Raw genomic sequence first — 134349 nt, forward strand, 5'->3', positions numbered from 1 at the left:
ATTTTATAACAATATTCTAGTATCGCGTTCACTATTAATGCACTTGCATACGTAGTGTTAGGCAGTGACGATGTCGGCACACGAGACCCTCACTGTCAACAGAGCAGGGAGAACAGGAACCTGGTGTTTGTGCTACTCTGTAACTGAGAGTTAATAATTTTCCAATCAGCTGCAATAGTATAGCCTACTCAGACAGTAAATGCCTAACTAATTTAATCTGAAATTAAATGAAATGTCTGACCATATCTCAAATTGTTAAATTGGCTGAGTATTGTTGAACCATAAAAAATTGCATTTGAGAAAATGCTGAGTACGAGCATTGCATGTATCTTCTAACACATGTTGAACAGTATTTATTAGTGACATCAGGCTCATAGAGCGGTGGTTATCTGCCTCATCATTTATAACCATCTAGGTGTTTGCTAATATTGTGAGCAATTAATTGTTCCTTTGCTTTGTGCTTGTATGTCATTAAAATATGTCAGAGTTACATGCAATAAATTACAATAAATTGTGGACTTTGTTTTTGGACTTTGGATTTAATCCAAAGGGTGAAAGCTGAAGTGTTTGTAAGGCCATTAATTATTGATTTAAGTGATGAGAGTGAGAGATCTAGAAAGTTGTTTTCCAGCATTTCAAACTTGTTTGTGAAAGACTCAGTGCAAAGGTCTGAAAGTCTGTGGAGCCGAAGGGAGGGTGGGGAGGGTGGGTGAGGAGGGAGAGGGGAGGGTGGGTGGGTGGGGGAGGAGGGAGAGGGGGGGGGGGGTGGGTGGGGGAGGGGGGGGAAGAGAGAGGGGAGGGAAAGGGTAGGGTGGGAGAGGAGGAGGAGTGGTGAGAATGGGGAGAGGATGTCAGAAAAGGATCTCCCTCCCTTTGGCAAACTTTATATGGTATCAAATTCACAACTGAAACTCTTATGCAAAATTGAAATCACGTTATTCACAGTAACAAATTGTCCTGGTCTCTGTAGGGTTGAAGCGTAAAGCCTAGTTGAGCATGTCTGTTGAACAGATCCTAGTCTTAGTACAGCAGCAGCAGCAACGTCACATACCACTCCAGTAGACAGAGCAGCCAGTGAAACCAGAAGGAGGGTGTGTTCTCCCGGTTCATATCTTGCTTTTGCCTTCGACAGCATTCGTATCTCTTTTATACAGAAGAATTGCATCTGTAGGCTTGGAGGCGTGTGTGTTCTCACTGTGCAAGAAACCTGTTTCTGAAGTAGAATTGAGTGTGTGTGTTCCCAGACTGTGTAGAGGTAAGAGTCTGAAGTCAAGTCTGCTCTGATTATTAATCTCTCAGTTTCCCAACATCCTAACTCAGTCTCAACCCCCCCCCCCCCCTACACACACACACACGCACACACACATACATGTTCACATACACTCCCACCCTCTCTTCATCCTGTTTACTATTTCTCCCAAGTTAATGTTTCTTCTTGACCTGAATGTCGTCGACCTAACCCTACCACCTATACACCCACCCCCCTGACAGGCTCGTGTTAACCACAACAGACCCACATGACAATTCGTTTTTTTTGTGCATTTTCAAAAATTATATATATATTTTTTACAACGCATCAACAATATTGCCTGCTAGCTAATTGGTCCAATTAGGCCAGTTCTGAGTAGACAACTGAAACTGCCTATATCCTTCCGCAGTACTATTTTTTCAATGACTTTGCGTTTTTATTTTGCTGACTCTGCTCAGCTTTTCACAACACACTCGTACTGAGCTTTCAACTGACGAGGTCCATTGCCAATTTCTCAGCTTCTCTAGCCCGTTCATTGCAACCCTTTAAAAACTGTCTCACTGTTCCGCGTATTTAGCTGCTGATACAGGAACTTCGAACTTGCATCATCCAGCCGGGTCGAGTTTGCCCGTGTCTGGATCATGAGGAAACTTGGTTGTATGAAGTAGTACTCCGTGTCTTCCGTGTCTCGCGTGTTTTAAAAGAACGCAAATTATTTAAAATGAACGCTCGCGGATTTTGTCAATGCTTGAACGAGATTACATCAATTTAAGTTATCGTAGTTTTCGTACTTAGACTGCGTTTGAGTCTCAGATTATACATTTCGTCCAGAGGCACATCTGCTTACATTGCACGAAGTATGTTTTATCAGTAGATAATTGAGCTACGACACATTTAACCTGTGTCAAGGTGTGCGTGCATGTTTGCGCCTGTGAACGTACACGTGTTACTAAGGGCAAGGTTCTCTCGTTAGGTCTCTCTACCTCAGCATTCACACTGCTATCTGACCGATCCGATATGAGATGTGATTGGTTCTGAAGTACACAAGACCACTTTCTGCTACTAGATCTTTTGGGAGTTTGTGAAACTTAATTCACTGCCACAGTTTGTGTTACAACAAGATGTCGTGTCTCATTCTCGGAGTTTTCAAACGGTGAGTATTTTCTTATTTCAGTCATATTTAGAGTGCACTATAAGATGTGCTTTCTGACCCGGATAACTATTTATAGTACTCCGGAACTACGGGGTACATAGTGTTCTATAGTTAACTTGACTACTGGTCGCGTTGCAACATTTCAACCCATTGATTGTGTTGTAGCCAATTATGCATGCACAATATTTGCAATAAGTGGAAACAAATGTCAACCGAATCAGACTCTTTTGAATACGACGACAAATTGTTTTTGCAATCTACGCAAGATTATGGCAATTGGCTCGTATCCTAGATAAACATCCTTATAGTATTATGACAACAACCACATTAAACACACCCTACAGGTTTAATAAGTTGTTTTTTTTCTTTACGTCAATAAGTGCCATGTTGACATAAAAATGTATTCCGAATCATATCCTAGTAGCATTCAATTCTCTGAATTCCTCCCCCCCCCCAGGCTATCTGACCATGTTGCACAAAGTAGGCTAAATGTGAGCAGCCTTGCATCATGTTGTGTTTACAGCTCGTCATTTGTGTGCGGTGTTCGCAACTCTGTCTGAATTAACTGTCCTCCCTGCATGTTTAAACCAGGATTCAGGCGACCCAACGTGATGCATGCCTGTGTTACGTGCGTGTAGTGCCCTCAGGGTTCTGCACAGACCTCAGGAACTGTTATCCGATAACTGGTAGGGGGAGTGTGGGTGGAACTGCTTGTGGTTCCCGATGATTGGTTGACTTTTTCTGGAGGGGTGTTGGATTGGGAAATGGAACCGTGCAAAGCTCAACTAGTATCATGGGAGGAAGAGGGGGGCAGAGGGTGGAAGAGGGGGGGAGAGGGTGGAGGAGGGGGGGGGGGGGGGGAGGGGAGTGGGAGGGGAGTGATCTCTGTTCCATTGTGCTCATCTGTTTCAGTCAGTGATCCAATGGGAGAAAATGCTCAAATCTGTGAGTTAGTTACACAGAGAAGATATCCATGAGGAGGGAGGGGTTTAGACTCAGCTTGACTTTAATCTCTGCTGCTCACACAACCAGAGTCTGTCAGGGGGGGGATGGGGGGGTTGCCAGGGGAGGAAGAGAGGTTAAAGGTCAAACGGGCAGCCATGTCTTGAAGCTTCAGAACAAATTGTCGTTGATGTCCAGTCTCACTCTGTACAGCAGGCCTCCTGTTGCAGATAATACATAGCAGTTAACAAGCAGCAGCTTGTGGGTCATTAAGGGTGGCTTCAGTAAGGTGCTCCTTTAAGGATGTATGCCAAATTCAGATTTTAACCTCCTTAAAGTGTCTTGAACAAAGGTCTTTCTTTCTCTGTGTGTGAAGCAGTGGTCAGTGGCCTCATGTCTGAGCTCTGGTGCTGTTGGCATGATGGCATGTTGGCATGTTGGCATGATGCCTGCTTTATCAGCACGTAGTTATCTTCTCTGCATGTGCTTGTTGGCCTCTGCCCTCTAGACCCTATCCTTAAGAGAGAGGGGGAGAGAGAGAAAGAGAGAGAGAGAGAGTGTGGGTGTGTGTGTGTGAGAACTTTAATGACTCTGTGCTGCTAGTTTGGACTGCATGTGCCCTCTGTCAGAGAGACTCTCAACTGAAGTAGAAATGTGTGATTCAAATTAGCCAGTGGACCCAAAACCACCAGTTAAAAATGTGAGTCAGATTATACAGCAGATCCCGTGGAGTCCAAATTGAATTTGTAGAAAAAAAATTGAAAATCGAATCAATCCAAGTTGGGTGGACTGGAGAGTAAGGACTGTCAGCTCATCCTGTCTGGTGTTTCCAGAGAGAGGTTTCTCTCTGTTTAACAGCTGTCTGACCCGCCATCTTCCTGGCTCGACACCAGAGACGGCTTGGAGGTGATCCTGGTGTTTCACCAAGAAGGGGCCCTCTGTCACCATGAATGAATGAGGGAGCTGATAAAAGTTCCCCTTAAACTGCATGTCATGGGGGTCCAAATCTAAAAACATGAACCCAAACTGGAGGACAGCAGGGATGGGGTGCCACCACACAGAGGCAGATCACATGTATCTGTGTAAAAATCCAGTTTTTATCACCTTGAGTGTCGTCACCCTAACCTCCTTTGTGTTCCCCAGGCGAGGCTGTGTGGGGGCGGGGATGGGGGTCCGCTCCCTGGCCTCAGTGCCCTCCCTGCCCTCCGCCGTGGCTGACTTTGTAAAGGGGGCGGTGGCCGAGTGCCAGCCCGCCCGCGTGCATGTGGTGACGGGCACGGCCGAGGAGGCGTCCGGCGTCCTGGCCGGGCTGGAGAAGGACGGCATGGTGAAGAGGCTGCCCAAGTACCACAACTGGTGAGGACTGCGCCACGCCCTGCCCCCAGAGCCACGCCCTGCCCCCAGAGCCACGCCCTGCCCCCAGAGCCACGCCCTGCCCCCAGAGCCACGCCCTGCCCCCAGAGCCACGCCCTGCCCCCAGAGCCACGCCCTGCCCCCAGAGCCACGCCCTGCCCCCAGAGCCACGCCCTGCCCCCAGAGCCACGCCCTGCCCTGCCCAGCAAGACATCCAGGTTGTAAAGATTAGATTGACTTGTTTGACCTTTCACCCCTGCCCAGCTGGCTGGCAAGGACCGATCCCAAGGACGTGGCGAGGGTGGAGAGTAAGACGGTGATCGTGACCCAGCGTCAGTGGGACACGGTGCCCATCCCCAGCCCCGGAGCCAAGAGCCAGCTGGGCAGCTGGCTGAGCGAGGAGGACTTCCAGAAGGCCCGGCAGGAACGCTTCCCTGGCTGCATGGCTGGTAAGGCTGGATCTCTGTCTCTCTCTGCCTCTGTCCGTTTCTGACGGAAGTATGTGGCCCAACGTTTCTCCATACCTCCCCTACCCTAAAAGCCCTGGGGTGACGGGCTCGGGAGAGGGTCTGGTTTGACACCACTGCTCTTCCATGGGAGAGATGCCCTGTAGTTCTGGATTCACTTAGACAGCAGGTGCTAAGTAACAGTTCTGTGTGTCTCTGCTTGTGTCCTCCGCCAGGGCGTACGATGTACGTCATCCCGTTCAGCATGGGTCCTGTCGGCTCGTCTCTGTCCAAGATGGGCGTGCAGGTGACTGACTCCCCCTACGTGGTGGCCAGCATGGGCATCATGACCCGCATGGGCACGCCCGTCATGGAGAAGCTGGCGGAGGGGGCGGAGTTTGTACGCTGCCAGCACTCTCTGGGGCAACCCCTGCCTCTGAAAGGTACTGCTCACCTCTTTCTGGGTGGGGTATCATCAGCTATTGGTGTGGTGTGTGTGTGTGTGTGTGTGGTCCTGGGAGGATCCTGTATGGCTCCCTGACCTGGGCGTTCACCAACCTCTCCCCCCAGCCCCCCTGGTGAGCTCCTGGCCGTGTAACCCAGAGAAAGTGCTCATCTCCCACCTGCCAGACAGCCGGCAGATCCTGTCCTTCGGCAGCGGCTACGGGGGAAACTCCTTGCTGGGGAAGAAGTGCTTCGCCCTGCGCATCGCCTCCCGCATTGCCAAGGACGAGGGCTGGCTGGCCGAGCACATGCTGGTGGGTGTGACGGGGGGCAGACTGTGACTTGGAGATGAGCACTCTCTGTTTCTTGACCTTCCTGCTTCTCCCTCCTCCAGATCCTGGGCATCACCAGCCCCCAGGGGGAGAAGCGCTACGTGGCGGCAGCGTTCCCCAGTGCCTGTGGAAAGACCAACCTGGCCATGATGAAGCCTGCCATGCCGGGGTGGAAGGTGGAGTGTGTGGGCGACGACATTGCCTGGATGAAGTTCGACAGCCAGGGTATGGAGACTCTTATTCACACACACACAAATATGCGCCAAAAGTAACTCTCACTCACAAAAAGTGAGTACCCAGTCTGTTTCAGACTGGGTATTAGTACCTGGGGCCTTGCAGTTTGTCCTGCGAGAGTCAGCAGTTGGACACCAGTGGTTATGCGTGTCACTGCTCTGCAGGGAAGCTGAGGGCCATAAACCCAGAAAATGGCTTCTTTGGCGTGGCGCCCGGAACCTCCATGAAGACCAACCCCCACGCCATGGCAACCATCGCCAAGAACACCGTGTTCACCAACGTGGGCGAGACCAGCGACGGGGGGGTGTGGTGGGAGGGTCTAGAGACCCCAGCAGAGGGCGTGTCGCTGATGGACTGGCACGGCAAATCCTGGACGCCCGGTGAGCTACGAGGGGAGAAACAACGCCACTTGGTGGCAGGGGACATGTGACGTTATTAGTTCTGTTGGAGTATTTCTGTGCAGTTTAATTGCCCGCAACCTTGCACTGCTGCTAGAATAGCAGTGTTTATATCACGGCGTTCAGGTGTGGTGTGTTCTGTCTCATCACTCCTCCCCTCCTGCTCCTCCTCTCCCAGGTGACTCCACCCTTTGTGCCCACCCCAACTCCAGGTTCTGCACCCCGGCCGCCCAGTGCCCCATCATCGACCCCCAGTGGGAGAGCGAGGAGGGGGTGCCCATTGATGCTATCATCTTCGGAGGCAGGAGACCAGAGGGTGAGGATGACTCTCCTCTTCCGCTCCCCTAAAAATGACCAAATATATAAAATGATGCTTTATATTCCCCCCCAAAAAGAGAGCGCTGTTTTCACCGTGGCGTTGCCCTTGTTATTTACACCTCCTTGCCTGAGTACACTGGATCCTCTGTGTCGATGAGGACACTGGATCCTCTGTGTCGATGAGGACACTGGATCCTCTGTGTCGATGAGGACACTGGATCCTCTGTGTCGATGAGGATACTGGATCCTCTGTGTCGATGAGGACACTGGATCCCCTGTGTCGATGAGGACACTGGATCCTCTGTGTTGATGAGGACACTGGATCCTCTGTGTTGATGAGGACACTGGATCCACTGTGTTGATGAGGACACTGGATCCTCTGTGTCGATGAGTACACTGGCAGCGACTGAATTTGCTTGTGAGTGGCCCCGTGTGGTGTTGCATAAACTGTGCTAGCTGTGTTATGCTAGCTAGTTTAGTTTTGACTGGAAACACACTTGACTCTACTCGTCCACAAATGCCCTAATAAATGCATGGAATAGGGTTGGCTTCTCCTGCTAGGTTACCTTTTCACGGTGCCAGGTAACTCACACTGCCAGGCCTTCCACGTGACGTCCGTTGAAAGTGAATCGGAGGCCAAATGTTGGCCAAAAAGTCCTAGGGGAAACACTGAAGGTCTTCTTCTATTGTTACATGTTAGGATAGCTAATAGGATCGGCAACAATGTCACTGTGGCCCCCCTGGCCCGACCCCTGTTAATGCCTGACCTCTGACCCCTGTTCTGCTGTCCCAGGAGTCCCTCTGGTGTACGAGGCCTTCAACTGGCGCCACGGGGTGTTTGTGGGAGCAGCCATGAGATCTGAGTCCACAGCAGCAGCTGAACACAAAGGTACTGACTCTTTCACATGCATCTGATCTTATAAAATGATGCAAAATGCTTTTCAAGGAAAATAAACATTTGTTTGTTCGATACCAGGGAAGGCCATCATGCACGACCCCTTCGCCATGCGGCCGTTCTTCGGCTACAACTTTGGAGACTACCTGGCCCACTGGCTGAGCATGGAGACGCGTCGGGGGCCCACCCAGCTGCCCAAGATCTTCCACGTCAACTGGTTCAGGAAAGACCCGGCGTCCGGATCCTTCCTCTGGCCCGGCTTTGGGGAGAACGCCCGCGTGCTGGAGTGGATCTTCAGGCGCTGCGGGCGCGAGCGGGAGGACGAGGCAGCCCGGAGGAGCATGGTGGGCTGGCTGCCCCAGGACGGCTCCATCAACGTCCAGGGCCTGGCTGGGGACGTGGATATGGCCGCCCTCTTCGACCTGCCCAAGGCATTCTGGGAGAAGGAGACCCAGGAGCTGAGGGCGTATTTCAGCCAGCAGGTGGGGGCGGACCTGCCCCAGCAGGTGGGGGCGGAGCTGGACGCGCTGGAGAAGAGGGTGAGGAACTGACCAGGAAGGAAGGATGAAGAGGTAACAAGCGAAATGATGGACGTTACACTACAGTGATGCTAACATGAGGGGATGGGTGGGTGGGGGGGGTAAACTCAGGGCAGTCTTGGGAGGATACATGGAGATGTAAACTAAAGGTTGGAGATGTAGAGGAGGTAGAATGATCTGAAGGGTTTCTCACTGCCTGATGCTTCCGGGTCACTGGGGTGTGAGATGAGGAAGGGCGTCGTGGCTGTGGGGGAACAGTGACGAGTCGTAGTGCCTTACTGACATTCTGCAACCAAGCTGAACGCTTGGATGTTTACCAGCTGCACCCCAAAGAATCACGTCTGACCTGATGAAGTTTGTTTGGTAGAAGAAGGCATGAACACTTTACTGTATTCAGGTCATTTCTCCTGAATGCTAATGCTGGCTTTATGTTCAAGAATAAACGTATCCTATTAGCTCAGGGAAACATTGTAAAGGAATGCCTTCGGGAAACAGGATGATTTGCAAGGTTGCCACTTTTATATTATTCTGAATTAAAAAGCATGAATGTTTACACCATATGTCACATTTTGGACCAATAAAAGCAAGAGATTTGAAAAATGAACGTGAAAGTGTTTGAGTGCAATGAATAAATAACTTTAAATTAATCTCCAGTGTTCTACAAAACCTCCTGTGTCTACTGTTAACATAGCTATGTAAAGTACATAATACATAAACTAAACATTGCTGACTTTTCTGGAGGCTAAATGTAAAATCAGTGTTGACCACTAGATGGACATCAGTGCATCACTAGTACATCAAAAGGAAGGTTTGTTGGAAAGGCTTCAAGTTACTAAAATACCCAACATGCTAGTGTAAAAGGAGACTGACATTGATATTGTTTCCTAAAATTATACTAGTTTAATTCAAAACAAAACAAAAATCTGATTGCGAGGAGCACTTCAGACACTGACGGACTAGAACCCAATTCAACTCAAAAGAACAAGTCAAAATACTTATATTTAAACATCCCCAAGGATGAGATGTTAAAGAAAAGGTTTATGTTGGCCTAATTAAGAAAATAATTGACTTAAGAGGAGACATGGCAAATGCTTATTTGTTGACTTGAGCGTTGAGGTCTTCAGGGTCCTGTGCAGGCAGCTGCCCCCCTCCCTTCCTCACCTCAGAGTACTCTGTCTTTTCTGAGCACTTCTCCAAATTCCTGTTGGCTCTGTGCTGCAGTTTGGAGAAGTCTATTTCACCATACTGGATCTCCTCAGACTGGATTGGAGGTTCCTCTGCTTCCACAGGCACCCTGGTGGCATGGCTGGTGGCATGGCTGGTGGCATGGCTGGTGGCATGGCTGGTGGCATCTGTCTCTTCACTCCCAACAGGCAGGGTCTGCCACACAGGCCACAGACGAGGATAAACCACCGCAGTTAAACGAGATGCTTAACATGGCTCACAGCACACTGAGGGACCATGTTAGTGGAATTTACCAAAAACTTCACAGGTTCCCTATAAGCCTTAACACACACACACATACACACACTGAGGAAGCATGTTACAGTTCTGTACCAAACAACACACAATTTCGTAATCTACAAAATTCTATTTTCACCACTTCCTTGTTTTTGTTCAACTTACTACAATAAAATATATTGTTGTATTGACTATTATGATATGTATAAGAGAAAGCGTGCTCACCTGCTCTGACGTGCTGGCTGTCATCTTTGCTCCCCTGTCGACAGAACCGCTGGATTTTCTCCTCCTAAAATACATTTATTTTTAATTTAAGAGCATCAATTTGTCTACATGAAGATCTCCAGGGTCTTTCCTCACCAGACAGCCAGCAGAACGAGGAAGAACATGGCTGCAGACCCTCCTGTGATCGCATAGTACAACATGTTTGTCGGTTGCTCTATAAACAAACAAACAGAACGTGAATATATGAAGTTGTAAATGCTGTTACCGTTTACACAACACGTGTTGTGCAAAAATCGGTCGAAAACTGTCCAGGGACCGCTGTTCTAATGGCTTGCCATACTGTTCAGCAAATGTTAGATGTAAGGGTTCGAACATTCGCCGAACAATATGGCAAGCCATTTGAACAGTGACCCGATGTCAGTTTTCGATAGGTCACCGATTTCGGTACAACAGTGCGGCTGACTTCTATTGATGCATATAAGGGCCACCTCTAATCACCAGCTGAACCTCAGGTGAACTCTGCTGGCCAAGGCGGTTTCTGGCCACGCAGGTGTAGCTTCCTTTCTCAGCTTCGGTCACATTGATGGTGAGGGTGTCTCCAATACCAACTGACGTGTTTCCGCTGATCCTGACCCAGCTGAAGGTACTGACCGGAGGGTTAGCACTGCTGGTGCAGGTCAGAGTCACGTTGCTACCAACTGACACCGGATCAGTTGGGTGGATGGAAGCGGAGGTATTTTGTGGAGAAACTGAGAGGGGATTCATAAGACATGAATAATGATCCAGTATCTGCTCATTCAAGTAGACGGAGAATGTTTGAACAACATGCTACTGATGCATCATGTTTTATCACTCATACCAAAACAAACAATAATGTTACAGCAGTACACGTTACGAAATAACTATTCTTGGAACGTGGATGCTCTCGTGTAAATATAAAATAGGAGGATGGATGGACGGACGGACGGACAGACAAATATATAACTTACATGAAACATTGAGAGTCACAGTTACTTCTGATGCGTAGGCCTTCTGACTCTCAGTTGGATATATAGCTGTACAGGTGATGTTCGTCCCATGGTGACGGGCAGCGGTAGTGAAGTTCACCGTGAGCTGGGCTGACTTGGTTCGGTCTGAATTCTCCTGAAGTGTTTTGACTGTAGCTGTCCCCTTTGGGCCAGTCCATTTCAGCTCAGTGGGGTGTGTGGGGCAGGGTGCCACAGCAGAGCAGGAGACAGAGACAGAGACGCCCTCCTTCAGACTCCCTGGGTCGGTGATGGTCGGTCTGGGAGGCACAGCTGAAGAACATTACAAAGTTATGCCATCTACCATCTACCATCTACCATCTGCCATCTACCATCTGCCATCTGCCATCTGCCATCTACCATCTACCAGACCTTCAGTCACTTAAAGCCCAGGAATATCAACATGTATCATATCATATTCAGACAATGGTGTGAGTTGTTATTGAGGATCCAGATAATGTTGTAGGCCTAATCTACGCATTAAAGCTATTAAGTAGTTACATTGTAGAGAATATAAAAGGGTGCCGTCAATTGTTAAATATTTAACAGTTTTGTGACACAAGTCTATAGGCTACTAAAAGGATGCCAGCTGTTTTCCGTCTTTCATGCAAACGATACAAAACTGTGAAGAAAGTCTGTTCAACATTCTTTTACCGTGAACATTTATTTTACAAGCATTGGCTGTGTCTGTTGCTCTGAATGATGGGTCCTCTATTCTGAAGTAGTAGGACTGTGCATCATTTAGCATTGTTACATTGTTCAGCAATGAGGTGCAGTTTCTCTCTGTGAGGTTTCCAATTATCTTCATTGAGTAGATATTCTCCGGGTTACTGCTATTGTAGATGACATTCCGTGGATTATTGGCAAATAGTGGATCGTTGATTATCCAAACTCCTTTTGAGTTGGATGTAAAGATTGGTACAGTAGTGGTAGTGGGACTAAAGAGACATGGGATTAGCACGCAGGAGCCTGACAGTGCTGTGATGCTGCTTGGCATCGTAGCAGTGACATCACGTCTAGCCGCAGCACCTGCAACAGGGACGCGCGCATGATCAACCTCAAACCACAGCCGTTAATCAACAGAAAGTTGTTTTATCGTTCAAGTGTTCTTTACAAGTAACATATTAAAATGTGAACACAATGCTGAGTATCAGCATATTTCTTTACATAATTATTATAACAAATACTACTACTACAATTAATAGGTTTTAAAACCAATGTATACTTTTGAGTTTGTTGGCATTTAAACTCACCTGACAGGAAAAGAACGATGAGAAACATCCTATTCCAAATCTGATGTTCCATACAAAAACACATTTTATAATGAGTAACAATCACCCACTTGTAGACAGCACCGTATATGGCTGTTAAAATACACGCTGGATTAGAATGAACTTTTAAGAGCCCATACGGTTTCTCATTAGAAAAGATTATACAATTTTAATAAAAGACAAATGTTAAATGCTTGCCTCAATGCGACGCTGACGGGAAGATATGCTGATGGAAGCTTTGACAACATCTAAATATAGCAACTTCTGTGTAAACGGAGTTATGAACAACCAACTTCCCTTTTCCCTCTGGTGTAGTTAGCTAAATAAGACATCTGATTGAGTGGGACTCAAACCTATATATATTAAGGTGTTTAGCTAATACAATGTTCTTCATAAACAAAATTGTTCAATCAAAATAATATTAAAGATTAAGTTGAACTCCGTAGAGAAACATTATTCTTAATGTAAAAGGTAATATATTTTTATCTTTATCATTAACTAAAGTGAGGTATCTGTACTTGATTTTAATTTATACTGTGAACCCAAAATACATAGTAAAAAGAACTTGATCAAGAACGTTTCTTTAACTTGTAAAATAAAATGTGATAAGTGTCTCTTTGATGTAATTTAATGTATTACAATCATTGGTGTAATGCAATTTTTTATGTCGTTTATTATTTATTTTATTTAATCAACTTCTACAGTGTGATAGTGTGAGGGGAGATATACCGTGGGAGATTGAGCGGAGCGGCATCTTACAGTACAGGTCCTAATGTAACTTCCGACAACAGAAACTGCTAAATTAGTCAATGAACCACTATAGATGCAAGATACATTTTGGACTAGAGCTGTTAGCAGTTAGCAACAGATCATGGGTAACATTATGTAAATCGGGTTAAGATATTTCACATGTCACAGTATTAATGCTGTCACTGCATATCACCATTGCTCTAGCGCATTGCATAAGCTGCCAGTACAGTAAGTCACAACATTCAAGTTTTGGTTAGTGGCTACCAACTAAAATTGTACCAGAAAAAAAACTACAATGATTCAAACAAGTTCTCCCAGAAGGCATTACAACTTTTATTCTAAGAAAAAAACATTTCCTAAAACATTTACTTCACATTTCTTCATAAAAAACTCAAATTCAAATGCATTTTTTTTCAACATGAAAAAGTGTTGTTTCACAGGGCTTTTTTAGAGCTGTTCCACTTCCTTCCTCCACAGGAAGCCCTGCTGACAACGTCTTGCTTTGTCTTCTCTTATTTACCCTTCTTAAACTTTCCGGCCGTGGCTCCAGTCTTCAGCTTCTTCTTTGTGGATCCCTTCATCTCAGGCTCCTGAGCAGAGGGGAAGAGGAGGAGATGACCAACCCAGATACAAAACTGTTGCAACTCCACACAGCCCACCAGGAGCCAAGATGGCGTCCGGTTGTCACTACCTTGCGTTTGGACGACAGAGATCCCGTGACGGAGAAGAAGGAGTCCAGCCGGCCTTGAGTGCTGCCCTGGCGGCTTTTCAGGATCTTCTTACAGCCGTTACGCATGCGGTCCTCACTGTCAACACACACACACACGTTTGTTTTTCTATCCTAGTGGGGTCCGACCACTTACTTCCATTCAAAATTGTGTTCTGTCTAACAACTAACTTTTTAGGTAATTCAGTTTCTACCCCTAAAAAAGGATTTGAAGTCTCCTTGACAAGGTCCATTTTCTTGTCTCACTATACTTGTGAAGAGTTTAGTGGTTCAAGCAAGGGTAGTTACACAAGACAAACAGGTCCAGCACCACAGCAGGGTGAGTAGAGAGGGAGGGTTCACACCTGAACTGTTTCTCTGCACACCTGAACAGTTTCTCTGCACACCTGAACAGTTTCTCTGCACACCTGAACTGTTTCTCTGCACACCTGAACAGTTTCTCTGCACACCTGAACTGTTTCTCTGCACACCTGAACTGTTTCTCTGCACACCTGAACTGTTTCTCTGCACACCTGAACTGTTTCTCTGCACACATGAACTGGACAAGTCCGTCCTCATCCGGCTCACTCCACTTCAGCTCCAGACAGGAGCAGTCCACCACGTCTGGGGTGAGGAACAGACCGCGTGCCTCCTTGTACAGCCAGTCTTCCGGTACAGGGTGCTTCTACACCAGAGGAGACAACAGTCACAGGTCTGAGTTCACAGGTCAGAGTTCTTAAAGGAGCAAATTCTCTCCCAGGTCATCTGTCAGCTTCATCACTATCAACAGCATGTGACCCAGCCTATGCAGTACACTGCATTGTTGGTCTCAAAGGTTTATCCCGCTAGACGAGGGGAGCGCTGTGAGGATCCCTCTGTGGACCAATGAGTGAGGAGCGGTGTGTGTGTGGGAGCTCACTGATAGGTCGATGTTGTCGAGGATCTCCTCGATGGAGCCGTGCTGCCTGATGAGGTCCATGGCCCTCTTGGGCCCGATGCCCTTGATGGTGCCGCAGTAGTCACAGCCCAGCAGGATGCACAGATCTATGAACTGAGATGGAGGGGAGGGTCAGATAACATGGTACCAACAGGGCCCAGGGCCCTGGACTGGGGAGGAGGTGTGGTGTGGGGGGGAGGAGGTGTGGTGTGGGGGGGAGGTGGTGTGGTGTGTGGGGGGGGGGGGGGTAATGCTGAGGTACCTGTTCGTGAGTCAGACCGATGTCCTGCAGAATACGACTGAAATGGAACTCCTGGATAGGCAACTTTCTGTCAAAGACAAAAACACTAAATCTTCAGTGAGCTCAAACAACCAAAAATAGGATACATCTACTTGATACCTTTACATTACATTTGAGTAAGGCTGCCACTAACGACTATTTTTCTATCGATTAATCTGTAGACTATTTTATCAATTAGTCGATTAATCTAAACGATTAATTTTCCTTAAAAAAAAAGGCTTACAAATTAAAGTGCAAAACTGTAGGTTTAAACTATCAACTCCAACGTTAATTAAAATATTTAGATAAGGTACATAACATGTCCCAACAAACCTGAACACACACCCCTTTTAAACTAAAAATTCCAAGGTGCTGGTTCTGGGCTGGTGCTTATACCAGTTCGGTAATGATTCAATAGCGATACTCGCCAATTATCTAAGAACCAGGTAGTCTACATTTACCACACACTAGAGCCGGAGTTGGGCTAACGTCTTTAAATCACTTCATACGCCTCCATTGTCCAAGCAACGCGTCATGGTTACGGTTAACAAGTTAGCTAAAGAGCAAGAGCTAACCTAGAGAGCCATCCTATCAACCAACGTAGAATAAACCCAGATTCTAACCTACCTAAACATTTATTCAATGGAAACTCTAAGGTAGCAGGCAGACGACTTTATAGCTTTAATAATGCATGTATTTAGCAGCTACAATGACAACATATATTAAAAAGGCTCTCCCTAATAAACATGAATACACAACACCATACAACGGTGGTTTTGCCTTTTCTGGCAGTCCAGTATAGCGCCTGTATGTTTTCTTTTCAGGTGCTCGTGCAAAGCGCAAGTGCTGCTGTGGTATGCCATTGCAACTTTGCACAATGTACAAACCACCTTATGTTTGGTGATGGCGTTAAGTCGAAGTGTTAAGTCGAAGTATTCCCATACTTTTGAAGCCTCTGGTATTTGGGGACTCGGGTTTCGGAGCCCAGTCGGACTCTGCTGCAGCTGCCATGATATTTGAGCGTTGACTGGAGCCGACCAATAACTTGAGCCAACAACGACTGACGTCATGCAAGCACCAATTACGTTGTGATATTGAATAACATTTGTTATAATGAATTGAAGCGTTTTTTGTATTTTCTTATAATTAACAACAATTTTAAAAAGATGCATCGATTTAAAATATTGATGTCGACGCATTTTCAGCGTCGACGTCGTTGATGTCGACGAATCGCGGCAGCCCTACATTTGAGTACATCACATATGAGTACATTACATGTCGGGAGTGTGGGGGGAGGAGCTAACGGTGTGAGTATTGGGGAGGAGCTACAGGTGTGAGTATGGGGCAGGAGCTACAGGGGTGAGTATGGGGGAGGAGCTAAAGGTGTGAGTATGGGGGAGGAGCTACTTGGCTTCGCTGGCGGTGAGGTGTCTGAGCAGGACGCCCGTCCCAAACGTCAGCCCGTCCATGTCCTCCGTCGCCGTGGCGAACACCTTCCCTGCTTTCACCAGAGCGGCACAGCTGGCCTCTGCTTCACATGGGGCCTGGAGGGAACACCACACCTGCCTCAGGTACGCCACACCTGCCTCAGGCACGCCACACCTGCCTCAGGCACGCCACACCTGCCTCAGGCACGCCACACCTGCCTCAGGCACGCCACACCTGCCTCAGGTACGCCACACCTGCCTCAGGTATGCCACACCTGCCTCAGGTACGCCACACCTGCCTCAGGTACGCCACACCTGCCTCAGGTACGCCACACCTGCCTCAGGTACGCCACACCTGCCTCAGGCACGCCACACCTGCCTCAGGTACGCCACACCTGCCTCAGGTATGCCACACCTGCCTCAGGTACGCCACACCTGCCTCAGGTACGCCACACCTGCCTCAGGTACGCCACACCTGCCTCAGGTATGCACAGCTATCATCTTCACATTCACATATCTGAATATGTTTGTAGAGAGGGGAGAGGCTGTGGGTAGAGAGGGGAGAGGCTGTGGGTAGAGAGGGGAGAGGCTGTGGGTAGAGAGGGGAGAGGCTGTGGGTAGAGAGGGGAGAGGCTGTGGGTAGAGAGGGGAGAGGCTGTGGGTAGAGAGGGGAGAGGCTGTGGGTAGAGAGGGGAGAGGCTGTGGGTAGAGAGGGGAGAGGCTGGGGGTAGAGAGGGGAGAGGCTGGGGGTAGAGAGGGGAGAGGCTGTGGGTAGAGAGGGGAGAGGCTGTGGGTAGAGAGGGGAGAGGCTGTGGGTAGAGAGGGGAGAGGCATCTGGACTCCTACCTCTACGTACGGAACCCCCATGAGTGTAAGGAGCTTCTTACACTCGTCGTTGTGTTGCCTGGTGACTTTCACCAGACGCTTGCTGAACTTGTCTATGTTCTCCTGCTCCCCTAGTGGTCAGAACAAGCATGTCAACCAGGGCTCCAAATGATCGTGTCCCAGGGACAATGAAAAATAAATCGTAAATATATTTTCAACCTTTCAAAGCTTTTTTTCAAAAAACATTTTTCCAACCTTTAGAAACTTTTACTACAGCCACACCAAGCATTGTGTCAGCCCCAACATGAAACAAGCAAGAACATTGTGTATTCTATTGTGTGGATTCAGACATTGATTTGAGCCCCGCGACTGTATGGATTACTTAAATAGTGTTACAAATAACCTAGACCCATGATGGAATGCAAAAACACAAGAATTTACATTTTGTGACAGGTCAAGTTTAGTTTGGGACGGTTCATTTTGCACTTTGAGACGGTACTGGGACAGTGAGGGGGAACATGTATTTGCCAGCCCTGGTGTCAACACAGGGGCGGTTCTCCACGGGGGCTACAGGGGCCAGGGCCCCTGTAAGAATGTCCCTGCCCCCCCTGAGCTGACTGAATTAAATGAATGAATTTACACGCTTTTCTGAAAGGTCATGTCTGTTTATGAAAGGTCATGTCTGTATGAGGTGAAAGGTCATGTCTGTATGAGGAGAAGCTTCCGTCAGCTGTAAAGGGTTCTCTCACCTGCTTCCTGAGCCTGGGCGAGCAGCTTCTCAGCCTCGGCTCTCCTCTCCCCTCTCTTCTCCAGCTGTCACACACACACACACACATGCATATGTATGTATATTTATATGTATGTATATTTATGTGTATGTATATTTATATATATAAATAAATGAACAAGCTTGAGACGCTTACGCAGACCTATAGGTGTTTGTAACATAAGGAACTGAAGGTACAAGCCAGGTACTAGTATAACCCGAGAACACACCTCTCCTGACTTGAGCTGCGGAGGCTTGCCGTCAAACACGTACACCGGTTTAATACCATTCTCCAGCATGCGGATGGTCCGGTAAAACATGCCCATCAAGTGGCTGCAGATACACAGGAAGAGAGATAGAACAGGCCAGACACTAGTTAGTGATCAAGGATAAAAATAATAAAAAGTATATGCCCCCCATAAAGGAAGTGTATACTGTAATTGATGTGGAGACGAGTAATCATGAGATGGTTACCTGGTTGTCTCTCCGTCCTCATTCTGCAGAACATTACCATCCTGTCTGACAGCGATGAGGAACTGATAGATGCACATGGAAGCGTCAATGGCGATCTTTCGCCCTGTGTTAAAACATAATACATGCAAACCCACGTTAGTCACAATTCCTTCGCCACCTAGCTAAACAACCTGCGTTGTAGCCAGTATGTTGTGTCGTGCTTTGGAGTTGAGAGCTGGTCTGCTAGCTGGCTGGCTAACTGGCCAAAGTGTACGTAAGGGAGACGTTCAGCTCATAGCAATGGATATAATGTAGCTTCTAACAATGCTGCTTAGAAATGGGGCTGTTTACCAAAGAAGTTCTTCATTTCTTGTTCTTTGATGGCACCTGGTGCCTGGTCGGCTATCAACTTCGCAAGTCCGTGAATTCCCATGGCGGTGGAGTTTCAGACACCAAACTAAAAAGATGCAAAACAATGAGTCCGTTCATGCCGGATTACCTCAAATCTGCAGCGGGACGTTTTAAATACACACTACCGTAATTTTTGACAAAGACAGAATGAGACATTTCATATAATGGAAAAAGGCCCTTGTTTACACCGGACTTACCCTTGTTCTGCAACCGTGGCGCAGAGAATGATGTCTATTTCGCGCGAAAATTACATCTAGACATTACAAGAAGAGCTTGAGCGCATTACGCTATTGGAAGCAGGGTTATCGATGATGCAGTGTTGATGTACATGTCTGTGTCTTTGAAAGTGGCACCAAGACGTTCGATTGGTGAGATTCAGGGAAATCCGGTAATGAAAAAACTATAAACAAAGAATCAGAAACAAAAATATTTGACATACAACGTTTAATCGATGTATTTAAATCTACAAATCACACATACACATGTTTCTATAACGTGTTTTAAAAATCGTAAAAAAATAAAGATTTGGTTCAGGTAATATGGAGGTGTGGTTAGCTTTACCCCGCCCACTCCGGAAAAGTCGGTCGTCGTTATTTTCATTTTTTAGGTGACGTGGAGTCGGTTCCCTTCGCTCAACCAATTTAATGTGTCTTTTTAAGTACGGTCTTAACCCGTATCTGTATATAATCAGTGTACTGCATTTGAACAAAACGGATATTAAAAATGTCTTCAAATATTTCGATTAGATCCCAGCAAAACTGAAGAGAAGGGGTGCGAAGAGCCGAGTTCCTGGGCCTGGAGTCTGAGGAATCCAGAGAGAACAGGAGCGTTTGGTACGATCTGTCCTGTAGCAAGCCTACATCAGGTCGCTAGTTTGACGAGGATAAAAATAATCTGCCACAATAATTGAACATTCTGGCTTGATGCTAAAGTAGTTGCATCTATTGGTTAAAATGTTACATTGTAACAATGATGTCTTTCGTGGCCAGCGCTGTTGTTATTATTGTTAGATATTGTCAGCTAGATGTTGTGCAGCAGCCGTCATAGTAGCAGCCTGCCTATACTATTCCTCAAACCTTTTAACACCTGCACGACTGTGATTAAACTTGACGCCTGTCCATGTCTGATTGTGGTCCCGTACATCAGTCGCTCATATAAGTTATCCGAGTCATTCGTTTTCTCGACAGAGACCACAATGAATGGAGCGAAAAAGCTTGTCCCACGAGCAGCTGGCCAGATGTTACTCTTTGTTTTGTGCCTTTTGCCACATTTCGGGTGGGCAGCAAACTTCAAGCAAGGGGACCCGGTTACTCTATATGTAAACAAAGTTGGGCCTTATCACAACCCCCAGGAAACGTATCATTATTACACGTTGCCTGTTTGCAGGCCGAAAGAGGTGAGTTTGAATATGACAAGTGTTTAACTAGGATCAGTATAGATATGAGCTCTTACTTCATGACAAAATTACCTTACAGTTACATAAATGACTTAGAGTTTAATGTGATGGAGTCACTCTCAGTGTAGATAGATGATAGACAGATACTTTATTGATCCAGAGGAAAGTCTAGTAAGATATTCTAGTCACACAGTTGCACAACGTGGTCTGTGTTGATGGCGTTCCTCTCCAGGTGCACCACAAGTCTCTGAGCCTGGGAGAAGTCCTGGATGGAGACAGGATGGCAGAGTCTCTCTACGCCATCCGCTTCAGAGAGAACACAGAGAAGAACCAGCTGTGCCAGCTGACCCTCACAGAGACGGAGGTACATGGCGTGTGGAAGGTTTCCCAGCGGGGGCCCGGCCCGGGGGGGCCGTGGGGTCACCGTCTCTGGCTGTGTGTTGCAGGTGGACCAGCTCAGAGAGGCTGTGGAGGAGCTGTACTACTTTGAGTTTGTCCTGGACGACATTCCGATCTGGGGCTTTGTGGGATACATGGAGGAGAGCGGCTTCTTACCTCACAGTCACAAGGTGGGCGCTCTTCTTCTCCTGTCCTCTCCTCCTCTCCTCCTGTCCTCCTCTCCTCCTCTCCTCCTGTCCTCCTCTCCTCCTGTCCTCTCCTCCTCTCCTCTCCTCTTGTACTCTTTTCCTCAGCCAAACACCCTCTCAGCTCCCCTCTGCATCCTATAAACTGACCCTGCGTGTGTCCCCCCCCCTCCCCTCGTGCAGGTGGGCCTGTGGACACACCTGGACTTCAACATCGAGTACAACGGCGACTCTGTGATCTTCGCCAACGTGTCTGTGAAGGACGTGAAGCCCGTGCCCCTGGAGGAGGCTGGCGGTGGGGGCGGGGGGCAGGGCGGGGGGCTGCAGGTCACCCACACCTACAGCGTGCGGTGGTACGAGAGCCCGCTGAGCCCTGCGCGGCGCGGGGAGAGGCTGAGGGATCACTCCTTCTTCCCCAAGACCCTGGAGATCCACTGGCTCTCCATCATCAACTCCCTGGTGCTGGTGGTGCTGCTGCTGGGCTTTGTCATCATCATCCTCATGAGGGTGCTGAAGAACGACTTCGCCAGGTATGTGTGGTGGATGTTGGTGATGGGGTGGGTTGGGGGTGGATGCTAGTGATGGGGTGGGGGTGGATGCTGGTGATGGGGTGGGGTGGGGGTGGATGCTGGTGATGGGGTGGGGTGGGGGTGGATGCTGGTGATGGGGTGGGGGATGGAGGTGAAGTGGGAGGTGGGGGAGGCTGGTGAGGACAGCTGTAGGGCCACCAGCCTGGAGAGCTGAGCTGCTGTTCTGCAGGTATAATGTGGAGGAGGAGGGGGGCTGTGAGGATATGGACCAGGGGGACAACGGCTGGAAGATCATCCACACAGACGTGTTCCGCTTCCCCCCCTACAAGAGCCTGCTGTGTGCTGTACTGGGAGTAGGGGCTCAGTTCCTGACTCTGGCAACAGGTTAGCACACACACACACACACCACACACACACACAAACACACACACACCACACACACACACACACACACCACATACACAAACTCTCTCCCCCTCCCTCCCTCACTCCCCCCCCTCCCTCCCCACAGGCATCATTGTCCTGGCGTTGCTGGGAATGTTCAATGTGCATCGTCATGGCGCAATCAACTCAGCTGCCATCGTGCTGTACGCTCTGACGAGCTGTGTGTCTGGGTATTGTTCCTGCGGCTTCTACACACAGATCCACGGGCAGCGCTGGGTGTGGAACATCATCCTCACCTCCTCGCTCTTCTCCGGTGAGGAGGAAGGCCATGGCCAGGGGAAACTCTGGGTGGAAATAACAATCGGGTTCATTTAGCTGCAGACGCTTTTATCTGAAGCTGTGAGATGGGATTTATCTCCTATGAAATGTTATTTCTCTGTTCTGTCTATGTGGGGGTGAGTACATAAAGATGTAGTTTTTTTAAGAACATGATTTGGAGCGTAGGCTTCTTCCATTTTGTTTCAGGTTTTGTGTTCCGTGCCCCGAGAATGTCCCTGTAATGGATTGGTGCACTGGAGCTTGAACTGAATTTTTGAACCATAAATCTTTTTTATTTCTATTGATGCTTTTCCCCTTGTCCTTCCTTCTCTGCTCTCTCTCCCATCCTCCTTACTTGCTATACTTCTATCTTCCTCCACTCATTCCACAAATCCCCCCATCCTCCCCGTCCTTCCCATCCCCTCTCATCCGTTTTGATTGTTCCTGTCCCTCTTTCCGTCCATCCCACCCCAGCCCCCCTCTTCCTGACGTGGAGTGTGGTGAACTCAGTCCACTGGTGGAGCGGCTCCACTCAGGCTCTGCCCGCCTCCACCGTGCTGCTGCTGCTGGGCGCCTGGGCGCTGGTGGGCTTCCCTCTCACCGTGATCGGAGGCATCGTGGGGAGGAACCGGGCCGGAAGCTTCCAGGCGCCCTGCCGCACGCGCAACATCCCCCGGCAGATCCCCAAACAGCCCTGGTACAAGCACCCAGCCGTGCACATGGCCATAGGGGGCTTCCTGCCCTTCAGGTGAGGCTGGGGGGATAGATGGGGCAAGACGATGTGTAGCAATGCTAGGAGTTCAAAGATCCACGGTAGCAATGAGCAAATCGGCTCTTAGAGATCAAAGTAATTCACCTATTGTAAATGATGACAGATTTTTTTATATTGCTCTGGCAGGATACTCATATGAACCCCCTGAATGTGTCCCTCTCCCCCTCAGTGCCATCTCAGTAGAGCTGTACTACATCTTTGCCACGGTGTGGGGTCGTGAGCACTACACGCTGTACGGCATCCTGCTGTGTGTGTTTGCCATCCTGCTGTCTGTGGGCGCCTGCATCTCGGTGGCACTCACCTACTTCCTGCTTTCTGGAGAGGACTACCGCTGGTGGTGGCGCAGCGTCCTGAGCGCAGGCTCCACCGGCATCTTCATCTTTGTGTACTCGCTGTTCTACTACCGGAACCGCTCCTCCATGAGCGGCCTGGTCCAGAGCGCAGAGTTCTTCGGGTACTCGCTGCTCACAGCGCTGGTGTTCTCCCTCATGCTGGGAACAGTGTCCTTCTGGGCATCACTGGCGTTCATACGCTACATCTACCGCAGCCTCAAGATGGACTAGTGCACGCACACACCTGATAGAGGAAACAGTACCTTCACATACACATTCCCCATCATGTCAGACAAAAAAACAGTGCGTGTGCACACCCCTCTGGCTGGGGGAGAGCCTGAGGCCTTCTGGGGGCAACAGGAGCCTAACCCCATCATAGTTGAAAAGGGACGTACAGATGGTGAGGGGAGATAAAGGGATGAGTGATGCTACGTATGAATGACTTGTTCTAGGGTTTAGAGTGATTGTAAAATGGTGATGGGAGCAATATTGACTTGTATATTACGGTCACCCTCAACTGTTGGTTCTGATGTAAATATACAATCTTTTCAATAAAAACCTTTGTTACAAGACACACGTTTTGTACATTTGTTTCAAAGAATCAGAGGTGCTGATCATGAAAAATGATTTTTTGTATTTCAGCCTCATAATGCAAGATATCTAGCCTGACATTGTCATACTCATAATTCTAGTCAGAATATGAGTCTGAAAACTCTCCGTTGGGCTGTGACTACGGGGCGTGTTTCAACCGAACTCGTAAAACAAATGCCTCTTCGCTCAATTGGATAGACCTACAACCAATCAGAGCACGTAATATGTTTGTTGAAAACGAATTCAACCCAAGCGCTCTTTCGTGACGTTGTTGATTACGTTACTGTTGATCATCTGTCCATGATCGTATAAAGCCCGCCCTGGCAATTTCATTGGTCCGTCCCAATTCTGGTTTTCTGTAGTTGTCCCCAATACGAGACCCTCCAGACCCAACTTCCCGACCAAATTTGTTTGTGGGCGGGGAGAAGTTGGGCTGGCAGCCAGGCTACCAGATCTACATACTTCATTACAAAAACAGTCAGACAAAATCAGTTAACAGGCATTTATTTGGAAATACCCCAAAGTTCATACCCAACAGGGAGCCCAGTTTCCATTTGAGTAAAAAACAAACAAAAAAACATTCCAAATCAGATCTTATGAACACCAGGCCAAAATCATTGATGTTTATTTAAAACCGTTTCCAACAAAAGGGAAACCAACCAGGGTTTATATTTAAAAAAAATAAGCCAACCCAAATAAAAACCTGTTAAGCTGAAAGGGGAGCAGCTCTTTCACCTTTGGGACTTGGAATGACAACCATTCAGTGCAATAAGATGTGTACACATCAGACGTGTGGCAGTTCCTTATACAAGTCTAGATGGAATTAAACAAGCTGCTCCAGGCACACTGCAGAGAACACATCCACTATAAATACTCTGGTAAGAACTTTGATAGACATGGTATACAAATATAAAAAGATATGACCAATAAAAAAACCTCCTAGCTCATGACACTAACATTAACACTCCATTGAATAGATGGCAGAACTACTGACACCCATTTCATTGTAAACAGCCCATGGAAACTTTACAAGGCAAAAAAACCACAAGGGAAATGTGTGGTGTTCCTGGCGTCTAAAGGCCGGCCTCGTGGGGGGGCCCGGGGAGGACAGGGTTCCCCTCGTCTCTGTTCATGCTGGTGATGGAGACGGCCTCCGCGGGGCTGTAGCCAGGGTGGGTGTACTGGTAGTGGGTGACAGCAGGGGGCCGAGGCCAGCAGGGGGCCAGGGAGCGGGGCCCGGGCTGGGGGGAGGGGGGAGGAGGGGCAGGGTAGGCCCCAGGACCGGGGTAGTAGGGCAGCTTGGAGACGCTCTGTCCTGATTCCCTCATCGGGTGGGTGTAGTAGTCTGGAGTCTGAGGACCGGCTGGAAACTGGCACACAGAGAGAATGTTATGATCACACACGTAGCAATAAACATTTAAAGGAGAGGGCTCCCCTCATGTCCTGTATCATCCTGCCTTTAAGACCTCATCCAGACTGTGAAGAGGCCTCCATTGTGGATGAGTTACTTTAAGTCCGTGCCTCAAGAGTCTCTGTTATTGAACAGGACACATTGGCTGGACTACAGATGACCCAATTATTAACACACCCATCTACATGATATAATGACACATGTATCCATAGTACCTGGTGTCTAATGAGCTCACCTGGTTGGCTGTGGGGGTGCTGGGGTAGCCTGCTGGGCCTGTTGGGGTGCTGGGGTAGCCTGCTGGGCCTGTGGGGGTGCTGGGGTAGCCTGCTGGGCCTGTGTACCTCTCAGACACCCAGCTATTGTCCTTCTGGTGTCTCCTAAGCTTCATCCTCCGGTTCTGGAACCAGGTCTTCACCTAACACACGTTTACATTATTCATTAGCAGACTAAAATGTGATTGATCCAAACTCACGTACAAACAGTAGATTAAGGATTAGAATTGCACAGCTCTAACAGTATTTCGCGGTCAGTGTCATGAACTGTGTTTTCCAGGCACAGTTCAGAACTAAATCACCAACCACAAGTATATGCGTTTCAAGTGAAGTAATGATATTGGTCTCACCTGTTTGTACGTCAGCCCGGTCAGCCTTGCCATCGTTTTCATCTCCACCGGGGTGAGGTATCTCTGCATGCTGAACCGGTGGGTCAGGGCGGTCATTTGGCTATCGGAGAAGGCCGCCCGCGCCTTGGGTTTCGTCTTCGATGTCGACAGGGGAACGGGTCCGGGGTTACTGACCGCCTCGCCGCCCGGAGGAATGGGGTCTTCTTCAGGCAGAGAGCTGGATACGTTTCCAGGGCTCCCGCCGTCTGTCTCCTCGCCCGGATCGTCCCGCTTCCAGTCGGCAGGGTGGGTCTGAGGAACAAAGCCTCTGTTGCTCCCTGAACTCCAAGAGTCTGAACGAGACGAAAAGTAAAATACCAAATTTGAGAATGCAAACGAGAGCCACACGGCGGCGCCATACATTACTGAGACCTCCAAAAAACGCACAGTCGTCGCTCTAACTACTTTCAAGATGGCTTTGAATTCATGGTTGGCGGTGGAGATCGCAGCCCTTGACCGGGACCCAGAAAATGTAGGTTACCGGTGCCGTGCACATCACTTAATAGTAAATATTAGCTTGCAGATGTGTATTGCTTGCCAAAGTTAATTAGCCATCTATCTAGGTCTACTAGCACACTAGCTAGCTAGCAGTGCTAGCTATACACATACCTGGCGATGTGTGAGCCTCAGAATCACTTGTTGGGGGGTCGCTATTTACGTGCTCAACTTTAATCCTTTCATCAAGTTCGGTCCGGTTGTGGGACAGGAAAAGCCGCCCGGTCTGCATGTGAGAGTCGCCAAAATACAGGACACCCGGTCCTGGGTAATGGACGTTATTTACAGCGATGTGTTCTGGGCTCCGGGGTGGCGATTCTTGCTGCGGCGCCGCGAGCTGCGGATTCGAATAGTAGCCTCCATTAGCCCCCGTTTGATACGCGGCCTCGGCCCAACCCGGTAAGTTTGAGTTATTTTGCTCGGATCCCGTTTGGTACATGAGACCATATGCGTACGCGTGGTAGGACGGGTTGTAGTTGTAGTTAACTGGGATCTTCCAGTCTGCCATGCTGAGTGTCGGCCCGTTCGGCTCAAGCAGGATGTTAAGGTTAAAAATGTTCGGTTCTTCGACGCCGTCCGATACGCTTCTCCGTCGCACTGCCACAAAAGTCATGAGTGTACCAAGCCAAATGGAAACAGGTGGCGTTTTTAAATGAAGGTGCGTTGTGGGTGTGGAGACCAATGTAGGTGTGGATCAAGATTGCAACCAATCAGTTACGTGTATTCAGGTCTACGCAGGTAAAGGCCGCGCCCCTAGGCCGTGTGCGACATGAGGCAGGTCAAGTTTGGAGATTACGAACAGCGACCTCCAAATTCAACTGATTCAGTTATTAGTTAGATCTAAGATTGACTAAATGAGGGACGAAACAATTCCTCACAATCAAAGATAATTTAAAAACTAAAATTATAGCCTAGATGTGGTTGCTATTGTCTCATATTTAAACCATCCACATTTTGGGGGGTAAGGTAACAGTGTAATGATTGTACAATGGCAGATAATGCACACTTCTAGAAACATCTATTTCCGCCAAACACAGGCATTAGCATTGCATATGCTTGAACTGTGTAACATTGCAGCTGAGAGGATGTTGTACTCATCCGTTCACTGCTGATCTGCTTTCCTCACTAGATGTACTTTTTATGTTCCAAATAAAAACGTCAATACAATATCAACAATACACTATTTTAAGATGCTTTGTAGTCCAAACATTATGTATGTTTAGACTCCAAAAATCAAGATGTGATTTGGATAAATAGCAGACATTTTATTTAAATGATGACAAATATACTTTCAGAGTCACTAGATGGATCTATGACCCAGACAAAAGGGTGTAAGCTACTATAGATGTGCTAGCCTGACCAGAGCAGCTATGGGTCCAACTATAACTATAGTCTTCCAAGTAGCAACTCACAAGAAAGTAAGGGGATACATTTCCATTACCTTTCATTCATTTAGCAGACACTTTTTGTATTCAAAACAACCATACAAATAATGCATGTAATAAGTACAGCAGATCACGGGTCAGAAGTGTGTGTGGGGAAGTTTGGTTTTGGACAAGCAGTCCAGGGTAGCCTGTGACTTTGAAGTATGAGGAGCACTGTTTAATAATGTGTGTGTCTTGGAATGTGAACGTCTGTAATGTGTGTGTGTAAAGTCAGGCTTATTGTATCAATAGGCACAGCTGTGGTTGTGCAAGTTCCCCACCAGGATCCATTAGCAAAAACCTTTCACCAAAATGAAGAATTACCATCCAAATGCTTGTTTGTGGTCCACCTCCTTGACTAGATTGGAATGGTAATATTTCAGTTGGAGGTGAAAACAAGTGATGATGGTGAGCTGATGGTACTGTTAGCATACTCACTGAACTCTGCCTGGACAGAGGGGGGGGGGGGGGGGGGGGGGGGGGGGGGGAGTTAGGCATGGCTGGAATGTAGGGTGTGGTTGTGTAGTTAACACACATTTTAGTTGCACAGCCTGACCATAATTGTATGTATCGTTTCTCATCTATGTCTCCAGTTGATGCTTGAGGAGTAACTGAACTTTAGGCTGTTGTAGTCAGTGTTGGATAAAATATGTGCTTTCATCATCACGTTTATTTTGACCAAATCATGCAGTCTTTTTAATGGGTTGAGCATAATGTTGCAGTTATTTAAATCCTGTTTTAATGTGGTCCTTTCAGCTATAGCAACTGTAAGCGAGATGTCATTGTTGCACTGTAGTTGCACTGTTGCACAGATATCAGCCTATTATTTTTATTCACCGCGCCTTTTCAGACATGGTAACTTTTTTAAGAGGCAAGTAATTACAGAGAATTCCTTGACTGACCACCGGAAACCTGTAGAACTATGAACATATGAGTATGAACTTATGATCCTTGATCTTCAACTACTTTTTATGTACGCTAATTGTGCGTCGTTTTAGATAAAAGCGTATGCTAAATGTTTAAAACAGGCGCTTTAGGTGGCAAGATCGACCAGCAAAGGTGTTTTTTTAAAGTTAACTGGTGGTTTTGTGTCATTGTGTGACAAGGTACTCCTGCTTTGTTCGCTAGACGAGGTGTAAATCGCTATAGGCCCTACTTGTCTCTCCGCACACCTATGAATGTGAATTACCCGGTGATCAACAGGATCTGAAGTTTTTTATTTTACTTGCCTCCCGTCCGTACCTTTTCATCGTAACCACATTTTAGATTTGATTTGTAATTCCTCCTCACCACATGCCGGCAGTGTGTGCATGTATTGCGACTACAGAATGTCATATATTTGACGTGGTCCCTTTAACAAGTTGACTCTCTCCAGAGAGAACCCTGTCTCCGCTCACGTGGAGTTCTGACCCGTCCTGTCCGCGTGCTGGCTGACTTGACTGAACGAGCCAGACAGTCAACGACACTCACATCTCAACTGCCAGCTGTGTGGGTCTGGGGCATCCACCGGTTTATTATATTTATTCATACCGAATAGATCAAACTAGCTAGCAAGCAAAGTTGCGATCTAACCAGAGAAGGTGTTGTCATATACGTTGATCCGACCAAATCAAACATTTAGGCGCATATTTCCCCGTACGAAAGCCCTTCTGTACAGTACAGTAAGGGCGAACTTTGGCGAAATACACGTTTGTTTTTGAACAATAACATTTCAAAGCATCAGATCTTGGTGAGATTTTGGACAAGCCAAGATGTCAGAGGAACTGGAGCACATTCTCTCTCAGCTCACTCAACCTGACAATACGATTATTCAGCAGGTAAAATGATCCATCACGCTTTATGGATTTAGGACACTTTCTCGTTAGCTAGCTGATATGGTTTAACTTCCGTCAGCCAGAATGCCTACCAACTGCACTAGTACTGTCACTGTAGCTAGCTAGTACAGCAGTTATGATGGCGGTTAGTCATCGATGTGTGTAGACCTAGCAAGCTAGCTAATGGTAGTGAGTATCACTCTATTATCCTTTTTTCTGTCACCATTCATGCCAGTAATTTAACCAAAAGCTGTTTTGTTTCACCCCCTTTCTAGGCTACGGCGCAGCTGAAACAAGCTTTTAAAGACCCAGCCATCATCCCTGCATTATGTGCTGTCATGACCGGTTCACAGAACCCACAGGTGAATAATCAACTTCCTGTTCAAGTCGACTCTCTCATCCGAACTTGAACATGAGTTTAATAACCGTCTCGACTGTGAAGATGTTTGTGTCTTGCTGACGGTGTGGCTGTCTCCTAACCGTCAGATCCGCCAGTCAGCTGCGGTGATGTTGAGGATGAGGGTGAAAAAGCACTGGAAGAAGATCAGCCCTGATCACAGAGAGAGGTCAGCTTTGATCTTAACATACATGTTTGTGTTGGTTTAGCTATCACTTTAATTAACATGTATGTTGATTTCTGTCCTTTCAAAGTCTGAAGGCAGTGGTGCTGCAGGCTTTCACCCAGGAGACAGAGTAAGACACTGTTCATATTCATATTGAAGTAGTAGACTTCCCAAGTGAAAAGCGATAAGCATAGACAACATCTGACAGTAAACAATGTAGCAGTGGAACACTTCAAACTCTCTTGTCTTAATGTCCGGTCCGTTGGTTTTCCGTTATTTTCAGTTTGATACTTTTATCCAACAGAACTAATGAATAGAGCCCACTGCTCCTTGACTGAGGTCAGTGTGTTGTTTAACCATGTGTTTGTATTGCAGGCACGCTGTGCGCCACTCCCTGTCCCAGCTGAGCGCTGTGCTGGTGAAGCACGAGAGCCCAGACCGCTGGCCTGCCCTGCTGGATCTGCTCAACCAGTCCACCAGCTGCAACAACCCGCATGACAGACAGGTGGCGCACCTCTCCCTCCCTCTGGACGTTCATCACTACATACTTCAGCTCCTAGTGGGGGATCTCCTCAAAGCCCATTGAAGTGTATTGATGGTCAATCTGAGCCTGAGATGAGGTCAACAACATGGCTGCATTGAGATATCAGTGCTGTGAGATGTGGTAGCCAGGCAGACAGACAGACAGACAAACAAACAGGCAGACAGACAAACAAACAGACAAACAGACAGGCAGACGCAGACAGACAGACAGGCAGACAGGCAGGTCACATTAAGGACGTTGGGTTTCTCCTGCCTCCTCTTAGGTGGGCCTCCTGCTCCTCAGTAAAGTGGTGGACTCGAACCCGGAGCCCTTCAAGCCGCACTACCGCCAGCTGCTGCAGCTGTTTGGCACCGTGCTGCAGGACCTGAACAACCCCACCGCCATTTATTACTGCATCCTCACCCTCACCTCCATGACGGCCTACACAGGCACCGAGGAGATGGTGGGTCCCACACCAGCTCAGACCTGGCCTCGCTCTGGACCTATAGGCCAGTCTTCCCTCCCCCCGGTCTGTACTGAGGGGTTGTGTTTGGTCTGTTTCAGAATCTCATGCGCTCCCTTGTTCCCAAACTGATCACTGCTCTCAAACACCTCATCAAGGGTGACCAGGTAGGGTGCCATCCAGTTGTGTCTTCCTGTCAAGAAATACAATTGTATGTTTTTTGCTCCTTATAAGGGATGGTGATGTGTGTGTGTGTGTGTGTGTGTGTGTGTGTGTGTGCGCGTGTGTGGTGCAGGACCAGGCCAGCGAGGCCATGGAGGTGTTGGATGAGCTAATGGAGAGTGAAGTATCCATCATCGTCCCTCACATCAACGACATTGTCCACTTCTGTCTGGAGGTCAGCGTTGTGTCCTGTGCCATGTCTCTGTCACGTGGGTTGTTGGAACGAGGTGGTGCTCATGCTGTGTGTGTGTGTGTTCCAGATGAGTGCTGACACCACTCTCAGTGATTCCCTGCGTGTGAAGGCTCTCTCCTGCATCGCTTTCCTCATTCGGCTCAAAAGCAAGGTAAACAAACCAGTCTCTCCCCACGCCTCTCTCCCCACGCCTCTCTCCCCACGCCTCTCTCCCCACGCCTCTCTCCCCACGCCTCTCTCCCCCCCTCTCTCTCTCCCCACGCCTCTCTCCCCACGCCTCTCTCCCCCCCTCTCTCTCTCCCCACGCCTCTCTCTCTCCCCACGCCTCTCTCCCCCCCTCTCTCTCTCCCCACGCCTCTCTCCCCACGCCTCTCTCCCCCCCTCTCTCTCTCCCCACGCCTCTCTCCCCACGCCTCTCTCCCCACGCCTCTCTCTCTCCCCCCTCCCTCTCTCCCCACGCCTCTCTCCCCACGCCTCTCTCCCCACGCCTCTCTCCCCACGCCTCTCTCCCCACGCCTCTCAGGAGCCGGTAGTGATGCTTCTCTCCTCTCCTCTCAGACTGTGCTGAAGCAGAAGCTGCTGAATCCCATCCTGCAAACAGTGTTTCCTGTGCTGAGCGCAGCGCCCCCTCCTGGCCAGGAGGACCCGGAGGACGAGGAGAACGACGACGAGGACGATGTGGATAACGAGAGTCCCAAACACTTCGCTGCTCAGGTTTTAACTCCACTCTCCCTGTTTACAGAACACTGAAGTCGATTTGAAGACACTTGAGTCACTTGATTTGAAGAGAAATATTTTTATTTTATTTTAATGAAAAAACTTTATATGTGTTTCAGGTGATTGATACCATGGCCCTCCACATGCCACCAGAGAAACTGTTTCAGCAGCTGGTGAGTGGCCGTATAGAAGTTGATCACAATCAATAAGTTGATCTGACCCTTTCACAGAGAACTAGCCTGGTGGATGGAGGAGTAGCTCTGGTGGTGACCTGTGTGTGTGTGTCTGTGCCAGATGCCCCTCACCCAGGCGTGCCTGGCCAGTGACAAGCCGTATGAGAAGAAGGCAGGCCTGATGTGTCTGGCTGTGCTGGCTGAGGGCTGTGCTGACCACATCCGCACCAAGTACGTCTCAAACACCCTACATCCTCTCCTCACCTGTCAGCCCCATGCCCTGAAGCTGACTGTGTGTGTGTGTGTGTGTGTCAGGATGCTGTCGTCCATGCTGCAGACAGTGTGCCAGAGTCTGTCAGACAGTAACCAGGTGGTTCGCAGTGCTGGGCTCTTCGCTCTGGGACAGTTCTCTGAGCACTTGCAGGTCAGGCCCGTACCAGCATACTAGAGGACACCTAGTACACCAGAGGACACCTGGTACACACTAGAGGACATCTAGTACACTAGAGGACACCTAGTACACCAGAGGACACCTGGTACACACTAGAGAACACCTAGTACACCAGAGGACACCTGGTACACACTAGAGGACACCTAGTACACCAGAGGACACCTAGTACACCAGAGGACACCTAGTACACTAGAGGACACCTAGATGTGAGCCTGATGTGCTGATATGCACCTGCCCACCATAGTGAAGTCCTTGTTTGTGAACACTTACTTGGCGATGAAACCTGATTGTGATCTCCCCCCCAGCCGGAGGTGAGTAAGTACTCTGCAGAGCTGATGCCCCTGCTGCTGGGGTACATGTCAGGCCTGAACCAGGCCAAGATCGGACACGTCACCAAGGCCTTCTACGCCCTGGAGAACTTCCTGGAGAACCTGGGTGAGCCATGCTGGTCCACCTCACACACACAACATCCCAGTCACCTGTGTGTGTGTGTGTTCAATCATACCACAAACACTTCGACCTTGCAGTGATCCACCACCTCTATCTGCCCCCTCTATCGGCCCCCTCTATCTGCCCCCTCTATTTGCCCCCTCTATCTGCCCCCTCTATCTGCCCCCTCTATCTGCCCCCTCTATCTGCCCCCTCTATCTGCCCCCTCTATCTGCCCCCTCTATCGGCCCCCTCTATCTGCCCCCTCTATCTGCCCCTGCCAGGGGAGGAGATCCAGCCCTACCTGCCCACCCTGATGGACACCATGCTGTCTGCTCTGAACAATGCTGACAACCTGAAGCTAAAAGAGCTGGCTGTCTCTGCTATAGGAGCCATAGGTACACCTAGACACACTGAGCTGTCTCTGCTATAGGAGCCATAGGTACACCTAGACACACTGAGCTGTCTCTGCTATAGGAGCCATAGGTACACCTAGACACACTGAGCTGTCTCTGCTATAGGAGCCATAGGTACACCTAGACACACTGAGCTGTCTCTGCTATAGGAGCCATAGGTACACCTAGACACACTGAGCTGTCTCTGCTATAGGAACCATAGGTACACCTAGACACACTGAGCTGTCTCTGCTATAGGAGCCATAGGTACACCTAGACACACTGAGCTTGATCCTAGCCTCAGTACAGCTGTCAATAGAGATGATCAGGCTGACTCTAGGATTAGGCACAACGGATGTCCAGGAAGCTGGTAGCGTGTGTGCGTTGACCCTGTGTGTGTGTGTGTGTGTGGTCCTCAGCTAACGCTGCTAAGGAGCTGCTGGTGCCCTACTTCCTGCCTGTCATCGACAGTCTGAAGGGCTTCCTGACTAACACCCGGGACGAGATGCGCTCTCTGCAGACCCAGGCCCTGGGTGAGACCCTGACCTCTGACCTCCCCTGACCTCTGACCCTGTGCTCCTCTGACCTCTGACCTTGTCCCCCCTGAACTCTGTCCCTGTCCTCCAAAGTCTAAATACGTCATATGTCAGGACTTGCTATCTCAGCGCTAGATCATTTGACTGCAGATCAAGAGATTGCAGGTTCAAATCTTCCCATGTATGTAGCTTTGGGTAAAAGTGTCTGCTAAATGAAGTCCTTCTGGTTCCTGTTGTGCGTGTTACTGCTGCTGCTGTGTGTGGCTGGCAGACACCCTGTCGGTGCTGGCTCGCACCGTGGGCCACGACGTGTTCAGCTCCCTGGCTGCAGAGTGCGTCCAGCTGGGCCTCAACCTCATCGACGCCGTGGACGACCCAGACCTGCGACGCTGCACGTACGTGTGTGTGTCAGTGTGTGTGACAGTGTGTGTTCCCTGGTCAGGGCTGTATGGAGTTAGATTAGTTTCATAATTCAAACAAACAAACGCAACACGATTCAAACAAACTTAACACGATCCAAACAAACGTAACACGATTCATACAAACATAACACGATTCAAACAAACAAACGTAACACGATTCACAAATGTATTTCGTGATTCACAAATGTAACGCGATTCACAAATAAATGACCCTATTACATTCGTTTGCAACCTGACAAACACAAGTTACAAATCCCTGCATTCGTTGGTGTGAATCCTTGCATTCGTTCGTGTGGATTTTTGGAACTTTCCTGACGCGCTTTGATCCACAAATGCATTTTTTCTAAAAGATATCCTCAGCAGCCTATCAGGTCGTCTCTTCCAATTTTAGCCAATCACCGGAGAATGTCTAATATGGGTAGACGGGCTCTGCGTTAGCCTAGGAAACACGGAAAATGACTACACATGAATCCTGCCATTCTCAACAATATTTAATCAGGTATGATCATCGGTTTAATAAGATTAACAAGCAATATTTCACCTACATGCAACCAGACGACATTGCTCATGATCTGAAGGAGACGATGTCCGTCATAATGGCAGGTTGTTGAAGTCCACATAGACACGTTAATGTGATTGGCTAAAATTGGAAGAGACGACCTGATAGGCTGCTGAGGATATCTTTTAGAAAAAATGCATTTGTGGATCAAAGCGCGTCAGGAAAGTTCCAAAAATCCACACGAACGAATGCAAGGATTCACACCAACGAATGCAGGGATTTGTAACTTGTGTTTGTCAGGTTGCAAACGAATGTAATAGGGTCATTTATTTGTGAATCGCGTTACAATTGTGAATCACGAAATACATTTGTGAATCGTGTTACGTTTGTTTGAATCGTGTTACGTTTGTTTGTTTGAATCGTGTTATGTTTGTATGAATCGTGTTACGTTTGTTTGGATCGTGTTAAATTTGTTTGAATCGTGTTGCGTTTGTTTGTTTGAATTATGAAACTAATCTAACTCCATAGGGCTGACAGTGTGTGTGACAGTGTGTGTTCCCTGGTCATGGCTGACAGTGTGTGTGTCAGTGTGTGTTCCCTGGTCAGGGCTGACAGTGTGTGTGTCAGTGTGTGTTCCCTGGTCAGGGCTGACAGTGTGTGTTCCCTGGTCAGGGCTGACAGTGTGTGTGACAGTGTGTGTTCCCTGGTCAGGGCTGACAGTGTGTGTTCCCTGGTCAGGGCTGACAGTGTGTGTTCCCTGGTCAGGGCTGACAGTGTGTGTGACAGTGTGTGTTCCCTGGTCATGGCTGACAGTGTTCTCTCTGGGTGCAGGTACAGCCTGTTCTCTGCTGTGTCCAGTGTCAGTCCAGCCTGCCTCAGCCCCCACCTCACCACCATCACCACCACCATGCTGCTGTCTCTCAGGTCCACCGAGGGAGTCACGGTCAGCCTCACACTCACAGATACACACACACTCACAGATACACACACACTCACAGATACACACTCACACTCTGGTGTCCTGCCAGGCTCACCTGGAGGAAGAGAAGCAGTTTGTCCTGCTGGACGATGATGATGATGATGAAGAGGGGGACGCCATCTTGGAGGATGAAGTGGAGACAGATGGACGAGACGTGTCAGGGTACACACACACACACGCTACAGACACAACCCTCTCTAGTTGTGGTGTACACAGTGCAGTGTTTCCTCTAGGTGCCCCCATGGCATCAGAAACAGGGCTGTACTAAAGGCCGTGTATCAGCAGTGATTGTTAGAGTGCATGTCGGAGAATAGCACGGACTAACGCTTCACACCGCAGTTGAGATTGCGTGTGTGCGTCCTTGAGAACTGTAAGTCGTATAACATATGTTGTCAGTGAGTCCATTTAAGCCTGTTATTGTATTAGTCTATAGTTCTTGCACATTTAAATCAAGTTAACTGGTGTTTTTTGTTGTTTGTATTCTTCCCCTGCTAGCTAAATTGCAAGTCTGTTGATTCGTTAGCGATTGCTGCCCTTGCTCACGTTTGTATTTTAGGTGCATTATTATGCTGAAGTAGTTTTAATTAATAAATAGTGGGTTTATTGTTATTATTTTCTACAGAATGCTTAGCCTATCAAGATCAAATGAAGCAGACAGTGTACTTGCTTTCGAGTGGCCTACCTGAATCGATAGGCTAGGCTACTGACCATTTACAAGAAGTTGTTACGCCAATTATTAATTGGCAGCATTTATGTCATTTAGAACATACTTGAGTGGAAGGTGTCTTTAAGTAGCCTAACCTTATTGCTTTAGGGGAAATAGGACGAAAATATGTGCAATATTACATTAGGTATTAGACTATGACATTAACCTGCTCCGAAATATAGGGTTAGGACTTAGTTTCGTCTGGGCGGGGGTTGTTCGGACAGAGCTGCCCCCCCACTGCTAAAGAGAATCCCAAAGGAAACTCTGCTGTGGTTGTGCTGTGTGTTAGCTTCAGTGTGGAGAACGCCTACATCGATGAGAAGGAGGATGCCTGCGATGCCCTGGGAGAGATGGCCTTCAACACAGGGTACACACTCAGCACACACACTCAGCACACACACTCAGCACACACACACAGGGTTGCAGGTCTTAGTCCTGGTGTGTCTCCTCAGATGTTCCTTCCAGCCCTTCCTGGAGTCCAGCTTCCAGCAGGTGTTCCAGCTGCGGGATGTGAGTGTTCCTGGGGGTGCGGCCTCAAGCGTGTGTTAGGGTACAAGTGGTGTGTGTGTGTTGTTGAATCATGTGCCCCACTACCCTGAGCGTGCTGTCCCCTCAGTTCCCCCTCTACCCTGAGCGTGCTGTCCCCTCTACCCTGAGCGTGCTGTCCCCTCTACCCTGAGCGTGCTGTCCCCTCTACCCTGAGCGTGCTGTCCCCTCTACCCTGAGCGTGCTGTCCCCTTTACCCTGAGCGTGCTGTCCCCTCAGTTCCCCCTCTACCCTGAGCGTGCTGTCCCCTCTACCCTGAGCGTGCTGTCCCCTCTACCCTGAGCGTGCTGTCCCCTCTACCCTGAGCGTGCTGTCCCCTCTACCCTGAGTGTGCTGTCCCCTTTACCCTGAGCGTGCTGTCCCCTCAGTTCCCCCACGAGGACGTGCGCAGGGCAGCCTACGGGGCCATGGGACAGTTCTGCAAAGCTCAGCACAAAGTCTGGCAGGAGAATCCTACTGAGGCCAACCAGCAGGGTAGTTATCTCTCTGTCACTGTCTCTCTGTCTCTCTCTCTCTCTCTCTCTCTGTCTCTCTCTCTCTCTCTCTCTCTCTCTCTCTCTGGCTCTCTCTCTCTGTGTCTCTGTCTGTCTCTCTCTGTCTCTCTGTGTTTCTCTCTCTCTCTGTCTCTCTCTGTCTCTGTCTCTCTGTCTCTGTCTCTCTCTCTCTGTCTCTCTCTCTCTGTCTCTCTGTGTCTCTGTCTTTCTCTCTGTCTCTCTCTGTCACTCTGTGTTTCTCTTTCTCTCTCTCTCTCTCTCTCTCTCTCTCTCTCTCTCTCTCTCTCTCTCTCTCTCTCTCTCTCTCTCTCTCTCTCTCTCTCTGTCTCTGTCTCTGTCTCTGTCTCTGTCTCTGTCTCTCTCTCTCTCTCTCTGTCTTTCTCCACACACACACTGTTCATGACAATGGAGTATTTAACTCCTGAGCAAGAGGTCGCAGGTTCAATTCCCCCCTGTCCTGTACCTGTCCTTGGATAGCAGCGTGTGCTAAATCAAGCCCTCCTTCCTGTGCTGACCCCCAGCCCTGCAGAAGCTGCTGGAGGTGGCTCTGCCCAGCTTCCTGGAGGCGGTGCATGCGGAGCGCGAGCGGCAGGTGGTGATGGGCGTGCTGGAGGCCATGAACGGTGTTCTGAAGGCCTGCCAGGGGGAGGCGCTGCGGAGCCCTGGGAGGCTGCAGGAGATCAGCCATGCCATCAGAGACGTGCTGAAGAAGAGGGTGAGACACACACACACACACTGTCTGGCCCACACTCTGGACACACACTGGACACACTGTCTGAGCGTTCCCCTCCATCCCTGCTCTCAACCCTGGTGTGTGTGTGTGTGTGTTCGCTCCAGACCACCTGTCAGGATGGAGGAGGAGGAGATGAAGCTGATGATGACGAGCAGCAGGTGGGACCTCCGCTTTCTCTCCACACACACAGTCACACACACACTGATAGACATAAAGGTACTACACACACACGTACAGACGCGGTAGCTGTGTGTGTGTGTGTGTTTCAGGCCGAGTATGACGCCATGCTGCAGGAGTTTGCAGGCGAGGGCATCCCCCTGCTGGCATCAGCCGCTCCAGCAGAGCTCTTCTGGCCCTTCCTCAACGAGCTGCTGCCCCTCATCACCAACAAGGCCGTGAGTCTCCTCGTCACCATGGAGATGGGGTGGGTGGAAGGGAGAAGGAGATGTTTGGGTGGTTTTTGGACTGTTTGGAGATGGTATTGAGTCTTTGATGGTGATGAGGAGGAGGAGGATGATGATGGTGATGATGCCCGTGCAGCACTCTGGTGTTGAGGTCTCAGGTGTGTTCTCCCTGCAGAAGAGCTCGTGCACGGTGGCAGACCGCTCCTTCTCTCTGGGCACGCTCGGAGAGACCCTGCAGGCCCTGGGGGGCGTGGCCGGGGGCCAGGCTGTGGCTGGGCGGCTGGCCAATCGTCTGCTGCCGGTCCTGGTGGGCGGGGTGAGGGACAGCGATCCTGAGGTGCGCAACAACAGCGTGTTTGGACTGGGAGCCCTGGCCCAGGCTGCAGGACCCCTCGTCACACAGTATCCTGTGGGTTAGGGTGTGTGAGAGTGGGGTAGAGGGAGGTGTGTGTGAGTGTGTGTGAGTGGGGTACAGGGAGGTGTGTGTGTGTGTGTGTGTGAGTGGGGTACAGGGAGGTGTGTCTGTGAGTGGGGTACAGGGAGGTGTGTGTGTGTGGGGTACAGGGAGGTGTGTGGGGTATAGGGAGGTGTGTGTGGGGTATAGGGAGGTGTGTGTGGGGTATAGGGAGGTGTGTGTGGGGTATAGGGAGGTGTGTGTGGGGTATAGGGAGGTGTGTGTGGGGTATAGGGAGGTGTGTGTGTGTGCTGGGTACAGGGAGGTGTGTGGGGTACAGGGAGGTGTGTGGGGTATAGGGAGGTGTGTGTGGGGTATAGGGAGGTGTGTGTGGGGTATAGGGAGGTGTGTGTGGGGTATAGGGAGGTGTGTGTGGGGTACAGGGAGGTGTGTGTGGGGTATAGGGAGGTGTGTGTGGGGTATAGGGAGGTGTGTGTGTGTGCTGGGTACAGGGAGGTGTGTGGGGTACAGGGAGGTGTGTGGGGTATAGGGAGGTGTGTGTGGGGTATAGGGAGGTGTGTGGGGTATAGGGAGGTGTGTGTGGGGTATAGGGAGGTGTGTGTGGGGTATAGGGAGGTGTGTGGGGTATAGGGAGGTGTGTGGGGTATAGGGAGGTGTGTGTGGGGTATAGGGAGGTGTGTGTGTGTGCTGGGTACAGGGATGTGTGTGTGTCCTACATGTGTGTTCCTCAGCCAGTCTCAGAGACTACCCCATGATGCTGTCTCTGTTCTCCAACCTGCTGGCTAAGGAGGCAGACCGCAGGGTCATCGACAACCTGTGTGCTGCCCTCTGCAGGATGATCCTGAGCAACCGGGAGGTCATTCCTCTGGAGCAGGTACACACCCCTGACCTCTGACCCTGACTCCTAGCTCAGCCTGCGTCTCTGCTGAACGTGTGTGTGTGTGTGTGTGTGTGTGTGCAGGTCGTTCCTGCGCTGGTGGGCCGTCTGCCCCTGAAGGAAGACCTGGAGGAGAACAAGACAGTGTACAGCTGCCTGGCCATGCTGTACACCCACAGCCCCGCACTGGTACGCCCCCTCCCCCCCTGCTCCCCTCCCCCCTGCTCCCCTCCCCCCTGCTCCCCTCCCCCCTGCTCCCCTCCCCCCTGCTCCCCCTCAGCCACGCTGCTGTCCCCTGCCTCTCCCCTGCCTCACCCTGCCTCACCCCTGCCTCTCGTTTCCTCAGATCGTGAGCCAGTTGAAGGCCATAGTAGCGGCCTCCAGCCAGGTCCTGGGAACCAAGCAGCTGGACGCAGGTCAGTTCACCTCCGACCCCGGTCACCATGGCAACTATGACATCTAGTTTGGGGATTTCTATACGTACTGTGATGCTGTGCATTTACATTTCATATGGATTATAAAGTCTGTGTACTGTGTATCTGTGTTGTGTACACGGTCCTAATGAGTGTTCAGTAGTGAGTGTTGCTGGTGTGTGTCCTGGTCAGTGTTCAGTAGTGAGTGTTGCTGGTGTGTGTCCTGGTCAGTGTTCAGTAGTGAGTGTTGCTGGTGTGTGTCCTGGTCAGTGTTCAGTAGTGAGTGTTGCTGGTGTGTGTCCTGGTCAGTGTTCAGTAGTGAGTGTTGCTGGTGTGTGTCCTGGTCAGTGTTCAGTAGTGAGTGTTGCTGGTGTGTGTCCTGGTCAGTGTTCAGTAGTGAGTGTTGCTGGTGTGTGTCCTGGTCAGTGTTCAGTAGTGAGTGTTGCTGGTGTGTGTCCTGGTCAGTGTTCAGTAGTGAGTGTTGCTGGTGTGTGTCCTGGTCAGTGTTCAGTAGTGAGTGTTGCTGGTGTGTGTCCTGGTCAGTGTTCAGTAGTGAGTGTTGCTGGTGTGTCCTGGTCAGTGTTCAGTAGTGAGTGTTGCTGGTGTGTGTCCTGGTCAGTGTTCAGTAGTGAGTGTTGCTGGTGTGTGTCCTGGTCAGTGTTCAGTAGTGAGTGTTGCTGGTGTGTGTCCTGGTCAGTGTTCAGTAGTGAGTGTTGCTGGTGTGTGTCCTGGTCAGTGTTCAGTAGTGAGTGTTGCTGGTGTGTGTCCTGGTCAGTGTTCAGTAGTGAGTGTTGCTGGTGTGTGTCCTGGTCAGTGTTCAGTAGTGAGTGTTGCTGGTGTGTGTCCTGGTCAGTGTTCAGTAGTGAGTGTTGCTGGTGTGTGTCCTGGTCAGTGTTCAGTAGTGAGTGTTGCTGGTGTGTGTCCTGGTCAGTGTTCAGTAGTGAGTGTTGCTGGTGTGTGTCCTGGTCAGTGTTCAGTAGTGAGTGTTGCTGGTGTGTGTCCTGGTCAGTGTTCAGTAGTGAGTGTTGCTGGTGTGTGTCCTGGTCAGTGTTCAGTAGTGAGTGTTGCTGGTGTGTGTCCTGGTCAGTGTTCAGTAGTGAGTGTTGCTGGTGTGTGTCCTGGTCAGTGTTCAGTAGTGAGTGTTGCTGGTGTGTCCTGGTCAGTGTTCAGTAGTGAGTGTTGCTGGTGTGTGTCCTGGTCAGTGTTCAGTAGTGAGTGTTGCTGGTGTGTGTCCTGGTCAGTGTTCAGTAGTGAGTGTTGCTGGTGTGTGTCCTGGTCAGTGTTCAGTAGTGAGTGTTGCTGGTGTGTGTCCTGGTCAGTGTTCAGTAGTGAGTGTTGCTGGTGTGTGTCCTGGTCAGTGTTCAGTAGTGAGTGTTGCTGGTGTGTGTCCTGGTCAGTGTTCAGTAGTGAGTGTTGCTGGTGTGTGTCCTGGTCAGTGTTCAGTAGTGAGTGTTGCTGGTGTGTGTCCTGGTCAGTGTTCAGTAGTGAGTGTTGCTGGTGTGTGTCCTGGTCAGTGTTCAGTAGTGAGTGTTGCTGGTGTGTGTCCTGGTCAGTGTTCAGTAGTGAGTGTTGCTGGTGTGTGTCCTGGTCAGTGTTCAGTAGTGAGTGTTGCTGGTGTGTGTCCTGGTCAGTGTTCAGTAGTGAGTGTTGCTGGTGTGTGTCCTGGTCAGTGTTCAGTAGTGAGTGTTGCTGGTGTGTGTCCTGGTCAGTGTTCAGTAGTGAGTGTTGCTGGTGTGTGTCCTGGTCAGTGTTCAGTAGTGAGTGTTGCTGGTGTGTGTCCTGGTCAGTGTTCAGTAGTGAGTGTTGCTGGTGTGTCCTGCAGAAAGCCAGGCCACCCTGGTCGTGATGCTGCGTGACGTCGCCCAGCGCCACGCTGCCGAACTCCAGGGCGCCATGACATCACTTCCTGCCGAGCAGAAGACACGGGTGACAGCAGCCATGGCACAGTCATAGCACAGACACTCTTCCACTCCTCCGTAAAAGCCAGAATACATCAAACACACTTCAAAAAGAGGGACAGGGGTGACAACATTGACATTTGGCCAAATTCCTGCAAACTCCAAAAGCACTGCAAAATTCGAATTTATCAACTTGTAATATGAGCTTTTTAATTTATACTGTCTGTTTTCTGTGTGAAGTATTATTTTAACAAGACATTTGGTTTCATGACCAACCTGTATTGTATTTGTCTGTTTATTTTAATTTCTGGTCTGTTTCTTGCTGTCCCCCTTTGCTGACCGAAAGATTGATCTCTATTCACTGCTGTCCCTTTGGTCAAACTAATGTGATTAACATCTGGCTTTGTTGAAGTGTGAAGCAATGAACTGAAACTCATAAATGCCTTTTTCTCAGACTTGTCAGTGCCCTTTTCATTTCCTGTCAGGCTCCCAGCCCTGTACATAAGCTACCTTCTAAACTCTAATGCCTGCCTATTCAGGGGGTCTGAACCAGGGTTAGGGTTAGACCAGGGCTGCAACAATGCCCTCATCTGAACTCCTGTGTGGGCACTTTCACCAGAGGCTCCCTAAGCCCAGGCACAGGGAAAACAGGGACAGAACTCAATGGGGAAAAAGCCTTTATTTTTATGGTCAGTCTCAATGGGCATAGCAGTTCACTCTGTACTCATTGCCTTTAAAGCTTTTGCCAAGCTTCAAAACAGTTACAAATATGTCTGATGTAGTTATTAATTATTTTGTTCTTTCATGTTACCAGCAGACTACCACCTTAGTCACCTCCACATTCTGCCATGCTACCAGCACTTCTTTTGTTAGAAGATGCAAATTACCGCCATCAATTTCATTGGTGTTAAAAATGTACTAAAACAATATACAGTAAACAGTTTACACAGATAATTATTTTTAAAGAAAAGAACAACTATAGTCAAGGCCTCAGAACACTCAGCTGAGGGAGAGTAGCTGGAAGCAGTCTGCCAAGCCGTAGCCTGAGAAGAACAGGTGTAACTCTGGGTTTAACCACGTTCAGATGTGATCGCTCAGCTGGCCAAGATGGCGAGCCGTCTCCCGGCTCCATCACACCTCCCGGCTCCATCACAGCTCCCGGCTCCATCACACCTCCCGGCTCCATCACACCTCCCGGCTCCATCACAGCTCCCGGCTCCATCACACCTCCCGGCTTCATCACACCTCCCGGGCCGCATCTGATTCTGGCTGTTGATTTTCGACCTCCAGAGCCATGGTCATCTCGATAGGCTGGAGCCCGTTCTCCTCTGAAACAGATCCACAGGTAGGAACATCAGCACACGACGATCCCCCCATGACTACACTAAGCTGAATTTTCCGCGCGGAAAATTAAGAAATAGATGTATTTTTATTATTTTCCGCGAGGCCTGGCCCTTTTTACATGGTAATAAATCTATGAAAAGTATTATATATTTTGCTGTAAATAATGAAGGAAGCAATAAATCGATTATTTCCCAAACCCTCGAGAGCTGTTTCCATGGAGATTTAACGTTTCTAACGATTTTAACGTTGCTTTTCTATTTGAAGATACAACAGTGATAGTAAGTTGATAGATTCAAGCTTGAAATAGTAAGTAAGATAGTTGACAGTGTTTATAAAATAAATAAACAAAGACAGCAAAACTGATTCATCTTCAATGCGTCCAGTGTAGCCGGCTAAATAAAAGATCCGCTCCGTGAACGTTCTATTTACGCACAGCAGAATTTCCGCGCTTGTGGTTAACTAGCAGGTGGTCCTAACCAGCAGCTTGATAGTGGCAGAAATGTGAAGTACAAATTTATTTTCTAAAAAAGTTTCGAAAAGTTGAAAAAAAATATGAGCGGAACCAAGTTTAGAAAAATGGTCCGTTATGGATGAGTAGTATAATTTGAATGAGATGACCTCTAGTCCAATGAAACAACAAACGTCCCCATCGTGCTGACGTCGTCTCAGACTGAGGCTGTTCTAACAAGTCCTCAGCCTAGCTGGGTGGTTTAGACTGAGGCTGTTCTACCAAGTCCTCAGCCTAGCTGGGTGGTGGCTTGGGATTTACACAAGGAGTTATTATTAGTTGCTAGTGATGCCAGTGTGAGCTCATCTCTGCAGCGCTGTGCTGGTGGCATGGCGGGCCACACCTGCAGAGATCCTCAGCTCCCTGACAGCTGGGTGCGTTCGACCAGGGCAGGCAGGCACCTGGAGTGTCCCTGGCATGTTTGAGAACACACCTTGATCTCTCTACTGTCCTCAGTCGCTGGCAACTGGTGTGGAAACATCTCAGGCTGTTTCTCAGTGTTGACAATTTCCAGATGTGTGTGGTTCAGACCCAGCCCATGATAATGAAGAATTATAGTGTAATAATAAATACACTATTGTGAACGTACCTGTGTGTGTGTGTATCCAGGGCAGGATGTCCACTCTGGTGCGGCAGAAGGAGCGGTCGGTGTGGGACTCGGTGCTGTACAGAACCTGCTGGGTCTGCTTGTCTCCTGGGTTCTGGGCCGTCACACGCACCTCCAGGATGGTCACCTCTCTCTCCTTCAGCTTCCCTGCCTTGTTCTTCACCTGTGTCTTCTTGGTGTCAACCCACACCACCTTCTCCTTCACCGCCGACCTGACACACACAAACACACAAGTTCGTTTTTCCTATCCTAGTGGATGTAATTCTAACCCTAACTCCGAAAACGCCCTGAAAAAAGCTTTTGATGTTATGAGACCCAGTAAAAGGGCCCCACAAGGTCATGACCACACACACACACACACACAAAGCGGCCATGGTCAGCTGCTTACTCCTGGATGCCCAGGTCGGCCAGGGTGGTGTCCAGGAAGGGGAAGGGCTGGTCAGCTGACAGCACCTCGATGGGCAGGGGGACAGACAAGGGGACGTTCCACTCCAGGTGGGAGCGGGCCTGGCTAGTCTCAGGGAGGGGGGACCCTGAGGGGCTGTCTGGCACCCCGTCACTCTGCTTCTCCACAGCCCGGCTCTCCTGGGGCTCTGACACGGTTGTCTCTTCACCTGCCATATGGACAGAAGCACTGGATCGCTGTCTCAGAAGCACTGGATCCCTGTTTCAGAAGCACTGGATCCCTGTTTCAGAAGCACTGGATCGCTGTCTCAGATCAGATGTTTCTCACAGCCTCTCCTACCTGTCTTCTATTGTACGTATCTCCGTTACCGAAGGTGTATTTGTCTGTTGGGTTCTTGGTATAAGTCCAGCGATCAGGTTCTGCTGCCAGGGTTGTGTTGTAGTTTGAAGGCGCTGTGTTTAGTCCCCAGGATGGTCTAGGGACGAGGCTGGAGCTGCTCTGGTGCGGAGGACGAGAGCACTGTGGGTCAACATGCACACAGCTCTTCCTCATGGCTCTTTAAACCCTCCGTGTGAATGTGTGTAATGTGTCACTCCGGTGTGAACTTTATTATATTGTCAAGGGGTGATGGACGGACATGTTGTTTTAATGGGTTGAGGATTCTCCTTTCTGTCTCTGTGTGAGAGTGTGTGACTGTGTGTAAAAACTGTCTCTGTGTGTATGTGAATGTCATCGTGTGAGAATGTGTGTTTCAAAAAGGGGGTCCTGTCCTTATCCTAGTGTGATGTCATCAGTGGAGTCTTGTAATACGCTAGTAAATACATGATGTCATTCACCACTTTCATCATTTGGAGAAAAACAAATCTAATTTAGGTTGTGATGCACCTAGTTTAATGCATGTGATTAATCAATTGATTTATTTCCAGTGTCTTAAAGGTTGCAGTTCTCATTATTTAAATTATAAATTGCCATGTATACTAGAAGAACAATGTTGTGTGGTTGTATGACAGCATTTGTTTAGAAATGCAAATCTGGCTCCACCAGACGCTGAGCTGATGACAACACTACAAGGGGTCAAAGAGACACTTTCATAATATGTCTTTGTAGAATTTCACATTTGGTAGATTTATGAACCTTAATAATCTATCAGTTCTGATTTGTGATATAGCTTCATGTCTTTGTCTGAACTCATACATATTTAGACCCTTGCTGATTATTCAAGTAGACGACCATCTTCAGTGCCCCCTCCCTTCTCTGTCTCTCTCTCTCCCTCACACACTCTCTCTCCCTCACACACACACTCTCTCTCCCTCACACACACACACTCTCTCTCCCTCACACACTCTCTCTCCCTCACACACACTCTCTCTCCCTCACACACACACACTCTCTCCTCATTTGACAGCTGGGTTGGGGGGGACTCGCTGATTTACGTGGATTTTTGCAATGTGGTGTCACATTTTTTGCGTTTGAAATATGTGTTCATCCAATAACACATTAAAGTCCATGCAGCATCTATCAACTTGTGTGCCATTCCATGACTTGGGTGGGTGTGTGTAGATGGGTAGATGGATAAACAGGTAGATAGTCTATATAGATACATATTTACATAATTAATTCACACCTTGGGGGAAGTTGCAAATGATGTGCATGTTTCCATTTACCTGACCTGAGTGTGCAACATGCCAGGACTGTCACAACTGTGTGTGTTGGTGTGCGATGTTCCTCACACTTACACACCGAGCTGACATCACCAACAGGGATGGATAGATCTACCACACAGATAGATATTTCCATGTAGTAGGAATTCAGCACGGCCTGTTTTCTCATGCAGCAGGCTGCTGGGTTTCTGTTTGTTTCTGACAGAACGTGCCAGGTAGCAGACTCAGGAGAAGCACGTCACTACAGTTAGGTTAGGGTTAGGGTGTTGCTATGATATGACAGTGCCCTATGACTCTGTGGTCTTGTGTGTGTTGTGGGTCTGTTCTGTCCAGTGGAGATCGAGTTGCGTCAGACTGACCTCTCTTCTTCAGTAGCGGTACTAGACCAGCTCTTCCTCAGTGGCAGTTCTAAACCAGCTCTTCCTCAGTGGCAGTTCTAGACCAGCTGTTCCTCAGTGGCGGTTCTAGACCAGCTGTTCCTCAGTGGCGGTTCTAGACCAGCTGTTCCTCAGTGGCGGTTCTAGACCAGCTGTTCCTCAGTGGCGGTTCTAGACCAGCTGTTCCTCAGTGGCGGTTCTAGACCAGCTGTTCCTCAGTGGCAGTTCTAGACCAGCTCTTCCTTTCAGCTCTTAGGCTGTCTGGGGACGTCTCTGTAAACACCGCGCCCCTTCTTGTCACCATCTGGGGTCACCGTAAACCCGTGTTCCAGAACCTTCTGAGGTCACCGTAACCCCGTGTTCCAGAACCATCTGAAGTCACCGTAAACCCGTGTTCCAGAACTTCTGAGGTCACCGTAACCCCGTGTTCAAGAACTTCTGAGGTCACCGTAACCCTGCGTTCCAGAACAAGCTCGACCTTCACCGCTGGCTATGTGCCATTGCAGTGACACGCTACATTCAGAGAGACTGACTCAGTCCACTGCCCTATTCCTCAAGTCCTCTGTTTAATTGTACCGAGTGATTCAGGCATGAGATCACATGTGATGTTCTGCCAGACAGACACTATGTCATCATGGTGAAGGATTAGGTCATGTCAGCGTGCCTGGCTGACCTTTCAGAGCGCTACTGCCCCCTACTGGGAACAGTACCATAAAAAGGTATTACACTTTTTCATTCAACAAGAATATATGTTTGTTAAAAGCCAGTTTATTTTGTGTTAGTTAAAAACAGTAATAAAACAGGACAACCAAGAGAATACAGCCATCTCACAATTGCCAGGACAAAACATTGTCTATTTATAAAACATATTAAATATAGAAAAGACAGTTTGGGTAATAAATTCTTTACAATAAATATATTGATAAATATATATATAAACCGCTAAAAAGTTTAACTGTATGTAAAACACTGTATGTAAAACTTGAGCAAACAGCCTTATGGAACAGTAATCTAAACCTCCTGAGTGCATTAATATAAAAATGATCAAAAATGCTCTACATCATTTCAGTTTTATGTCAGAACCCCGTTTCTGGGATGATTTGATGAAAGAGATTCTCATAACAACAACATTATCTGTCAGTGTGTGTGTGTGTTTCCATGCCAGTCTCAGCAGGTCCAGGTGAGCTGGGCATGGTGGATGCTGATTGGTCCATAAGGCTGGGCCTGGCTCACAGCCAGCTTCCTCTCTGACACCAGCTCTGCAGAAACACTCAGATCAGAACCAGAAACACACAGCTCTGCAGAAACACTCAGATCAGAACCAGAAACACACAGCTCTGCAGAAACACTCAGATCAGAACCAGAAACACACAGCTCTGCAGAAACACTCAGATCAGAACCAGAAAACACACAGCTTTGCAGAAACACTCAGATCAGAACCAGAACCACACAGCTTTGCAGAAACACTCAGATCAGAACCACACGGCTCTGCAGAAACACTCAGATCAGAACTAGAAACACACAGCTTTGCAGAAACACATTATTATTAATGAACAGATGAAGTGAGTGGGGGGAGACCAGACTGACCTAGCAGGCTGTAGAACACGCTGGCTGCAGTACCACGCTCTGCCTCGGGGGGCAGCAGAGAGTGGAAGACCGCCTGGCCAAACGTCTGGAGACAGGAGGTGACCAGCCTGTGAGGAAGAGAGAGAGGAGCAGGATGGTAAAGAGACATAACTCTTCCTGCTCCTCTCACTTCTGTTCATCTGAAATGTTCTTCTGCTGACCTGAGCACTTCCTGTGTAGAGACGTCCCAGCTTCCTGTTCCTGCTTCTCCTTCAGGAAGTGGTACGTGTTCCTCCACTATGGGCTCCATGTTCCCCTGCTGCTCATCCTGGGGGGACCTGCACAAACACACACACACACACACACACACACAGGAAAACTTAACCATGTGTGTGACATTGAGCAGTGCAGTCCCCTCTCTTTCCCAGTGTGTCTTACCATCTGCTGGCTGGTGTGATCTGGTCCAGAGACCTGTCCTCCTTTGACACGTCCAGCTGAATCCCCGATACCGCTAACGCTACAGGACAACACAGCACATGCTACCTCACCCTACCACTAACACAAGCTACCGCTAACACAAGCTAACGCAAGCTTACACAAGCTAACACTAATGCACGCTACCGTATGCTACGGCACCCTACCGCTAACACACGCTACTGCTAACACCCAGCCCCAGACATTATACCGTAGCTACTTTAAGAGTGTGCCCCCTGTGGTGAACAGGTGTACCAGCAGCTAGTCTGACCTGAGGCTTCAGACTGGAGTCCTGACTCCACCAGCTCACGAGGGACCTGCAAAGACACACACACATGTAGACACACACCTACGTACACATACACACTCCAGGATGTGCAGGAAATGCGGTCCCATGGGTTCACTCATCAGACTAAACCCTCACGAGGACCAGGAACCTGAGCTCACCTCTCTCCTGCTGGACCTTCTCACCACCTCTCTCCCCAGCACAGAGCTGGATGCTCCCCCCTCCCCCTCCCCTCTCCGTTCCCCGGAGCGAGGGAGGGTGGTGAGGACCGCACACTGTTTCCATAGTGACAGGAGGTCGGAGTGGCAGTGGGCTGCGTAAAAAGGTCAAAAGTGATTGGATTAGAAAATGAGATGTGATTGGGGGGATTAACGGTGACAGGCTGTGACCAGGGGTATTGACTTCATGTCTGTGTGGAACGTCCCTCCCTCTGGGTGGGGTGCAGTACACACTCACGGCCAGCGGGGGCACTGAAGAGCACAGCAGGGAGGGTCTTGGTCGTAGAGGGACGTTCCATTAACACCCGAGACTGAAACACACATTTATGTGTGTCATACATGTCAAACATGAGGAGAGAAGAGGAGGAAGAGAGAAGAGAGGAGAAGAAAGGGTCTGGACTTACTAAAGGAAGGGTCTCAGCTAGGGGGTCCCCAATCTGCACCCGCATTGCATCCTGGGAGATTTGCACATGGGGGTCAGCGAAGATCAGCTGACGTCTGCGACCAGGCTTCCTGGAAGGAGTATCACCCTAAGAGAGAAACAGGGAGAGAGGGAGAGACAGGGAGAGAGAGGGAGAGAGACAGAGAGAGGGATAGAAAAGGGAAAATGAGAAAAAGGAGAGACAGGGAGGAGGATGGAGAAGAGAGAGAGATAGGAGGGAGGGAGAAGAAGAGATTGGGAGAGAAGAAGTGAGAGAAGGCCAGAAAGGGAGAGGAGAGAGAGGTAGAGCAGACACACCTCTCCATAGGATCTCCCCTCTCTCTCTGAGCTGGCCAAGGCAGGGGGCGTGGCCACCAGCTGAGGGGTCGTCTCCGCAGTAATGACCTTGAGGGGCTGGTCAGCCTGCTCGTCCTGCAGCCAGAGACCATCCCTGTCCTGCCCCAGTACAGACTCCATCAGCCTGGACACACAGGGACACACACCTTACAGCCTGGACACACACCTCACAGCCTGGACACACACCTCACAATCTGGACACACAGGGACACACACCTCACAGCCTGGACACACACCTCACAGCCTGGACACACACCTCACAGTCTGGACACACAGGGACACACACCTCACAGCCTGGACACACACCTCACAGCCTGGACACACAGGGACACACACCTCACAGTCTGGACACACAGGGACACACACCTCACAGTCTGGACACACAGGGACACACACCTCACAGCCTGGACACACACCTCACAGCCTGGACACACACCTCACAGTCTGGACACACAGGGACACACACCTCACAGCCTGGACACACACCTCACAGCCTGGACACACAGGGACACACACCTCACAGTCTGGACACACAGGGACACACACCTCACAGTCTGGACACACAGGGACACACACCTCACAGTCTGGACACACACCTCACAGCCTGGACACACAGGGACACACACCTCACAGTCTGGACACACAGGGACACACACCTCACAGTCTGGACACACAGGGACACACACCTCACAGTCTGGACACACACTGAGCTGTGTTCCTGCTGGTGTTTACACCTATAACTGCTCTCTCTACTTACTGGTCTATGGAGGTGGTGGCTCTCTCAGTTGTTCTCTCCTGGTCTGCCTCTCTCTCCCTCTCCCTCTCCTCCACATCCTCTCTCTCTTTCTCCCTCCCCTCAACATCTGTCACACACCAGTATTGTAGCTAGGATCATGTACTTCAGGCTGATAGCATGGTTGATCTGGTTACTGCTCCCCTCCTCCCTTCTCCCCCCCCTCACCCCTGAGGAACAGATCTGGCTGCTCCAGCAGAAGGTCTATCTCGGTGGCGGTGGCATCTGGAAGCTCTGCTCCAGCAAACTGACCGGGAGCGAGATAAGGAGGGGAGATAGGGAGGAGAAGGATGGAGATAGGGAGGAGAGGGATGGAGATAGGGAGGAGAAGGATGGAGATAGGGAGGAGAGGGAGGGAGATAGGGAGGGGAGAGAGGGAGATAGGGAGGGGAGGGAGGGAGATAGGGAGGAGAGGGATGGAGATAGGGAGGGGAGAGAGGAAGATAGGGAGGAGAGGGATGGAGATAGGGAGGGGAGAGAGGGAGATAGGGAGGAGAGGGATGGAGATAGGGAGGGGAGAGAGTGAGATAGCGAGGAGAGGGAAGGAGATAGGGAGGGGAGAGAGGGAGATAGCGAGGAGAAGGATGGAGATAGGGAGGAGAGGGAGGGAGATAGGGAGGGGAGAGAGGGAGATAGGAAGGGGAGGGAGATAGGGAGGGGAGGGAGATAGGGAGGAGAGGGAGGGAGATAGGGAGGAGAGGGAGGGAGATAGGGAGGAGAAGGATGGAGATAGGGAGGAGAGGGAGGGAGATAGGGAGGGGAGAGAGGGAGATAGGAAGGGGAGGGAGATAGGGAGGGGAGGGAGGGAGATAGGGAGGAGAGGGATGGAGATAGGGAGGGGAGAGAGGAAGATAGGGAGGGGAGAGAGGGAGATAGGGAGGAGAGGGATGGAGATAGGGAGGGGAGAGAGTGAGATAGCGAGGAGAGGGAAGGAGATAGGGAGGGGAGAGAGGGAGATAGCGAGGAGAGGGAGGGAGATAGGGAGGAGAGGGATGGAGATAGGGAGGGGAGAGAGGGAGATAGGGAGGGGAGAGAGGGAGATAGGGAGGGAGATGGGAGAGAGGGAGATAGGGAGGGGAGAGAGGGAGATAGGGAGGGAGATGGGAGGGATGGAGAATGGACAAAGAATGAGAGGAGAAGGAGCGGAGTGGAGAGAGAAGGATAGAGACAGGGAGAGTAGAGCAGAGGGGATGATGTTAGTGCACAGCAGGGTCAGTGCAGAGCAGGGTCAGTGCAGAGCAGGGTCAGTGCAGAGCAGCCACAGGGAGCGTACCTCAGGCTCCAGGATGACCAGAGGCTCCTTCTCCTGCAGGGAGATCCCAGCTGGAGGAGACCTGAACCCTGGAGGAGAGAGGAACCCTGGAGGAGAGAGAGAGAGACAGAGAGAGTCAGAGAGGGAGAGAGATTATAAAATGGGGAACCACAGCCACATCAGAAATCTGACATTTTATCCTGTTTGACAACCAATCAGAAACAATCAGGTCTCACCTTCCTGGTTTTGTGCAGATCTCAGACTGTCCACCAGGAAGCGCTGTGGAGTCACTGTGTCCATCAGCTGCCAGGGCTGAAGAAGAGCAGCATTAACTACAGCAGCGACTAGTACCCTGGTAAATGTAAACATATAGGTGTAGAACTTAATGTGACCTTTTCCACTAAAGAGGTTACCTACATAACTATCAGCACCCTGTGTGTGTTGTTCTTAATACACTATTTGTATGCTGCTTTGGATAAAAACATGGTAAATGAATCAAATATAAGTGATGTATTGTAGTGTGGGGCAAGGGTTTCGAGTGTGTTTGTTTTGGCTATGCTGACTCACCTGGGGCATTTTATAGGGGCTGGGCAGCTCTTGCTCCAGGCCCATCACCCCAAAGAAGGGGTCCTGTGCCCCCTCTGCCTCCCTCAGGAGCAGCAGGGAGTCAGGTACATCCAGGGCTAGCCTGGGAGGGGAGGGGGGGGGGGGGGGAGAAGGGTTTTCACATTTCAGATCTTATTGTTGCGTAATAAGACTGCAACAGTATGATGCTGTTTTTGTTGCAGTGTACTGTGTAATATTTTGTGTGTATCTACAGCTGTGTGTGTGTGTGTGTGTGTGTGTAGGGACCTGTCAGGTTCGGCCATGTCGATGCGCATGTGTCTCTCAGAGCGCAGCAGGCGGTCGATGATCTGCTGCACCTCGTCTGGAAGTCAGAGGTCAGAGTATGACATCACATTGACCCCAAATCTAGAGACAAGGCCATTCTCTTTGAACGGTCACATGACGCTAATGGCTCTGAAGACTGTCAGGGTGCACATGTCACTGAAGACTGTGATCAGGGTGCTGTTTAATACCAGACTTTATTTCAGGTGAAAGGCATCAAGACTCATGACTCAAGAGGTCTTTCATATAATAGTCAGCGTGTAAATCACAGATAAATGACTACCCTTAGAATGAAATCCCTTCATCCCTCTCTCCCTCCCCCTCTCACCCAGTAGAAAGGCACACTGGCGATGGAAGACGATCACGATGCCATACTGAAGTTGGGAGGACAGGTAGAGGGAGAATCTGGGCCGCGGGAGACTGGGGTGGAGCGGGGGCATCCGAACTGTCACGTAGTCCAGGATGTCCTCACTTGGATTGAATTTAAAACAATGGTGGTAAGTTTTAGTACCACATACAAATGTCTTCCAAGGTTCTTTATTCAAAGGTTGTTCCATTATTTTTCTTCCCACGGTGGGCTACAGCCTAATATTTTACCAAAAATGTGTGTGATCAAACAACAGGATTGTATTGGCTAGAATAAGGATTCAACCTCCGCCTCCATACAAGCGGCTAGTAGGCTGCAGTCGGTTGAAGAGAAGGCATTGCCATGTTTACCATGTCCGTCCAACATTCACTTTCATGAGTTCCCTGCGAGTTATCCGAATCCCTTTGGTTGCCGCCAACCTGCAAAGTAAATAACAAACAGTTACGGAAAGTAGCTAGCTCAACTACCAGCGGTAGCCAACACAGGTTATTTTACTCGGCATGTCCCTAGCTAGCTACAAGGAGATGGTTTACAGTATCTAGGTACATTTCCTCACCAAATAGTGGAAAAGCAGCCCGTATGGCGTTGAAGAACGTTAGGATAATAAAACATTTTACTTGATGGTTATTTTGTAATTTTGCAGCAGATGATCAGATAGGTATTTGGTGAGTGTTGGTGGGTTGACAGGTTTAATATTCTCCTCAGACAGACAGCTATCGGGACAGCCAAGTCACACAGCCGGGCACTGTTCCCGCCACCATGACAGTCTGGACCAATCAGCGTTGCACTTCAGCCAAATTACAAATTAGATAGTGATCTCCTGATTTGTACACAGATACATGCTGCTTTGAAAGGTCCCGCCTTATACTCTCATGTTCAAATACATATATAAAAAACATAATATATCATGAAACACATTTAGCCGATATTTCTCCGTTTAAGGCACCCAACGAATAACAGTAAAAAAAGAAAAAGCTAATTTGAAAATGTGTGGGGAAGATAGTGTGGCGGTGGCCCTGTGACGTAGCGTATGGGAAGTGGTGAGAGAGTTTCACGCCACGCCTCTGCGCGAGGAATGTCAGTGACAGATTGAAGAGCGGAGGGTAGGCTTGTTAATAGCACAAATTTAGCAGGAAAGCTTTTAAAATGGCATATCACAGTCCGTACAGAGCGGCTCCTTACAACAACGCGCCTCCGGACCAAGGGTTTCTTTGGAATATTTTTCAGAGGTGAGTAAAAAAAAACTAAAACAATTGAGTAGCCTATTTGTCCGCATTCGTTCGTTAGTACTGCTGTGTACCGCAGAACGGTCTCGAGGACTGAGAGAAGAACGGTCGTTTCCTTTTTACGAAGATGTTTTTGACTTACAGTATTATAGAAAGTTAATTTGCATGTCCTCCGTAGATGTTTGAGTGAATATTGTACTTGACAATATGATTTTCACAACAAATAGCCATAACCCTTTAAACAAGATTGTACTTAAGATGTTGAGATGTGTGTATTACAGTTATGACAGTTTAGAACATTTTCACTCGTGCACACAGAAGGCCTGGTTAGTCATCATGATAACATTTACCAGTTTAAACCAGTACTTCATAACTGAAATGTATATTCATGTAGAAGAATGGATTCTTCCACGTACACATGCTGCTGTCATGTACGATCAGAACCAAACGTGGTGGCGCTTTCGAAATCAGTTTCAGAAAGTGTCACATAAAACTCTTAATAACCGTGTCAAGCCCTGGCGAAAGGTTGGAGAAGAGAAGGCTTGTGCCCCTTGTGGTAGTAATGAGTTATGTAATACTGCAGAGGATTCCTTAAGCTTTGCTTTCTCACAACATTAAAATGCTGCAGGCATGCAAGACCTGAAACACCTTTACAAATTATTTATGAGGAGTCTCTCTCTCTCTGTCTCTCTCTCTCTCTCTCTCTCTCTCTCTCTCTCTCTCTCTCTCTCTCTCTCTCTCTCTCTCTCTCTCTCTCTCTCTCTCTCTCTCTCTCTCTCTCTCTCTCTCTCTAACACACACACTCCCATGGTTCACTGCTCAGATGATTCTGGTGAGCAGAGCTGCTGGTGTTTCTGCCTGGTGCTGGAATTCCCTTCTGTGTCATGTGACTTCACCAAGGTCAAAGGGTAAACATCATGACTCACTCAGTAACCCAGAGCTTTGGAGCTGTTTAGTCTGACTCATGGAACTCTCATATAAGCATGACTTGGTTTCCATGACACAACCTACACGCAACAAAGAACCACACACGTCCAGAATGAGATCCAGATGGCTGTGTTAGATGTGTTCTAAGAAAACACAATGTGTTGACTGGTTCCTTAGTACATTCTTAACAGAAGTTATAAAACATATGGTTTTGTTTATCAGATTACTGAAGGACTGGAAGACTACGTGACACAAACAAAATCAGCAAATATAGTTACAGCCTATGTAATTTTAGCATATTGACAGTGTAGCAGTATACAACATGTCATGAAGAGAGAGAGGGGAGAGAGGTTTCAGCCTTGTGGTGCACGCTCTACCCAGTGAGCCATGAGGGCACCCTAACTCAGCCGGCTCTCAGACGTTTGAATGGAAAAGTTGTGCCAGTGCAGCCTAACATGTCCTGACCTGCCCATCCCGTAGGAAAGAGTGAGAGAGGCCTGGGAAACTCTCCAGTAGCAGCCTTGGACTCAATATATTGTCCTGCATCCAGTAATCAAAACACACAGATGGTGACGCCTCAGGAAAAAAAGAATGCTTTTTTAAATGAAGCACAACAACTCTGCCTGTTTTACCTGCAGCTCAGAAGCTAAACAAAGCAGGGGTAGAGAGAGGGAGGTTAGACAGAGGGAAATAGAGGGAGAGAGAGAGAGAGAGAGGGAGAGGGAAAGAGGGAGAGGGAAAGAGAGAGAGGGAAAGAGAGAGGGAGAGAGAGAGAGAGGGGCAGGGACAGAGAGAGAACGAGTAGTATGCTTTCTTCACAGCTCCGTTCCACACGTATGCACCCTCTCAACCCCAACCGTGTTTAGTAAAGGCTGGTCACCGACTAGCCCTCCTCTACATTCCCCACCTCCACGGTCACAAAGCGGCCCTTCATGAAGAAGAAGCTGCCATGTTTTTCTTTGGGAGTTTCTCCCTTCATTCCAGCCACCTACACACTGGAGTCGGTCCTTACAGTTTGTAGGTCGGTAGGTTTGGACTGGAGGTTGCTAAGGAACGAGTGAGTCATGGGAGGATTTCTCTGTAGACAACAGAGGAGGTTGTTTCATAACTGGAAGGCAAAGTGTTGTTGCTGTCAATATTCAACTCACAAACGTCTTAAGACACTCCCTCAGAAGCATTAATGGTTAGACAGGAAATCAAACCTCTAGGGCAGAGACTCCCAAGCTGTGGGCCGCGGCCTAAGTGGTCCGCTAGGGTAGCCTAATACAGGTGGGCCACCAAACCAATGAAAAATGTAATAGCCTATAAAAATATTGAGATATACTGTTGGTAAATGATTAATACAATTCGTGCACATTTTTAAATGACATTTTGCCTTTAATTCATCATGACCGAAACGTCAGTAGTTACGCTTGGCACGTTGACGATCAGGGGCGAATCTAGGTTCCCACTTTTGGGGGGGCTAAGCCCCTAGATAAAACCTATTATTTTTCCTGTGACCCAGCAAAACTAGGGGGGTCTGGGGGCATGTTCCCCCAGAAGACATTTTTGAAAATATCCTTTTATAAAGTGTCCTTTAGTGGGTTTTAGAAAGAGAAATTAACACATTTAGATTTAAAATATAAATATTTTTTTTTTTTTTTTGGGGGGGGGGGGGGGCTAATGAAACTTTTGGGAGGGCTCCAGCCCAAAATAGGGCTAGATACGCCCATGTTGATGATAAACCAACTAACTTTTCCACCTTAATTAGCATACGCCCACTATGCGTGCATCACTTTATCATATCGCACAAGATCTAAAACACAAAATGCCGGTTTTTACTAGGAGTTCGGATTATCTTTCCAAAATGACAATCAACGATATAAAAATCATTCCATGTTGCTACCATTCAAGCAAGAGGAGGGAAAATGGTTTAAATGATACGCAATGTGGGCTTACTGTGGCGCCGATGGACACGTGGGCTTATTTGATTGCTATATAAAGCAAACTATTTGGCTCTCGCGGTGTTGTTAAACATGTGTGATAAGCGCAAATTAAGAATATGTTGGGCGGCTGCTAAAATATAAGAGCTATGGAAAAGGTTTGCAATGGGTGCTCTCCAGGGCATATCAGGCCTTCAGGTGTATTGAAGTGTTATCTGATAGGGATGACTGGGATTCACTTCCACAAAACCTGTCTTCATCAAGCTGTCATCTTACATTTGTTTTAGGTGTACTCTCTATAGTCTATAGTAGTCTTAGCTGCAGTTCTGTTGCAGGATCGTGTCATCACCTCTTGTCTGTGTGAGTATGGTTTCATGTTCCACAATGGTCCAGATTTGTAAAATAATACCCAATCACAGCAACATGTCCTGTTGTTCTCTGCTTTCTCTACTGTGTGTCTTCCTGGAGTACTGTCTCCTATCTGGTCCTCTGGGAGAAGCCGTTACCAATGCTGCTGTCCCTGCAGACACCACCAGACACCTGTCTGACCAACAGGCTCAGTCTTACTTTATTGAGGGATGAAAACACGACAAGAAGATTAGTGTGGATAAGGTTTCAACTGGCGTGTGCTGGCGGTGTGTGTGTTCATTCAGCCAGTATCTAATCTGTGCTTCTTCCCCAGGGTGGACAAGGACAGGAGTGGAGTGATATCAGACACTGAACTGCAGCAGGCTTTATCAAACGGTACTTATCTCCATTCTCTGTACTCTACACCTCCTCCCTCCATTCTCTCTCCTCCCTCCATTCTCTCTCCTCCTCATCCACCCATTCTCTCTCTCCTCTCCAGATTTGGAGTTTTATTTTTATTCCAAAATGGCACAGGCAGGTGGAGTGGTCATACAGGTCAAGTGACACATTACAACACAGGAAACGTGTCCACTTCCTGTATGAGCCAGGAAGTGTGTGGTTATCAGTGCTGCCTGATAGTCAGCTCACCACCTCACAGCTGTGCAACCAGCACCACGTAGAGCCAAAATGGAGGGAATACACTAGCAAGGGTTAGTTATTATGTAAGATGAACCCTCCAAGTTGCCTGATTAGTGGACCTTGGTATGTAAAGCCTGCACATATTTTTAATAACCTCACTGAAAACATAACTTGTGATATTTTATAAGAAAAATAAATATGACACACACACAGTTTTATTTTCCCCACTAAAAAGCAATGATGGCGTCAGTAAAATAAGTTGTTATCTGTCCCAGGCGTTGGCAGACTACAGAACACTGCTCAGGCTGCAGAACACTGCTCAGGCTACAGAACACTGCTCAGGCTGCAGAACACTGCTCAGGCTGCAGAACACTGCTCAGGCTACAGAACACTGCTCAGGCTGCAGAACACTGCTCAGGCTACAGAACACTGCTCAGGCTACAGAACACTGCTCAGGCTGCAGAACACTGCTCAGGCTGCAGAACACTGCTCAGGCTGCAGAACACTGCTCAGGCTACAGAACACTGCTCAGGCTGCAGAACACTGCTCAGGCTGCAGAACACTGCTCAGGCTGCAGAACACTGCGCAGGCTGCAGAACACTGCTCAGGCTGCAGAACACTGCTCAGGCTACAGAACACTGCTCAGGCTACAGAACACTGCTCAGGCTACAGAACACTGCTCAGGCTGCAGAACACTGCGCAGGCTGCAGAACACTGCTCAGGCTACAGAACACTGCTCAGGCTACAGAACACTGCTCAGGCTGCAGAACACTGCGCAGGCTGCAGAACACTGCTCAGGCTACAGAACACTGCTCAGGCTACAGAACACTGCTCAGGCTGCAGAACACTGCTCAGGCTACAGAACACTGCTCAGGCTGCAGAACACTGCTCAGGCTGCAGAACACTGCTCAGGCTGCAGAACACTGCTCAGGCTGCAGAACACTGCTCAGGCTACAGAACACTGCTCAGGCTACAGAACACTGCTCAGGCTGCAGAACACTGCTCAGGCTGCAGAACACTGCTCAGGCTGCAGAACACTGCTCAGGCTACAGAACACTGCTCAGGCTACAGAACACTGCTCAGGCTGCTAAAGGCAGGAAGGGGCAGTGTTCGCAGTCGCTGTAGTCCTGAAGCAGCGTGCCTGATAGAAGTGTCCAGGCAGACCTGTTGTGTCCTGGTCTGATAGAGGTGTCCAGTTAGACCTGCTGTGTCCTGGTCTGATAGAAGTGTCCAGGTAGACCTGTGTCCTGGTCTGATAGTAGTGTCCAGGCAGACCTGCTGTGTCCTGGTCTGATAGAAGTGTCCAGGTAGACCTGTGTCCTGGTCTGATAGTAGTGTCCAGGCAGACCTGCTGTGTCCTGGTCTGATAGAAGTGTCCAGGTAGACCTGTGTCCTGGTCTGATAGTAGTGTCCAGGCAGACCTGCTGTGTCCGGTCTGATAGAAGTGTCCAGGTAGACCTGTGTCCTGGTCTGATAGAGGTGTCCTGGTAGACCTGCTGTGTCCTGGTCTGATAGTAGTGTCCAGGCAGACCTGCTGTGTCCTGGTCTGATAGTAGTGTCCAGGCAGACCTGTTGTGTCCTGGTCTGATAGTAGTGTCCAGGCAGACCTGCTGTGTCCTGGTCTGATAGAGGTGTCCAGGTCTGCCTGCTGTGTCCTGGTCTGATAGTAGTGTCCAGGTAGACCTGCTGTGTCCTGGTCTGATAGAGGTGTCCAGGTCTGCCTGCTGTGTCCTGGTCTGATAGTAGTGTCCAGGCAGACCTGCTGGGTCCTGGTCTGATAGTAGTGTCCAGGCAGACCTGCTGGGTCCTGGTCTGATAGTATTGTCTAGGTCTGCCTGCTGTGTCCTGGTCTGATAGAGGTGTCCAGGTCTGCCTGCTGTGTCCTGGTCTGATAGAGGTGTCCAGGCAGACCTGCTGGGTCCTGGTCTGTCCTCGTATCACGCCTCACCAACCCTGCCTGGGATGCTGCCATTGTCACCGTGGCGACCGTCTTAGCCCGTCCAGGTTCCTCCATCTGCTTCCTGTCCTCCTCCTCTCTCCCTCTCTCCCTCTCTCCCTCTCTCCTCCTCTCTCTCCTCCCCCCCACCGCTCTCAGTGTTCTCTCCTTCTGCCTCTCCTCTGCTTTCCTCCATCCCTCATTCCCTCCCCCTCTCCTGTCCATCCCCCCCTCCTCTCTGATGCCCCTCCCTCCCCATCACCTACCCCAGAGAGCTGTGTGCCGGGGGGCTGAGGCACCAGTGTCCCCCTCTCCCGTCCTCCCCAGGCCTGGATGAATAGCCGATAGGCCCCATCTGTAACTCTCCCGGCTTTCTATTGCACACAATCTGTAACAGCCCCCCCGCATGTCTCAGCACAGCCCGACTCTGCCCCCCCCCACCCTCAGATTCACCTGTGTAGTGTCACAGCCGGCAGGGATGACACCGCCCTGACGTCCTGCTCTATGCTCTCAACAGGTCAGTCTAACCAGCTCCACTGTTCTGGAAGCTAGTGTGGACGGGAAAGGATTGGATTAGTATAAGCAAGATGGTGGTTGCCCAACCCTACATTATGATTGGCTCTGCCTCCATTTGGATTAACCCCATCCAACCCTTGTGCCTCCAGATTTGGACTGGGTGGTGGAGTTATGGATGCTCTCTAATGAAGTCCTGATGTGTTCATGTGGTCTTTCAGACACTGTTTTCCATGTTGTGGAGGGTCTTCTAAATACGTGCATCAGACAGGGGCCCGGAGCTGTGTGCGTGTGTGAGAGAGTGTGTGAATGTGAGTGTGTGTTTGGGTTCACCTCACAAGGTTGAGCTCACCCCCATATGTTTTTTTTACGGATGGGGTGGCAGAGTGCATGTGTGTAATTGCATGTGTGTTACTGTGGTTGAATCCAACCCTGTGTGTGTGTGTGTGTGTGTGTGAGAAGTCAGCCCCCGCCTTGCCAGTGGGACAAAGCTCCCTCTGTGCTGCACACGCACAGCAACACACACACAGCAACACACACACACACAGCAACACACACAGTAACACACACAGTAACACACACAGCTCTCTGCCTCCCGTTGCCCTCTCTGGACCAGGGCTGGAAACACGTTGCAGGACTGCAGGAGGAGCTCAGTCTGACCCCTCAGCATACACACACAGGGCAGGTCGGGGTGGGGGACAGGGCAGGTCGGGGTGGGGGACAGGGCAGGTCGGGGTGGCGGGCAGGTCGGGGTGGGGGACAGGGCAGGTCGGGGTGGCGGGCAGGTCGGGGTGGGGTGGGGGACAGGGCAGGTCGGGGTGGGGTGGGGTGGGGGACAGGGCAGGTCGGGGTGGGGGACAGGGCAGGTCGGGGTGGGGGACATGGCAGGTCGGGGTGGAGGGCAGGGCAGGTTGGGGTGGGGGGCAGGTCGGGGTGGGGTGGGGGACAGGGCAGGTCGGGGTGGGGGACAGGGCAGGTCGGGGTGGGGGACAGGGCAGGTCGGGGTGGGGGACACGGCTGTGCTGGAGTAGACCAGCAGTAGAATAGCTGTCATGGCCTATACCGCAGCCCCAACCCCAGCCCCAGCCAGTCATAAAACCAGCCTTTGGATAAATAGTTCTTGCTTCATGGTCTGCAGCTGCAGAGGGAGGGCACTTAAACACTACAGTAGTTACTACTACTACCACTACACTGCAGGTTACTGCAGTGCCTCCCTGTCTGAGAGCTGGGGGGCGTGGGGGTGACTCAGCAGGGCGGGGGGGCAGATTAATGTCCAGGTCCTTCTGCTAGACACCTACATTAGCCTGCCACACTGCTAACGTTAGCCTGCCACACTGCTAACGTTAGCCTGCCACACTGCTAACATCAGCCTGCCACACTGCTAACGTTAGCCTGCCACACTGCTAACGTTAGCCTGCCACACTGCTAACGTTAGCCTGCCACACTGCTAACGTTAGCCTGCCACACTGCTAACGTTTGCCTGGCACACTGCTAACATCAGCCTGGCACGCTGCTAACATTAGCCTGGCACACTGCTAACGTTAGCCTGGCAGCTAAGCTCCCTCAGAACGCTGTGTTTTTCAGGAGGGTCAGAAGTTCTGGAGGAACACAACACTGTTAATACAGTAAATGTACGCTGAAATGATTTAGTGAAATGTTAATTCCTGTCTCTCTGCTGCAGGCACATGGACTCCCTTCAACCCTGTCACCGTACGTTCCATCATATGTGAGTCCCTCCCTCCCTCCCCCCACCTCTCTGTAGCTCTCTAAAAACTGGCAACAAACTGTCTTTTTGTCCTGCAGTAAATATAGTTTGTTGGTTATCCATGGCAACTGCCCCTTTTCATTACCTTCTTGGCAACAACCTCTCACTGACCAATACCCCAAGGCACCACAGTAGATTGCAAACACACAGTTGTCAATAAAACAGCAGAAAAGGAGGATTTGTTTGAAACGGAGTACGTCTAGTCTACTAAAAAGACTTCTTTCAATAATAATTTACATGGTATTTATCTGAACTCTTCTTAACTAGTGATGTGTGTGTGTGCATGCGTAATGCACACGATGCATACTGTATTGTGTCAGACATGCAGACAGAACACAGTGTCCGTGTGTTGTGTTGTTTTGAGGCTTATCGCAGTTCCCTGGTCCCTAGTGTGACAGTACAATACAGTCCCTTGTGATCAAATAGCCACACAGTGCTAGGCCAGCCATGTGACCTGATCTCTGTAATCACCACCCTCAGTAGTTCAGGCAGGCAAGCAGGAGTTTCCACCTGTAGTCACAACTGAGATTATATCAGATCACACAGAGAACTACACTTCTACTAGAAGTGAACTACACCTTCCAGCGTCCCTTTCACCTCTGATGCAACGCATGCATACATTATTATACCACTGGAATGAACCCCATTAGTGTGTGTTTGTGTGGGGTGTGAGTGTGTGTGTGTTCTCCTGGGTTAGTGTGTGTTTGTGTGGGCTGTTAGTGTGTGTTTTCTCCTGGGTTAGTGTAATCAGCGTGTGCCCTGTCCTCTCCACAGCAATGTTTGACCGGGAGAACAAGGGGGGCGTGAACTTCAATGAGTTTGCCGGTGTTTGGAAATACATCACAGACTGGCAGAACATCTTCCGTACCTACGACCGGGACAACTCCGGCTTCATCGACAAGAACGAGCTGAAGCAGGCGCTGACTGGGTTTGGTGAGTTGAGCTTCTCATCACCACGGAGGAGGGTGGGCTCTTAAACACTACAGTAGTTCAGGTTACCGCACTGCCTCCCTGTCTGAGAGCTGGGGGGGTGGAGGAGGGTGGAGGTGAAGGTTGAGGAGGGCGGGGGTGGAGGTGGAGGAGGGCGGGGCTGCTGCAGGGATTACTGTAGTTCACAACGTTTGACTCAACCCTTCCTGAGGGGTGTGAAGACAGACACGTATCCTGATTAACACCAAGAAGCAGATGAGTTCATCATAATACCTGGATAGATATGATTATTCATTTAACAGATGCTTTTGTGCGAATCGGCATACAGAGAGGGAATCAAATGTAATCTCCAGTCAGATACTCTAACCACTAGGCTCCTCCTCCCCCCACCCCACCAATCTGGGAGTATCTGAGCTCTGTGATGCTAGTGGAGCTTGTGTCTCTGCTGTTCCTCAGTATCACTCCTCTCTCACTTGCCCACTCTCACCAACAAGGGTCCTCTGACTCACGCACACAACCACCAGCTTTCATAAACACAGCTTCAGCCAGCTACACCACCAGCTTTAATAAACACAGCTTCAGCCAGAAACACCACCAGCTTTCATTAACACAGCTTCAGCCAGAAACACCACCAGCTTTCATAAACACAGCTTCAGCCAGAAACACCACCAGCTTTCATTAACACAGCTTCAGCCAGAAACACCACCAGCTTTCATAAACACAGCTTCAGCCAGAAACACCACCAGCTTTCATAAACACAGCTTCAGCCAGAAACACCACCAGCTTCCATAAACACAGCTTCAGCCAGAAACACCACCAGCTTTCTTAAACACAGCTTCAGCCAGAAACACCACCAGCTTTCATAAACACAGCTTCAGCCAGCTACACCACCAGCACCACCACGCAGTATCTGGAAGTAGGGTTCGGAATGTAGGGTGTAGGAGGATGTGTGTGAGGTGATAGTAGCTCTGGTTGGGTGTGTGTGTGTGTGTGTGTGTGAGTTCACGCTGTGCTGTGCCAGCAGGATATCGCCTGTCAGACCAGTTCTACAGCACCCTCATAGAGAAGTTTGATCGACAAAGGAAAGGACAGGTGGCCTTCGACGACTTCATCCAGTGCTGCATCGTTCTACAGGTGAGACATGCGCTCATTCCCAGGTGCTTCTATCCGACGTACAGGGGGACTCGAACCTCTTGATCTGTAGTCAGATACTCTAACCACTGAGCCTGAACTCCTATCGTCTCTATCTTCATCCACTGGGCCTGAACTATCCTCTATCTTCATACACTGGAAAGATCTTGTTGAAATATCCTCATCACATAACAGCAGATGCCATGTTGAGGACCTGAATGTGTCTTCTTCAGCTGAACACTGTGTCCTCCTGCAGAGGTTGACGGACGTGTTCAGGCGCTACGACACAGACCAGGACGGCTGGATCCAGGTGTCGTACGAACAGTACCTCTCCATGGTGTTCAATGTGGTATAGTACAGCACAAGCAGACACACCCGTGTCCACGCCATCTCCTTCCAGGAAGTCTTCCTTGTTGAGGCAGCCAATCAAAACACAGACTGACTGGGACTCTGGGATTGGGAGACAGGACATTACTCTCCCTTTGTCTGTCTGTCTGTCTGTCTGTCTTTGTTCATAAAGTTTGTTAAACGTCTTAATAATGATTCAACAAACCTGGATATCTGTGTTTAAGGTAAATCTGCATTGTAAATAACCTTCAGGGTTGACTTGCATGCTGTCAGGATACGTGTTCTGGTGTCGAAGCATGCTCCCCATCTACTCCGACCTACTTTGCTAAAGCTAAAGCCATGTTTACAGAAACTGTGACAGCAGGTGACGAGGGTCACACCTGCTTTTAGATTCACTCACATGCCAGCTACGCCATACCTGTATAAACTTATTTTTAACAGGCAAATCTACAAATGTTAGAGCAGATTATTATACTTAGGGGAAGCATATGCTTTTTTATGTCTTGATTTTTTGTGCATGATGCCTTAATCTGTAAAAAAAAAAAAGAACGCAAGAGGAACGAGGAACCTCTTTTATTAAAAAACAAAGAAACCAACTGAAAATACGACTGTGACTAGTGATTTTGATGTGGATGGAAAGCAAGGTTGATTGCAGTTTCAAACGGTAAACTTTCAAAAAGTAAATATGTTGTTCCCCCCCGGTGATAAGGTTCCCCCTTGGGTCATTCAGATAACAATTTCAATGTGGTCATAATAATATAATCATCTATAATAATTTTTCTACTCAAAGTTTAAGAAAAAAGGTTTTGGAAAGGTTGAAAAATATTTTCGAAAAATAGTCTAAAAAAAGTTTGCATCATTGATGAGTACTTGATGATGACTACTCTACCACTGTACTAGTGTACTCTATTGTGCTCTGCTTTAATCTACTGTTTGAGGCTTCTCTGTTCTCCCCTCGTCTCCTCTCCTTTCACTGTGTGGAAAAAAAGTTTTGAAAGGTTGAAAAAATATTTTCTAAAAAATGTTTCGAAATGTTGAAAAAATATTTTCTACAAAAAAATTGTATAATTGACGAGTACTTGATGATGACTACTATACTTTACTGAACTCTATTGTACTATGCTTAAAGGCAGGGTAGGCAATGTTGTTGAGAAGCACTTTTTGTCTTATTTGCCGTAAGTAATTTCATATCTTGATAGGAACCAATATATCTAAAGGTGCTCTCTGCCCCTCCACTCTGGTCTTAACTGTAGTTTTGGGGCACTGGCTTTGAAGGGAGGAGGTGGGATATTTTTATTTGAATTGTGTCCAACCGAAAATAGCTCGCTTCGCGCAACTTGCCTATCCTGCCTTTAAGACTGGGTGCTCCTCTCCCTTTACAGTGTGAACAAAGTTTCAAAAGCTTGATTTTATTTCTTCTAAAAATACATTTTGAAAGTTTGAAAAAACTACCTTACATGTGTTGTGCGTGATAGGCAGGAACTGTCTATTGTCTATAGAAAATAATATTGATCATGCCCAAATACAGATTCTAACTGAAGTCATGTCCTCCTGCCAGCACCTTCGCTGTACCGAATCCCCGGACCATACACTTTTGATTCTAGTTTCTAAGCGACCGTTTAAGTGACACCCTTTGAGAAAGTTTGTTTGGAAAGTTTCGCTAGCATAGTTAGTGAACATAGGCATACTTATAAAAATATATAAATAGCGAGCAGTGTGGACAGAGCTAAACCCAGGAGTCACAATCTAGACCTTAAACTTTCCCAATGTTTTGTCAGACATGGAAGCGTATTTTCAGAGCTCAAAGTCTGAGGAGAGTTACTTCTACCAGAGAGGTTAGCCGAGCCCAGTTCTGCAGCGCTGGCGACGGAGGGAGAAACACGACCTCTGCAGAGAAAGGAGGGACGGGTACGTAGCTGTTCAGACCTAATGCAACATAAATTAATGTATAAAAAGTAATCAAACACTTAAGTTGGCTATCAGAAACATATTAGTGTCACCTGTAATGACGTGTGTTGAACAGCAGGCGGCAGTGCACCCTCGCCTTCAGGGAAAGTGGGAAGGTGACCCGGCTGAAGGGTATTTGGATGCCGTCTCTCGAAAGAGAAGCGGGGATTTTATAGAGTACATTTACTATTAGGTGCCTGCGCACAGCTGTAAACAACTGTGTAAGATGCGCAAACTTTCAGACTTATTCCAATCTTTTAGGGCGTTCACAGTACATGAAATACGTAGAGCTACATAGTTACATAATATATATTGGATATAATACTGTTGGTTATAGTCGTCTTATCTCAGGGATTGCTTTTGCAGACCCTGGGTCTGAGTGGTGTCTTCAGTAGGCCATAAACATGCAGTGTCACTCAGCCACAATGTCCACAAGCCACAAGGCCAGCTATCCTCTACTGTCATCCAGCCAGATCTCTCTCACAGAACAATTGACATTCCATTCCTCAAGTTGCTGGCGAGCGACTCTGTTTGTGGGGTCGGCGCTCGGCCTCTGAGCGATGTATCTTCTTCTTCTTCGGTGTTGCCGTGCAGTGTCCGGGCAGACTGTGGTCTCTGCCAGGCGAGGGGCGGTGGTTACTGTGGCGATAAACCGTCCGGAGGTGCGTAACGCGGTGAACCGGGAGACTGCGGCGAGGCTGTTGGACGAGCTGTCTGCCTTCGACCGCGACCCCCAGCTGAGTGTGGCGATTCTCCATGGAAACGGTGAGAGACCCCATAATCCCTGTCTGCGGGTCGTGCTTCATCCTCCTCCTCTCTCATCCCTCCTCCGTTCCCTTAGTCCCTCCTCATCCCTCCCAAGTCCTGCTGTTCATGGATGTGCCAGAGGGGTCCAGAGGGGTCCTGAGGGGTCCAGAGGGGTCCAGAGGGGTCCTGAGGGGTCCAGAGGGGTCCTGAGGGGTCCAGAGGGGTCCAGAGGGGTCCAGAGGGGTCCAGAGGGGTCCAGAGGGGTCCTTAGTGGTCCTGAGGGGTCCAGAGGGGTCCAGAGGGGTCCAGAGGGGTCCAGAGGGGTCCTGAGGGGTCCAGAGGGGTCCAGAGGGGTCCAGAGGGGTCCAGAGGGGTCCAGAGGGGTCCAGAGGGGTCCTGAGGGGTCCTGAGGGGTCCTTAGTGCCTGTATTACACACCTACAGACACACCTACACACACACCTACACACACACACCTACACACACACACCCAGCTGCTAGGGGTCTGCCCAGTGTCAGACACAGTGCAGCAGCATCATACCACCCTGGTTATACCTCTCCCAGACCCTCTCCCTGGACCTTCTCCCTCTCCCTGGACCCTCTCCCTCTCCCTGGGCCCTCTCCCTGGACCCTCTCCCTGGACCCTCTCCCTGGACCCTCTCCCTGGACCCTCTCCCTCTCCCTGGGCCCTCTCCCTGGGCCCTCTCCCTGGGCCCTCTCCCTGGGCCCTCTCCCTGGACCCTCTCCCTGGACCCTCTCCTTGGGCCCTCTCCTTGGGCCCTCTCCCTGGGCCCTCTCCCTGGGCCCTCTCCCTGGGCCCCTCTCCCATCATCATCATCATCTTCATCATAACCATCATCATAACCATCATCCTCACCATCAATATCTTCACCATCATCCTCATCATCTTCGCCATCATCTTCATCCTCATCATCCTCATCATCATCATCTTCATCATAACCATCATCTTCACCATCTTCATCATCATCTTCATCATAACCATCATCTGCACCATCATCCTCACCATCAATATCTTCACCATCATCCTCATCATCTTCGCCATCATCTTCATCCTCATCATCCTCAGCATCATCATCACCATCATCATCCCCATCATCTTCATCTTCACCATCATCATCCTCATCATCCTCACCATCATCCTCAGCATCATCATCACCATCATCATCCCCATCATCTTCATCTTCACCATCATCATCCTCATCATCCTCACCATTATCACACTCACAAGTGCAGCCTCACCCTCTACAGCTCTGTTCCTCAGTTGTGTTGTAGTGTTTGTACTCTGGAGTCATGTTGTAATGACCACATCATCCAACACCAGGGCGTAGGGCCTGGGGTGTTGCTTCCGTGCTGAGCTGTGTGTGTGTGTGTGTGTGAGAGAGAGAGACTTGACTGTAGCTCTCTATTGGAGTGAGGTCGTCCTCATTCAGAACAAGCCTCTCTCCTAATTGCAGCCCTGACTCTCTAAAGTCCTGCCTGTTTCCCCCCTCCCCTCCCCCCCAGGCTCCAGCCACCATACTCAGTAATCTTGTGGTCTCTTCCAGGAGGGAATTTCTGTGCTGGTTACGATCTGAAAGAGCTGGCCAATCATACGGCCTCCGTCAAATTGGAGCAAGATGTCACCAAAGGCCATGGTCCTATGGTGAGCTGGCTAGTCTGCAGAGCTGCCCGTCTGTCTATCAACAGACGGAGCTACCAAGACGAGTGTCAGAAAAGAAAAGAAAACTGTCAAAGATTTTTCTATTTGTTTTCTTGTTGCCTTCTGCCTTGCTTTATTGTAGCTTTGTAGACTAGCTTACATTTGTGGTGCGGGATAACCAGGAAATGAAGTTGTGCAATGACAGTAAAAATATTGAAACATTTTCTTTCAAAAGAAAAATTTCAACCTTTTAAGAAACTTTTTTTACGTATTTTTCTTGTTGCCTTTTGCCTTGTTATATGGTACAGTAACAAAGTACTTGGTTACTTCTCTCTGGCTAGCGGTATAGGTTATTACAACAGTGTGGCCTAGGTAATGTAACCTTCACTGAAAGGGTTGTCCTGATCTGCAGTGAAGCTGTAGCCTCTGTGTGTGTGTCTGTGTGTGTGTCTGTGTGTGTGTAGATCATCTGTTGGGGCTCGTCTATGTTTGGAACTGAAGTGGTCGTCTTATAATATGTCAAACACGAATATGTAAATGATTTATGGTTGTGGGAGTTCTGTGATATTTTTGTACTCTATCTCTAGTGTCAGTCTGATGCAGTGTATGTGGTGGTGTGTGTGTGTGTGTTGTGGTGTCCCCAGGGCCCCTCCAGGCTGCAGCTGTCTAAGCCCCTGATAGCAGCGGTCAGTGGCTACGCGGTGGCTGGAGGGCTGGAGCTGGCTCTGCTGGCTGACCTCAGGGTGCTGGAGGAGAGCGCCATCATGGGGGTGTTCTGTCGCAGGTTTGGTAAGTTCCTCCTCCTCTTCTCCCTCTCCTCCTCCTCTCCCTCTCCCTCCTCTCTCTCCCTCCTCTCCCTCTCTCCTTCCCCTCTCTCCTCCCCCTCTCCCTCCTCTCTCCTTCCCCTATCTCCCTCTCCCTCCTCTCCCTCTCTCCTTCCCCTCTCTCCCTCTCTCCTTCCCCTCTCTCCCTCTTCCTCTCTCCCCACTCTCTCTCCCTTTCCCCCTCTGACCAGGTGACCGGGGGTGACCATGGCCTCGGCTGATAAACCCAGAGGAAGCTGTTGTAGCGTCTCGACAGCACTGTTCCCCGAGGCTCTAAATACGAGCACAGTGTTTATAAATACTGTGTCTGTGCTGTAATCTAGAGTCACAGAACTGGGCTCATCGTTAAAGCTTCTGTAATTTCACTGCTCTGGTGTGTCCCTCATCTGGTGTCAGTGTTCCCCCTCCACCCTCACCTCAGCCCTCCTCTCCGCCCTCACCTCCACCCTCCTCTGCCCTCTCCTCCGCCCTTCTCCCTGCCCTCACCTCCACCCTCCCCTCCACCCTCACCTCCACCAGCTTGTCCTCAGAAGCCCCCACGTCACCATGTCTCAGGGATCAGTATTGGTGATTGGTCAGTAGTTGATGAGTGCTGATGTCATGTGTTCAGGATCTACTGACTGATCTTATTGTCACACTGCCCCCAGATATGGCTGGAAGGATGGCCTGATGTTTTAGTTTTCTTTATGTTAGCACAGTCATAACTTCATGTTGGTAGAATCATAACTTTGTGTCAGCAGAATAAAGATCTGAGTGTTTACAACTGAGCTGTGAACATCCCAACCAGGAGTCTCTGTAGTCGTGCGTGTGTGTGTGTGTGGTTGAGATGTCCTGACCACAGGTGGACTGTAGTCATGGAGACCACAGCTCTCCTGACCCAAAGCTCAGAGATGGCCTGAAGCCCTCTAGCCCTGGAGAGTGTGTGTGTGTGTGTGTGTGTGTGTGCGTGCCTGAATGTGTTTGTGAATGCGGGTGTGTTTTATGTGGATGTTTCTGAGTGAGATTTAGTGTTTCAGACCTCGACCCGTTCAGGTTCCCCCGTACATCCAGACAGTTAGCAGTGACAGACAGTTAGCAGTGACAGACAGTTAGCAGTGACAGACAGTTAGCAGTGACAGACAGTTAGCAGTGACAGACAGTTAGCAGTGACAGACAGTTAGCAGTGACAGACAGTTAGCAGTGACAGACAGTTAGCAGTGACAGACAGTTAGCAGTGACAGACAGTTAGCAGTGACAGACAGTTAGCAGTGACAGACAGTTAGCAGTGACAGACAGTTAGCAGTGAGGGTCTAACATGGACCTGTGGCCTGGCTGGCAATCAAACCTCCACTCTGATCTTCATTCCTCATGGTTTCCCCGGCCTCCTCTTGTCTGGCTCACATGCTCCACAAGCTGCAGCCAGGACTTCAAAGACAAACTACTCAAAGAGTTTAACTTTTCCTCTCCTTATCCACCCTGTCAGGGTTTCTCTGGAAATCTCTCATCCGGATCAAACAGCCTAACCCTCATGAGAGCCTGTTGAGGAGAGCTGTGCTCTGAGGAGGGCTGTGCTCTGAGGAGAGCTGTGCTCTGAGGAGGGCTGTGCTCCGAGGAGGGCTGTGCTCTGAGAAGGGGTGTGCTGGATGTGGATGCCAGTATCACCAGCAGACTGGAGAGCTGAGGGAGAATCAGTCTTGTCTTCATGCAGCACTTCTCTCCCCCTGGTCCAGTGGTTCTCTACCTTGGTCCTCAAGCCCCCGTGTTCTGCATGTTTTACATGCATTTATCAAGCTTCTACTGAGCTTAATATTGTGTTGAAAATAAGTGTGCTTTTCTTCCTCTTGGGATTGCCAGTGTGTGTATGCTGGGTCTGCAAGTGTGTGTGCACTGGGCCTGCAGTGCATACAGTCAGGAAGAGAAACACCTCTTATATCTATCCTGGGAGACAATAGGCCAAGGCTTGGGCCAATAGGCTCTGCTGACACATGCAGAACCCTGTTTCAGCCGGTCTGGCACAACACAAGGACCTCCGCTATCAGCAGGAGCGTGGCAGGAGGATCAGAGAGACACATCTAAGCAGGGCAGCTCTCTCTCAGCTCTCCACAGAACCTGCAGCCGGCCACCTCCCTGCAGGCCAGCCTCCAAAGGTGTCCTTTTGTTTCAGACGACTTCAAGGCGGCGTCTCCCCTCACACACCGGCTTCCATTCACAGAGAACAAAGGCTGAGGAGCAAACAGGACACGCCACAGACCAGGGGGTCTGTCTCTGGGGGCAGGGTGGGGGGCAGGGTGGGGGGCAGGGTGGGGGCAGGGCAGGATAAGAAGAGCCTTCCGGCTACTGATAACATGGTGCCAACAGCACTGAGACTGTCTAGACCAGCCTGCCTTCACTCTCTCTCTCTCTCTCTCTCTCTCTCCCCCCTGTCCCTAATCTGTCTGTCTCTCCTGACTCTAATATGACTCCCTGTCTCTAATCTGTCTCTCTCTCCCTCTGTCTCCAATCTGTCTCTCCTGTCTGTAAACTCTGTCCCTCTCTTCCTCCTGCCTCTAATCTGTGATGCTTCCCCAGTGAATATTTGGATCTGACCTCCTTCCTCCTCACCTGTCTTGCCACCATGCGGAGGACCCAGATCTGTGTGTTGCTTTCAGATGTATTAACACCAGAGATGGCAAAAGTACACACATCTCAAGTAGAAGTACATATACTCATGTTTAAAAAGACTGTTGAAGTGAAGTGCTGACACACTTTGTGCTCAACTTATCACTTTTCACAAATAATTTCCACACAAATGTTTCTCAAATATTTGTCTCTATATATAGAGATATTTTATATATATAATAAAATAATAATTAGCAAAAACATTTAACAAAAAAATGCATACATATTTGCAGACACATTTTTCAAAGATATTTTTCTTTTTGCCTTCTGCCTTGCACTATGGTAGCTTTGTAGACTAGCTTACGTTTGTTGTGCGTGATAACCAGGAAAAAGGACCAAATACGGATTAAAACTAAAGTAACAAGCCTGGCTTGTAATATCTAAAAAGTACAGATAATTGTGTAAAAAGTGTAAAGATTAGAAGATTAGATAAGAAGTAAAAAAAAAACTAGTAAAAGTAGTATTGTTTTTTTGATTTATGAGAGAGAATTGGGAACCTTTTATCTCGGGATATGAGGAGACAGTGTTTCCAGCTCTTGTTCTTGGGGGCCTTGTGCAGATCAACACGTTACATCATGAGCTGTGCAGGATGTGGGCAGGCCCAGACTGGGATGAAGGTGTTATGGAGGCTCTGGGTCATTTAGGGAGCTGAATGTAGCAGAAGCTGTTCAAACACAGACTTTATGCTCATAACTTACTCTCGGAAGCACTCCACAGTGACAAGTCATCAGTCAAGAATGATTATGGTACCAGTCTCTCAGTGTACATAGAGAGAGGGGTTCTCCTGTTTAAGGTTCTCATTGTTCTCTGTCTGTGTTCCACAGGAGTTCCTCTGATCGACGGCGGCACTGTCCGCCTCCCCCACCTCATTGGCTTATCCCGGGCCATGGACCTCATTCTGACTGGTCGGCCAATCGGTGCACAGGAGGCCCTGGCCTTCGGATTGGCTAACAGAGTGGTGCCGGATGGTCATGGTATGTGAGCCTTAAAGGGGCTTGTCTCTTCGCAGCTTATCGTTATATATTTTATTTTCTATAGTCATGTTTTTTCATCCTCCTCTCCTGGTTATGATAAAACAGGCCGGAGCAGTAACTCATAGATAGTTCTTCCACTCCCCCATTCACAACAGCAATCCAGTGCTGATTTACATTATTTTTGCATTTCAACATGGTATTTCCTGTATTCATTCATGAAAGGTCTTCCATCACAGTGGAAAGGCCTTCCACAGGCTCTGGAGCAGTCAGAGTCCTACAGGCCTGCTGCCAGGAGGCCTGCTTAGCTAGCTAGAGCCAGGAGGCTAGGCCTGCTTAGCTAGCTAGAGCCAGAAGGCTAGGCCTGCTTAGCTAACTAGAGCCAGAAGGCTAGGCCTGCTTAGCTAGCTAGAGCCAGGAGGCTAGGCATGCTTAGCTAGCTAGAGCCAGGAGGCTAGGCATGCTTAGCTAGCTAGAGCCAGGAGGCTAGGCCTGCTTAGCTAGCTAGAGCCAGGAGGCTAGGCCTGCTTAGCTAGCTAGAGCCAGGAGGCTAGGCATGCTTAGCTAGCTAGAGCCAGGAGGCTAGGCATGCTTAGCTAGCTAGAGCCAGGAGGCTAGGCCTGCTCAGCTAGCTAGAGCCAGGAGATACCAAGTGGTGAGTTGTAAATATAGAAGGGGGGATATGTGCGTGTGTGTATGTTCATGCTTGTGTGTATGTTTTCATGTGTTTTACATGCGTGTGTGTATGTGTCAGCCCTGCAGGCAGCTCTGGAGTTGGCTGAGCAGATCAGCTCGTTCCCCCAGCAGTGTCTGCGTGCCGACCGCTCCTCTGCTCTCCACAGCGTGTACGCCGCCGCCTCGCTCCCCGCCGCCATGCAGTACGAGGCCCAGCAGGGGGCGCCGGTCCTCCGGGACGAGGCCGTCGCCGGGGCAACCAGCTTTACCTGCGGAGTGGGGAGAGGTGGAAGGTTCACCTGAGGGAGCGACACCTAATGGAGGAGGTGAAGAGGCGTGAGGGTTATCTGGCACAGCATAGAAGTAGAAAGCAGTTGTCAAGGCATCAACAGGTACAGAACTGCACATATGAGGGCTAGAACGCGTGTGTGTGTGGACAGCAAGGAGCAGAGCTGAGTCTGTTGGGCACTGTAATTACCCCATGGCAGACTCTGCTGTTCAACTGAACTTGTGACGGGAACATTCCTGGTATATACCTCACACACAGTTGTGTGTGTGTGTGTGGATGTGCGGGTGTTTGTGCTCATGTGGCTGTGGGTGTGTGTGTGTGTGTCAATTAGGTTGAGGAGAGACAGTGTCTAGACGCCATGATCACAGGACACACAGTCCCTGTTTAGTGTTTCCCCCTGCCTGTTCACCCAAACACCCATCACTGCTTCACCTGCTCTGCCTCAGGGAACACACACTCACAGAGAACACACAGCACACATACACACAAGCACTCACACACACAGGGCACACACACACAAACACAGAGCACACACACGTATGCACAGTGATGACTTGTAAATAAACATTGTCTACCGGTCAAGAAAAAAGGAACAATGTGTTTTCATTGTTAAACTTTCCTAGATACGATTACACAACTACTGTCAGGACAGTCTTCTACTGAAGACCAGGACCAGCTGGTCTGGATGGGGAGGTGGAGGGGGTGGGGTCTGGATGGTGTCTAATATGACTCCCTGTCTCTAATCTGTCTCTCTCTCCCTCTGTCTCCAATCTGTCTCTCCTGTCTGTAGACTCTGTCCCTCTCTTCCTCCTGCCTCTAATCTGTGATGCTTCCCCAGTGAATATTTGGATCTGACCTCCTTCCTCCTCACCTGTCTTGCCACCATGCGGAGGACCCAGATCTGTGTGTTGCTTTCAGATGTATTAACACCAGAGATGGCAAAAGTACACACATCTCAAGTAGAAGTACATATACTCATGTTTAAAAAGACTGTTGAAGTGATGACTTGTAAATAAACATTGTCTACCGGTCAAGAAAAAAGGAACAATGTGTTTTCATTGTTAAACTTTCCTAGATACGATTACACAACTACTGTCAGGACAGTCTTCTACTGAAGACCAGGACCAGCTGGTCTTGATGGGGAGGTGGAGGGGGTGGGGTCTGGATGGGGCGGTGGAGGGGGTGGGGTCTGGATGGGGCGGTGGAGGGGGTGGGGTCTGGATGGGGCGGTGGGGTCTGGATGGGGAGGGGGTGGGGTCTGGTTGGGAAGGGGGTGGGGTCTGGATGGGGAGGTGGAGGGGGTGCGGTCTGGATGGGGAGGTGGAGGGGTGGGGTCTGGATGGGGAGGTGGAGGGGTCTGGATGGGGAGGTGGGTGGGGTCTGGATGGGGAGGGGGTGGGGTGGGGTCTGGATGGGGAGGGTGTGGGAGGATGTTAACATGTGTAGCTTTGATGCTACCAGGTCTTCCCTCCCAGATAAGACAGGCTAGATAGCGACCCCCCCCCCCCCCAGCTGTATCTATCCGGGATCAGCATCTGGTCTCTGGGACAGACACAACATCACATGGGAGGGCTGGGGCCAGCCATCCAGACAGCCAGCCAGCACAAACACACTTCTAAATACATATATTCCTCTTTATACCAGTAAGTAGGGGTTTATACTTTTTCAACCTGGGATTTAGCTTTGTCTTGTTGTGGCCCAGACGGCTTGCCCAGCTACATTTGTCTTATCAAAGTGTTTTCTTTGAAATATTCTTAAAATAGAATAAATTGGCACAGTGCCAGGTGACATACATGAAAGCATTTTTTATAGACGTGGTTGGTTGGTTTGTGTATAGGATGGGATGAGCATTTTTTATATGTATATATATATATATATATATATATATATAGGCATAGCTATGTGCCAAAGTTTTGTCTTGTTATTTTCCTTTTCATCGTCAGGGGTCGTGGCTAAGCAAGATGTAACCCCTCAAGAAGCGCTGGCTAATATATGTGCAACTCGTCGAGCGTATTTCCTAAGGCAAGTCTGCTTTCAGGTAGGCTACGATTTAAAAACGTTTAAAAACCATATGGCGGGATCGCGTTATGAATTCCGATAGACTGCACTTCCGTTCGTTAATGATATTTAAATGCGTACTTATAACGATGTTTTAGTTGTTCAAAAGGCAGTTCACAGAAATTTAAATTCATAAAAACAGTGTGTATTACGCGTAGGAATGCCTGTGTTGCTCTAATACACTTAGAGGAATTTATACACACAAGCACTGAGATGATGTCCTTAAAGCTCCACCTCCGCGTGCTGGAACTGGGCGGTAACACCAGCGACACGCGCAGTACTACCTGCTAATCCCCGTTACTCACGACTCACTAGGCTGGTAGACTGTGTAACCGGCGGAGTTGGAAAATAACTTGATGTGATTTTGGTCATCTGCGGAACTTTTCAAGGATTTATTTCTGGAGTGAAATATAACCTATAAACTTTTGTCAAATGGATTCTTTCAGTGAAATTGTTCTTCTTTTGACTTTTGATTGGGTCTGATTTACTGGAACTCAGGAAGTTTTACAGAGTTCCGTTTGTAATAGAAAACCGACCGGAGGCATTGATGGAGACGTTTGAAAACCAGATATGACAGGAAAGCTATCTTCCATTCATTTTATGGAATATGCCTATTTCTTATGGCGTGATTCATCAAAATTAATTGTATTTAAAAGAAGCTGTGTCTGCTTCTTTCACTGACAGAAGATTGCATTTGAAGAAAATTCTGAATTTGAGATTTGGCTTGAACTTAAAACTTCACCTCAGAAACTGTCGGACTCCAAATTGGACACACAATGACACGCTGTCGGTTCGCCTTCGCAGGGCTGTGGTGGAGCGCTTACTGCATGTTCCTTATTGCCGGTAGCAATTATTTATTCGATGGGAGCAACGACGTACACCAAAGTTTCATTCACCGGCGGTTACGGACACATGAAAAGAGAGAAATGCAGAAGGAAATTCTGTCTATTCTTGGACTTCCACACCGACCAAGACCGCATCTGTCACACGGAAAATATAACTCCGCTCCGCTCTTTATGCTGGATCTATACAATATCATATCGAGCGAGGAGAAGAACGAAGTAGACGGTATGTTGGACCAACACCAGTCCATGTTCACAACCCAAGCTCCCCCTTTAGCATCGCTTCAAGAGAACGGCTTTCTGAACGACGCAGATATGGTGATGAGCTTTGTTAATTTAGGTAAGAAATGCAGCTTTTCTCTCGTTATTAATCGTTTTATTCATGTAATTTGTTAGGAGTTTCAAGATGAATGGAAAATATGGATCAATAAACTAAAATTAGTGCGTAAAAATGATGATCTTAAAGCGATGGTTATCCCCAAGCACACGTCTCCTACGTGAGAATAACAGGTGTTTGGTATTGGGTGGGTTCACCGTTGAAGCCGGAGCGATGTTTTTACGCATGGCTTTAAGAACCCCGATCAACACTTTTCTTAGCTCTCCTTTTACAGAATCAGCCGCTAACTAACCCGTGCGGTCACGGTTAGCCTACACATAGTTTTAAAACAGTTTAAAATAAGACTTCAATACTCTTAACTAGTGTTTGTATCCGCTCGACGCGTTTATTTTGCCGAGCAGTGGTGGACTGAGAATGTTGTGCAATTGGTTCCGTGATTTATGTCCGTGGGAGGAAAGTTGAACACATTCTCACCAAAGTAGATACTTGAATCAACATCCACGACGCTGGTAAAAGTCTATTCTTGGCACCGAGTAACAAGTTGAAGTTTTGTGCGTAAACTTCGGTACATTGTTTGTGCTGCTTTGGTAGTTTTTCTTAATTAGCCCTCGGGGATAAAAATATACTTTAATCATAACGGTTGAACATGTAAGCCCACGGACACTCCTTCCATTAGCTGCGCTGCTGTTTATAGTGCAATTCTAAACAAGACTGTGTGAAGATAAACAGACGTGTTGCCAGACTCGCGGGTCAGCGCTGCTAAACCAGATGAATGTCATTCTTTGGCCATTTTTTGGAGTCTGAGAACTGAAGCTTAGGGCCGAATCCCACGAGGAAAATAAACTGCAACACTTCCAGAAAGTCTTGTTGAGCTCGTGCCTACAACCACACAATTCCACAATTGATGAGCTGCGTTATTGCGGATAGTTACACAAACTACACTCTCCGCCTTCATATTTATTGTCCTCTGGAGAATTTAATCGTGACATTGCAACATGTGGCGATGAAAGCTGACTATTTAGGCCGGGTAGGGTCTGTTTTGTTCTCCACGGTGTCTCTATTTACTACGCCGGGAGCTCCGTAGCGCCCTGTGTGGTTTTGAAACCCTTTGAGCGCCTCGCACATATGGGAATCTACTTCCACCAATCACGCCCTGCACATCTTTTGACTATTCCCTCAAACTCCAGCGTCGAGGGATTAGATTGCCATCTCTCCCAATAGTACACAGAGTTCTGAGTGGTCTGGAGGAAACGGCCTTTCTCGAATGTGATAGTAATTAATGTAAAACAGGCCAAGGCGCTCCATCTGCTTTGCAAATAAGACATCGCGCGACTACTGTATGTCCCCGTCATCAGATTTGTTTTCCATAGTCATGTTTTTTTGTTGTTATTCAGTGTTTTCTGACAGTGCCACTGGGGGACACTATGCTCGGCAGAAAACCGTTCGGGTGGTCTCTGGACATCCTATCCAACTCAATCACTACAATGATATTTTAAACAGTCATGCACCAGTCTAGATAGTCGGTTACAACATCCCATAATGGCCCCTCAGCCGATGGCGACCTGGTGGTGACTTAGCCTTGTTTTCGGAAGTTTTCCCGCGGGGTGGAAGGAGAGGTCTCCGTACAGAGAGCGTCTCCGGTGTGAACCAGACCCTCTCCTGCTCGGGATTCAACATTAGGTCTGGCCGTTGGTTCCTCAACAATTCATTAATAGAAAGATCCGTTGACTCATATATAAGGAAAAAGGAAAGAGAACTTAAATTTAGGTTAACAGAAACACCTTGTTCCTTCCTCGTTCCTAGAATAGAGTGTTTACCTTGTGGATATCCTAGTTTCCAGTGGTGGTTTGTGACACTACGCTACAGTATGAGTCACATTGTGACCTGTAACAGGCCACACTTGTCTTGAAGCAACGTTGTCCTATAATTGGTCCTCATTTGCTCTTTCAACACAGCTGCCTTCTCTGGAGTTCCAGAGCACTGGTCATTTTCAATCGAGTTTTTGTTATTTTTCTTGACAAAGACACAACACACAGAATTATGTGATTACGTTGGACTGCTTGCTGCCAGTCTAAAATCTGGTATTATTTTCATGTCAGTAGTGCTTTATTCTGATGGTTCAGCGAAGCCCAGTGAGGCAGGTGTAGAGGCCTCAGATAGGTTGGTTTGGCACCCAACGCTACCCAGCCTCCCATCCCTGTTTGAGCTCCTTGTTTACCTGCCAGCTTGTCAGGAAGGGGAACTTCCAGCCAGCCACTGTGAGAATCACTACACTCACACTCTAACACTCACCTCCTGTTTGAAACAAGCTCCTCTCCACCTGAAGACTCCAGGCCTCCCTCTCTCCTCTCCACCTTCAGGCCTCCCTCTCTCCTCTCCACCTTCAGGCCTCCCTCTCTCCTCTCCACCTTCAGGCCTCCCTCTCTCCTCTCCACCTTCAGGCCTCCCTCTCTCCTCTCCACCTTCAGGCCTCCCTCTCTCCTCTCCACCTTCAGGCCTCCCTCTCTCCTCTCCACCTTCAGGCCTCCCTCTCTCCTCTCCACCTGAAGACTCCAGGCCTTCCTCTCTCCTCTCCACCTGAAGACTCCAGGCCTCCCTCTCTCCTCTCCACCTTCAGGCCTCCCTCTCTCCTCTCCACCTTCAGGCCTCTCTCTCTCCTCTCCACCTTCAGGCCTCCCTCTCTCCTCTCCACCTTCAGGCCTCCCTCTCTCCTCTCCACCTTCAGGCCTCCCTCTCTCCTCTCCACCTTCAGGCCTCCCTCTCTCCTCTCCACCTTCAGGCCTCCCTCTCTCCTCTCCACCTTCAGGCCTCCCTCTCTCCTCTCCACCTTCAGGCCTCCCTCTCTCCTCTCCACCTTCAGGCCTCCCTCTCTCCTCTCCACCTGAAGACTCCAGGCCTCCCTCTCTCCTCTCCACCTTCAGGCCTCCCTCTCTCCTTTCCACCTTCAGGCCTCCCTCTCTCCTCTCCACCTGAAGACTCCAGGCCTCCCTCTCCCCTCTCCACCTTCAGGCCTCCCTCTCTCCTCTCCACCTGAAGACTCCAGGCCTCCCTCTCTCCTCTCCACCTTCAGGCCTCCCTCTCTCCTCTCCACCTGAAGACTCCAGGCCTCCCTCTCTCCTCTCCACCTTCAGGCCTCCCTCTCTCCTCTCCACCTTCAGGCCTCCCTCTCTCCTCTCCACCTGAAGACTCCAGGCCTCCCTCTCTCCTCTCCACCTTCAGGCCTCCCTCTCTCCTCTCCACCTGAAGACTCCAGGCCTCTCTGTCCCCTCTCCACCTTCAGGCCTCTCTCTCTCCCTGATCCACAGACAAGGAGGACCCCTCCCTCCGTTCACAAACCTACCTTCATCCCTCCATCCCCACTCTCCACGCCCCATTGCACTGCTAAAGCTAGCTGTCATTGCCCCTCTTAGCTAAGTCAACAGCCACCCTCGCAGCCTCTAGTGCCCCAGCAGACTACCTCCCACACTTGAAAGCTGACCTCGGAGATGGAGGTTTTAGGAGAGAGAGGGAGCGGGGTTTTCTCAAGATTAGCCAGGTCCAGACAATCCAGGGCTTATGAAGAACTCTGGGGCTTGTTAAAGGCCTGTTATTCCTGTCTTCTGATGCCTGGCAGTGTTTCTGAGTGTTAAAGCTGCAGTAAGCTGTCTGTCTGCACCAGGACGTGTCCCAAAGCCCTGGCCTGATCAAGTCATTAGGCGGACGCCTTCAAACACTTAACTGTTTGATGGGGAGGCTTTTCCCTGCTACGTTTAAACCATGTGAACCGTGGCTTCTATCCTGCCTCTAGCCCTTTATCCCCTAGCCTCTATCCTGCCTCTAGCCCTTTACCCCCCAGCCTTTATCCTGCCTCTAGCCCTTTTTCCCCCAGCCTCTATCCTGCCTCTAGCCCTTTATCCCCCAGCCTCTATCCTGCCTCTAGCCCTTTACCCCCCAGCCTCTATCCTGTCTCAAGCCCTTTACCCCCAGCCTCTATCCTGCCTCTAGCCCTTTACCCCCCAACCTCTATTCTGCCTCTAGCCCTTTATCCCCTAGCCTCTATTCTGCCTCTAGCCCTTTACCCCCCAGCCTCTATTCTGCCTCTAACTCTTTACCCCCAGCCTCTATCCTGCCTTTAACTCTTTACCCCCAGCCTTTATCCTGCCTCTAGCCCTTTATCCCCCAGCCTCTATCCTGCCTCTAACTCTTTACCCCCAGCCTTTATCCTGCCTCTAGCCCTTTATCCCCCAGCCTCTATCCTGCCTCTAGCCCTTTACCCCCCAGCCTCTATCCTGTCTCAAGCCCTTTACCCCCAGCCTCTATCCTGCCTCTAGCCCTTTACCCCCCAACCTCTATTCTGCCTCTAGCCCTTTATCCCCTAGCCTCTATTCTGCCTCTAGCCCTTTACCCCCCAGCCTCTATTCTGCCTCTAACTCTTTACCCCCAGCCTCTATCCTGCCTTTAACTCTTTACCCCCAGCCTTTATCCTGCCTCTAGCCCTTTATCCCCCAGCCTCTATCCTGCCTCTAACTCTTTACCCCCAGCCTCTATCCTGTCTCAAGCCCTTTACCCCCAGCCTCTATCCTGCCTCCAGCCCTTTACCCCCCAACCTCTATTCTGCCTCTAGCCCTTTATCCCCTAGCCTCTATTCTGCCTCTAGCCCTTTACCCCCCAGCCTCTATTCTGCCTCTAACTCTTTACCCCCAGCCTCTATCCTGCCTTTAACTCTTTACCCCCAGCCTTTATCCTGCCTCTAGCCCTTTATCCCCCAGCCTCTATCCTGCCTCTAACTCTTTACCCCCAGCCTTTATCCTGCCTCTAGCCCTTTATCCCCCAGCCTCTATCCTGCCTCTAACTCTTTATCCGTCTTTATAATATTTGGGTTCTATTTGCCCCCCGGGCCTCTATATTCTGCCTCAGACCCCCCACCCCCCCATCTTTGGCACAAATTCAGCTCTTTCAAAGGGAACAAACAAACTGAGGGAACATTTCCACTTTACATGGTTTGTCTTTATCTACTAAAATCCTTTTTCTTTTTGTTGAAACCTTTCTTTACAAAGGTCATACTTCAGGCCTCTCTCATCCTTTGCATCCTGTTGTGTCTCTTACCAACCAAACAGCCTTGAAGATCATCACTCATAGATCAACACACACACACATCAGACACACGCTTACGCCCACTCACTAAAACACACACACACACATCAGACACACGCTTACGCCCACTCACTAAAACACACACACACACATCAGACACACGCTTACGCCCACTCACTAAAACACACGCACACATGAAACGACCCCAAGGCCAGGAGATAAGATGTTTAAAGAGAGCATTCCGTTTACACTTGAAGAAGTCTGTCACACCCAGCTCCTCTCCCCTCGATGATATCTCTCCCTCTCACGGAATAACTCACCATACTGACAAGATGGCTGCCCAGATTACATCTCAACTACTAAGAATGCCAAGGACTGTTTTAGTAGCGTCTCCCTCTCCTCAGGAGCTGTTGGCATTCCAGAGCCCAGCGGGATGGCGTGGGACAGGGAACGTGGAGAGATAAGAACGTGAGACATGGCACACTCCTGGAGTTAACAATCTGCCGAGGAGGGTTGATAACCTTGACAGAACATCTGATTAGGAGACGCTCTGAAACATCGTCTGTCTCTCTCTGTCTCTCTCTTTCTCACTCTCCTCTCTCTCTCTTTCCCTCTACTCTCTCTCTTTGCCTTTCCATCTCTAACAGCAGTTGATGGTAAGGTCTATGATGGACAATATAAACCCACAGAAATACATCTGTGGTTGCGGTGACTAAACTAGTCTTCTCTAAGTATGTATGTCTAGTACGGTAGCCTGTCTAGTACGCTAGCCTGTCTAGTACGCTAGCCTGTGTAGTACGCTAGCCTGTCTAGTATGCTAGCCTGTCTAGTACGCTAGCCTGTCTTGTACGCTAGCCTGTCTAGTATGCTAGCCTAGCTACAAACCTATCACCTGTCTGGTCTCTTTTATATGGAAATTTACCATGCTGTATCACACACACCTAATCATTAACCTGAGGAAAACTGTCTGGCTGCGTATAGGTGTGTGTGAGAGAGAGACAGCTTTGCTCTCTCTTCCCCCCCGTGGAGTTATGGATCTCAGGGCAGTATAGGTGATGTTGGCCCTGAATCAACACAGCACTGATATGTTGATGTGAAGCAGCTGTGAACCTGTGAAACGCACAGTCACACACATGTGCACATGCACACTCACACCTATTCTAAAGTACAGAGCGTCTCAGATGAACACCAGAATGTGGCTCTGCTTTTGGAGCAGACAGCAGGACAGGGCCTGACTCTGCATCCTGCAGGTTCAGTCGACACGACGACATCACAGAAGTCCTGGACAGTAACGAGTCTCGTTAACGAACGCACAAAGACGTAGATTTCACCACCGTCATCCATGCAGTCGCATTCCTCTGCTGAGCCACCGAGAGAAGAGAGAGATGTATCTCTCCCTTAGCAGACACAGACGAGAGCAGGAGATCAAGACGTGAACAGGAAGAGTGGAGGATGACAGGAGGCAGAGGTGGAAGGTCACGGGGGCCTGGAGGTTAGCAGAGGGAGCTGGGACTGTGTGTGTGTTGGAGTCAACAGTTCCTCTCTAGTAGTGGAAGATGTTTCTGGAAGCAGGAGCTGAGGGCCAGGGCCCCTCACCCTGTGTGTCCCTGGATGGTCCGACCTCCAAAGAGGACATGCCTGAAACAACAACCAGGAGAATCAGGCCCGCGGGCCTCAGCGTTCCGATCGCTCCCCTCCAGACGGGCAGCCCACCTCCCAAACAAACTGCCTCGCTCTAATTTACGAGGCTGGGACTGACTGGAGAGGGAGGACTGGATGGGGAGGGGGGGAGGGGGAGGGGGAGCGGAGGGGGAGGGGGAATGGGAGGGAGGGGATGGTGACTTTCCAAACATGATATGAGCTGGAACACAGGGAGGTTATGGATGGAGGTGGGGAGAGAGAGAGAGGGGGGAGGAAGAGGGTGAGAGAAAATAGGATGGAGAAATGGAAAGAGTGGAATGGGAGGAAGATAGAAAGAGAGTGACAGTGATAGCTGTGTGAATAGAGATGTGGTGAGACTGGAGAGAGAAACAGGGAAGGAGGGAAGTCAGGACTGAGATCACCGCAATTACTCCCACTGACACATTCCATTCCTCAGGTCAATCAGTGTGTCTGTGTTTATGTCACCCTCCCCGGCCCCCTGGCCCCCCTGGCCCCCCCAACCAGCTTGTGCTGGTTGTGTGTTGTGTAGTTGTGCGTATGTTATTTAAAAGAGTCTAGGCTAGCTGATGGAGGAGATATAGGATGTTGAAGCCTGCCATCCACCTCATGTTGACCCTCTGAACGTACAAGAGCAGGTTCCTCTAAAACCCTCCCCCTGGTCCCTCCCCCTGGTCCCCCCTCCCTGGTCCCGCCCCCTGGTCCCCCCTCCCTGGTCCCTCCCCCTGGTTCCTCCCCCTGGTCCCCCCCCCCCCCCTGGTCCCTCCCCCTGGTCCCCCCCCCCTGGTCCCTCCCCCTGGTCCCTCCCCCTGGTCCCTCCCCCTGGTCCCCCCTCCCTGGTTCCCCCCTCCCTGGTCCCTCCCCCTGGTCTGACCTGGCTGCTGCTCCCAGTGGGGAACCCGGCCGGCCCTCCAAGACCCAGCAGATCATCGTGGGCTCTGAGCCGCTGAAACACACTGTGGTCAACATGACTGGGAGGCAAAGGGAATAGCACCAAGTCTCAACCCGACCCTGGGAGGGAGGGAGGGAGACGGACCGAGGGAAGGACGGACGGACGGAGGGAGGGAGAGAGGGAGGGAAAGAGAGATACTTCTACCCTTGCAGTCTTCTAGCTTGCTGCTGTGGAATGTCATCCACCAATATTTTGACTTCTCTTTTGGAAACAGCTGCGTTTCCTTTTTCAAAGATATTTTTTCCTTATTTATCGGATCCCTCAGGAGGAATCCATCTCTCCACACTGACATCAGCTTCCTCCTTTAAATCTGCTGAGCCGGGGCAAGCCCCGCCCCGCCCTGTGCACACACACCTGCTGCAGCAGCACAGATCACTCTAGCAGGTCTCCCTGCTGGCTCTGCTACCCTGCTCTCTCTCTCTCTCTCTCTCTCTCTCTCTGTCTGTCTGTCTGTCTGTCTGTCTGTCTGTCTGTCTGTCTGTCTGTCTGTCTGTCTGTCTGTCTGTCTGTCTGTCTCTCTGTCTGTCTGTCTGTCTGTCGCTCGCTCTCTTTTGGTCTACCTGTCTCTCTGTCTGTCTCTGACACACATACGCTTTCTGTCACTCTGTCTTTCTCTTTCACTCTCTCTCTCTGACACACACACACACACACACACATACTGTTTCTCTTTCACACTCTCTCACACACACACACACACACGCACACTCCAGGGACCTGCTCTCAAATGGCATTCCACGAAGCCTGACCGGCCAATAAAAGGAAACCTTGACAATAATAATCTCAGACTTGGCCGAGCATGAAGAAGAAGGCCGTAGAAGCGAGAGGGTTTGGGCCAGACAACAAAGAGAGACTATATCAAAACCATGGACTACATCTCTGTTTGCTGTTTATTGACTTTGTTCTAATATGAGCCGAGCTCAGCGGAGGTGGGAGCCGTTGCTCCTGTACCCAGCAGGGGAATCTACTGCTCTACAGATCTATACATCTACAGATCTATACAACAGGGGAATCTACAGATCTACTGCTCTACAGAACTATACAGCAGGGGAATCAACAGATCTACTGCTCTACAGATCTATACAGCAGGGGAATCTACAGATCTACTGCTCTACAGATCTATACAGCAGGGGAATCTACAGATCTACTGCTCTACAGATCTATACAGCAGGGGAATCTACTGCTCTACAGATCTATACAGCAGGGGAATCTACTGCTCTACAGATCTATACATCTACAGATCTATACAGCAGGGGAAACTACTGCTCTACAGATCTATGCATCTACAGATCTATACATCTACTGAAATCTGAAAACAGGCAGCAGAGTTCCACCCAGTGCCCCCTCCCCCGGTCCTAGATACGTGAGAGGACAGCACACCCCGGTAGACTTGCTTGATGAGAGGACAGCACACCCCGGTAGACGTGCTTGATGAGAGGACAGCACACCCCCGTAGACGTGCTTGATGAGAGGACAGCACACCCCCGTAGACGTGCTTGATGAGAGGACTTGCCAGATTGTTGAGTCAGCTGCTTGGCAGAACCAGGTTTTTATTCCTGCCTCCATATGTCAGAAAGTGGATAAGAATGTGACTGTTTATTTTCCAGTACATTTCCCTGTTTAATGGAATTTCCTTTCGATTAGAAAAAAGATGTTGCCGTATTTGTTGACAGCTCGTTGGCTTGGCCTGCTCTTACAAGGCCTGCCGGGAGAAATGTTACCAGAATATCAACACCGAGGAGCCTGTCTCTCTGGGCTGGTTTGGGTTAGGGACTGGTTTGGACGCTGTACTTAAAACACACACACAAACACACATTCACCCTCGCAAGGTACACCTACACACACACACTGGCACCAACATGCACTGCACACACACACAGGTGTAACACACTGCATCTACGCGCACCTCCCCACCTCCCCCCACATGCCTCACCTCCCCCCACATGCCCCGCAGACACTGGCACATTCCACTCGGCACCAGAGTGTTCATATCGCTCTGTGGAAAGAGAAGGTCTGAAATCTCCCAATGACACACAGGTATGCTGGGTGAGATCCTGCTGCTATCGCTGGCCAGACCTTGGGAATCTTTTAACAGAGTCCGAGCTGAGGGGCAATTATCCCAAATGACCCCGGAGCCTCTAGACAGCTCAGCTGAGGCAGGAGCTGATGGGGCTCCACATTACTGTGTGTCTTCTGTCCCGGTGCTGGGGTGGAATGTAGCCCTGGTTTGGATGGAGAGGAAGGGGGAGGGGAAGGGAAAGGGGGAAGGGGAGGGAAAGAGGAGGGAGAGGAGAGGAGAGGGGAGGGGGAGGAGGCTTTGGGAGAGCAGACATCAGTCTGTCAGGGGTTTGGACGAGCCCCCCTGGTCACAGAGGATTAGAAGATGATCACAGTAGAAAATGACAGGATGATATGATCCTAATTGATCCAATCCATGGTGACTGGCGAGTGATGTCATTATCTAAGCTGTGGGGCTGAAGATACGACAGGTGAGGCCTGGGAGACTCTTGGGGCTGCTAGTGGCATGAGACCTTCTCTGTAGAGGGGAAGTCTCTCTCTTATGTCCCAGTGTTCTGGTCTCTCATGTCTCCAGTGTGACGGTCTCTCCACGTGTCCAGTATGAAGGGGTAATCCGTTCCTGACCATCCATTCTCACACTACTAGTGTGCTGGAATGGGTGTGTGACAACATGAGTGTGTGTGTGTGTCCAGTCATAAACCCTGGATACCATCAGGGACCGCTGTCTGAGCCTGTGGTGCCTGGTGAGCAGAGGCTGGGTCAGGGGAGAGGCCAGGGCTGGCTTGCCTGGGCAAGCGAGACATGAAAACACACCCCTGGAGGTAGCTGAGCGTAGCTGAGCGTAGCGGCCCCTGTGTGTGTGTCATGAGATTCCAAGCCAACAATGCTTTCTGCAGGGTTTCCCGCAGCACTTTGCAGTCAAGACGCCGCCTTGACAACACATGCTTGCCGCCTTAACTACGTTGTAGTTAAAAAATGTTTCTTAATGAACGATATCCGCCGTTGTTACTCTATGCAGTTTTCTCCCTATCATTCCAACGGCAGTCTCCCTTCTCTGCAGAACCTAACTAACCGACCCGGGTTGGTTATTGGTGCTGGTCTGAATGCCTGTAAAGCCCTCTGTGACATGGCTTGTGAAAAGCTAAAGCATAGAGCACAGTTCCTGTCTCTGACGTCTCAGAGCTTCCCAAGAAACCAGAGTTGAACAAACCTTTAATTAACCGAACCGAGGAGCAGTTCTGGAGAGAGAGAGCACAGAGATGTTTAGGAGATGCTCCCTCCAGCACCCTGGCCTCCGCCAGAGGAACCAGATAGATTTGCCGTATAATGACATAAACACACAGGAATTATAGTCCTGCCTTTAACCACTGTTGTGTCTTTACTGGTTAAACCAGTAGATTCGCTGACAATTTCTTGAGAGGCAATGAAATCAAAATATTTTGTGGGTTGGGAGAGTTCCTGAATGATTAGCCAATCTGACAGATTAATGACAAAGAAGATTATTGTGGGGTTATTCATAGACGCTCTAGTGTTCTGTAGAGGGTAGTTGCAACTTTTATTTAATGCATTTTAGTGAGGTCTAAGTGGTTTTATATTTCAGACTATGAAGTCTCTGGTATGTTGCTCACTGCTTGGGCCTGGAACATGAACATGAAGAATGATTTCCTTTGCAAAGCTGATCGGCCTAGCGACCAACCGTCTTCCACAGCCTCTTGAGGAATGAAGATTTGCAGTCTGCAACTAATCAGAGAACTGTAACATCCAAACAACATTGCAGCAGACTTTTTCTCCATCAGAGTACCTGAGTAAAGAATGACTAAACGTAAACATCCATCTGAGACCTGGGCAGAGCAGCCGCTGACCTGGCTGTCTCAGCACCTCTTCAGACTGTTCCTCAGGAAGGTCCCGCTGACAGCCCTCCCTGGAGCAGGTAGAAGGGCCCGCTCTCTGGGGCTCAGGGAGCACAGCTGATATCAGGCCCTCTGTCACAGCGCCTCCCTGTGCCCTGGAGTGGTACAACAGACTAAGACAACATTGTCCCAAACAGGTAGCAGAAGGACTTCAATCAAAGTTTGACAGTTTGAATGTTGCCTCATCGTGCACATGGGGGGAGGAAGGGGGAGGGGGGACGAAGGGGGAGGGGGGAGGGAGGGGGGAGGGGGGCTGTACTGTGTGGGATAATGACAATAGCATTCAGGACACTGGAGGCAGATGTTGCGCAGGTGGAAACGAGAGAACAGCTTCAATTAAAGCTATCCAAAACTCCCCCTCCTCTCCTTATCCTCACCTCCTCTCTCTCTCTGTTTCTCTCTCTGTCTCTCTTTCACTATATCTCTCTCTCTGTCTTTCTCTATCTCCCTCGCTCTCTCTCTTGCTCTCTCTCTCCCTCTCTCTCCCTGTTCCCCCCATCATCCCTTTCCATCTCTTTCTTTTTAACTATCTATCTGTGAGGATGGAAACCGCCCACCTGGCTGAACCACATCAGCCATTCCACTCTGCACTGGGCTCACCCAGGTCTGCCTGTTGTCCTGTCCTTTACTATCGATATCTATGTGTGTGTGTGCATGCGTACATGTGTGTGTGTGTGTTGTAAAGAGGCATTTGTATGCCCCAGTTAGTGTGGTGAGAATGTGTGTTTGTACGGTGTTGCCCAATGTGTGTGCTAGCAGTTCTGGTCAGCCCATCTTCCTCGTTAGCAGCCTGTGCCGACCCGACCCTCATTCACCCCTCCAGCTGTTTCCATGACATACTGTTAGCTGGAAAGATGTACTCCTGCTGTCCCATCTTTAGAAACACTTGAGGCAGATTCGTCCTCAGCGATGCCCAGGTATCTCCTCCTGGATCCTCAGTGGTCAGGTAGAGCTGCTTTCCCTGCTTACCTCAGCTCTGCCCCCCCTGACGCAAGGCCTATCCCAGCCTGCTGGAACTCAGCTCATGCCCACACACAGACACACACACATGCCCACACACAGACACACACACATGCCCACACACAGACACACACACATGCCCACACACAGACACACACACATGCCCACACACAGACACACACCCTCCTCTGGGGGTTAGGTCATGCAGTCCTTAGTCGTCTGGTGGAGGGACGACCTCCCTGGGTGTCAGCCCAGGAACATGGAAATCCCATCAGCCACTGCTCCGGCTGTATTATCCGCCTGCTCCAGCACTTACAGAGGGAACCACAACCCTTAGAGCCCTGGGAACTACCGTGCTGCTGCTGGTGTGTGTGTGTGTGTGAGAGAGAGAGAGAGACAGAGAGACAGAGAGACAGAGAGACAGAGAGACAGAGAGAGAGAGACAGAGAGAGAGAGAGAGAGAGAGAGAGAGAGTGTGTTTCATCATGGGGGTGCTTGCAGAACATGGTTAGTGACAGGAAAGATTGAGGATAGGCATACTGTGCTTCATGTTTATACTCCTCTCTCTCCCTCTCGCTTTCTCTGGCTCTCTCTCTCTCCCTTTGTCTCTCTCTCTCTCCCTCTGTCTCTCTCCCTCTCTCTCCCCCCTACTTTCTCACTGTGTGGTACTGCTCTGGGGAGACATCCCAGTTGTGGGAGTTCAGTCCAGAGTGAGACAGGAGTTCCCCGGGGAACCCAACCCAGCAGTCATCGTTGCCCCGGGCGATGTGGGACAGATCTTCAGAGGAACTCTTGTTGGTTTTTCTCATTTGTTGAACCTCTCAAGTGGTCGAGAAACACATAGGCGAGTTTACAACCCCCAAATCATGGGCTTTCGCTGCAGACAATAACAAGGGGTTTTATTTAAGGAAACACTAACCCACATCCCCATTAGTCCAGACGTATCAATCACACAGGATCGTTAAGAGTCCTTTAGGGCTCAGCCCTGCTGCTGAGTCTGTGAGGAGATATCCGCTCTGCTCTCAGCCTGGGAGAATACACACACACTGAAAACAACCGGAACTGTATTCCCAGTAGGAGAAATGTGCCAACCTGTCTGATGTTGCTGTGTGGGTCCATGTTGAGAACACTCTAACATGCTGCCCTTCTATCATCAATATCCTGCCCTGTTATTGACATCTTCAAAATTCCTGCTTAACCTGCTTCTGTCTTTTTCTCTCTCTCCTTGTGCCTCTGTGTGTGTGTGTGTATGTGTGTGTGTTTCTGAATGTGTGTATATGTTTCTGTGTTTGTTGCTGTGCCTGTGTTTCTGTATGTGTGCATGTGTATTCCTGTGTGTGTGTGTTTGACAGTGGAGCACGACAGTGAGCTCTCTCCTCAGAGACGACATCACAAGCACTTCAAGTTCAACCTGTCCCAGATCCCTGAGGGGGAGGTTGTCACAGCGTCAGAGTTCCGTCTCTACAAGGAGTGCGTGAGCCGAGCCTTCCGGAACGAAACGCTGTACCTGAGCGTGTTCCAGGTGATGATGGAGCTACCCAACAGGTAACACACTAACACACACGCACTCTCTCTAGCTACACACACACACTCTCTCTAGCTACACACACACACTCTCTCTAGCTACACACTCTTTCTAGCTACACACTCCCTTTAGCTACACACACACACTCTTTAGCACTATGGGCAACACACTTACACACACTCTCTTTAGCTTTTATCCAAAGCAACGTACACAGTGCATATAGAAAAGTGCAGTAAAAGATCAAGAATCAGAAGTGAACAGTTCTAACAGTATTTCGGTTGTCAGAATCAAGGAATGGTCTGTGTTTACCAGGCAGCCCCACCTAGAAGGACTCTGTAGGGACAGGTCTGAGTATGGAGGGATTATGTGATTAGTGTTTGGTTAATGAAGCTACGAGAAAGCTTGGAAGTCTTCAACATCACGGACCATAAGAGTCTTCACAAGTCGATAGCAAAACAGTTTTAGTCCAGAGGATGTAGTGCATCCATGCTAAACGTTAGCCTAGCCTAGCATCCGAAGGCCAGGATTGATAGAGTGTTTATGAGCATGGAGCTAGCTCTGTGCTCTCAGCGGGAAACTGGCTTCCATCATGGTTTCCTGCCATGTGGTTTATGTCGAGAGGCAAGACCACAAGGTCTAAATAACCCCACTACAGAGTCCCAAAACAGCCTGAGTTACATCTGGGCTTGCACACGCACCAAACATTTACATTGTGGCTTTGAGATGAACACATCCTCCCTCTGATGGAACAGCCTCTCTCTGATGGAACAGCCTCTCTCTGATGGAACAGCCTCCCTCTGATGGAACAGCCTCCCTCTGACGGAACAGCCTCTCTCTGATGGAACAGCCTCTCTCTGACGGAACAGCCTCTGTCTGATGGAACAGCCTCTCTCTGACGGAACAGCCCCAGGGTCTGTGTGTAACACTGACAAATGAGAGGTGTCTTTTTTTGTGATCTCTTTTTAATTTAGAGTTAAGATATAGGGATGTGGGTATGAACGTCCAAAATTCCACAGAGGAGAGAAGTTAAGCATACAAAGAGAGCTGTATGTTTTCATAGTTTTTAGTTGTTGTTTTTTTATTCTCCCTTGATATTGAGGATGTACTGTACAGGGGGGTTTAGCTTAGCGGTTAGAGCTCTAGACATATCTACAGTATTATCATCATTCATACAATACATGCTCACAAAACATGCTTGTGAATTATGCATGTCAGGAAATGTAGACTGATTCGTCTGTCTTGGTACTTCACCTTGTAGCATGGGGTGCCTGTGTGTCACATTCCTCTACCTCCATAACGGGTGGTTTGTGCAGGTGAAGCTCTAAGATATTCGGAGATGAAAGGGCCCATATAAATCCAGTTTCAGTATTATTGCAGGACAAGATTTTTACCTTGAAGAAAATTACAGCTGGCTGTGACAGAGCATCTCTTTGTCTTGGCAACTACCACTTGTAGGCATTCAGGTTTGAAGCACATGATTGTGGACGTATGGACTCGTTTGCACGTTTTTCCAAGTTGTGTTTTGAAGCTGTTTATACTGGCTGTATGGAGAGAGGCTTAATCTACCAGTCAAAACATCTTCTGAAGTTTCTATTAAAGTTGCAGAATGAAACTCATGTAAAAAATCAAACCATAAAGTTTTTTATTTTGAAAGTCTTTGGTTGTTGTCCCAGGTCATGTCTGCTGTTGCCCCAGGTCATGTCTGCTGGGTAGTCAAGCCTTCACCACATCCAGGGATCGTTTCCCACGGTTACGGGTTTGCCTGCTAGCTGCAGACATAATGATAGGCTTCTTAATTAACTTCTCGCCTTTTGTACTTCTAATTTGATTGGCGTGGTTTCGCCAACACCAGCCGAGGAATGTGAGATCACAATGCAGAAAATGTGTGCGTGAAAAGTCCTGATGGCTGAATGTGCTTTTTACTGACCTTCCTCCTCTAGTGGCATACAGCACACTGTCCTGTTGTGACTGTCAGGTTTGGAGGTCTTGACGGTGAAGAGATGGATGCCTGTTAAAACTGACTTGAACATGACACGGTGTATTAGCATTCGACAACATGGACCATAAAGCAGATTTATTACGACTGAACAGAAATAATAAAGGTTTGACATTTGACCTTATTATTCCAGTCCGTTGAAGCAGTCAGTAAGAGGCTGTGTGGTTTTACTGGGCTGTTCCTCCCAGCGCTTGCACACCCGCTCGGATCCCGAGCGACCAGCTCCCGGTACACCGGCTCCTGCTGTGTCTGACGTGTGAAGTTACCGGTAGGGGGGCGACCGGGAACAGGCTCCCATGGAATCCTCCAGAAGCCCTGTGCTTAACGAGCAGTAAAGAGGGTCTGCCCGTGCATGACTGCAGGGGCATTCCCAGAACACCTGGGTGACTGAGGGCTTTGATGTGGGATGATGGGGAGGGGCCATGGGACCTGAGCTGTGGGATTACTGTAATAGGGACAGAGAGCGCAGGCTTTCTGTAGCTCCCTGTCTCTGTCTCTCTGTCCTATCTCTCCTCTTTCACTCTCCTTCCTTTCCCCTCTCTCTCCCCCCCCTCTCTCGTTGCACTGTACTAAGCAATATTATAGTTGAGGTATTATTATTGTTGCACCGTGCCTGGTAGCGGAGACGTGTCTACTATATATGTCTACTGTTATATATGTCTGTTTTGTATCTATGTCCTGCTGCAAAACCAATGGTCCTCCGGGGACGAATAAAGTTGAAAGTTGAAGTACTTTGCACTGTGCCTGGTAAATACAGACTGTTCCTTGATTCTGACCACTGAACTACTGTTAAAACGAAGCACTTCTGATCCTTGATTCTTTCTACATGCTATCTGTACTGTATATTGCTTTGGATTAAGGCATCTGCTAACTGAATCAAATTTAATGTGAAAGTGCAGGTGGCTTACCAGACACAGTGTGTACCACAAAGCTAAGGCCTTCAAATGCAGCCCAGTTCCCTCCCTCCCTCCCTCCTGCCTTTACTGTCTCACTCTCAAAGTCTCCACCTCACATTTACACAGTCATAGCAGTTTATTTACCCAGAAGTCATCGGTGCTTCCTGTGTCCTCTGCACCCAGGGAGACAGAGCTGTTCCTGCTGGAGTCGAGGCGTCTGTGGCCGGCAGAGGAGGGCTGGCTGGAGTTTGACATCACAGCCTCCAGCAACCTGTGGGTGATGAGCCCCACCGACAACCTGGGCCTGCAGATCAGCATGGAGACCAGCACTGGTGAGAGACTGTTCTCCCTGAACGCTGTGACTAACCAGCTTCCGGGTGTGGAAGTGTTAGACTAATAGCTGATTGGAGGGATAGTTACTCACACTTCGTGCTGTTGGGGTGTGTTTCAGGGCGGAGCATCAGTCTGAAGGAGGCGGGGCTAGTGGGGCATGGCGGCGCGCTGGAGAAGCAGCCCTTCATGGTCGCTTTCTTTAAGGTCAGTGAAGTCCATGTCCGGAGCCCCCGCGCCGCCACCCGCCGCAGGCAGCAGAACCGCAACCGCTCCACCCAACCCCAAGAGGGCCCCCGCGGACCCGGGCCTGCAGGTCAGCCAACCACAACCACAACCACAACCTCAACCACACTGATACTTCAACCACACTGCTACCTGACCACAACCATGACCAACCACAACCAGGCCGTAATCACAATCAGACCATAAACCAGTCAACCACAAAACCACAGCCTTCCCTGGCCAGGTGTACGTCAGAAACACTTCCTCTGAGAGAGGAAGACAGAGAGAGTAAGAGAGAGAGAGAGAGTAAGACAGAGAGAGTAAGAGAGAGAGAGAGAGAGTAAGACAGAGAGAGTAAGAGAGAGAGAGAGAGGAAGACAGAGAGAGAGAGAGAAAGACAGAGAGAGTAAGAGAGAGAGAGGAAGACAGAGAGAGTAACAGAGAGAGAGAGAGAGGAAGACAGAGAGAGTAAGAGAGAGAACGAGAGTGACTGAGAGAGTAAGACAGAGAGAGACAGACAGACAGGAAGACAGAGAGACAAAGAGAGTAGGAGAGAGAGAGACAGAGAGGAAAAACAGAGAGAGTAATAGAGAGAGAGAGGAAGACAGAGACAGAACGAGAGTGACTGAGAGAGACTTTTCCCCCCAGATGAATGACTTCATCTTTACAGAGTAACCTTTCTAGTATCAGCCTCTCACCTCCTCCTCCACAGTGTTCACCATGTGAGGGCTGGTCTGTGTTTCCACACATCCAGAGCAGGGATTAACATGCTGTTTGAAACGTTATTCTGAGGCTTTGCTAGCTGAAACAGATCAAGCAGGGTGGCGGAGATGAGGTCAACAGTTTAACCGTTTAGCTACAATCCCGCTTAAGCTGTTTACCTTTTACATTCTATTCATACAGCAGACGCTTTTATGCTGATCGGTGTACAGGAAGTGCATGTAGGAAGTACAGGAAGTGCATATAGGGAGTACAGGAAGTGCATGTAGGAAGTACAGGAAGTGCATGTAGGGAGTACAGGAAGTGCATGTAGGAAGTACAGGAAGTGCATGTAGGAAGTACAGGAAGTGCATGTAGGAAGTACAGGAAGTGCATATAGGGAGTACAGGAAGTGCATGTAGGGAGTACAGGAAGTGCATGTAGGAAGTACAGGAAGTGCATGTAGGAAGTACAGGACGTGCATGTAGGAAGTACAGGAAGTGCATATAGGGAGTACAGGAAGTGCATGTAGGAAGTACAGGACGTGCATGTAGGAAGTACAGCAGAAGATGGGTGATCAGAAGTGTTTAGTTCTACAGTGTTTTGGCGGTCTGAGTATTGATCTCCTATCTAACAATGCTGACTCGTCCAGCTCCTAGCCTCCTAGATCTCTATGCAGCACACACACACACTCCAAAACCTGTTCTCAAGGGTTGGACTTGATGTAACCCGAAACATCCACCCCTCCTCTCCTCACCCCTCTTCTCCTCACCCCTCTTCTCCTCACCCCTCTTCTCCTCACCCCTCTTCTCCTCACCCCTCTTCTCCTCACCCCTCTTCTCCTCACCCCTCTTCTCCTCACCCCTCCTCTCCTCACCCCTCTTCTCCTCACCCCTCCTCTCCTCACCCCTCTTCTCCTCACCCCTCCTCTCCTCACCCCTCTTCTCCTCACCCCTCTTCTCCTCACCCCTCTTCTCCTCACCACTCTTCTCCTCCTGGAGTCTAAATATTTAGATGAGGGACAGGAGACAGTGTCCTTCCCCCTCTGTGGCAGAGCTGACTGCTCTGCTCATATCCAGAACGATGGGATAGGATGGGGCAGTCTACGCTAGGGCATCTGGGACCCTATGCTGCAGCACTCACTACCAGGCTGGGATGTGCTGGTGTGTGTGTGTGTGTGTGGGGGGGGGGGGGGGTGCCAGCTTGGATGGATAACATCGCTCATCTGCTCCGCTCAGGGAAACAAGCCCTCTCGTTTGACATTGTGTGAGTGTGTGAGTCCATTGTGAGTGTGTTTGCGAGTGTGTTTGTGTGCATGTGTTTGAGTGTGTGTGTTTGAGTGTGTGTGTTTGACAGCCCCTGCTGGGACCACCAAGGGACTGTCTGCACAATGTACAATGTTTATCAACACCACAGAACACAGTGTTAAAGTGAACACTGTGTCACAGAACACTGAGGCTGGCCACAGCCAGGACATGGAGACTGAGGCTGGCTGGGCTCTGGAAGTTCTGAGAGTATAGCTGGATACTGAGAGTATAGCTGGATACTGAGAGTATAGCTGGATACTGAGAGTATAGCTGGATACTGAGAGTATAGCTGGATACTGAGAGTATAGCTGGATACTGAGAGTATAGCTGGATACTGAGAGTATAGCTGGATACTGAGAGTACAGCTGGATACTGAGAGTATAGCTGGATACTGAGAGTATAGCTGGATACTGAGAGTATAGCTGGATACTGAGAGTACAGCTGGATACTGAGAGTATAGCTGGATACTGAGAGTATAGCTGGATACTGAGAGTATAGCTGGATACTGAGAGTATAGCTGGATACTGAGAGTATAGCTGGATACTGAGAGTATAGCTGGATACTGAGAGTACAGCTGGATACTGAGAGTACAGCTGGATACTGAGAGTACAGCTGGATACTGAGAGTATAGCTGGATACTGAGAGTATAGCTGGATACTGAGAGTACAGCTGGATACTGAGAGTATAGCTGGATACTGAGAGTATAGCTGGATACTGAGAGTATAGCTGGATACTGAGAGTATAGCTGGATACTGAGAGTATAGCTGGATACTGAGAGTATAGCTGGATACTGAGAGTATAGCTGGATACTGAGAGTATAGCTGGATACTGAGAGTATAGCTGGATACTGAGAGTATACCTGGATACTGAGAGTATAGCTGGATACTGAGAGTATAGATGGATACTGAGAGTATAGCTGGATACTGAGAGTATAGCTGGATACTGAGAGAATAGCTGGATACTGAGAGTATAGCTGGATACTGAGAGTATAGCTGGATACTGAGAGTATAGCTGGATACTGAGAGTATAGCTGGATACTGAGAGTATAGCTGAATAATGAGAGTATACCTGGATAATGAGAGTGTAGCTGGATAATGAGGGTACAGCTGGATAATGAGAGTATAGCTGGATAATGAGAGTACAGCTGGATAATGAGAGTATAGCTGGATAATGAGAGTACAGCTGGATAATGAGAGTACAGCTGGATAGTGAGAGTATAGCTGGATAATGAGAGTACAGCTGGATAATGAGAGTATAGCTGGATAATGAGAGTACAGCTGGATAATCAGAGTACAGCTGGATAATCAGAGTATAGCTGGATAATGAGAGGATGGATGGGGTTTGAGAGTGTAGCTGGAGGGCTGAGGCCTCTGTAGTCAAATGAAACTCATTTCAGCGTGGTGCTGCTTCAACATGGCCTCAGAACCCCAGCATGAAGCCACCACTCCAACAGGGGGCGGGGCCTGTGGGGAGGGGGGAACACACAACGACACCTTTAGAGGTAATTTAGGGGTTCGGGGAGGTAATGGATACTGGGCTTAGCCCTGTGCTGAGGGACGTTTAACAACCTTACAGGCGAGATCTTCATCCCAGAGCTGCTCCCACACTCTGTCATTACCCAGCCAGTCATTAGCTGCTGAAACACTGACCATGCTAACAGAATCGCTTAAAGGATTATTATAACATGCTGCTTGTCCAGCTGTGTTTTCATCTTACCCCTCCTCACCTCTCTTCACCCCTCCTCACCCCCTCTCCTCTCATCTTTTCTCCCTCCTCACCCCTCCTCTCCCTTCCCTCCCCCCTTTCCTCCCTCCTCTTTCTTCCTCCAATCCTCCCCTTCCTTGCCCTCACCTCACCCCTCCTCACCCCTCCTCACCCCTCCTCACCCCTGGCCTCCTTTTGTTCACAGGCGGGGTAATTAGAAAATGGCAGAGCGCCGTGCATGGTTTAATAACCTCTGTGATGAAAGACAGGAAGGAAGATAAACTTCAGTTCAAGAGGGGGAGGAGGGTGAAGAAGGGGAGGAGGAGGAGGAGGAGGAGGGGGAGGAGGAAACATGGACAGACACCAGCAGCTGTCTCTCATGTCTTCACCGGCGTTATTTAGAAAAGCTCTCTCTTCTCTGCTCTCCTCTGTTCTCCTCTGCTCTCTTCTGCTCTCCTCTGTTCTCTGTCTCTTCTCTTCTTCTCCCCTCCTCTCCCCAGGGCCTTGTGTTCATTCCCCCCCCCGGTCCTTTCCTAGGACCCTGCTACTGTAGCAGGTTTGTCTAAAAGGCTACTGTAGAGGTTACCTGAGAACACACCTCCACCCCAACACCCTCCACCCCAACACACAAACACACCTCCACCCCAACACCCTCCACCCCTCCACCCCAACACCCCAACACCCTCCACCCCAACACACCTCCACCCCAACACACCTCCATGAATACCCCAGCATAACAACACACCCTAACCCCAACACCAGAGCACCCCAGCCAGCAGTCTGTAATAAGGCCCTCTGGGTTCTACATTTTAGAACGACAAGTGATAAATGTAGTTTATGGATTTCTCTCCCGCTGGGCTCAGTGTTAGTCAGGCTGTTTAATGGCCCTCCTGAACTGGTGTTCAGCTCCAGGGAGTCCCCGTTCCGTGTTCCGTGTTCCTGCTGTTGGTCAGGGCTGCTCCTCAGCAGTGACTACAGGAAGGCAACATGTGGTTTACAGGCAACACATATCTGGCCTTTACACTCAAATGAAACGCCACAGTGAATATCTGCTTTATTTCTCTTAAGGAGTCCCCAGACTCTAGATAATAACAGCTATAAGACAGACTTGAGGACATTAGTTCTCTCTGTGTGTGCTGTCATAAAGCATGTTTTAAAGTGGGGTAGTGGAACCATGGTTTTAGACACAGTCACAGCATAGGAACACACACACAGACATAACTAAGACACACACACACATAACTAAAACATAACACACATAGACATGCACACACACAGCCACACACACATCACACACACACTAACTCAGATGACAGGAAGTGAACAGGGGAAACCCCTGAGGCTGTTACCAGACGACCCCACAACCTTCCTGGTGACCAGTTGCACCTTCCACTTCCTGTCCTGAGATTTGAACCCAGAGTCAGGTGACTGCATGACTCCATTTCCCTTTGAGGGTGAAAGTGTCTAGTTGGTCTTCCAGGCGGTCGACCACATGTGTGCTCTCTCCTGGTCTCATGGTTCCTGGATGCTTTTAGCCAAAGTGACGTAGGGCAGAAGATTCAACCCTAAGACCTCTTGAGTGGCAGTCAGATGCTCTTTTACTTCGCTACATCCAGGCCCACTGAAGGTCCAGGAGAGGAGGCTGTCACATGGGCCTGGCCAGTCCTGTTAATGGGCCTGTGTGACAAGGAATTCAACTGAATGACGTCATAATGTAATTAGCTATGAATCCAGATAGTCTTAATAAGGTTGACCTAACTGGATTCGTATAAACACATTTTGAAGCCACAGAAAATCAGGTAGACACGGAGCTAGGGACCAGGAGGCTAGGGACCAGGAAGCTAGGAACCAGGAAGCTAGGGACCAGGAGGCTAGGGACCAGGAGGCTAGGGACCAGGAGGCTAGGGACCAGGAAGCTAGGGACCAGGAAGCTAGGGACTAGGAGGCTAGGGACCAGGAGGCTAGGAGGCTAGGGACCAGGAGGCTAGGGACCAGGAGGCTAGGGACCAGGAAGCTAGGGACCAGGAGGCTAGGGACCAGGAGGCTAGGAGGCTAGGGACCAGGAGGCTAGGGACCAGGAGGCTAGGGACCAGGAAGCTAGGGACCAGGAGGCTAGGGACCAGGAGGCTAGGAGGCTAGGGACCAGGAGGCTAGGGGCCAGAGAGTTGGTCTCCTGTAAGTCTGTCCCCCCAGTGTGGCCTGGCCCAGTTCACCCTCTGCCACCACACCCTCTCTGGGCGGGGTGCTCGACATACAGGAAGTGATTCCACCAGCTCTGATATCATCACTCTCTGCTGAGGGGAAAATAACAAAAACATCCAGATGAGTGGAAAGTCCCAGTGACGGGCTGGAGTTCAGGCAGCTGGCTGCCAGGGATGACCTCTGTTCCTGTCTAACCTCCACCTGCCAGGGATGACCTCTGTTCCTGTCTAACCTCCACCTGCCAGGGATGACCTCTGTTCCTGTCTAACCTCCACCTGCCATGGACACTTGCTGCACTGTGATTGGACAGGGTGGAACGGACACAGATGACGTTACACACTTGTCACTTGTGCTCAACCCAATATCCTGAACTCTGGGGTCAGGCAGGCAGCTTTCAAATGGAGTTATTCAATCCAATGTACTGTGAACACTAACCCTCTGTGTTGTCTCCTAGACTACAACAGCAGTGACCAGAAGACAGCTTGCAGAAGACACGACCTGTATGTCAGCTTCCGGGAGCTTGGCTGGCAGGTGAGATCCAGCTGACACACTCCACAGCCACATTCTGATCGTGTGTATCTAGAAAGTAGAGCAGAACATCAGGGATCAGGAGTGCCACAACTCTTCACACACTCCATATCCAAAACGACGAAGACTTTGCAAAGATCGCAAAAGCCCTTTTGAGACATACAGATCTCATAGTCGTGGTTAGGGACCCTTGTAGCCAGGGTAGTGTTAGGAGAGTGCTAACGACGGCCCTGTGTTTGACAGGAATGGATCATCGCTCCGGAGGGCTACGCTGCAAACTACTGTGAAGGGGAGTGCTCCTTCCCCCTCAACGCTCACATGAACGCCACCAACCATGCCATCGTACAGACTCTGGTCAGTATCCAACAGCAACCAGGGAAACACACGTTCCCTCAACCCCTAACCTTCCCTCCTCTGAAGCTGACGTTCTGGTATGTTCCCCCTCTGAAGGTCCATCTCTTGAACCCAGAGAACGTCCCCAAGCCGTGTTGCGCTCCCACCAAGCTGCACGCCATCTCTGTGCTCTACTTCGACGATAACTCCAACGTCATCCTGAAGAAATACAAGAACATGGTGGTCCGAGCCTGTGGCTGTCACTGACCCTGGGGACCAGCACTGGACCAGTCAAACCAGTACCAACACACCCTGGAGATCAGGATTGGAGCAGTTAGACCAGTTTTAACATTCTGGAGATCAGGATTGGAGCAGTTAGACCAACTTTAACAGACTGTAGACCAGTTATACAATGAAGAACAGATGCTGGACTGATGTTAGACTAAACTTGGACTAATGTTCGGTGGATTGAAACTTTGTCCACCATCTGCCCGTTTGTTGCATTGGAGCCTCAACATCTAGGATCTGCGTGTATGTGCGTGTGTGTATCTGTGTGTATGTGCGTGTGTGTATGTGTGTGTGTGTGAGAACTGTCATCCCTCTCCTGTCCTCAGGCTGAGGGAAGCTGGTGATCATCCAGACTGCTGCCCCTCCACCCCTCATCCTCTCTCCACCCCTCATCCTCCCTCCACCCCTCATCCTCCCTCCCTCCACCCCTCATCCTCCCTCCCTCCACCCCTCCACCTCCTCTCCTCCTGTTAGCCATGGCTCTCTGCTCTGACTACAGTGTAACTACTCTTCCAACAGATTTACGGTGTATACTGAGTAACACAAAACTGATTTGAACTAAATTCAAATGAAAATGTGTCAGAAAACATTGCTGCTCATGGAAATTCTCCCTTCGTTTCCTCTACTCGTGTATTAGTTCTGCTCCGGAGCTCTTAGATGTTTGCCTTCCAAAAATACATATGGACTGGACCAGTATGCCCACATACTATCCTAGGATTCGTTTCCTCAAAATATCACTAGTGTGTCAATATTTGTAGGGCCCAGACTGTGGTCATATGCACCAATCTGGTTCAACATGTCGCAGGTTGTGGTCGAACTGATGTTTTCCTTCAAAGAGCAATAGAAAGGACTTTTATGTCTTTTACTTCCTGCAAACAACCATTTCTGTGTTGGGGTCTCGTGGCTATCTCTCTAAACACCACGGAGAGAAGGGCTACGAGTTTGGTTGAAAAGACAAACTAACGAGGCTCATCTATGAATTCAGTCCTTGTTTGTGACCATAAATGAACTAAACGTTAAACCCTCTGTTCATCTGTTTCTGAATGAATAACCTATAACTGAGCCTTTGAACAACACAGGCTGGACTTTATTTTACAGTACACAACTTCACGGAAATATTACAAGGTCAACAAAGAAAGTCACAATTATTGATGACAAACACACTCTTATACCTTTTGGAAGTTACCAATTGTGTTGAATTTGAAGTATTTGTTGCTTTACATTGTGAGTAGTACTGTAAAATAAATTGCTATACAAATTATATTTTTCCAAGGACTTGTCATGAATTTGACAGTTTATACAACTGTGCTAGTATAACAGAATGACATACCTTTGTGCCTAACCAAGGTTTGATTGGTTAGGTGATCTAACCAATCCAAACTCATGAAATATACCTCTGGTAAGCTGCTGTTTGTGTGATCCTGTTTAGACATATGTGTGTGTAAATACTTGTACATTTTCAGTTTATTTATTTCACATTTTAAGATGAATCATTAACAGAAAAGCAATAACAAATTAAAATACAACATATTTTTGGAAAAGTCATTTTATTACAAAATCTCAAGTTACAACTTCCCCATTCTTCTTTTTGTGTAAAAAAATGCCTGGGTAGAGTCCAACTCATTCACAAGAAAAATACTGCTCTTTGTACTGGAGTCTGCCTCAGCCATGTGATATTCATAAAGACTTTAATGACAATAAGTGGTTAACCTCATGATGCATTTGTTTCCATTGATTGAGTGCTGAAATGTTATATGATCTCACAGCCAACACACACAGACACACACACACACACACACACACACACACAGTCAGTTGGGCTGACAATCTCTTGAGAAAGTTAAAGATGTTGAGTTGTACACCTAGTGACGTATAATATGAAGGCTAGCTTCGCCCCCTGCTGAACTAGACTGCATCAAGGTGAAAAACAAAACAGAACATTCAGTCTTACATTTGTTGTCGTACATTTAAAACGCCATGGAAGACCACACAATCTAAAACAGACTGAAAGTGCAGTTGGATGTGAGACTTATAGCCAGCAGAGATGCATCCCTGAGGGTTAAGTGTGTCACCTGGATGGATAAAGTACCGTCAACTTAACACTCAACACCCCCGGACGTCCTGCCAGAGTCGACCCCCCCACAGACAAACACAGTAACATAGTTACAGTTCATGATATATCACGACTCATCAACAACTCATTTCTGCAGTTTCAGAAAAGAGGGGCAGGGGTTCAGACATGTTTGTGTGAATGCGGAGTCATGGCAACAAATGTAAAACATTCAAACGCCATCCACTTCCTGTTCGTAAGGGTTAGATGTCGTGGCTCGCGTGACACGTAAGGGATGGAGGGCGGGGCTGGCAGTCTTAATTAAACCGATTTGAGGATAGAGAAAAAGGGCTGGCGCTTGAATGGGATAAGAGCGTTCCCATTGGCCAGATATGCAGTGTAGGGGGGGTGTGGAGGAAGGCACTGGGTCCCTGCTACAGCTCGTCTCGGGCCTGCTTCATGACAAAGGCATGCAGGCTCTCCAGGTCACGCCCCCCGTGGTGCTCTTCCCCCTGCTGGCCCGCCCGGAATAGCAGCAACGTGGGGTACCCACGCACCTGGAGGCAGGAGGCAGGGGGCAGGGGTCAGGGGCAGAGGCAGAATCATACAGGGGTCAGGTTTAGAGTTGTGAACAGGTTCACGTGACACAGCTTTATGAACTTCAGGAGTCCAGAGAAGCTCCAGAGTTTACAGCGCTGTATCACCAAGGCAACAGCCTTCATCACATGATGAGGTGACGACGCTTTACAACTTCACTCACACAGGACAGTCTGTGTGTGTGCGTGCGTGCGCATGTGTGTGTAGGAAAGGTCCGGTTATGATAGCTACAAAAGGGTGTTTCCCAGAGAGAACGCACCACCTCCCTCCCCCTCCTCCTCCTCCCCCCCCCCCCCCCCCCTCCTCCTAGGTGTTCAGAAACTCACCGAAAACCTGTTGCACAGCGAGCGCTCCACGGTGCAGTCCACTGTGGCCACCTTCACGTCTGTCAGACCAGGGAACTCCTTCCTGGAGAGATCCTCCCAGGTGGGGGCCAGGTTCTTACAGTGACCACACCTGGGGGCAGGGGGGGTTCAAATAGCTTCTACACACACTGGTCTTTACGAGGATCTGCCATGCGTGATTAACGAGGACATTAGCAATCAGGAGCTTGTTGGGGAGGTCGACCCTAATGTGCCACTTTTACAAATGCGGTCACTGTCATTTCAGAGAGATGATTCAACACAGTCCTTTCTTACCAGGGGGCGTAGAACTTGATGAAGGTGAAACCTTTGGCCACCAGATCGTCAAAGTTGCTCTCTGTTAGGATCACAACACCTGACTGTTGGAGACAGACGGACAGACTTCAGTTAGTCAAGTATACTGGACTGTCATCATATGTTCAGAATCTCTCCACCTAAATCAGCTGTAGTGGTTGAGACTGGCTTTGGCAGCAGCATGTTTCTCATGGCCACACCTCGTTTCTCTGCGGCGGAGCGGGCCCCGACACACATGATGTCATCTTTCACACTGAGCAGAGTAGCTGGATGTCTTGGCATGGAGTGGAAGGAAATAGCTGGCCAGACCATAATTACTGTTGAGCGCTGCATAGCGCTGGTCTGGTGTGTGGAGAGGTCCTACATACATTCCCCATAATACATTCATATTAATGCTTTTATCAAAAGCAATGTACAATTGGCGCAAGCCTCGATCTTCTTTCAAACCCTCTAACCACTGAGCTGCACCCGTCCTGTCTGAAGCAGCGTGTGGAGGTTCTGATGGGCTTTAGCTCGCTCACACACACCTCCTCTTCAGCAGGCTCTGTGTTTGGCAGTTCCACCTCGTTGGCCGCGGCGTCTTCCTCACCAAGAGCCTCCTCCACCTTCAGCTGGGCATCCACAAAGTCCTTCAGGGAGTCCAGATCCCTCTTCCCCCGATACTGCTCTGTCTGCAGGACCACAGCAAAACAGCCATCACCTTCACCATCAGCATCATAATGTGTTCATTTCAGAGATGCTTTGATCCAGTTATGACCGGGGGGTGATTGTAACCTCATGATTTGCAGTAAAACTACTAAGTCAGTTACTCGATGGCGCAGGTGGTTACTATATTGAGGAGTGAGTTTAACCAGTTCAACTGAGTTCCACTAACTCAGCACCCCCTCAAACACAGGAAGGAGAGCTAGCGTGTCTGAAGGTGATGTTCACAGCTCCTTCCTGCTGCCTACCTTCTCTCCGTTCCTGAAGAACAGCAGAGTGGGGTATCCACGCACAGAGTTCTCCGAGCACACCTCGTAATGCTGCGTGCAGTCCACCTGGCCAATCAGAAACAAGACAGGTCTCAAGCTAGCCAATCAGGTTCATTCACATAGTAATCATATCACCCATGTTTGTGTTGTCTACAGTTCAGCATATGTGACTATGGGTATTGTGTACATATTGACAGAGAAAGAGGATGATGGTATGATCCCCATCCTGGTCTAACAGACACACACCAGCAGCCACATGTTGCTCTGACCCACACTCAGCTTTGTTTGATCGACTCAATGAGAGAGAGAGAGAGAGCAGAGAGAGAGCAGAGAGAGAGCAGAGAGAGAGCAGAGAGAGAGTGAGAGCAGAGAGAGAGAGAGCAGAGAGAGAGCAGAGAGAGAGCAGAGAGAGAGCAGAGAGAGAGCAGAGAGAGAGTGAGAGAGAGAGCAGAGAGAGAGCAGAGAGAGAGAGCAGAGAGAGAGCAGAGAGAGAGCAGAGAGAGAGAGCAGAGAGAGAGAGCAGAGAGAGAGCAGAGAGAAAGCAGAGAGAGAGCAGAGAGAGAGTGAGAGCAGAGAGAGAGCAGAGAGAGAGCAGAGAGAGAGCAGAGAGAGAGTGAGAGCAGAGAGAGAGCAGAGAGAGAGTGCAGAGAGAGAGCAGAGAGAGAGCAGAGAGAGAGCAGAGAGAGAGCAGAGAGAGAGTGAGAGCAGAGAGAGAGTGCAGAGAGAGAGAGAGCAGAGAGAGCAGAGAGAGAGCAGAGAGAGAGCAGAGAGAGAGCAGAGAGAGAGTGAGAGCAGAGAGAGAGTGCAGAGAGAGAGAGAGCAGAGAGAGCAGAGAGAGAGCAGAGAGAGAGCAGAGAGAGAGCAGAGAGAGAGCAGAGAGAGAGTGAGAGAGAGAGCAGAGAGAGAGCAGAGAGAGCAGAGAGAGAGCAGAGAGAGAGCAGAGAGCAGAGAGAGAGAGCAGAGAGAGAGCAGAGAGAGAGCAGAGAGAGAGCAGAGAGAGAGTGAGAGCAGAGAGAGAGCAGAGAGAGAGTGAGAGCAGAGAGAGATCAGAGAGAGAGCAGAGAGAGAGCAGAGAGAGAGCAGAGAGAGATCAGAGAGAGAGCAGAGAGAGAGCAGAGAGAGAGTGAAGAGAGAGAGCAGAGAGAGAGCAGAGAGAGAGAGCAGAGAGAGAGCAGAGAGAGAGTGAGAGCAGAGAGAGAGTGCAGAGAGAGAGAGAGCAGAGAGAGAGCAGAGAGAGAGCAGAGAGAGAGCAGAGAGAGAGCAGAGAGAGAGCAGAGAGAGAGCAGAGAGAGAGTGCAGAGAGAGAGAGCAGAGAGAGAGCAGAGAGAGAGCAGAGAGAGAGCAGAGAGAGAGCAGAGAGAGAGTGAGAGCAGAGAGAGAGTGCAGAGAGAGAGTGCAGAGAGAGAGTGAGAGCAGAGAGAGAGAGAGCAGAGAGAGAGCAGAGAGAGAGCAGAGAGAGCAGAGAGAGAGCAGAGAGAGAGTGAGAGCAGAGAGAGAGAGCAGAGAGAGCAGAGAGAGAGTGAGAGCAGAGAGAGAGAGAGCAGAGAGAGCAGAGAGAGCAGAGAGAGCAGAGAGAGCAGAGAGAGAGCAGAGAGAGAGTGAGAGCAGAGAGAGAGCAGAGAGAGAGCAGAGAGAGAGCAGAGAGAGAGCAGAGAGAGAGTGAGAGCAGAGAGAGAGTGCAGAGAGAGAGAGAGCAGAGAGAGAGCAGAGAGAGCAGAGAGAGAGCAGAGAGAGCAGAGAGAGAGCAGAGAGAGAGTGAGAGCAGAGAGAGAGAGAGCAGAGAGAGCAGAGAGAGCAGAGAGAGAGTGAGAGCAGAGAGAGAGCAGAGAGAGAGCAGAGAGAGAGCAGAGAGAGAGCAGAGAGAGAGTGAGAGCAGAGAGAGAGTGCAGAGAGAGAGAGAGCAGAGAGAGCAGAGAGAGCAGAGAGAGAGAGAGAGCAGAGAGAGAGCAGAGAGAACAGAGAGAGAGCGAGCACAGAGAGCAGAGAGAGAGCAGAGAGAGAGCCCCTCACCTTGCCTATCTTGACGGTGTCTGAGTGCTCGAGGCTGGAGGCCAGCTGTTCCCAGGTGGGGGCCATCGCCTTGCAGTGACCACACCACGGGGCAAAGAACTTGACAAAGTGAGATCCTACGAACAGGAGAGGAGAAAGAGGGGTAGAGGAGAGGGTACACAGAGAGGGATGGCAAAAACTGCATATTTAGAAAGTAATATGTGATCCTGTCTAGTTAAGGGTGTCTTCATAAGGGTGGGCTTACTTCCAGCCAGAACAAGCAGAGCACCAAATATACCCTTTAAGTATCACTGGCCTTGAAACTCAACTATACTGTGTTTACTGAGGGTGAATGCTAACTCATTACGCAACATCATTATGGCCATGCTGCCAAGATTCCACAGTGAAACCTATAAACATTCTTCTTCGAAATGGCCATGTCATATCCTGTCTTTTTTCTCCAAATATACAAATCATTTATTTTTCTTGTACAACCTAAACATTCGACTCAAACAGGGCTTGAGAGTAGTCATTTCAGTGGGACAATTATCACGGCTGACATTTATTTAAGTTGTGTTGTCCATCGACTGGAAACATTAAGTTATAACAGAGACAGGTGACAAGTGTGTTATATGGTAGCCATGGCGACTGACAGAATATATCCAAGTGAAATTTTAACACACAAAAAGTATTACATAAAATTCTGGATTATATTAGTAAAACTGTGATGTATAGAGAGCTGTTTTTGGAACAGGAAGGGAAACTGTATTTCAAGTTCAGGAAGTGGCCCTCTTGATTCAAACTGTTTGTGAAACCACTGTTTCCTGTCCTGGGGTGTGATAGGCCCCTGCCAGGTGACACAGACTCCTACCTGTAGCGATGTGGCCCTTGAAGCTGGCAGCAGAGAGGTCGTACAGACCCTGCTTGACCTCCGGGACCTTAGGGAGCTCCAACTCACTCTCCGGCTCCTGGCACACACACACACGCACACACATTAATTACACTCCCCACATCATCGGCAGACCTCTCTCTAGTCCTGGAGATCTACACCTGGAGGATGAAGACTTGGAGGATGTCTGGAAGAGGAAGGTGAGGGTGATCTCACCTCAGGAACCTCCTGCAGGGTCTTCAGCATCCACGTCTCCAGAGACTGCAGATCCCTGGAACCCTGGTACTTCACCGGCTCCAGCTCAGGCTTGAACAGAACCAGCCTGCACAGACAGCAAGATGACTGCTTACAACACATGCACACAATCCCCAATGAGCTACAACCTCAACCACTGAGCTATACCCATCCCCATGTTCTCCCACTGAACTATACCCATCCCCATGCTCTACCACTGAGCTATACCCATCCCCATGTTCTACCACTGAGCTATACCCATCCCCATGCTCTACCACTGAGCTATACCCATCCCCATGCTCTACCACTGAGCCATGTTCTACCACTGAGCTATACCCATCCCCATGTTCTACCACTGAGCTAGACCCATCCCCATGCTCTACCACTGAGCTATACCCATCCCCATGTTCTACCACTGAGCTATACCCATCCCCGTAGAGCAGGGGTGTCGAACTCCGGTCCTCGAGGGCCGCTGTCCTGCATGTTTTAGATTTTTCCCTGCTCCAACACACCTGATTCAATTAAATGGTTTGTTATAACGACCCTTCATTCAAATCAGGTGAGCTGGATCAGGGAAACATCTAAAACATGCAGGACAGCGGCCCTCGAGGACCGGACTTCGACACCCCTGCCGTAGAGCAACAGCCGTATTGCTGAGACAGTGGTAGCTACTCACGTGGGGTATCCCCTGATCCCGTGGACGTTGGAGCAGAATTTGACATCTTGAGTGCAGTCAACCTTGACGACATACACGGGAGGCGACGCCATACTGTTGTACTTGTCTGCTAGTTCGTTCCAGGTGCTCTGCAGCCGCTGGCAGTGGCCACACCTGAGCACGAGATCAAGGATCACAAGGGCAAAGCTGAACCGTATTTCGGTGCGCAGTCGATGAGCGGTTTGTATTATACCAGTGTAATATTTTTTAAAAAAATCTCAACTACAGTGCAACAATAACATGTGAGCAATATTACATAGTACGGTGCAACACAAGAAAGCATCATATCGGAACTTGTCAAAGAGACAATCTCTGATAATTTAATAATAGATAATAGATAGATAATAGATAATTTAATAAGATACTGTAGACGAGAGACACTTAGAAATTGGATACATTAATGATGATGTTATATCGCAGAACAATGTCCTGTTTGGGGGAAACAACGCAAATCATAATCCGGTTTAATCACCTTGTCTCGTGTAAGTAATCTGTGCCAAGGACACTAATGAGTACAGTACAGCTTCAGGTATGATTGCATGACAGGGAAGGAATAAACTTGTTTGGAGGTTGCAAGGTTTTGCTAAATGTTTATATAAACCTAAAGACAGCATGAGAGCGTGTATGTATTCACGGTTACGTAGCCAGTCAATCTCTGCTTGCCACGTCCGCGGCAACATTCCGCCGGTCTCCGGTCCTGTAGCTACAGTTCCTGCTAGCTAAATTAGCTACAGCTAGCTGACATCCTAGCAATAGACACTACTGTACTTGCTTGAAACTTAAATTAAACGACAAAAGTTGAAAACACCCAGCCATGCTCCTGGGTACCTTTGAACTAAAGTTTTTTTTGTATCGTCACAGTGTTTTCTATTTTATTTAGTCTAGCTTGCTCTCTAGTCTATTCTGGTTGTTAGCATAACCAACCGCTCATCTACCTGGCTAGGCTAGTTAGCTAGTCGGCTTGCTGGCTGCAAACTTAGTGCAGCGATATTTCTCTCTACGGTACACGGTGGTAGCACGGTGAGACAGTAAAAGCAAACTGCTCTAGTTAGTCAGACATCATGTCAACTGTGTCCCAACGTGATAGCCGACTAGCTACTTCATTCATTTACTTACAGCTTAGTTAAGCTAGCCACCTATCTTGCTAAAGTGGACGACTTACCAAGGAGCGAAGAACATGACAAAGTGTGGTGCGGTGGGCACAGCGTTGTTAAACATCTCCACTGTGTACGTATGCTTGACATGTTCGTCCTCTTCTGTGTCCGAGTCGCAAAAAACGGATCCAAAAAGTAACGTGCAGTAAATCAAACCCAACAAAAAAGGCGTGCAATTCAGTGCAATGGAGGCCATGTTCCCGTCTTTGCGAGCTAGCTAATGCCACCGGTCTCTATGTGCGAGCAGTTGGCCAGACTCTGAGTTGGTCGCTGACTACTCAGGAATGTTGCAGGTCTGTACCTAACTGGATAGGTCTACACAAATGGGAGTCTCTCGGAATTTCACTGCAGACAAATATGTGATACAGATACCGTACAGATCAGTGGCTTCACACAAACCCTTCTCATCCCCAGTCCTACACATAAACGATGCAAATTCAAACAAGTGTCTGTCACAAGCGTGTGATTTTGCAGCTAGATGACAGGGCAGTGTGTGCACGCTTTTTAAATGATGGGATTTCAGCAGAATGATCAATCATTAGGTATATTATAATAAAAATCACTCTATTTGTATACACACATTATTTAGCGTTTTAAATGTTTTTAGTAAAGACAATGACAGCAAGTATCCATGTCTAGTAGAAGCAAAGTGAAGTCACAGAAACGTTAGTGTAACAGCTGTCAACAGAGTCATTTAGTGGGCAGATATTTCAGCGTCACCAGCTATGAATCAATGTTGCATATGATGGTGCTGTGCATGGTCTCTGGCTGTCAGCAGCTGTTTGGCAGCAAGATACTGTTTCCTAACACCCATCCTTCTGAAGCACAACGCCTCCCTTTGAACACTATTTTAAACGTTGAAAGTGATTTGTGGGCAGATCATAAGCGTTTACATTGCAAAACACAAAAAACACCGTAATCTGTGATTTCACTGCTAAGTATTTGGGTTGGAGCTGAAAACTGGAGGGTGACTTATTTAATATTTGTCAGATATGAGTAAAGGTTGCCTGTACTTTCACCCTAACTAAATGGTGCCTGAGAATGAGAACATTCAGGGCTATTAATTAATCCAGTTTATTAATGTGGGTATAAGCTTGCCTCCTGGGGACTGTAGTCCAGTACAGTGGGAACTCTATAAATCTGCCCTCAGTTCCCAAGGCCCCAGCATGTCCACCCTGTCACCTGCAGACTTTAGAGTAGACTACTGGCAGCAGACTACACTAGTAGACTATATTGATGCCTGTGTACTTCAGCCCAGATACCAGCTATACTCAGATGGGGGGACGGGTGTAGGGGGAGCGGAGGTGTGGGGGCCATGCACGTGTTGGGGGAGAGAGGAGGGTGCAGGGTGTGATGGGGGTAGGGGGGTGTGTGTTAGGGAACAAGGGGTTGGGGGGGGGGGGGGGGGGGGGGGGCTAGGGGTTGGGGGGGGGGGGGGGGGGGGGCGGCTAGGGCCGGGCCATGAGTGACGTGCTAGAGCATTTTACTGCAGATGAAGAGGTTGCAGGTTCCAATCCCTCCTTTACATCACTTTGGATAACAGTGTCTGGGTTAGGGTTAGTGTCTGGTGACCATGGGTCTGGTTAGGACCAGTGGCTGGGAGGTGAACAGGATCGGAAAGAGGTGACCAGGGTCATAGAGAGGTGACCAGGGTCAGAGAGGTGACCAGGGTCAGAGAGAGGTGACCAGGGTCAGAGAGGTGACCAGGATCAGAGAGAGGTGACCAGGATCAGAGAGAGGTGACCAGGGTCAGAGAGAGGTGACCAGGATCAGAGAGAGGTGACCAGGGTCAGAGAGGTGACCAGGGTCAGAGGGAGGTGACCAGGATCAGAGAGGTGACCAGGGTCAGAGAGGTGACCAGGGTCAGAGAGGTGACCAGGGTCAGAGGGAGGTGACCAGGGTCAGAGAGAGGTGACCAGGATCAGAGAGAGGTGACCAGGGTCAGAGAGAGGTGACCAGGGTCAGAGAGAGATGACCAGACGACCCCTTATAAGCGGCTTGGTAGACAGCCTGGCTACCTCCGTGCTGAGAGCAGAGCACGCTAATACATCAAATGGAGAAAGGTGGAGCCCAGTCTAACCCTGCTGCTGTAAACATGCTGTCGTTGTGGTTGACTGAAGTTGAGCTACTTGTCAGCGACTCCCCCAACTCAGAGAAATCATATCTTCAAAGATATCATTTGTTTTGTCTGCATGAGTCATGAAAGGCTCTTCATGAAGGATTCTCTGGTCTGTATCAGCTGGACATCTGCTAAGAGGAGAAGTATTTTCTTTCTGGATTCTAAATCCTCCTCCACAAATATCAGAATCAGAATAGTAATACAATGTACAACGATGAACTCCTGGTGGCTGTTCCCAAAACTAGCAAATAACCAAACTCCTTAATAAGCCCCTGTACGGTTTTAATCGTAACATGTTATGGTTGTGGTCAAAGCAATTCTCGTAGGCTTTCTCGTAGTGGTTCTCGTCAGGGCCGGCCCTAGCCTTTACGGGGCCTTAAGCAGAATTGATTTGGGGACCCCTTGGCGTTGTTAATATATATATATTTAAAAAAACATTAAACTGTAATTTCATGTGCTCTTGGGGGCCCTCTGGTGGCCACGGGGACCCTAAGCAGCCGCTTAGTTGGCTTATGCTTTGGGCCGGCCCTGGTTGTCGTACGTGGAGCTGCTCGTGTTCTTGTTATGTGGACATGGCCAGAGACGGGAGGACGCAGGATGGGGTCGTGGGATGGGAACGTGGAACGCTGTGGATGTCATTCACAGACGGGCTGCTAGACCAGCCACCTGCCGGGGGAAACGCTCCCACGCTATCCGACCGCCGCGCCGAAACCTCTCTCCGCTCATCCTTTCATGCGGATACGCCCGCAAGGCGTTTCCATGGCAATCCCCATCGTGTTTTTCTAATCTCCCTCCAACTCGTTGGTTGGCTGGATCTGAGGATGAGCCTCCGGAGGCATGGGTCAGAATCACTGTCTCTGTTCTGCTTCCTGTGTTGCAAGGCTGGGGATTTCCTGTGGCTGTGCAGGTAGACACAGTGAGGCCAGGACTGTCTAGAACAGGTGCATTCTGGGAACTGAAGTCAGCGCAGGGTAAAGCATGTAATTCGCTTGTCCAGGGGCTACAACTTGTCAACACATGACCACAGGGACCAGCCATTTGATTACGACAAGCAATAAATCCCAGAGCAGCTCTGTGTTGCTTGTAATGTGATCCAGGTCTGGAATCAGAGCGCTAAGCAGCCTCACAGGACAGGAGTGGAGGAAGCGCTGCTCAGGGAACAGCTCTGTCTGAGTTTCCCATCCCACGCGTGTCTGTGCTGGTAGAGCGGCTGCAGCTTCTCCGGTTGCCAGAGAAGTGGACATCCCCCTGTGGGAGGATGTGGAGATTGAGAGAGCAGAGAGGCCGATCTGTGAAGTCTATCACCACACGGCAGCTCAAAGGGAAAGTGAACATCTTGTCCTCAGAGGTGATGCAGGAAAAATGGTCAAGTGTAAGGATCCGAGCGACGTTGAAAAGGGCCAAATTGTAATAGCTAAGAACTGAATCAGAGCAGCTCTAAAACTGCAGTTCTTGTGGGGTTCCTGGTCTGCAGTGGTCAGTACCTGAAAAGTACTCACATTGCTGAAAAAGCTCATGCTTGTTCTGAATGCTGGTTTCATCATCCCACATTTCATTCTATAGGTGTGGAGATATAGACTTTACAGTGAAGTTACAACAAGACCTCAGATCCTCTGGATCCTCTAACCCTAACCCTCCTGTTAGACACTGAGACACAGGCAGAGCCTTCCAGAATGATGCATCAAGGCTTGTTTATATTTTTCCTTTTTAAAAAGAAAATAGCAGATTTAGTCACTTACCCTCTCATGGAAAAAGAGCCCTGCCTTGTTGAAGTGAGCTGCCAGCGAGAGGTGGCCAAGTCTCAAAACAGATGTTTACTGTTTTCCTAAGGATGATTTGTTCTCTGCTTGTTATTGATGGCGGTCCAACCATAACCACACTCCCCTTGATACAACTGAGCGTCATGGAGGGGGGGGGGGCATGAGTGTGTGTGTATCTACTGTGTGTGTGTTGCCTTTGTGTTGCCTGTATGGGTGTGTGTTACCTGTACATGTGTGTGTGCAGGTCTGCAGATGTGGCCCTGGTTGGCCCTCCACTCCCAGGGTCCCCACAGAAGCCATTAAGCTGTGGCTGGTGGAGTAATGTGTTTGGCTTGGCCCTAACCCGGCCCGGCCCCTGGCCCCAGGCCCCAGGGCAGGAGCAGGTGCTGGGAAGCTCTGGACTACTGCTCACACCCTCCTTTGATCTCTGCTCCAGGACAGCCCTCCCTCCCCTCTCTCTCTCTGCGCTGACTCTCTCTCTCTCTCTTTTTCCCTCCCTCCCCCCTTCTTCTTTCTCTGTCCCTCCCTCTTTCTCTCTCTCTCCCTCCCTCCCTCCCTTAACTGGCCCAGAAAAACAAATAAATAATAAAAGTAATAAAAGTGAAGAAGCAGAGAAACACAGAGACATTGTGTCTGTCTGTCAGGTAGAGAACTCAACAGATGGACTGCAGTTGGAGGAAACATTTCCTTCCCTTGAGATCGGTTGCTTGATCCTCAACAAGGAATAATGACAGAGTGACTCACATGACAACCTCCTTAACAACAAGTCGTCATGACTTTGAGCCGCCATTCTGGTGGGATACTAGACGCTCCTCCAAGGTCCTCGTCCAGATCGATCCAGAAACACAACACAGCTCACAGGCTCAAACAGACGGGCAGTCACAGCCTCTGGGAAGACTGAGAAAGACTGAGACCACAGCCCATGGGAAGCCCAGCAGGCATAAGAACCTCCCGGCTATCCACAGGTGACGACAAAGAATACGTTCATTCAGAAGATGCTTCTACAGTATGTACAGGGGGATTTCAAACCCGAAACCTCTAGATCTGCAGTCAAATGCTTTACTACTGAGCCAAACCCAGTGATGGATGCAACTAGGGATTTGACCCTGGGATATTTTGATGCAGTCAAATGCTCTAACCATTGAGCTCTCCCTTAGACACAAAGGCAGACAAAATAACGATACTCTGGCTTTTGTTTTGATTTCCCCAACAGATGCCAGTCAACCTGAGAGAACATCTGAAGTTAAACCAATTCAGAATTTAGGAGCGGACTGTCCCTTCACCCCTCCACATTCCTGTGTGACAGTGCCCTGTGATGGATAGCTTGCTAGCGCTTGCTGCTATTGTGTACCATTACAACATCATCCACAACATGAGAGCGAACAATGACCAGGGGCCTAAAAACACAGCTCTGATAACCACAGCCCCTCCCTCCTCTCCGTCTCCTGAGGGCTGTAGATAAACTCTTATCAAGGGACTTTAGGGGGGTGAGTCCCTTGATAAGACTTTAGGGGGGGGAGTCCCTAAAGGACATGGGAGGGGGCACAAATAAATCTAACCCGTTTAATCCCTCCTTCCTGTCGTCATTCTGGAGTAGAGAGAGCGGGGGTGTGAAGGAGCAGGAAGAGAGAGGGGCTGACTTCCCTCTTACCAGTCCCACACGTCAAGGCTCTGAGACTGGGGGCCGGGCGGGAGCGTGTGAGGGAGGGGGGCTGTGGGAACCTTTCAAAAATAGTACCTGTCTGGTAGGAACCGGGAGCGGGGGCGGGAGGGGGTCGTTGGCAAAGGATCCAGACATTCCTGAAGCTCTAGACGACAGCATGTTCCGTGGTCGTTCTGCGATGACAGGCCATTCTCTGGGACGTCCCTGGCCATTGTTCAGCTGTGATCTACCGAGGGAGGGGTGTGTTGTTGCTGCCTTCTTATCTGGGTTTCTTTGACAGGACTTGGCTAAGGGCAGCGTAGCGTGTGTGTCCCCGACAGCCCCCTCCCCCCCTCGGCAGCCCCCCCCCCCGGCAGCCCCCCCCCCCGGCAGCCCCCCCCCCCCCCCCTTCATGGTGAAGGTCTGCTGTTGCTTAGCGACTCTCAGGGTGAAGGCCTGCTGTTGCTTAGCGACTCTCAGGGTGAAGGCCTGCTGTTGCTTAGGGACTCTCAGGGTGAAGGTCTGCTGTTGCTTAGCGACTCTCAGGGTGAAGGTCTGCTGTTGCTTAGCGACTCTCAGGGGGACGGTCTGCTGTTGCTTAGCGACTCTCAGGGTGAAGGTCTACTGTTGCTTAGCGACTCTCAGGGTGAAGGTCTGCTGTTGCTTAGCGACTCTCAGGGTGAAGGTCTGCTGTTGCCAAAGAATTCACATCAGCAGCTGGCTTAGCATCCCACAGGGCCATCCACCGCCCCCTGTGGAGCGGTAAGACCACGGTATTAACTGAGAGGCACACCTCGATTGTTCATTGCAGTTTTCATTTCGGACCCCATAGTAATTGAGTGAGTGCTGTTATGGCCATAATAAAGCAGGGAGCAGAGCACAAAAGAGGCTGAGAAAATCTCCTGGGTCGTAAATGAACGCTTCCCATTGTTCCTTAGCTGACTCTGAAACTGTTTATGCTACTTACAACCCCCCCCCCCTCCCCTCCCCCCACCTCAGTTTTACCTTCCTGGCAAGGAGAGAACTCCCTTTCTCTTTCTCCTTCACTCTTTCTCTCTCCCCCCGCCTCGCTCACACTCTTTTTGAGAGGAGTTTAGCGAGAGGGAGGTCGAGGGCCAGTCCTGCTGTCAGTCAGGTTCTAAAGAGCAGCAGCGGTCCTTTCTGGGTTTATTGGTTCTGGCGGTGTGAGAGCGGAGGAGAGAGGAGGCGGAGCACTGGCTTCCATCAGAGGGGACGAGAAGATGATAAAACCGAGACCAGGGCACACGGGCTGAGGAATGTTCAAAGAGGAAAGCTGGTCTGGGACACAGGCTGTGTGAGGAAGCTCCTCTAGCGTTCTGAAGTGAGAGTACGGATGTGTCCGAGACTCTTGCAGGTACCTTAAACTATCCTGACACCTCTGTCCATCGCAGCAGTCCTCCATGAACGTAGCTAGTGCTAGTGACCCATCTAATGATGTAGCTAGTGCTAGTGACCCATCTAATGATGTAGCTAGTGCTAGTGACCCATCTAATGATGTAGCTAGTGCTAGTGACCCATCTAATGATGTAGCTAGTGCTAGTGACCCATCTAATGATGTAGCTAGTGCTAGTGACCCATCTAATGATGTAGCTAGTGCTAGTGACCCATCTAATGATGTAGCTAGTGCTAGTGACCCATCTAATGATGTAGCTAGTGCTAGTGACCCATCTAATGATGTAGCTAGTGCTAGTGACCCATCTAATGATGTAGCTAGTGCTAGTGACCCATCTAATGATGTAGCTAGTGCTAGTGACCCATCTAATGATGTAGCTAGTGCTAGTGACCCATCTAATGATGTAGCTAGTGCTAGTGACCCATCTAATGATGTAGCTAGTGCTAGTGACCCATCTAATGATGTAGCTAGTGCTAGTGACCCATCTAATGATGTAGCTAGTGCTAGTGACCCATCTAATGATGTAGCTAGTGCTAGTGACCCATCTAATGATGTAGCTAGTGCTAGTGACCCATCTAATGATGTAGCTAGTGCTAGTGACCCATCTAATGATGTAGCTAGTGCTAGGAACTCTTCTATAGATGTAGCTAGTCGTCAGGTCAGGGGTCAGATTGATGTTGGCAGCAGGACCGTCTCTGGGATCGCTGGGCTCTCGCTCCATAACAGGAAGAACACAGTGGTCTCTGATAGGCCGAGGAGACAGAAAACAAAGTCGGGCTTCCCCCCGGCACGAGGCAGCAGGCAGGAGGACGATAAGGCAGCCTCGCCTCGTCTGCTCCACACTCATCCTCCGCAGTAGAAAACTGCAGAAAAGTCCCTCACTCAAGTAGAAGTACAGACGTTGTTAAAAAAGGCAGACGAGGAAAAACTTCCAGGAAAAGTTCAGAGAGAAAAGACAGAAGAAGCCTTGAGAGGAGCAGGTCAGTGAGGGCTCCCCTCCTTCAGAGACGATGGTGATGCAGAGAGGTGCAGACCAGAGCCTGGGCACAGTTAGACAGGAAGAAGAGAACTGAGGAGATACCCGCCTTCATGCAGCCCTGTGATTCTGGATGGATGTCTACAGGTCACATGGTCTTACATGCCACGGTGCTTATAGCTCATGCCCAGCTAACACTGACTTTGCTGTTGACCTTTTGGCATTTAACCTGTCTGTTTTCTCCTTCTCTCTCTCTCCATCTCCCTCCGTCACTTAGTCCCTCCCTCTTCCTCCCTCTCTCTTTCTCCCTCCCTCTATTTCCCTACCTCTCTCTCCTTGTCTCCCTTCCTCTCTCCAACCAGAGTAAATAAACATGGCCAGATGAAGAGTTAGGGCCAGATGAAGGCTGCTTTGTTGGCTGAGCAGGGCCGTGTTTCCCTCTGTCACTCCTTGTTAGTTTGTGATGAGCTGTCTGGCTCTACGCTGCCCTGCCACCCCCCTGACCTCCACACACCTTCCCTGCCCTGCCCTGCCACCCCCTGACCTCCACACACCTACCCTACCCTGCCCTACCACCCCCTGACCTCCACACACCTACCCTACCCTACCCTACCACCCCCTGACCTCCACACACCTACCCTACCCTACCCTACCCTACCACCCCCTGACCTCCACACACCTACCCTGCCCTACCACCCCCTGACCTCCACACACCTACCCTACCCTACCCTACCACCCCCTGACCTCCACACACCTACCCTACCCTACCCTACCACCCCCTGACCTCCACACACCTACCCTACCCTACCACCCCCTGACCTCCACACACCTACCCTACCCTACCACCCTCTGACCTCCACACACCTACCCTACCCTACCACCCCCTGACCTCCACACACCTACCCTGCCCTACCACCCTCTGACCTCCACACACCTACCCTGCCCTACCACCCTCTGACCTCCACACACCTACCCTGCCCTACCACCCTCTGACCTCCACACACCTACCCTGCCCTACCACCCTCTGACCTCCACACACCTACCCTGCCCTACCACCCTCTGACCTCCACACACCTACCCTGCCCTGATGTATGAGGTCAACCCTCTTTCCCGCTGCAACAGCGGCAGTGTTTAGTGAGATTGGGTCTGCCTTCTGTACGTTGATGAGGGCTTCTTAAATATTTGTTCTGTCACACGGTACGAGATTAACTCCAGTTCCCAGCGTCCCAGGAATGTGCCCGCATGCACGTTCATCCATCAATCTGTCGGAATTGTCTGCCATTGTCCAGCGCGAACACGTCTGTAAACACAACACTTCATAAGACAACAGCCAGCCCAGCTGTTTGACCGTTGTACACGATAAGGAGAACTGCAGAAGATTCGTAAGGCATTCAGACTTTCATTTAACAAATCATTTTATTATCTCCTCTAAACTGGAGCTTGGCTCATGCAGGCGAAGCAAGAGGATGACCAACCTGTCCCAGTAAGAAGATCAGCATGTCCACATCATTTCAACCAAACTGCTCTGAACAGTTCCTCTCACACTGACCCCCCCCCCCCCCCCCCCCCCAGCCCCCCCCCCTCTCAGTTTGTCCTCTGGATGAAGAAGAGGTTCTCAGAAGTGGGAGAACTTGGCCAGGTCCTTCTTCATCTCACTGTACTGGCAGCTGAGGCGCCCTACTGCCTTGGTGTGCTCCTCATCCACTTCCTCCTTCTGGCTCTGCTGCTCCTTCAGGAACTCCTCCCAGTCCTCCCTCCTCCTCTCCAGGCTGGCCTGCATGTAGGGGCTCTGGGGGAGCAGACGACTCAGTAAGGGGGCGTTCACAACCATCTGGGGACACATATCACCTCCACACTGCCCCTGGCAGGAACCTAACTTCATATGAGGCACTCAAGGTTTGAACCTCCATAAAAACAAACACAGTTATTTATTTTTAAATATCGCCCAGCTCCGAAAATGTAAATGTCTCAGGGCTGCTGTTTATGTCTGGGATGGGAGGTCACTACGACTCAGACAGTGGTTCCAGGCCTAGTCCCTGGTAAACACAACTGTAAGCTCTTTCACAGCCTATGATGACATAGCCTGCGTTGATACATAACTGGCAGTAACCATCGTTATGGATAAGAATCTGGGTTCCTCAAAACAAGGTTGATGAGTGTGACTGGAGCTGGCTGGCTCTTACCTGCTGTGCCTCTAGCTCCCTCTGCTGGATCCTCAGGGTCATGTGATTAGCAGCCTCCACTAAGAGATGCAACCAGAGAAAACAACAAGCAAACATGGTATCTGGACACCTGACTCAGGTTAGTGCATAGGCAAAGGTTTGTTTTCTAATGTGGGTTTGGACAGATTTTAAAAAATGAACTGAGGATGTGGTCGTATTTTCTTAAACTGTAGAGAACAGATTCAAAAGTGACACGTAATGAAACCTATGTCCCTGGATTACTGAGTTATAAAGTGCACTTGTAAAATCGTGGATCATGGTCCATTCAAATGGGGAAGGTTGAGGTTAACGGCGAAAGACGAGAAGCCGTGTTTCAGAGTGTGAGGGAGTGAGGGAGAGGCCTTACGTCGTGTGAGGGCCTCGCAGAGCTGCTCGTGCATGGTCTGGGTGCAGTGTGGTAACGTCACCTGGTTGGTCTCAACCACCAGCTTGTTCAGTTTCTCCAGCAGACGCACCTCTCTGTGTCCACGCTTCTCCTGGTCCACAGACAACCACGTATCGCACATAGAAACTCCATTTAGCACTGAAATTGTACAGCAAACACTGTGCGCTAATTTCAAGACACTCACCTCAAATTCCCTCACAAAGTAGCGTATCTCTCCTTGTGTGATCGGCCTGTGGTCTACAATTCTGGATTGTATGTCACCAACATCTAGACAGAGACACAAGCCTATGGCGTCACCAACATCTAGACAGAGACACAAGCCAATGGCGTCACCAACATCTAGACAGAGACACAAGCCTATGAAGTCACCAACATCTAGACAGAGACACAAGCCTATGGCGTCAGATTCATGTCAAAGGTCACAAGTCGGTCGATTATTTCACATATGCAGATATTAACTTTTCACTTCCAAAATATAAGTACTTCAAGTAAGAACTGAGAGTTGCACCGGTCGCTGCGAGGGAGAGCATGGAACGCTGTCATACCTTCACTCTAAGTTGTTCTTTTGGGGAACTCATTTGGTAAATATTTTTTAAAACCTTTCTAAACTTTTTTCTAAACTTTTTTTCCCCACACATTTAAAGCAGAGCAGAGTACAGTAAAGTATAGTAGAGTCCTCATGAAGTACCCATTAATGATGCAAACTTTTGTTTAGAAACTTTTTGTATACATTTTTCTTTCAACCTTTTGAAACCTTTATTTTTTGGTTATTTTTTTTCTTCAAAAACCTTTGTTCAACCTTTATTCTCTATACTTTCTTTTCACACACATTGAAAGGAGAGAGGACCTTTTCCCCAAAATATTTTTACAACCTTTCAAAACTTTTTCAAGGCTGCTGCAGTGAGAGGCTGCAGTAGTAAGAGATTGTAGAACTTAGAGGCTGCAGCAGTAAGAAGCTGCAGGACTGAGAGACTGCAGTACTGAGAGGCTGCAGTAGTAAGAGGCTGCAGTAGTAAGAGGCTGCAGTACTGAGAGGCTGCAGGACTGAGAGGCTGCAGGACTTAGAGGCTGCAGTACTGAGAGGCTGAGAGGTGCAGTGTCCCAACACTCTGCACCTCTACATAGCTTGTAGTACACGCCACTAGTCTCACTCAACCATTCTCTCTTTCATGTATCTTTATCTCTCTCTCTTCTCTCAACTACCTGTACAACTCGGTTGTTGAATTTCTGCGACTTTTGACACAAATCTGACGCTTTTGCAACAAACAAACCACCCCGGTATAGCTATGGCCCTTATTTTAAGAAAAGAGAAATGACTCTGGAGTCAGATGGCTGAGTGATGAGGGAGTGGGGATAGTAATCAGAAAGTTGCCGGATCGATTCCCCGCCATGCCAAATGACGTTGTGTCCCTGGACAAGGCACGTCACCCTAGCCTGGCTGCCAGCCCAACTTCACCCCGCCCAAAAAAAATTTGGTTGGGAAGTTGGGTCTGGAGGGTCTGGTATTGGGGACCAACTACAGAAAAACAGAATCTGGGCGAACCAATTAAATTGCCAGGGCGGGCTTTATACGATGATGGACAGATGATCAACAGTAACGTAATCACCCACGTCACAAAAGAGCGTTTAAGTTGAATTCGATTTGAACAAACATGGCTACCGCTGGAGATCTGGGATGTTATGATTCTGCCATCGAGTCTATTTTGGAAGACATCGACAGCGCATTAATTTTGAAAGAGGAACAGAGAGACGCAATCAAGGCATTTGTCAATGGAAAATATGTTTTTGCCGTCCTTCCTACGGGATTCGGTAAAAGTTTAATTTATCAGCTGGCCCCGATGGAGTTGTAATCCTAAACGGAGAACTTGTTCGTATATGCATTGCCCTTTATTGTTTCGCTCAAAAAGGTTGACCGTGTGAACAAGTACTCTCCCTACCCTTAAATTAATTTTACAACACCGGCAAAAATCGTTTGTATTCATTCTTCAAGCATACTTCAAGTCTGCTTGTAGTTTAGTACTGTTGACAACAACTATGCGGTGCTTAACATACGTCACATACTCTGTTGCTCTGATTGGTTGTAGATCTATCCAATTGAGCGAAGAGGCATTTGTTTTCCAGGCTCGTTTGAAACACGCCCTGTAGTCAAAGCCCAACGAAGAGTTCTCAGACTCATATTCTGACTAGAATTGTGAGTATGACAGCGTCAGGCTAACGTCACCCTACTTGCCTCGGGGGGAATGTCCCTGTACTAACTGTAAGTCGCTCTGGATAAGAGCGTCTGCTAAATAACTAAATGTAAATGTAATTCTGTCGTTAAGGTTACAACAGAGTTGTAACATTTCGCTAGGTCCTAGCTTGATAGCTACTGTTAGGTAAACTAGCTATGTGATATTGTTTAAGATGGTTCTTCTCACCTTTCCAAATCTTGTCCATGGCCCCGCACCTTCAAACAACACCAACCGACTAATTCTTAATAAAGTCGTATTTCTTTTTAGCTAGCTATACAAGGTTTTAAAATGATAAAATACACATTGAAACAGAAAACGATGAAGAACGAACGTTCCTGGGTTTACTGTGGCAACTGAGCTGATGTCAGCTGACTCGAAAAATATTAGAGGACTTCCTCTCTGCGTGTGGAAGCACCATGGAAGAACTACATTTCCCATACTGCTATGGTGTGTTTTTGTAGTACGTGGCGGAGCGAAGGCAGCCCAAGAGCAGGAAGCGCTATTCACTAACTGGAAAATTCACAATAGTTTCTACCCTCCATGCATGCAGGGTTACGAAACTCACGGTATCTTTATTGATGCGCAAGGCAAATCAAGAAAGAATATTTTGACTTTGCTTTTGCACTGACAGCTGTCCCAACAGAGATATGGAGCATATCCGAACGCCCAAGGTAAGCGTTCACTGTGGTAATGCAATTGGTGATGTGATCAGCTCTAGTCTAGCTAGATAAGTAAGCTACAATTTTCACCCCCAACCAAGACATTTCGTGACAGTCTTTGCTCGAATTGGCTTTGCTTTGATCTTGCTAAGTAAGGTTGAAGTAGCGTAGTTAAGTGCCATTTACTGATATCCTTAAAATTAGCCTAGGCTAGCTGTTACTACATCCACTAGTAGTTAATAACACTGTTAGTACTAGCTAACAGACAGCGCTGCAAAACTAGGTGTTGTTTTTGTTAACTGACCGACAGGATTGAATTGATCTTTAATGCTTGTCAAAAAATACCCTGGCTGTTGTTTTTAATGGCGGCAGGTTATTTAGCAAACGTTGTCTAAATGGGACAGATAGCTTGCTAATATTAGCTAGATAGCATTCCATGATCTCAGATAGGCCGCTGGTCTGGACTAATTTGCCTTCGGCTTCGTCAGTGCCAGTGTGACCAGTCGACATGTAAACAATTAGACAAATTTGTAGGCTACTCTCGATTTATAATACATTTATTAAACAAATATGGTGCGGTTTTCTCTTGAAAGACTTTTGTAGTTTGTCATGTTGTTTTCGTTCTAAAGGACTGTAACGCCGTAATTTCATAAACAAACAGGTTCATCGGTATCATGTGTGTTTTGATTGATGAGTCGAGGTGTGGACCTCCAGGGGTGTGACTGCGTCGGAGTGTGGCTGTGCCGGGGAGGGTGTGTCTGCGCCGCGGGGGGTGTCTGCGCCTCAGGCGGGGGGGGGGGGTCAGTCAAGTATTGCAAATCAACACAATACTGTCCTGTCGCTGGCCGACTAGTATTTAGCTGTTTGGCTGCTAGAGGTTGTAGTTATGTGACAGTAGTTAACTATCAAACACGTTTTGTGTGTGTGTGTGTGTGTGTGTAGGTGGAGCAGGTGCGTCTGTTGGATCGCTTCAGCAGCAGGAGCAGCAGTGGGACGCTGCACCTCACAGCCACTCACCTGATCTACGTAGAGAGCACTGCAGCCGGGGCCCAGGAGATCTGGGTGAGACCTGCACCCTCAGCCCTCCCTCAGCCCTCCTTCATGCACCCTTACCCCTCAGCCCTCCTTCATGCACCCTTACCCCTCTCACCCCTCCCTCAGCCCTCCTTCATACACCCTTACCCCTCAGCCCTCCTTCATGCACCCTTACCCCTCAGCCCTCCTTCATGCACCCTTACCCCTCAGCCCTCCTTCATGCACCCTTACCCCTCTCAGCCCTCCCTCAGCCCTCCTTCATACACCCTTACCCCTCAGCCCTCCTTCATGCACCCTTACCCCTCTCACCCCTCCCTCAGCCCTCCTTCATACACCCTTACCCCTCAGCCCTCCTTCATGCACCCTTACCCCTCAGCCCTCCTTCATGCACCCTTACCCCTCAGCCCTCCTTCATGCACCCTTACCCCTCTCAGCCCTCCCTCAGCCCTCCTTCATACACCCTTACCCCTCAGCCCTCCTTCATGCACCCTTACCCCTCTCACCCCTCCCTCAGCCCTCCTTCATACACCCTTACCCCTCAGCCCTCCTTCATGCACCCTTACCCCTCTCACCCCTCCCTCAGCCCTCCTTCACGCACCCTTACCCCTCACCCCTCCTTCATGCACCCTTACCCCTCTCACCCCTCCCTCAGCCCTCCTTCATACACCCTTACCCCTCAGCCCTCCTTCATGCACCCTTACCCCTCAGCCCTCCTTCATGCACCCTTACCCCTCTCACCTCTCCCTCAGCCCTCCTTCACGCACCCTCAGCCCTCCCTCTCCCCACTCAGTTACCCTCTCCTCCCTCACCCCTCCCTCACCCCTCCCTTACCCCTCCCTCACTCCTCCCTCACATGGAGAGTGGAGCTCTTTCTCTTCTCAGTCATGGAGCCACATGAAGGCGAGAACCAGGAGAGTGTCTCTGTGTGTGTAAACAGGCCTGAACATAGTCTGTGTGTTTTGAGGAAGTAGGGCAGACCTCAGTGTCCTTTGAATGTGTGTGTGTGTGCGTGTGTTGTCTGACTCTGGGTTTAGAGAGGATTACTGTTAACTCTGTGGGAACCAGGTTAGCCCTGCCCTCCATGGAAAACTGAGCAACACAAGTTGGCGTTGCCTCGGAAACAGGATGGCAGTTCCAGGTGAGACAGAGAGAGGAGGATGTCTAGCATGCTGTTGTCTGAGTAGAGACAGGGGAGAGAGATCAGAGAGACATGGGAAACAGAGAGGGAAACAGAGGGGGAAACAGAGAGGGAAACAGAGAGGGAAACAGAGAAGGAGACGGAGAACTGAAAGAGAAAACAGAACTGCTACCTCACTTCCTGTCCTCTTCCTTCCTTATCTACTGCACATCCAGTGTGGTGTGTGTGTGTGTGTGAGCAGGGGTTCATCTGGACAGAGTGTAACTGGGAGAGAGGGTTTAAAGTCAAGCAGGTTGTTGTGACTCATAAAATATTGAACAGGGGATCAGACAGTGTCTGAGTCATGGCTTGTGAGATCAGCATTTTAAAAGCTGTGTGTGTGAGTGGGGCATGAAGTGTTCTGCAGGTCATTATCTATTCAGATTTATGCGCATGTTAATAACTTCCCAGGGTTGGAGCAGACCAGCGGAATGTGCTGATTGGCTGTGGTCCTTCCCCTCAATCTGCATGTAGGAGATTGAAACAAACTGTGACAAAACAATGTGAAATTTGACTCTTTACTTGGAAGTGACCTTCCTGAGCGGTGTGTCCCTGTCAGATCCTGCACCACCACATCGCCTCAGTGGAGAAGCTCTCCCTCACCACCAGCGGCTGCCCCCTGCTCATCTGCTGTCGGAACTTCAGGGTGGTGCACTTTGTGGTCCAGAGAGAGAGAGACTGCCACGATATCTACAGCTCACTGCTCCAGCTGCTGAGGCCAGGTGTGTGTGTGTGTGTGTGTGTGTGTGTGTGTGGGGTTAATGTGGGAGTGTGTGTGGGCGTTGTGTGTTGTGTACATAGCATGTGTGGACAAAGAAAAGGAACATTCAAGGATGCCCCACTCCGCCACCCCCACCCCCCCCCCCCCCCCCCCAGGCTCGTACGAGGAGCTGTATGCCTTCTCCTTCAACCCCCAGCAGAACGACCAGCAGAGGGAGGAGGGCTGGCAGCTGATAGGTCTGGGGGCTGAGTTCGAGAGGATGGGCGTACCCTGCGACCAATGGCAGCTCACCGACGTCAACAGAGACTACAAGGTGGGTGGGACAGTGTGGAGGGGCATCCAATAGGAATCTAGCCTGAATGTATAAGGTGTGGGTGCAGCTCAGTGGTAGAATTTGACCAAGTCGTATCATAGAAGTCGTGATCCAAATCTCTTTGAGAGGAAATTCAAAATGACAGCTAGTGACATGGACATAAATCCCCTTAGAGGCTAAATGGAGCCAATCTTCCCATCCTCCGTAATGCTGTTAGTTATCCAGAGCTCATGTCTGTATCCAAGCTCTGGAAGGAGGGTCCTCTCTGGAGCCATCAGATGATCTGATGCACATCCAGCTGGCCTCCTGTCTCAGAGTGGATCAGCTCCCCACATTACACCAGGCAGCTGGACCAATATACAAGGATGGACAAAAGTATAAACTATTTGTTTGCGTGTTCTGTGTGTTTGCATGTTGTGTGTGTGTGTGTGTGTGTGTGTGTGTGTGTGTGTGTGTAAGGTGTGTGAGACCTACCCTAAGGACCTGTATGTTCCCATCACGGCCAGCAAGCCCATCATCGTAGGCAGCTCCAAGTTCAGGAGTAAAGGACGCTTCCCAGTTCTGACCTACTTCTACCAAGAGAAGAAGGTACACACACACACACACCCATGCACACACACCCCAGTTGTAGTGAGGTGCTGTCTGGATCAGTGTGCTTATGTGCTCCCCCTGCAGGCAGCGGTGTGTCGCTGCAGCCAGCCCCTCTCTGGGTTCAGCGCTCGATGCCTGGAGGATGAGAGCATGCTGCAGGCCATCAGCAGGGCCAATCACAACAGCCGCTTTGTCTATGTCATGGATACCAGGCCCAAGGTGAGGCCCCGCCCCCCGGAGATAAGCCCCACCCACCTTGACTTAAAGTGACGGTTGTATTGAGAAACTTAGATGACACTCCATTTCTTGAACAGTCGGTTGTCAAAAATTGCCCCTCCCTCCCTCCCTCCCTCCAGCTGAACGCCCTGGCTAACAGAGCTGCAGGGAAGGGTTATGAGAACGAGGACAACTATTCCAACATCCGCTTTCAGTTTGTCGGAATCGAGAACATCCACGTGATGAGAAGCAGCTTGCAGAAGATGCTGGAAGGTATACACGCACGCACACACACGCACACACACGCACGCACACACACAGACATCCAGTCCACGTGACATTCTGAGTGTGCCCAGTCACACTCTGTCCTTTAAACACCCCTCCCCTGCCCCTCCAGTGGTGGGAACCCGCACTCTGTCAGTGAGTGACTTCCTGCTGGGGCTGGAGAACTGTGGTTGGCTGCGTCACGTCAAAGCTGTGCTCGACGCAGCCATCTTCCTCACCAAGGTAGGACGTCATCTCTCTCTCTGGCCCTGAATATCCCTCTCTCACTTTGATTTTTGTAGTGTAATTTCTTCTATCTGTAATAACAATTACATTTTGTCTCCTTTTTGTCTCCTTCTCCATCCCTCTCTCCATCTCTTCTTTCCATGTCTCTCCTGTGTCCCTCTGTGTGTGTCCCTCTGTGTGTGTCCCTCTGTGTGTGTCTCTGCAGGCAGTGACGGTGGAGGGGGCGAGTGTGCTGGTTCACTGTTCAGACGGTTGGGACCGCACCGCTCAGGTGTGCTCCCTGGGGGCGCTGCTCATGGACCCCTACTACCGTACCATCAAGGGCTTCATGGTACGCCCCGGTCCCCCTCGTACCCCTGGGCTGCTTGGTACAGTCCTTCTGGCTCTGAGGAGCAAGGATGTAGCTCAGTGGTTAGAGTATTTGACTGTAGATCAAGAGATTGCAGGTTCAAATCCCCCATGTATATTGCTTTGGGTAGAAACATATGCTACATGAGTACATTGTTGATATTTGTGGATGAGGCAGCTGTCCTGTTGTCTGCAGGTGCTCATTGAGAAGGACTGGATCTCGTTTGGACACAAGTTTGCAGACAGGTGGGACTGAGATGTTAAAGCACCCAGCTGCTTACAGCTTCCTGGGAGTCCTTGCTCCCCTCACCCCCTCTCCCCCCTCTCTCCCCCCTCTCTCCCAGGTGTGACCAGCTGGATGGAGATCCCAAGGAGGTGTCTCCTGTGTTCACACAGTTCCTGGAGTGTGTATGGCATCTCACAGAGCAGTTCCCTCAGGTAAGGTTGTGTGTGTGTGTGTGTGTGTGTGTAGATGGATGAGCGAGAATCTTTACTGCTGCTTGTTACTCCTGAAGATGATAATGCCGTGTGTGTGTGTGGTCCCAAGGCGTTTGAGTTCAGTGAGTGGCTCCTGCTGCAGATCCATGAGCATGTTCACTCCTGTCAGTACGGAAACTTCCTGGGCAACAACCAGAGACAGAGAGAGGAGCTGCAGTGAGTAACACACACCTTATACACACACACACAAACACACACACACATGGATGCAGACACACACTCACGTGTGTTGTGTGTGCAGGCTGAGGGACAGAACTCACTCTCTCTGGGCGTTTCTGCTGGGCGAGCAACACAACTACAGGAACCCTGCCTACAGCCCCGCCCACGCCCTGGCCCACCCGGTCCTAGAGCCCTCCACATTACCCTACCACTTCAAGTATGTCTCCTCTTTCTTCTCTCCCCTCCTCTACCCTCTTCTCCTGACTGAATGTTTCTAATTCACTGTGTTTCTGCATGTGTGTGTATCAGGTTCTGGAGGAACATGTACCTCCAGTTTGACCGCTCCATGCACCCTCGCCAGTCTGTGCTGAAGAACGTTCTGACTCTGAAGGAGACCAACAAGCAGCTGGAGAACACCCTGCAGTCTCTGGAGGATGTAAGTCTCTCTCTCTCTGACCTGTCTCTGTCTCTGTCTGACCTGTCTCTCCCTGTCTCTCTCTCTCTGACCTGTCTCTCTCTCTCTCTGACCTGTCTCTCTCTCTCTGACCTGGCTCTCTCTCTGACCTGGCTCTCTCTCTCTCTCTCTCTGACATGTCTCTCTCTCTGACCTGTCTCTCTCTCTGACCTGTCTCTCTCTCTCTCTCTCTGACCTGTCTCTCTCTCTGACCTGTCTCTCTCTCTGACCTGTCTCTCTCTCTCTCTCTCTCTCTCTCTCTCTCTCTCTCTCTCTCTCTCTCTCTCTCTCTCTCTCTCTCTCTCTCTCTGTGTTAATCCTGTGTTTCTCTCTCTCCTCCATCCATTTAGAGGCTACAGCAGCTGGGGGTGCCCCTCCCCCCTGCGCCCCCTTCCAGGGGCCACCAGCGCTCTGCCCCCCTCCCCCCCCCGCCCCCCGCTCTCTCATCCTGGGGGCCCCCCTCAGCCGCAAGGAGGCGCAGAGGCGGCTGGAGGAGCAGCAGGGGGAGGAGGGGGGGGAGGAGGTGGGGGAGGAGGCCACGGAGGGAGAGGAGTGCAGTGACACAGAAAGGACAGTAGAGGGCAGCAGCGCTACAGAGCGCAAGCAGAGCTATGGAGAGCTGGAGGGGACATACCAGGAGGCCAAGGCTGAGCCTGCTGTGGTCAGCCTGGAGTTTGGAGTGGCACGCATGACCTGCTGAGGCATTCTGGGATACCTGGAGGGAGAGCGGACTGTTGGCTGGGGTGGGTGGGTGGGTGGGTGGGTGTGTGGGTGGGTGGGTGTGTGTTTGCATGTGTGTGTTTGTTGGCTTACACCATGCTCCCTTGGTAACAGATGGGATGAAGGTGTACTGTCTGTAAATCTCTCTGGAATGAAACGGCATTGACTGCACTCGGAAAGCTTGTTTTTTTTATGAATGTTAAAAAACTAAAGAATTAATGAAGATGATGATAAAAATAAAGAATCCAAACCACGAGGAGTTTGAGGTGAGTGTTGAGGTGAATATGTTAAGCTTTGTCTAAAATGGAAGCCTTTAGTCCTGAGACTTAACTGTCGTTTTGACAAAATCATTTGAATCGTGATGTTTGGGCATTGTAAGCCTGACAGATCCTCTGAGGGATGGATCACAGTAATCTGATCCTTCACTAATGCTCAAATCCAATTTTACTGTGTCATGCCCAACATAAAAATCTAAACAGACAAAAATGATCTTTCCTAACAGAGTTTTAAGCTAAAATGTTTATCAACACAAACCCCAGAAACGGTCTGTCTTTAGAGAATAGAATTTGAATGCAGATTATCTCAACTATAATACTTTATCAATCAGATAATCTGATTTGTATTGATCAGATAATCCTATTGGTCATCTCTTATGGAAGGTGTGTGTGTGTGTGGGGGGGGGGGTTAAGGCTTATATTATTGCGCATTAGGCTTGATAGGAAGACATGTACATGGTTTTGGGACTATCCTGTTGCTGCTCTGGTGTGCAGCATTACATACTGGCTCAATCTGACTAAGGCTGGATCTGGACCCAATGACACTGCACACACACTGATCCCTGCACACACACACACTCACACTCCAGTACACAGTGTTCTATTCAGTGTTTAGCATGCATGTGTGGGGTATACTCTGTACTGTGTGTGTGTGTTAGAGTGTGTGTGTGTGTGTATTCTGTAGTGCATCCACTGCTCCTTTTCTAATCTGGAACACACACACACACTGCTGACATTAAAGATGCGACCATGTGAATTCTTCTACTCTCTCGCTCTCTCTCTCTCTCTCTCTGTCTCTCTCTCTCTCGCTCTCTCACTCTCTTGCTCTCTCTGGTTCTCTCTCTACCTGGCTGGTGCACTTTAGTCAACATTAAACATTAACGTGACTTTGACACAAACACGAGTGCCCTAAAGCACTGAATCATTCAGTTCTGGTTTACACACCATGCTGATATAACACACCACTCAGGACAAGACGCACACACACACACACACACACACACACACACACACTGTAGGGTACCAGGGTCTGTCAGTCCTCCTCTTGCTCTCAACACTAACAGGCATTCATTGAACAAGCTCAATACTAGACACATAAAGATGATAGAAAGAGTAAATACTCACACAATCAGACTCCCCATCGCTCTCCCTCCCTTACAGAGCGTGTCTCTGTGTTGCCCTCTAAATGTCCCATTTAGTGTGCGTCCTCTCTTGGGAAGTACAGGGGGGAGTGGGAGAGAACTAGAGAAAAAGGGAGAAGTGAGGG

At 49.5% G+C, this 134349-nt stretch overlaps 15 protein-coding genes across 24 annotated transcripts in view; 7 read left to right on the plus strand and 8 right to left on the minus strand.

Moving 5' to 3' along the window:
- Window positions 1-1706: 1706 nt before the first annotated feature.
- On the plus strand, window positions 1707-8891 carry pck2 (phosphoenolpyruvate carboxykinase 2 (mitochondrial)). The gene is made up of 10 exons (XM_047024440.1): window positions 1707-2402; window positions 4488-4700; window positions 4962-5146; window positions 5380-5586; window positions 5714-5901; window positions 5982-6144; window positions 6318-6533; window positions 6730-6867; window positions 7663-7758; window positions 7846-8891. Exons 1-10 carry the CDS (start codon window positions 2371-2373, stop codon window positions 8313-8315), a joined length of 1908 nt encoding a protein of 635 aa, XP_046880396.1. The 5' UTR covers window positions 1707-2370; the 3' UTR covers window positions 8316-8891.
- Window positions 8892-8904: 13 nt separating this feature from the next.
- Window positions 8905-12582, minus strand: si:dkeyp-28d2.4 (sialic acid-binding Ig-like lectin 13). Its single transcript, XM_047024445.1, has 8 exons — window positions 12484-12582; window positions 12268-12307; window positions 11669-12043; window positions 10979-11287; window positions 10478-10738; window positions 10125-10203; window positions 9990-10053; window positions 8905-9683 (listed from the first exon to the last, which is right to left on the minus strand). The coding sequence occupies exons 2-8, from the start codon at window positions 12293-12295 to the stop codon at window positions 9396-9398; spliced, it is 1404 nt and encodes a 467-aa protein (XP_046880401.1). The 5' UTR covers window positions 12296-12307; window positions 12484-12582; the 3' UTR covers window positions 8905-9395.
- Window positions 12583-12976: 394 nt separating this feature from the next.
- On the minus strand, window positions 12977-19128 carry fen1 (flap structure-specific endonuclease 1). The gene is made up of 12 exons (XM_047024449.1): window positions 19038-19128; window positions 18781-18886; window positions 18451-18553; window positions 18207-18309; window positions 17960-18023; window positions 17232-17341; window positions 16366-16502; window positions 14941-15007; window positions 14661-14792; window positions 14275-14426; window positions 13727-13841; window positions 12977-13625 (listed from the first exon to the last, which is right to left on the minus strand). The coding sequence occupies exons 2-12, from the start codon at window positions 18860-18862 to the stop codon at window positions 13548-13550; spliced, it is 1143 nt and encodes a 380-aa protein (XP_046880405.1). The 5' UTR covers window positions 18863-18886; window positions 19038-19128; the 3' UTR covers window positions 12977-13547.
- Window positions 19129-19411: 283 nt separating this feature from the next.
- Window positions 19412-23728, plus strand: tm9sf1 (transmembrane 9 superfamily member 1). 3 transcript variants are annotated; one of them, XM_047024442.1, is made up of 10 exons: window positions 19412-19498; window positions 19587-19673; window positions 20028-20236; window positions 20469-20600; window positions 20683-20805; window positions 21004-21350; window positions 21580-21734; window positions 21862-22047; window positions 22527-22800; window positions 22994-23728. In XM_047024442.1, the coding sequence occupies exons 3-10, from the start codon at window positions 20036-20038 to the stop codon at window positions 23385-23387; spliced, it is 1812 nt and encodes a 603-aa protein (XP_046880398.1). In that variant the 5' UTR covers window positions 19412-19498; window positions 19587-19673; window positions 20028-20035; the 3' UTR covers window positions 23388-23728. The 3 variants fall into 3 exon arrangements, with proteins under 3 accessions (XP_046880398.1, XP_046880399.1, XP_046880397.1); XM_047024443.1 differs by having other exon boundaries at window positions 19412-19447; XM_047024441.1 differs by having other exon boundaries at window positions 19412-19673.
- Window positions 23729-24294: 566 nt separating this feature from the next.
- On the minus strand, window positions 24295-26822 carry nanog (nanog homeobox). The gene is made up of 4 exons (XM_047024160.1): window positions 26429-26822; window positions 25781-26112; window positions 25394-25573; window positions 24295-25117 (listed from the first exon to the last, which is right to left on the minus strand). The coding sequence occupies exons 1-4, from the start codon at window positions 26820-26822 to the stop codon at window positions 24821-24823; spliced, it is 1203 nt and encodes a 400-aa protein (XP_046880116.1). The 3' UTR covers window positions 24295-24820.
- A 2302-nt stretch (window positions 26823-29124) lies between these two features.
- Window positions 29125-43058, plus strand: ipo4 (importin 4). 2 transcript variants are annotated; one of them, XR_006956413.1, is made up of 30 exons: window positions 29125-29555; window positions 29828-29914; window positions 30039-30118; window positions 30204-30245; window positions 30491-30620; window positions 30922-31101; window positions 31203-31268; window positions 31397-31498; window positions 31584-31667; window positions 32075-32230; window positions 32353-32406; window positions 32528-32637; window positions 32722-32830; window positions 33163-33292; window positions 33571-33684; window positions 34101-34214; window positions 34489-34612; window positions 35970-36081; window positions 36167-36279; window positions 37113-37190; window positions 37276-37333; window positions 37738-37843; window positions 38385-38578; window positions 38701-38754; window positions 38866-39020; window positions 39176-39402; window positions 40157-40289; window positions 40377-40481; window positions 40639-40708; window positions 42528-43058. XR_006956413.1 is itself a non-coding variant. In XM_047024439.1 (30 exons), the coding sequence occupies exons 1-30, from the start codon at window positions 29490-29492 to the stop codon at window positions 42656-42658; spliced, it is 3255 nt and encodes a 1084-aa protein (XP_046880395.1). In that variant the 5' UTR covers window positions 29125-29489; the 3' UTR covers window positions 42659-43058. The 2 variants fall into 2 exon arrangements, 1 of the variants encoding a protein (XP_046880395.1); XM_047024439.1 differs by having other exon boundaries at window positions 38866-38991.
- Window positions 43059-43072: 14 nt separating this feature from the next.
- Window positions 43073-45683, minus strand: si:ch211-196f5.2 (uncharacterized protein LOC556372 homolog). The gene is made up of 3 exons (XM_047024161.1): window positions 45451-45683; window positions 45045-45274; window positions 43073-43931 (listed from the first exon to the last, which is right to left on the minus strand). The coding sequence occupies exons 1-3, from the start codon at window positions 45681-45683 to the stop codon at window positions 43843-43845; spliced, it is 552 nt and encodes a 183-aa protein (XP_046880117.1). The 3' UTR covers window positions 43073-43842.
- Window positions 45684-48342: 2659 nt separating this feature from the next.
- Window positions 48343-54879, minus strand: rec8b (REC8 meiotic recombination protein b). Its single transcript, XM_047024162.1, has 18 exons — window positions 54685-54879; window positions 54479-54547; window positions 54090-54232; window positions 53726-53801; window positions 53441-53561; window positions 53110-53185; window positions 52895-52980; window positions 51790-51868; window positions 51586-51637; window positions 50790-50952; window positions 50455-50580; window positions 50289-50361; window positions 49994-50145; window positions 49818-49863; window positions 49511-49589; window positions 49294-49410; window positions 49094-49200; window positions 48343-48765 (listed from the first exon to the last, which is right to left on the minus strand). The coding sequence occupies exons 1-18, from the start codon at window positions 54738-54740 to the stop codon at window positions 48674-48676; spliced, it is 1713 nt and encodes a 570-aa protein (XP_046880118.1). The 5' UTR covers window positions 54741-54879; the 3' UTR covers window positions 48343-48673.
- A 291-nt stretch (window positions 54880-55170) lies between these two features.
- On the plus strand, window positions 55171-66416 carry pdcd6 (programmed cell death 6). Of its 2 annotated transcripts, XM_047024458.1 has the most exons (6): window positions 55171-55357; window positions 58886-58947; window positions 63321-63365; window positions 64179-64337; window positions 65359-65468; window positions 65722-66416. In XM_047024458.1, the coding sequence occupies exons 1-6, from the start codon at window positions 55275-55277 to the stop codon at window positions 65818-65820; spliced, it is 558 nt and encodes a 185-aa protein (XP_046880414.1). In that variant the 5' UTR covers window positions 55171-55274; the 3' UTR covers window positions 65821-66416. The 2 variants fall into 2 exon arrangements, with proteins under 2 accessions (XP_046880414.1, XP_046880417.1); XM_047024461.1 differs by lacking the exon at window positions 63321-63365 and having other exon boundaries at window positions 55173-55357.
- Window positions 66417-66514: 98 nt separating this feature from the next.
- Window positions 66515-76687, plus strand: zgc:101569 (uncharacterized protein LOC449822 homolog). 4 transcript variants are annotated; one of them, XR_006956414.1, is made up of 7 exons: window positions 66515-67721; window positions 68355-68525; window positions 70072-70169; window positions 70811-70955; window positions 74452-74601; window positions 75353-75665; window positions 76353-76687. XR_006956414.1 is itself a non-coding variant. In XM_047024451.1 (7 exons), the coding sequence occupies exons 1-6, from the start codon at window positions 67580-67582 to the stop codon at window positions 75574-75576; spliced, it is 930 nt and encodes a 309-aa protein (XP_046880407.1). In that variant the 5' UTR covers window positions 66515-67579; the 3' UTR covers window positions 75577-75599; window positions 76353-76687. The 4 variants fall into 4 exon arrangements, 1 of the variants encoding a protein (XP_046880407.1); XM_047024451.1 differs by having other exon boundaries at window positions 75353-75599; XR_006956416.1 differs by lacking the exon at window positions 68355-68525.
- Window positions 76688-77905: 1218 nt separating this feature from the next.
- bmp6 (bone morphogenetic protein 6) lies at window positions 77906-104354 on the plus strand. The gene is made up of 7 exons (XM_047024446.1): window positions 77906-78802; window positions 92722-92914; window positions 95970-96118; window positions 96238-96432; window positions 102708-102784; window positions 103025-103135; window positions 103232-104354. Exons 1-7 carry the CDS (start codon window positions 78397-78399, stop codon window positions 103379-103381), a joined length of 1281 nt encoding a protein of 426 aa, XP_046880402.1. The 5' UTR covers window positions 77906-78396; the 3' UTR covers window positions 103382-104354.
- A 578-nt stretch (window positions 104355-104932) lies between these two features.
- txndc5 (thioredoxin domain containing 5) lies at window positions 104933-113073 on the minus strand. Its single transcript, XM_047024447.1, has 10 exons — window positions 112666-113073; window positions 111465-111617; window positions 110771-110876; window positions 110537-110633; window positions 109687-109802; window positions 107656-107742; window positions 107233-107376; window positions 106688-106770; window positions 106376-106505; window positions 104933-106009 (listed from the first exon to the last, which is right to left on the minus strand). The coding sequence occupies exons 1-10, from the start codon at window positions 112851-112853 to the stop codon at window positions 105887-105889; spliced, it is 1227 nt and encodes a 408-aa protein (XP_046880403.1). The 5' UTR covers window positions 112854-113073; the 3' UTR covers window positions 104933-105886.
- A 9078-nt stretch (window positions 113074-122151) lies between these two features.
- bloc1s5 (biogenesis of lysosomal organelles complex-1, subunit 5, muted) lies at window positions 122152-125780 on the minus strand. Of its 3 annotated transcripts, none has more exons than XM_047024016.1 (5): window positions 125593-125778; window positions 123360-123478; window positions 123137-123266; window positions 122752-122810; window positions 122152-122357 (listed from the first exon to the last, which is right to left on the minus strand). In XM_047024016.1, the coding sequence occupies exons 1-5, from the start codon at window positions 125609-125611 to the stop codon at window positions 122184-122186; spliced, it is 501 nt and encodes a 166-aa protein (XP_046879972.1). In that variant the 5' UTR covers window positions 125612-125778; the 3' UTR covers window positions 122152-122183. The 3 variants fall into 3 exon arrangements, with proteins under 3 accessions (XP_046879972.1, XP_046879973.1, XP_046879974.1); XM_047024017.1 differs by having other exon boundaries at window positions 123360-123442; window positions 125593-125775; XM_047024018.1 differs by lacking the exon at window positions 123360-123478 and having other exon boundaries at window positions 123137-123313; window positions 125593-125780.
- A 94-nt stretch (window positions 125781-125874) lies between these two features.
- mtmr6 (myotubularin related protein 6) lies at window positions 125875-132827 on the plus strand. Its single transcript, XM_047024015.1, is given in 16 exon segments — window positions 125875-126077; window positions 127008-127127; window positions 128837-128999; window positions 129154-129311; window positions 129771-129899; window positions 129987-130121; window positions 130259-130391; window positions 130516-130625; window positions 130834-130959; window positions 131173-131222; window positions 131321-131414; window positions 131524-131630; window positions 131716-131850; window positions 131943-132069; window positions 132438-132507; window positions 132510-132827. Coding segments are annotated over 16 exon segments (1959 nt in total). The 5' UTR covers window positions 125875-126053; the 3' UTR covers window positions 132788-132827.
- A 1336-nt stretch (window positions 132828-134163) lies between these two features.
- The window catches only part of phex (phosphate regulating endopeptidase homolog, X-linked), a 3023-nt gene continuing 2837 nt past the window's right edge, over window positions 134164-134349 (minus strand). Inside the window, exon 5 of the mRNA XM_047024163.1 lies at window positions 134164-134169. Coding sequence (XP_046880119.1) covers window positions 134164-134169 — 6 coding nt within the window. The remainder of the gene's footprint in view (window positions 134170-134349) is intronic.

The sequence above is a fragment of the Hypomesus transpacificus genome, chromosome 8 (genome assembly GCF_021917145.1).
Source record: "Hypomesus transpacificus isolate Combined female chromosome 8, fHypTra1, whole genome shotgun sequence".
Classification (NCBI taxonomy): Eukaryota; Metazoa; Chordata; class Actinopteri; order Osmeriformes; family Osmeridae; genus Hypomesus; species Hypomesus transpacificus.

Excerpts from the sequence above, each read along its gene's own strand:
- txndc5 (XM_047024447.1), bottom strand. The coding sequence starts at position 112,853 with ATGGCCTCCATTGCACTGAATTGCACGCCTTTTTTGTTGGGTTTGATT. Across the intron at positions 110,877-111,464 it reads GGGATCAGGGGATACCCCAC|GCTGGTTCTGTTCAAGCCTG; the intron begins GTGAGTAGCTAC and ends CTGTCTGTGCAG. Across the intron at positions 107,377-107,655 it reads TCTTCAGGAACGGAGAGAAG|ACAGAGCAGTATCGGGGGAA; the intron begins GTAGGCAGCAGG and ends GTGGTCCTGCAG.
- si:dkeyp-28d2.4 (XM_047024445.1), bottom strand. The coding sequence starts at position 12,295 with ATGTTTCTCATCGTTCTTTTCCTGTCAG. Across the intron at positions 10,054-10,124 it reads CTCGTTCTGCTGGCTGTCTG|GAGGAGAAAATCCAGCGGTT; the intron begins GTGAGGAAAGAC and ends AATGTATTTTAG. Across the intron at positions 9,684-9,989 it reads CAGCCAGCACGTCAGAGCAG|ACCCTGCCTGTTGGGAGTGA; the intron begins GTGAGCACGCTT and ends CCTGTGTGGCAG.
- ipo4 (XM_047024439.1), top strand. The coding sequence starts at position 29,490 with ATGTCAGAGGAACTGGAGCACATTCTCTCTCAGCTCACTCAACCTGAC. Across the intron at positions 30,621-30,921 it reads ACAACCCGCATGACAGACAG|GTGGGCCTCCTGCTCCTCAG; the intron begins GTGGCGCACCTC and ends GCCTCCTCTTAG. Across the intron at positions 38,992-39,175 it reads CCCTCATCACCAACAAGGCC|AAGAGCTCGTGCACGGTGGC; the intron begins GTGAGTCTCCTC and ends TTCTCCCTGCAG.
- fen1 (XM_047024449.1), bottom strand. The coding sequence starts at position 18,862 with ATGGGAATTCACGGACTTGCGAAGTTGATAGCCGACCAGGCACCAGGT. Across the intron at positions 18,024-18,206 it reads CGCAGCTCAAGTCAGGAGAG|CTGGAGAAGAGAGGGGAGAG; the intron begins GTGTGTTCTCGG and ends TGTGTGTGACAG. Across the intron at positions 16,503-17,231 it reads TGGGGGTTCCGTACGTAGAG|GCCCCATGTGAAGCAGAGGC; the intron begins GTAGGAGTCCAG and ends TGTTCCCTCCAG.
- tm9sf1 (XM_047024441.1), top strand. The coding sequence starts at position 20,036 with ATGAATGGAGCGAAAAAGCTTGTCCCACGAGCAGCTGGCCAGATGTTA. Across the intron at positions 20,237-20,468 it reads CTGTTTGCAGGCCGAAAGAG|GTGCACCACAAGTCTCTGAG; the intron begins GTGAGTTTGAAT and ends GTTCCTCTCCAG. Across the intron at positions 21,351-21,579 it reads CTGAAGAACGACTTCGCCAG|GTATAATGTGGAGGAGGAGG; the intron begins GTATGTGTGGTG and ends GCTGTTCTGCAG.
- si:ch211-196f5.2 (XM_047024161.1), bottom strand. The coding sequence starts at position 45,683 with ATGGCAGGTGAAGAGACAACCGTGTCAGAGCCCCAGGAGAGCCGGGCT. Across the intron at positions 45,275-45,450 it reads GCCGACCTGGGCATCCAGGA|GTCGGCGGTGAAGGAGAAGG; the intron begins GTAAGCAGCTGA and ends TGTGTGTGTCAG. Across the intron at positions 43,932-45,044 it reads CTGGATACACACACACACAG|AGGAGAACGGGCTCCAGCCT; the intron begins GTACGTTCACAA and ends GATCTGTTTCAG.
- nanog (XM_047024160.1), bottom strand. The coding sequence starts at position 26,822 with ATGGCAGACTGGAAGATCCCAGTTAACTACAACTACAACCCGTCCTAC. Across the intron at positions 26,113-26,428 it reads TGAGGCTCACACATCGCCAG|ACTCTTGGAGTTCAGGGAGC; the intron begins GTATGTGTATAG and ends CGTCTCGTTCAG. Across the intron at positions 25,574-25,780 it reads CCGGGCTGACGTACAAACAG|GTGAAGACCTGGTTCCAGAA; the intron begins GTGAGACCAATA and ends AACGTGTGTTAG.
- bmp6 (XM_047024446.1), top strand. The coding sequence starts at position 78,397 with ATGACACGCTGTCGGTTCGCCTTCGCAGGGCTGTGGTGGAGCGCTTAC. Across the intron at positions 96,433-102,707 it reads CCGCGGACCCGGGCCTGCAG|ACTACAACAGCAGTGACCAG; the intron begins GTCAGCCAACCA and ends GTTGTCTCCTAG. Across the intron at positions 102,785-103,024 it reads TCCGGGAGCTTGGCTGGCAG|GAATGGATCATCGCTCCGGA; the intron begins GTGAGATCCAGC and ends TGTGTTTGACAG.
- pck2 (XM_047024440.1), top strand. The coding sequence starts at position 2,371 with ATGTCGTGTCTCATTCTCGGAGTTTTCAAACG. Across the intron at positions 2,403-4,487 it reads ATTCTCGGAGTTTTCAAACG|GCGAGGCTGTGTGGGGGCGG; the intron begins GTGAGTATTTTC and ends TGTGTTCCCCAG. Across the intron at positions 6,868-7,662 it reads CGGAGGCAGGAGACCAGAGG|GAGTCCCTCTGGTGTACGAG; the intron begins GTGAGGATGACT and ends CTGCTGTCCCAG.
- rec8b (XM_047024162.1), bottom strand. The coding sequence starts at position 54,740 with ATGTTTTATTATCCTAACGTTCTTCAACGCCATACGGGCTGCTTTTCC. Across the intron at positions 50,362-50,454 it reads TAGCTGAGACCCTTCCTTTA|TCTCGGGTGTTAATGGAACG; the intron begins GTAAGTCCAGAC and ends TGTGTGTTTCAG. Across the intron at positions 49,201-49,293 it reads TCTACACAGGAAGTGCTCAG|GCTGGTCACCTCCTGTCTCC; the intron begins GTCAGCAGAAGA and ends TCTTCCTCACAG.
- pdcd6 (XM_047024458.1), top strand. The coding sequence starts at position 55,275 with ATGGCATATCACAGTCCGTACAGAGCGGCTCCTTACAACAACGCGCCT. Across the intron at positions 63,366-64,178 it reads CACCGTACGTTCCATCATAT|CAATGTTTGACCGGGAGAAC; the intron begins GTGAGTCCCTCC and ends TCCTCTCCACAG. Across the intron at positions 64,338-65,358 it reads GCAGGCGCTGACTGGGTTTG|GATATCGCCTGTCAGACCAG; the intron begins GTGAGTTGAGCT and ends CTGTGCCAGCAG.
- zgc:101569 (XM_047024451.1), top strand. The coding sequence starts at position 67,580 with ATGTTTTGTCAGACATGGAAGCGTATTTTCAGAGCTCAAAGTCTGAGG. Across the intron at positions 70,956-74,451 it reads GGTGTTCTGTCGCAGGTTTG|GAGTTCCTCTGATCGACGGC; the intron begins GTAAGTTCCTCC and ends TGTGTTCCACAG. Across the intron at positions 74,602-75,352 it reads AGTGGTGCCGGATGGTCATG|CCCTGCAGGCAGCTCTGGAG; the intron begins GTATGTGAGCCT and ends TGTATGTGTCAG.
- bloc1s5 (XM_047024016.1), bottom strand. Across the intron at positions 122,811-123,136 it reads CTGCGAGGCCCTCACACGAC|TGGAGGCTGCTAATCACATG; the intron begins GTAAGGCCTCTC and ends TGCATCTCTTAG. Across the intron at positions 122,358-122,751 it reads GGGAGCTAGAGGCACAGCAG|AGCCCCTACATGCAGGCCAG; the intron begins GTAAGAGCCAGC and ends CTGCTCCCCCAG.